This window comes from Anser brachyrhynchus, assembly GCF_964034855.1.
Source record: "Anser brachyrhynchus genome assembly, chromosome: 26".
NCBI lineage: Eukaryota > Metazoa > Chordata > Aves > Anseriformes > Anatidae > Anser > Anser brachyrhynchus.
In genome coordinates, this window is record NC_137719.1 from 2,736,674 (window position 1) to 2,869,624 (window position 132,951).

The 132,951-nt window shown below is 57.2% G+C and overlaps 10 protein-coding genes and 3 long non-coding RNA genes across 24 annotated transcripts; 7 read left to right on the top strand and 6 right to left on the bottom strand.

The window, feature by feature from the left end:
* The first annotated feature begins 5,201 nt into the window (after positions 1–5,201).
* On the top strand, positions 5,202–7,207 carry FIGLA (folliculogenesis specific bHLH transcription factor). 3 transcript variants are annotated; one of them, XM_080568440.1, is made up of 4 exons: positions 5,202–5,620; positions 5,805–5,957; positions 6,384–6,530; positions 6,798–7,207. In XM_080568440.1, exons 1-4 carry the CDS (start codon positions 5,399–5,401, stop codon positions 6,816–6,818), a joined length of 543 nt encoding a protein of 180 aa, XP_080424566.1. In that variant the 5' UTR covers positions 5,202–5,398; the 3' UTR covers positions 6,819–7,207. The 3 variants fall into 3 exon arrangements, with proteins under 3 accessions (XP_080424566.1, XP_080424568.1, XP_080424567.1); XM_080568441.1 differs by having other exon boundaries at positions 5,209–5,620; positions 6,387–6,530; XM_080568442.1 differs by lacking the exon at positions 6,384–6,530 and having other exon boundaries at positions 5,206–5,620.
* A 52-nt stretch (positions 7,208–7,259) lies between these two features.
* On the top strand, positions 7,260–17,571 carry ADD2 (adducin 2). 3 transcript variants are annotated; one of them, XM_080568420.1, is made up of 16 exons: positions 7,260–7,392; positions 8,009–8,182; positions 8,823–9,015; positions 9,607–9,745; positions 9,969–10,120; positions 10,211–10,291; positions 10,384–10,533; positions 10,620–10,763; positions 10,851–10,949; positions 11,432–11,608; positions 11,710–11,967; positions 12,819–12,917; positions 13,040–13,129; positions 13,220–13,376; positions 13,482–13,598; positions 14,488–17,571. In XM_080568420.1, the coding sequence occupies exons 3-16, from the start codon at positions 8,833–8,835 to the stop codon at positions 14,793–14,795; spliced, it is 2,154 nt and encodes a 717-aa protein (XP_080424546.1). In that variant the 5' UTR covers positions 7,260–7,392; positions 8,009–8,182; positions 8,823–8,832; the 3' UTR covers positions 14,796–17,571. The 3 variants fall into 3 exon arrangements, with proteins under 3 accessions (XP_080424546.1, XP_080424544.1, XP_080424545.1); XM_080568418.1 differs by having other exon boundaries at positions 7,261–7,392; positions 12,819–12,938; XM_080568419.1 differs by having other exon boundaries at positions 7,261–7,392; positions 8,832–9,015; positions 12,819–12,938.
* Positions 17,572–17,802: 231 nt separating this feature from the next.
* On the top strand, positions 17,803–20,548 carry SNRNP27 (small nuclear ribonucleoprotein U4/U6.U5 subunit 27). The gene is made up of 6 exons (XM_080568443.1): positions 17,803–17,931; positions 18,488–18,608; positions 18,765–18,877; positions 19,013–19,092; positions 19,349–19,413; positions 20,101–20,548. Exons 1-6 carry the CDS (start codon positions 17,895–17,897, stop codon positions 20,153–20,155), a joined length of 471 nt encoding a protein of 156 aa, XP_080424569.1. The 5' UTR covers positions 17,803–17,894; the 3' UTR covers positions 20,156–20,548.
* Positions 20,549–41,139: 20,591 nt separating this feature from the next.
* Positions 41,140–42,455, top strand: LOC308182992. Its single transcript, XR_013942188.1, has 2 exons — positions 41,140–41,441; positions 42,096–42,455. It is a non-coding gene; the product is annotated as an uncharacterized lncRNA (long non-coding RNA).
* Positions 42,456–43,704: 1,249 nt separating this feature from the next.
* On the top strand, positions 43,705–55,703 carry MXD1 (MAX dimerization protein 1). The gene is made up of 5 exons (XM_080568437.1): positions 43,705–44,091; positions 47,485–47,514; positions 50,499–50,613; positions 51,765–51,924; positions 52,007–55,703. Exons 1-5 carry the CDS (start codon positions 43,787–43,789, stop codon positions 52,195–52,197), a joined length of 801 nt encoding a protein of 266 aa, XP_080424563.1. The 5' UTR covers positions 43,705–43,786; the 3' UTR covers positions 52,198–55,703.
* A 1,063-nt stretch (positions 55,704–56,766) lies between these two features.
* On the bottom strand, positions 56,767–66,866 carry LOC308182979 (uncharacterized protein C2orf42). Of its 4 annotated transcripts, none has more exons than XM_080568421.1 (10): positions 66,742–66,866; positions 64,092–64,962; positions 62,816–62,926; positions 62,597–62,701; positions 61,463–61,499; positions 61,210–61,314; positions 59,872–59,979; positions 58,768–58,841; positions 58,491–58,653; positions 56,767–58,080 (listed from the first exon to the last, which is right to left on the bottom strand). In XM_080568421.1, exons 2-10 carry the CDS (start codon positions 64,853–64,855, stop codon positions 57,655–57,657), a joined length of 1,893 nt encoding a protein of 630 aa, XP_080424547.1. In that variant the 5' UTR covers positions 64,856–64,962; positions 66,742–66,866; the 3' UTR covers positions 56,767–57,654. The 4 variants fall into 4 exon arrangements, with proteins under 4 accessions (XP_080424547.1, XP_080424550.1, XP_080424549.1 ...); XM_080568424.1 differs by lacking the exon at positions 61,463–61,499 and having other exon boundaries at positions 58,741–58,841; positions 64,092–64,455; positions 64,708–64,962; positions 66,742–66,864; XM_080568423.1 differs by lacking the exon at positions 61,463–61,499 and having other exon boundaries at positions 66,742–66,865.
* A 473-nt stretch (positions 66,867–67,339) lies between these two features.
* On the bottom strand, positions 67,340–84,186 carry TIA1 (TIA1 cytotoxic granule associated RNA binding protein). 4 transcript variants are annotated; one of them, XM_080568427.1, is made up of 13 exons: positions 83,974–84,186; positions 79,489–79,585; positions 78,970–79,068; positions 78,399–78,453; positions 78,195–78,227; positions 76,770–76,857; positions 73,102–73,177; positions 72,130–72,238; positions 71,214–71,309; positions 71,037–71,121; positions 70,184–70,307; positions 69,476–69,615; positions 67,340–68,577 (listed from the first exon to the last, which is right to left on the bottom strand). In XM_080568427.1, the coding sequence occupies exons 1-13, from the start codon at positions 83,997–83,999 to the stop codon at positions 68,454–68,456; spliced, it is 1,152 nt and encodes a 383-aa protein (XP_080424553.1). In that variant the 5' UTR covers positions 84,000–84,186; the 3' UTR covers positions 67,340–68,453. The 4 variants fall into 4 exon arrangements, with proteins under 4 accessions (XP_080424553.1, XP_080424554.1, XP_080424556.1 ...); XM_080568428.1 differs by lacking the exon at positions 78,195–78,227 and having other exon boundaries at positions 83,974–84,184; XM_080568430.1 differs by lacking the exons at positions 76,770–76,857; positions 78,195–78,227; positions 78,399–78,453; ... (1 more) ...; positions 79,489–79,585; positions 83,974–84,186 and adding an exon at positions 75,898–75,946.
* Positions 84,187–84,606: 420 nt separating this feature from the next.
* PCYOX1 (prenylcysteine oxidase 1) lies at positions 84,607–88,191 on the top strand. Its single transcript, XM_080568426.1, has 6 exons — positions 84,607–84,766; positions 84,856–85,062; positions 85,353–85,527; positions 86,161–86,372; positions 86,744–86,896; positions 87,181–88,191. Exons 1-6 carry the CDS (start codon positions 84,676–84,678, stop codon positions 87,837–87,839), a joined length of 1,497 nt encoding a protein of 498 aa, XP_080424552.1. The 5' UTR covers positions 84,607–84,675; the 3' UTR covers positions 87,840–88,191.
* A 1,690-nt stretch (positions 88,192–89,881) lies between these two features.
* SNRPG (small nuclear ribonucleoprotein polypeptide G) lies at positions 89,882–91,473 on the bottom strand. Its single transcript, XM_080568439.1, has 4 exons — positions 91,339–91,473; positions 90,676–90,698; positions 90,326–90,450; positions 89,882–90,055 (listed from the first exon to the last, which is right to left on the bottom strand). Exons 1-4 carry the CDS (start codon positions 91,368–91,370, stop codon positions 90,005–90,007), a joined length of 231 nt encoding a protein of 76 aa, XP_080424565.1. The 5' UTR covers positions 91,371–91,473; the 3' UTR covers positions 89,882–90,004.
* A 1,256-nt stretch (positions 91,474–92,729) lies between these two features.
* On the bottom strand, positions 92,730–94,040 carry FAM136A (family with sequence similarity 136 member A). Its single transcript, XM_080568438.1, has 3 exons — positions 93,883–94,040; positions 93,073–93,213; positions 92,730–92,962 (listed from the first exon to the last, which is right to left on the bottom strand). Exons 1-3 carry the CDS (start codon positions 93,967–93,969, stop codon positions 92,774–92,776), a joined length of 417 nt encoding a protein of 138 aa, XP_080424564.1. The 5' UTR covers positions 93,970–94,040; the 3' UTR covers positions 92,730–92,773.
* A 1,439-nt stretch (positions 94,041–95,479) lies between these two features.
* Positions 95,480–103,667, bottom strand: TGFA (transforming growth factor alpha). 2 transcript variants are annotated; one of them, XM_080568435.1, is made up of 6 exons: positions 103,512–103,667; positions 100,236–100,289; positions 97,327–97,444; positions 96,781–96,930; positions 96,577–96,711; positions 95,480–96,498 (listed from the first exon to the last, which is right to left on the bottom strand). In XM_080568435.1, exons 1-6 carry the CDS (start codon positions 103,534–103,536, stop codon positions 96,018–96,020), a joined length of 963 nt encoding a protein of 320 aa, XP_080424561.1. In that variant the 5' UTR covers positions 103,537–103,667; the 3' UTR covers positions 95,480–96,017. The 2 variants fall into 2 exon arrangements, with proteins under 2 accessions (XP_080424561.1, XP_080424562.1); XM_080568436.1 differs by having other exon boundaries at positions 96,577–96,686; positions 103,512–103,663.
* Positions 103,668–111,353: 7,686 nt separating this feature from the next.
* LOC308182993 lies at positions 111,354–117,005 on the bottom strand. The gene is made up of 2 exons (XR_013942189.1): positions 114,318–117,005; positions 111,354–114,217 (listed from the first exon to the last, which is right to left on the bottom strand). It is a non-coding gene; the product is annotated as an uncharacterized lncRNA (long non-coding RNA).
* Positions 117,006–119,955: 2,950 nt separating this feature from the next.
* On the top strand, positions 119,956–132,201 carry LOC308182990. The gene is made up of 5 exons (XR_013942184.1): positions 119,956–120,132; positions 120,549–121,431; positions 122,502–122,582; positions 129,262–129,523; positions 130,557–132,201. It is a non-coding gene; the product is annotated as an uncharacterized lncRNA (long non-coding RNA).
* The last annotated feature ends 750 nt before the right edge of the window (positions 132,202–132,951 follow it).

Sequence of the window (132,951 nt, forward strand, 5' to 3'; positions counted from 1 at the left end):
TGTGCGTGCGGGGCAAGGGCACGCATCCGCCCATGCGGCTCTCACAAGAACGCCCCGCACCACTCCACGGCAGCCCCTCAGCTTCTCGGGGGGGCTTTTGGGGTGGGATTCAGGTAGGGGGAGATGCTGGGGTGCCAGGGGAGGACGGAGCAGCCGCAGCAGCCGTCTCCAGCCCGCGGCCCCGTGCTCCGTCCCTACGTGACCGCGGGCATGCACGGCCCCGCTCCGCGCTCCCGGAAGAGGAGCTGGCGAGCAAAGAGGTTTAGGGCTGATGCGCTCCTTAATTCTATCCAACAGGGATTAACGAGGCGGGAGGGAGGGCAGCACTGGCTGCCACAGCCGAGCGGAAGAAATCGCTCTCCGTAGTAACCCAGGCGTGCAGCGAGCAGCATGATTTTCCTGCCCGGCCATGCAGAGGGAAGGGCAAGGCAGAAAATGCCTTTGGGGAGGAGGGGAGGCAGCCAGCACACTGTGCTCCCTGCGTCTCCCAGCCTCGTGGCCTCTTTTCTTCCTGTTCCCACTGGGGACGTCCCCACAGTGCAGCAGAACCCCCCCCGGCACCTGCTCATGGTGCACCAGGAGGAGGGAGGCAGGAGTCGGGTGGTGCTCGAGGGATCCAGAAATCACCTTTTCGGGTGTCCCAAAGGTGATGCTCGCTCTGTGGTGCAATTGCAGCTCTGATGTTGCAGCCAGAGAAGGGATGACGATTGTTTCTTGTCTGAGGTTTCCCCATCACAGGCTCATTGCTGGGGAAGCAGGATCTGCGCGTGGGCTCGGGCACCACCCAGACATGGCAAAGGTTAAAGCCAGCCCCAGAGCTTGGTCTCTGCTCTGGGCCCGGCACCTTCCCTTTGTAAGGTGAGGTGCTGGCTGGGGAGAGTGCAGCAGAGTTGAGCCCCATCCATCCCCATCCCCATCCCTATCCTGATCCCAACCTCATCTATCCCATCCCAATCCCATCCCCATCCTCATCCCATCCCCATCCCCATAGCCGTCCCCATCTCTATCCTCATCCATCCCCATTCCTGTCCCTGTCCCCAACTTTATCCTCATCCATCCCATCCCCTTCCCTGTCCTTGTCCCTGTCCCCATCCCCATCCTGTCCCCATCCTCATCCTCATCCCATCCCTTTCCCTGTCGTCATCCCCATCTTGTCCCCTTCCATCCTCATCCCCAGCCCTATTCCCATCCTCATCCTTACCCCCATCCTCATCCATCCCCATCCCTGTCCTCATCCCCAACCCCATCCAACATCATCCCCATCCTGTCCCCATTCATCCCCATCCCCTACCCTGTTCCTGTTTCCATCCCCGTCCCCATCCCCATCCCATCCCATCCCATCCCATCCCATCCCATCCCATCCCATCCCATCCCATCCCATCCCATCCCATCCCATCCCATCCCATCCCATCCCATCCCCATCTCATCCCCATCCCCATCCCACCCCACCCCATGTGGCCCCTGGGGACAGCCCCGCTGGCAGCAGCACCCAGCACAACCCCGCCGTGCTCTCTGCAGCCGCTCCAGCTCCCCCCGAGCAGACCCAACTCCCACCGGGGCTTTTTGGCAACGCTTTTGCATTACAGAAAACCCTTTTATCTCCCCCAAATCGCCGTGCAGGAGGAGGGGAAAGCCGAAGGGCCCCTCCTGAGCGCGGCTTTTAGTTCGCTGACACAGAAAGGCTTCTTCCTGCAGGGGAGGACAGAGCCGCCTTTGTTTGGGCCCCGCTGCTGCTGCGGAGGAGCTGGAACCAAGTCCTGGGCGCTGGCGGCGTGACAGTGCCGCTCCTGGCACGTCCGCACGGCAAGCATCGAGGAAAAGCAAAACGTGATTGGGGAGCGTGGCTGCAGGGGCAGGACACCCTTTCCCAGCACATCCCCGTGGATTTTTGCCTCCTCGCATGGTCCCAGCATGGATTTTATTTTACGGGCTGCGTTTCACCTCCCTCCGTCACACAAAAAGCTGGGTCACGGAGAACTGAGCGACCCTAAAACGTCCCCCACTGCCCCCACCCCACTTAATCCCCACTGTCCCCGTGCCCAACAAACCCCATTACTGTCCCTGCCGGCTCGCTCAGGGACAACTTGAGCATCTGGGGCTGCGTGGCCGGGACTGATCCTGCACAGGACCCAGCATTGGTGGGTGGCCGGGGACTGGGCGCTGCGCTGGGAGCCAGCCCCAATCCCAAGCCTGCGCGGCTGAAGGCTCCCCCAGAGCCAGCCCTGGGCTTTCCCGCATGAATCCCTGCTCAGATTTCTGCCCCAAGCAGCTCCTGCAGTGGGAACCTTGGCCAGGACGGGAGCTCCGCGGCTCTTCCCGGAGCTGGGCCCTATGGGGCTGAGATAAGGTGCTGTGGGGCTGCTGATACGGTTATCACCGTGGCACCTACGGTGGTGGCTTTATTGCTCTGATGGCAGGAAAAAGCCCTTTATGTCAGCAGGCTTTGCCTGCACGAGTTGATAAAGTCGCTGTGGTTCGCCTTATTGCCACCTGAATTTCCCCTGCTCCCGGGGACCAGAGATGCCCATGGGTGAGGAATTGGGGCTGCCGTGTGCAAGGGGTCTGAAGTGTGGGATGTTGGAGAAATTTGGGGATTTCTGCTCGTGGAGCTGCTCAGCATGAGCAAAATTGCTGGACAAAGCACATCTGAGAGCTCGGGGGGGTTCTCCCAGGAGCTGCTCCTGCAAATCCACGAGCGGCGGAGTCAGGAAAGGCTGGGGGCTGCATCGGGGTTCTCATCGCTGTGCTGAAAAAAAATTTGGAAAAGTGACTTCCAGGCTCCTTCCCCGGGAAAAATGCACCCCGATGTCATGTTGCAACTGAGCCAAAGCTGGGCACGACTGCAGCTGGTCCCCAAGCGGTCCCCAAAGGGACCCCAGAGGGATGCTGACCTCAGGGGGGATGCTGATGGGGTTAGCTCCCCGCATGTAGGTGCGGAGGCAGAGGAGCAGCATTTACACCATCATAAAGATTTTGCGCAAGGCTCCGGGAGCAGATGAGGCCACACCACGACTGGCCGTGCTGCCCTGAGTGAGCAGGGAGCAGGGCGCAGCCCAGCCCCATTGGGTCCCGGGGGGATTTTCACCTCCACACCATGCTGGGACGTGCCACCGACCTCCCAAAGGGGCCGTTAAAGGGATTTTGCCAGCCCCCGTCCCACAAAGCCTCCCTCCGATGGCTTGATGGAGGCATTTTCAACCCGAAGGCACAAGGGAACGGAGGCCACATGGCATTGAGGCTCGGGTGGAGGCCGGGTGGGGACGCAGCAGCCCCGGCTCCCAAAGGACGAGCACGAGGCAGGATCCGGCCCGCAGCCCCCGGGCACCACGGGGCCCGCACGAGGCTGTGGCTCCCTCGGGATCCGGCACCCGTGGGGTGGGGATCGGGCTCCTCCCCGATGGGCTCTGCCCTCCCTTGGGCAGCGTCTGGGACCGTGCCAGGGCAGATGGTGCTAATCGTGTGTCAGCAGCTGCCCCGCTGCAGGATACGGCCCCGGCGCTCACCTTCCCCCTTCTGCTGACCTTCCTGGCGAGGGTAATTAGAAACCTCCGGGTAATTTTCCAGTCTCGTGATAACAGCAAATGTCAGCCCCCGGCGGGCAGCGGGGCCGGCAGGACGGACGTGGTGCTGGGGGTGTGGTGGCCCTGGGGACAAGAGACCTGAGGCTGGCTCCCTTATGGGGGCTGACAGCTTTCCGAGCAAGCTGCAGGCCAGGGATTGTTCAGGACCCTTTATTTTTTGGGGGTTGAGCTCTCCAGGGTGGGGGGAGCCCCGTGCTGGTCACTCGAGGTTGCCCCTCGTTGGGAGTGAGCCCCAATAACCAGGGCCCCTAATAGCTGTGGCTGCTAATAACTGTGTCCCCAATATCTGTGACCCCAATAAGCCCCTAAAACCAATGTCCCCTAATAATCATGTCCCCCAAGAACTGCAACCCCTAATAACTGTGACCCCTAATAACTTTGACCCCCTGAGAACCATGACCCCAATAATATCACCCCTACTAACTGTGACTCTTAATAACGGTGACTCCCTCAAAACCATGACCCCCTTATAACCATGGCCCCCAGTAACCCTGACCCCCAATATCCATGACCCCCTATATCTGTGACCCCCAATATCCACATAACCCCCAATAACTGTGACCCCCCCAAACCCTGACCCCCCAAAACAATGACCCCCCCTATAACCATGGCCCCCAATAATCCTGACCCCCCAATAACCCTGAGCCCCCAATAACCCTGACCCTCCTATAACCATGGCCCCAATAACTGTGACCCTTAAGAAGTGACCCCTAATAACCACGACCCCAATAAACAATTCCCTACTAACCTTGACTCCTAATAACTGTGACTCCTAGTAACCGTCACGCCTGTTAACTGTGACCCCAATAACTATGACCCCAATACCCATGACCCCAAATAGCTGTGTCCCTCCAAACCATCACTCCCAGTAGCCATGACCCCTCTATAGCCATGGCCCCAATAACTGTGACCCCTAATAAATGACCCCTAATAATCCCGAGCCCTAATAAACGTGGACTTCCCAGTGGGGTGAGTCTCGCAGCATTGTCCCCCACCCCATCCTCGGTCCCCTCGTGTCCCTGGGGCATCCCATGGCACAAGCATACCCCAGTAACTCCCCGTGCCTGCACCAGCAGGGGAGATCTGGGGGCTCGAAGCCCCATCCCCACTGGCGTGTTTGGGTTTGGGGATTTCTGTCCCCTGGGATGGTGTGGGCTCACCCCAAATGGGATTTTCCAGCAGTTCAGGAGGCGGCTGCGAGGACCAACACTGCCATCTACCGAGACCTGCCTCCCGGCCATCACGCAACGCACATTTTTATTGCCACCCCTAAAAATAAAAAACCCTATTCCTGCATTTTTGGGGACACGAGACCTCCAAAAACCCCATTCCTCCCTTCTGGGCAGTGGCCGCCCATCCCCGGCGCATCGGGGCTCATCCACCACAAGGCCCCAGTGCCCCCGGGGGTGTTTTAGGAGGGAATTTTGGGGTCACGCTGCACAACTCCAAGGTTTTAGGGTTTGGGGTTTTGCAGGGACACCAACAAACCCCGGACGTTTTCTCCAGTGACACCCCCACCCACCCCCTGCTTGTGAGAGAGCCCCCAAACGTAAAGCCCCCAAATACTGGGGCCTTGGGACCTCTCCCTGTTTAACAGGAGACTTTAGGGCCGAGGGATGAGCTTGGACAGTCCCAAAACCAGCATTAATTTGGGCAAAGCAGCTCCCCCGCCCCACTCGTTAGCCCCAGCTGGGCACCAGGTGCGACCCGTTAGGCGGGGTGTGTATTTAAGGGAATTTTGGGCCTTTTGGGGGTATTTTCAGTAGGTGGTTGTGTTGTGTGTTGGGTGCAGGCACAGGTTCTTCTTTTCCCTGGTTATGGGGGAGCAGAGCGGGGCAGTGGGGGGGCCGGGGGTCCTGCTGGCCACGCCACCCCCCGAGGTGCTGGGCACGGTGCTGAGCCAGCGCCACGGCCCCCTGCCGTGCGTGGCCCCCATCGCCCGCCTGCGCCGCGGCCCCACGGGGGGCTACGAGGCAGAGGGGGACCTGGCGGGGGTGCTGGAGCGGCGGCGGGCGGCCAACGCCAAGGAGCGTGAGCGGGTGAGGACCCCCCCCCCAAAAAAAAACCTCATCCCTCACCCCCAAATTCAAACCAGATTGATCCCAATGGAGCGGTGATGCTCGGGGACACCGAGGAATGGGGTTGTGCTTTTCCATCCGAAGGGGAACCCTGAAAAATAAAAAGGGGGGGGGTCACCCCCCCCATTTTTTTCCCCCCTTATAGATCAAAAACCTCAACAGCGGGTTCTCGGCGCTCAAAGCCCTCGTGCCCCTCGTGCCCCGCGACCGCAAGCCCAGCAAGGTGGACACGCTGAAGGCCGCCGCCGAGTACATCCGCCTGCTGCGTGGGGTCCTGCAGGACACGGGGGGCCTGCAGGTGGGACCCCCCCAAATCTGTGGGGGTGGCTTCGGGGTGCAGCTGGGGGGGTTAATTTTTAGGGTTTTGGGGAACGAGTGGGTTTAAAAGTGGCTTTTTTTGGGGGGGGCTTCTTTTGAGGTTGGCCCTTTTTTTTTTTGGGTGGGGGGGCTTTGCTTAAAATTGGGTTTTATTTAAAATTGGCTTTTTGGGGTTTTTCATTTAGCAGGTGGCTTTGGGGTTGCTCTGGGCAGCCTAACCCACACAAAACATCCCCAAATCCCCCAGTTACTACTTCTGGATGAAAATCCTTAAATTTTTGCAAGGATTCTAATTTTGGGGGTGTGCCTGTAGCTTTCTTTCCCCTGTCCAAGCTTCACCTTTTTTTTTGTCCTTATTTTTTCCCATTTCTTTGCCTTTTCACCCCGTTACCCCGGTGGCCCCCAGCAGCAGGAGGACGGAGCGGCGCAGGTGCTGGGTGACAGTGGGGGGGTGCTGCTGGGGGGGGACTGGCCCCTCTCTGCCTCCCCGTGTCTGTGGGGTACCCCCATGCCCCAAACCTGCCCAGGGCCATCGCAGCAGAGTGGGGAGCTGGTGAGTTGGGCCTTGGGAAGAAATTGGGGGGGGGGGTGATGGTTTTGGGGTCCCCCAAGGGTGGGTGTCCCATGGTGAGGGGGTGGCAGCACCCAGGGGAGCTTACGGGGAGCCCCCCCACTCGTGTTTCTTTTAGAAACATCCAATTTCTGTCTACAGAAATAAGGATTTGCTTAAAATCAGCCTTTACCCCTCCCCCAAAATATTCCAGTTGCTCCAAAATAATGCAAAAAAAATATATTAAATTTTTTTTTTTTTCTTTTTAAGGTGCTTCCAGCCAACCCCTAAAATATAAATCTGGGGGTGTGCTGCAGAGGATGGTGTCCTGAGAGGGTGTCCTGTGACCTGCGTGGGACGTGGCGATGTCCCTGCACAGATTTTGGGGTCCCAGAGCCGGGATGGATCTGACCCCCCCCAAGCTGCCCTCATGTGCAGCGGGGCGTTGGTGTCCCCAGAGTGTTGCTGGGGGGGCGACAGGTGTAATTGCTCATTAAAATATAACTAGGGATTAGCACCGTGCTCAGGTAGCAGGGCTCATTAACCCCCCCCCAAAATTAATCTCCAAATAAAACCTGACTTTTTTTGGGGTGGCAAAAGCCTGGCTTTGTCTCCTTGCCCCCTCCCCGGCTGTTTTATTGCAAAAATTGAATTTTCCTGCGTGGGTCCTCCCCTCCCAGGTTCCCCCCCCACCTTCCCCAGGGCCGTTTTGGGGTTGTGGCAGCAGAGGGAGCTCGGCAGGCGGAGGGAGGTGGCCTTTGTCATCGCTGGTGGCGCTGGAGGCTGGCGAGAGGGGACCGCGGGGGGGGGGGGACGGGGCCCCCCCCATCCGGGGCTGTCACCCGTGGGAGGATGCTCTGAGGAGGTGGGTGAGGCGCGGCAGCCCCCTGCAGCCCGGATTTGGGGCGGGGGGTGGGGGATTTGGGGTGTTGGGGGGGCCGTGCACCTGCTTTGCCCCCCCCCAGCCTCAAGGAAAGGGAAGGGGGGGGTCGCTTGGGGGGGGGATGCTGTGGGAGGGGGGGATTTGGGCCCAAAATAGGGGGGTGGGGGAAAGCAGCGGTGGTGCTGGGGGGTCCACCTGCAATAAGGGTGGGGGGCACCTGCGTTTGCCTCGCCCCTCTCCCCCCCCCCCCCCTCCCAGTTTTCTCATTTCTTTTGTCTGGATGCGTGCGGGCACAGCAAGGGGGGGGGGGCGGCAGGCCTGCCCCCACCCGCATCCTCCTGCACAACCTGGGGGTGCCCCCCCCCCATCCCCATCCATCCCCTGGTGATGATGGGGGGGGGGTTACAGGGCTGTGCCCCCCCGGGAATCACCCATTTTCCAACCCCCCCCCCCCCCATCCGCCATCCCCAGCGCAGGGCTCTGCGGCTGCCGCAGCGGCGCTGGGTGCGGCGCGGGCGGGGGCGATGCTGCGGGGGGGCCCAGCCCCATTCCCCCCCCCCCCATAGCAAATGATGCGCTTCTGCCCCCTCCCACCCAGCGGCCACGATCGCGCGTGGATGCCCAGGAGGATTTTTGGGGGAACCCAGAGCTTGGAGCTGCTGCTCGCCACCCCCTCCGCGACCCCCCCCTCTGCGCTGGGGTGGGGGCCACCGAGGACCCCCCCCCAGGGATTTTCAGCCTAGGAGCGGCTCCTGGTGGAGGTTTGCTGCAGGTTGGTGGCGTGGGGGGGTGCGTGGGGGCAGCAGGCTCGGCTAAAAACACCTTTTGGAGGGGGATAACGCCCCCCCCCCAGGATTTGGGGGTGCACGCAGCAGCCTGGCTTTGGGCAGCAGGCACACATCGATGCTTGGCGTGGGCGATGCTTTGTATTTTTTTTTTGGGGGGGGGGCGGGGGGGTGCGTGGGTGTCAAAATATTTCCTTTAAAACACAGCAGTGAGGTGCTGGGGGGGGCAGCGCCGGTGGTTTGGGCTCTGCGGTCGCCCACCCGCTGCCATCTCCCCTTTTTTGTGTCCCCCCCCCCAAATAAATAAATAAAATAAAAGGGTGGGTGCTGCGGGGGCTTGGGGGGCTCCGTTTGGTACCGTGGCTCCCATGGGTGCACCGAGCTGCCCGTTCTCACCCGGGCCCACCCCCGCTGTCCCCGTCACACCGAGGGCCCGGTGCGGTGCCGGCAGGGCGGGGGCCACCCGGGGCTTATCAGCGGGGCGCAGGCGGGGGCTGTTCTCACCCCATTTCTTCACGGCCCCTATTTTGGGAAGTGCTCACCGCGGGGAAGCCTTCTGGGGGGGCTGCGGGGCTGGGATGTGGGGGGCGATTTGGGTGGGGTTTGGGGACCCAAAGCCGTCCGCAGGGCCGCCAGGATGAGCACGGCCGCCAGCCCCGAGCCCCTGCCCTCGCCCCCCGCCCCGGGACCCCGGTATTTCGACCGCTTCGCCGAGGGGGACCCCGAATACCTGCGGGAGCGCAACATGGCGGCTGACCTGAGGCAGGACTTCAACATGATGGAGCAGAAGAAGCGGGTCACCATGATCCTACAGAGCCCAGTGAGTGGCCGTGTCCCTGGGTCCCCATCTGTACCCCGTGTCCCCATCCACCCCCCCCATGCCCCATCCCCGTCCCCCCTGCCCCAAAAGCGACTGCCACCCCATGATGGCTCAGGGCATGTCCCCACCCGTCTGCTGGTGCCACCACAACGGTGACATCGCTGCCACCAAGCTTGTGGGGCTGGTGGCACCGTGCCACCAAGCCAGTGGGGTCGCTGGCACTGCATCGGTGGTGCCACCGTCACCATGGTGCCGCCGCCTAGCTGGCGGTGCCACCACCGTCATGGCACTGAGCTGCTGGGGCCATTTCCACCAAGTTCATGGTGTTACCGTCACCGTGCCACCGTCACCATGACACCAAGTCCGTAGTGCCACCTCTAAGCCCTTGGTGCCACTGTCACCATGCCACCAAGCCTGTTGTGTCACTGTCACCATGCCACCGTGCCGGTGGTACCACTTCCACCAAGCTGATGGCACTGCTATCACCCACCCGGTGGTGTCCCCACCCCGGTGCCACCAGCCGGTCCCTTTTTGGGCACTGGTGTCCCTTCCCCTGGGGACCATGACGCCGGCGGGGCCGGGGCACTGCAGTCTTTTAGGGAGGAGCTGGAGAGCCTCATCCAGGAACAGATGAAGAAGGGGAACAACTCGTCCCACGTCTGGGCCCTGCGGCAGATCGCAGACTTCATGGCCACCACGTCCCCCGCTGTCCTCCCCACCTCGCCCATGGGTACGGCTGCACGTGGGGCAGGGGGGCAGGAAGGTTTTTTTGGGGAAAACGAAACCCATTTGGCGTTCTTGAAGGTTTTTATTTAGTTTGCGGGATTTTAGGGGAGAAAACGCTCCCTAATGGTCTTTTTTTTCTTGTAGAAAAGCTGGGAAATGGTGCTGGGGGTTGGGAAAAAAAAACAAATGACGTTGTCCCCTTGTTGTCACCTGCTGTCCCTGCCCAGGGCTGGCCTCCGTGACGCCCATCAATGACCTGCACGGCCCCGACGTGCCGGCCCTGGCCAAGGGCGAGCGGCTGATGCGCTGCAAAGTGGGCAGCATCCATCGCCTGCTCGACCTCTACGGCTGGGCGCAGCTGGGGGACGCCTCCGTCACGGTGAGCGCCCCCCCCCCCGTGCAAAATACACCCCATTTTATTATTTTTTTAAATTTTATTTCCCTGCATTTGTTTCTTTTCCCCGTGCAGCTGCGGGTGAGCAAGGAGCAGGAGCATTTCTTGGTGGCCCCGCAGGGGCTGGCGTGCAGCGAGGTGACAGCAGCCAGCCTGGTGAGCGTGTCCCCAGCCCACCGGGGGGGGGGGGGAGTTTGGGGTGGGGACAGGGCTGTGACAGGATCTGAGCCGCCGTATCCCCGCTGCAGATCAAGGTGAATGTGCTGGGGGACGTGGTGGAGCAGGGCAACACCGGCTTCGCCCCCGATGCCCGCGCCTTTAGCTTGCACGCCGCCATCTACGCCGCCCGTCCCGATGCTCGCTGCATCGTCCGCCTGCACACGCCGGCCACCGCGGCGGTAAGGGGGGGTCTGGGGGCACCGTGCTGTGTTGTGCTGTGCCATTCAGTGCCGTGCCGTGCCGTGCCATGCCCGCTGTGCCCCAGGTGTCGGCCATGCGCTGCGGCGTGCTGCCCATCTCCCGCGCCGCCCTGCTCCTGGGGGACATCGCCTACTTTGACTTCCGCGGGGAGGTGGAGGACGAGGCCGACCGGGTCGAGCTGCAGAAGTGCCTCGGCCCCACCTGCAAGGTGGGTTTGTTGGTTTTCTTGTTTGTTTTTTGGCTCCCTTCCCCGACCCCCTGCGACCCCACTGATCCCCCGTGCCCTGTGCTGCAGATTCTGGTGCTGCGCAACCACGGGGTGCTGGCGCTGGGCGACACCGCCGAGGAGGCTTTCTACAGCATCTTCCACCTGCAGGCAGCCTGCGAGGTGCAGGTGAGAGATGGTCCCCAGGGTGGGCACTGAGCTGGGCACAGCCCCTGCTGCTGCTGCGGGGCCCTGGGACCGTGCACGGAGCTGTGTCGGGTGTCTTGGTGCAGTGCGAGGTGCTGAGACCGTGCACTGAGCTGTGCTGGCTCTTTGCTGCCAGCATGGTGCTGCTGATTCGTGCACTGAGCTGTGCGTGGCCTCTGCTGCCACCACAGGGCTCCAGGACCATGCACTGAGCTGTGCCAGGTCTCAGTGTCCAGCGTGGTGCTGGCAGAGTGTGCACTGTGTGAGCTCTTTGCTGCCAGCGTGGGGCCCTTGGTCCATGCACTGAGCTCTGCACAGTCTCTGTGACTGGCACAACGTCCTCGGTCCATGCACCGAGCTGTGCACGGTCTCAGCCACCAGCACTCGGTCCCATCCCGTGGACACGCTCAGTGCTGCGCCCCCCCCAGCTGCTCCTTGCAGCCTCTCCCCGCGTCCCCCCGCAGGTGTCGGCGCTGGCGAGCGCGGGCGGCGCCGAGAACCTCATCGTGCTGGAGCGCGCCAAGCACCGGCCCCACGAGGTGGGCTCGGTGCGCTGGGCCGGCAGCACCTTCGGGCCCATGCAGAAGAGCCGCTTGGGCGAGCACGAATTCGAAGCCCTCATGAGGATGCTGGACAACCTGGTGAGCACCGCGGGAGCACGCTGCCTCCCCTCGCCCCCCACCAGCAGAAGTGCCCTAAACCCCCCCGAAAATACCTCCTTTGACACCGTTTTGCTTCGCAGGGTTACCGCACTGGCTACACCTACCGCTACCCCTTCGTGCAGGAGAAGAGCAAACCCAAAAGCGACGTGCTGATCCCCGCCACGGTGACGGCCTTCGTCTTCGAGGAGGAGGCCGCCCCCGTCCCCGCCCTGCGGCAGCACGCGCAGAAGCAGCAGAAGGAGAAGACGCGGTGGCTCAACACCCCCAACACCTACCTGCGGGTCAACGTGGCCGAGGAGCAGCAGGGCAGCGCCGGCAGCCAGAGGACAAAGACGACGGTCTGGGGCCGGGGGTTGTTTGGGAATAGTCCTGGCTTCGTGCTCCAGGGGGAAGCACCAAAAAAAAAGGGAGGCGGGAGGTGCTTGGAGCATTGATTGCATCAGAATTTGGTGTGCTTGAACCCCTAGGGGTCCTCCACGAGTGGGAAATGCTGAAGTTACCGACTTTGGTTAATTCCTTTATTTGCCCCAGAGTAATTTTTGTTTTCGAAGTCCACCTCCAGCACCCAGTGCCGCGGGCTTTATTGGGGTTTGCTTTCCATAATATGCATTTACTGGGGCCTCCTCTCTCCACACCACTCATTTATCGAGGTTTCTTCACAACATGCATTTATTGAGGCTTGCTCTCTTCATGACATGCGTTTATCAAGGCTTGCTCTCCACAACACGCATTTATTGGGGATGCTCTCTCCATACTACACACTTATCAGTGTTTCCTCTCTACGACATGCATTTATGGGGGTTGACTCTATTCATGCTATGCATTTATCAAGGTTTCCTCTTCATGATACCCATTTATTGGGGTTTACTTTCCTCATGCCATGCATTTATCAGGGTTTCCTCTCCACAAACAGCATTTATTGGGGTTTACTCTCCTCACGCCATGCATTTATCAGGGTTTCCTCACCATGATACCCATTTATCAGGGTTTTCTCTCCACAATGAGCATTTATTAAGGTTTACTCTCTTGATGCCATGCATTTATCAATGTTTCCCCTCCATGATACGCATTTATTGGGGTTTACTGTACCCATGCCATGCCTTTATCAGGGTTTCCTCTCCATGACACCCATTTATTGGGGTTTGCTCTCTCCACACCATGTGTTTATCGGGGTTTTCCATCTCTGCAGTGGCTGAAAGCAGACGAGGTGGAGAAAGGCAGCAGCGGGACCGCGATCCGCATCGAGAACCCCAACCAGTTCGTGCCCCTCTACACGGACCCGCAGGAGGTGCTGGAGATGAGGAACAAGGTGCGGGGGGCGGGGGGGGGGGGGGTCAGGCTTCGACTTCCCTGGGCATGGGGTTGCGGAGGAGCAGTGTTTCCCTACCTCTCTCTGCTTCTTGCCTGCAGATCCGGGAGCAAAACCGGCAGGACGTGAAGTCGGCCGGGCCCCAGTCGCAGCTGCTGGCCAGCGTGATCGCCGAGACGAGCCGCAGCCCCGTATGTCCCCGCCGCCCTCGTCCCCATCGCCCTGGGTCCCTCCCCGTGCCGGGGGGGTGACGCTGCTCTGGGGGGGTGGGGTGTGTTCAGTCCACAGAGAGTCACTTGGCGGATGCGGAGGCCAAAGACGCGTCCCGAGAGGAGCCCCCCGCCGAGCCGGAGCCCCCGAACCCCTTCAGCCAGCTCACGGACCAGGAGCTGGAGGAGTACAAGCAAGAGGTGGAGAGGAAGAAGCTGGGGCTGCACGGTACGAGCCGGGGAGGGGAACGGGGGCTTCACGGATCCCAAAGCTCCTTTTGGTGTCTGCAGCTATCAGACCTGGTGGATGGCAAGTCTGTCTGTATGCTTGCAGGCGAGAAGGACACGGTGGTGGAGGAAAGCCAGGGATCCCCCCAAAAATCACCCCCGGCATCTGCACCGCAGAGCCCGGCCAAAAGCCCGGCCCCGTCGCCCACCAAGCCCTCAGAGGGTGAGTGGGGGGGCGAGCACCCGCGAGCCCAGCAGAGAGGAGCAGGGGGTCTTCATCCAGCCGCTGAGGCAGGGGGATAAGGGGGGGCTGCAGCAGAACCCCCCCCGAGCCGCAGATATAAACGTCACTGCGTCCGGGGGGGAAACGTGCCACGAAGGCACCGAACCCACCGCGTCCCTTTAGCATCACGGCTGGAGGATTTCAGCGTCCGCTGGTGGCTCTGTGGGGTGGTGGGGGACACCCCCTGCTCCCCCCTAAAGCACCGACCCCAGCAGCATTCTGGCATCGCAACGCATGTTGGTGTTTCCGTGGGTCGGGGCGCGGGGGCGGGTGGCTCCTGGCAGTCTCATCGTGTCTCATGGTGTCTGTCTGTCTGTCTGTCCGTGTCCACAACGTCTTCCTTTCTCTTCCCTCCACGTGTCGCTTTCACCCAAGGAGTTACCTCTGCCCCTGAGTGCTTGTCGCCGTAGTAAGTACGGGGAGGCCTCGTGCCTCGCCGCGCTCCCCGCTCGCTCGGGGGGGACCTTGCTCTCCGCGGCCCGTTCCGCAGCGCCCCGCTCAGGGTCTGCAGGAGGAAATGCCTTGGGTTGCCTCGTTTTTTTGGTTGCTGCCCGCTTTTATGTCCAGCAGCGAGGCTGGGAAGGAGGGCTCAGCTCTGCCACAGCTCTCCATCCTGCTGCTGCTTGTCCTGTAAGGGGGAAAGGCTTAGGGAAGTGACGCCAATAGCAGGAGGGGATCAGGCCTCAGTGCTTTTTGCTTACAGGGGCCTAATCCTGCTCTTGCCCTTGATAAAGGGGGGGGGTTTAAAGTTGGCTTCCAGCCTTAATAGCTCTCTGTAGCATCAGCCAGCGCTGCCCTGGCCCTCATCTCTCCCTTTTCCCTTGCCAAGGTGACAAGAAGGTGGAGGACGGCCAAGCTCCTGCCGACTCCGCCACTGAGAAGGAGCCGCCACCAGCGGTGGTGAACGGGAAGGAGGAGGAGCAGAGCACCGAGGAAAGCCAGGGCAAAGGGGGGGACCAGACGACCACCCCGGCCAATCCCGACGTGGATGCCCCCAAGGAGAAGAGCGAGACGGTGACCAGCAGCCCTGTCTCCCCCGAAGGCTCTCCCTCCAAATCACCCTCCAAGAAGAAGAAGAAATTCCGGACCCCGTCCTTCCTGAAAAAGGGCAAAAAGAAGGAAAAGATCGAATCTTGAGTCTCCTCTGAGGCTTCCCACTGCCGGCGCGGCTGAGCATCCCTCCGGACGGCTCCTGCGTCGTGCGTCTGGCCGAGGCGCAGCCGAAAACCCCGGAGGCTCCCGGGGTACTCCCGGCACGAGGCACCTCGTCCCACGACACCCGCTTCGGAGGCAGCCACCGAGCTTTCGAAAGATTGTGGCCCCTGTTTGCCGCTTGGGGAAATACCCACTGCCATCTCCCCGCTCCCACGAGCACTCCCTCCTCCCTCCTGGGCACGGGGTTTGTTTTTCCCCCCTGCTGCTTGTAGAGCCTCCGTGCAATGTGGGGCGCAGCCCGGATATGCTTGATTTTGAGAAAGAAAAGGGTGTTTTGTCATCGTCGTTTTTTTTTTTTTATTATTATTATTATTACTGTTAACCTTTTGTTTCAAGCTCCGCTGGATTGGCGCTGACTTCGCCCATGGCACAGCTTTCCGCCGGGGTGATGGGATCAAGCGGGATGCCGGAGGATTGCTCCCCCCGAAGGAGAGGCCGAGGTGGTGGGGCTGGGGCCCTTTCCTTCCTGGATTGCAATCTTCCCCCCCAGGCTGGAGAGCCCCCTCCAGTCCCCTTCTCCTGGTGCCACGGTCTCACACGTTTGCTGCCTGGTGAAGAGCAGCGAAATTTCACACTGCTGGGGAAGCCCCCGCCACACCGCACCTGAGAACGGAGACGAAAAAAGAGCCTCGGGGAAGCGTCCGTTGTTATTTAAAACTGAGCAAACTTCACTCACTAAGTGCTACTTTGGGATGAACACACGCTGCCGATTCACTTCTGTCAGAGGCACCGTCGCGGCGGCCGCCCCGCTCCCCCCGCACCGCGTCACGGCGATGCCGGCACGTGGACGAGGCTGTGCCCGCGTTGGCCCCGTCGGTGAGTGCCTGTCCATGTAGAGAGCACGAGAGTCACGTCTGAAGCCGAACCCCTGCTTTTCCCTAGCTCCGGACTCCCAAGCACAAGCTGAACCCCTCCCTGGTGTTTCCTTCCCACCCAGCCTTGCCGCCCTGTGAGCATCATTACCACCTCTTGGCAGAAAGAAGGAAAAGCAGCGATGCTGACTTGCTCCACGGCCTCTCCACTACGGGAATTTAGGGAACAAAGCCAGCCTGTGTCCCATCATGAGTCACGGGGCTCCTGTGGGGCTGGGGCTTCCCTCCACAGCTCAAACCTCGGACTGGGACTGAGGCTGCGGCGGGGAGCCCCCGAACCCCCTCTCTGAGGGCACTGGGTTTTCCCAACCAATGTTCGCCCTGCTATGTTATTTCCAACACCATGTTTGCATAGTCTTCTCACTGCTGCAAGGCAGCTTTTGGCTTTTGTGTCCCCCCTGGAAGAGCAGAAAGGCACCCGTGGGCGAGGTGGATTTTTGGTGGCACTCGGGAACACCTCAGGCAGGGAGTTGGGCTGGTGCAGGCAGCTGGGATCAAGCGGAGGAAATGTGTAAGCAGGGGTCAGTTTTCTTTGCAGGGCTGTAGTTTGGGGTGTGCCAGGCACATTCTGAGTGGAATAGTCAAGTGCAAAAATACAAACCTGGCAGGAACATTCTCCCCCCAAGCCTGGAGCTTCAGGGCAGACCCGAGCCTGGGAGAGCATTTGCCCTGCCCGATGTCCCCAAGCTGCAGCGCTAACGTTAGAGACGGGGCTCCAGAAAGGGCTGGGAGGCTCCTCTGGCTCCCAGGGGAGCCTGAACACCTAAATTCGATATCTGAGAAGGACGGTGTGAGTCCGTGTGCTGTTGCCTGTGTTCAATATATAGTTTATATCCAGCAGACTGATGTGCAACCCCCAGGCCCCGCTCTGTAACTGTTCCTGTAAGGTGTAGTTTACTGCCGGTGATTTCAAGGGTCCTGGGAACCATGTTCACCACCTGGCCACCACGCAGGGCTGCAGCGGCTCCCAGGGCGGTTCCTGAATCCCAACACTGCCTCACTGCCCACCGCAGGCCCCATGGCTGTGTGGTGAAACCCAGGGCACTTTGGGCAACGCATGCAGTGCAACCCACGCGTAGGTACACAAGAAGAAAGGCTCAGAGGGCTGGCAGCGTGATGTGCAGCCCCACGGCTTAGCTATTAGAAAGAGTCACAGGATCCTTTATTACAGGATCACAGCAGCGTTACAGCTCCCCTGCCTGCCAAGGCCTCCCCATCCCTTCCCATTTTGCCCTCCTTTGCTTCGCTGCTTTCTTCTTGCCCATTGTGTGAAGCCAGCCTGGGCAGTGCCAGGGCTCAACCGGCCCCAAAACGCAGTGGCTTGTTTTCAGGGCACCGTCCTGGCTGTGGCTGGAGCTGAGCCATCCCCTGCCAAGGTGCAGGGAGCAGCCTGGAAGCAGAGAAAGATGTAAACTATAGAATCACAGGATGGTTGAGGTGGGAAGGGACCTCCAGAGACCGCCTAGTCCAACCCCCTGCTGAGCAGGATCACCTAGAGCATGTTACACAGGATGGCATCCAGGCTGGTTTTGAATATCTCCAGAGAAGGAGGCTCCACAACCTCTCTGGGCAGCCTGTTCCAGTGCTCTGCCACCCGAACCGTAAAGAAGTTCATCCTCACATGGCGATGAAACCTCCTGTGCTTCAAAGAGGCCTCGGGGCACCGCCATGGCCAAGTGCGGCACTGGAAGATGCCGGAAGGCTTGGCAGGGCCCACACCCGTGCTGTGGGGGTTCGTGGCTGAGGGGGGAGGCTGGTGGGTGAGGGCTGGTGCTGGGTGCGCTGTGTAACGCCTGCCTGTAAATAAACCCGAGTTCGGCACCCGCTGCGCTGTGTTGTCAGGGACAGGAGCAGAGACGCCATGGCGCTCCACAGCCATGGGATGGGGTGGGGGGCATGGCTTCCCAGGATGGGTTTGGGGGGGTCCCGGCCTCTCTGCGGGCCTGGCCCCGTATCCTCCGCCTGTGGAGGCCGAGCGGGGCTTGCCGAGGCCGAGTTGGGGGCGTTCAACCCCCCCCCGACCGTGTTGGCGGCGGAACCAAAGCGCGCGGGCGCCGTTTCCTGACGGAGCCGGGGGGGACACGGAACGCGGCGGACAGCGGAAGCCAAGGGAAGTGCGGGAGGAAGTGAAGGCCCGCCGGGCGGCGCCATGGGCCGCAGCCGCTCCCGTTCGCCTCCGCGGCGCGGTGAGGGGAAGGCACCGGGACCGGCACCGGCACCGGCACCGGGGAGAGGCCGGGGAGGGGCCCCGGGGGCACGGGGAGTGGCGGTGGGGAGGGCACGGGTCTCTGGGGGCCGAGGGTGGGGGGAGTGCAGGGCCCGACCCCGTGGGGCCTGCTGCGGGGAACGGGCCCGGGGGGCACCGGTGGGACCGGGCGGGGCCCCTGAACCCCTCTGAGCCCGGCCGGGGCTCTGGTGTGCGGGTGCAGTGCCTGGAGGTGGTGAGGGGCTCGGTGTGGGCAGGGGGTGCTGCTGCCTGGGGGTCTGGGGGTGTGTGAGGGGGTTTTGGGGGGATTTGTGGGGGCTTGCGGGGATCTGGGGGGTCTGGAGGGATTACGGGGGACTCGGGGGGGGTTAGGGGGGGCCTGGGGGACTTTGGGGGAGTTTAAGGGGGACTGGGGGAGGTTGGGGGGATTTAGGGAGCCTTTGGGGGGGTTTGTGGCCGGGAATTAACGGCAGAAGCTTGGTGGCAGTGCAGGGGAGAAGTGGGAGCCACCTTTCTCCTGCTGTGCCTCCCCGCAGACCGCAGGCGCTCGCGGTCCACTTCGAGGGAGAGGGAGAGGAGGAGGAGGGAGAGGTCTCGGTCCCGGGACAGGGACAGGAGGAGGAGCCGGTCTCGCTCCCCACACAGGAGACGGTCCAGGTGAGGGAGGGAAAATGGGGGAGAGGGGCAGAACATGGCGGGGGAATGTTCTTGGTTCCAGCATCACTGTTGGGAGGGAGCGGAGCGTGGCACGGGGATGTTCCCAGCACCCCATTGCAGCTGTGGAGCTGAGACCTGTGTGTGTTGCAACGTCAGGTCGCCAAGGCGGCACAGATCCAGCTCCTCCTCCCCACCGCGGCTGAAGGAGAGGCGAGACGAGGAGAAGAAGGAGATAAAGGACTCCAAGGGCAAGGAGCGCCAGATCACGGGTAAAAACGCAGAGTCCTGGTGTGTTAACTCACCCCTGGCTCTGTTAGATTGTGGCCAGCACAGAAATATTCTTTATTCCTGGTCGATGCTCGTGGCTGCAGGAGGTGGACTCTGATATCTCGTTGCCTTTTCAGAGGAAGATTTGCAAGGCAAGACGGAAGAGGAAATCGAGATGATGAAAATGATGGGGTTTGCCTCTTTTGACACGACAAAAGTGAGTGCAGGCTGGGATCAGCCGGAGCAGCAGGCTCATTCCCATGACGTTTGTACACCCAAGCACGAGTCCCGGCTGTCAGGACTCCCAGATTGAGTGTGGGGCTCACCCTTTACAGCCCAGAGCTCTGGCACTGATGTTTTTTTTAACTTGACCTGTGTTAACCGCCCTCATCCCTCCCGTGCGCGTGCTGTCTGTTTTCCAGGAAGGCTCGAGGCGGCACACTCGGTTTTTGATGATTTTCCTTCTCTTTCAGGGGAAGAAAGTAGACGGCGCCGCGAACGCGTACGCCATCAACGTGTCGCAGAAGAGGAAGTACAGGTTTGTGTCTCAGCACGCTGGGAGGCTCACTGTGCTGTGGCAACTGCACCGAATTGCCACGCTTTTCTGATAAAAAATAACCTTGTTTACGAGGTAAAGCAGTTAAGAAGCTTAAATCCAAGCTGCTGTCTGTAGGCATAAGCAGGGGGCGATCTGTTTTCTTTTGCCCTCGGTAAGGGCAAACAGTTTGGCTGGCAGAGCTAAGAGGCCTCACGTTTTTCAGTAAAAACCCAAAAGCAGGAAGACAAAGAGCGCACAAGCACGTGGCACACGGACAGGACGTGCTGGAGGCGGCTAGAGCAGGGCAGAGCTTGGCTCTCCTGCTTCTTTGGCTAAAGAAAGACTTCGTTAACCCCGTTATCTGCGAGGTAGCCGGGGTGTGGAGCCTCCAGAAGGTGCGTGGCCAGGCTTCAGGTCGAGTCCTTCTGTCACAGCTGCTGAGCTCCAGGTGCTCAGCCCCTGGTCGAACACGTTGGGTCTCAACAAGGTCAGGCAGAGCTGGTTTTGTGCTTTTGTTTGCACAAATTGGTGGGGAATTGGATTCCCTATGGCTTCTCCATGCTGTCACAACCCCCGCCAGGCGTTTTCTGAGCTGGAAAGCTGCCGGGGGATCAGAGCTGGGAGCCCCCTGGGGTTTCGGTGCTCCTGGCTCAGTTCCCGATGTTGTTTCCCTTCCTCCCACCGCAGGCAGTACATGAACAGGAAAGGAGGCTTCAACAGACCGCTGGACTTCATCGCCTGATGCTGGGCTCACTCTGCAACCCGCGAGGAACGGCCCCGCTGCCGAGCAGCACCGCCTCCCGCACCTGCTGGTGGCTCAGAGACGGACTCCTGGCTTCTCCCCGTGAAACGATTTTGGGGTTATTTATAGTGAGATCGGGTCTGCTCCCCCTGCCCTGTTGGAGGAGGGGGTCACACGCACGTGGTTTCCTGGAGCCGTTGTTTTTTGTTGCGTTCGGTATGGTTTGTTCCTGCCAGTTGTGTTTTTCCCATTGTGTTTTTATTTTAAATAACTCAGTGTTGTCCATTGCAATTAAAAACTGTATATATTTTTTCTTCTCTCTAACTGTGACACCACCACTCAGGAATAAAAGAGGAGGCAGCTGGGGCCACCCAGAGTCACCACATGCAGCAACAGCATTAACAACCCGTCTGCATTTGGGGCAGAAAAGTGTCCATTTACTTTCTCTTCACATATTTATGGTTTACCCTTGCTTGGGCAGGGTTTCTCACCTCAGAGCTACACTTTCAAGCCTCTTGTGAGGGTTCTGTCACGTCCTGCTCAACAGAAATTACCACGAGCAAGCCTACTGTGACAACTAAGGGAAAGAGATGTATGGATATTGCTGAGCTCTTCTAGATTGTACCAGGTAGGAAAGATACCTATGGAGCAGATGTTAAGACCACAGCACTAATTAATTAGATTAGAAGTGGAGGAAAGGCATTTAACGGTAGTAAAAATCAGTTACCATAATGTTCAAAGGAAGATTCAGTCTGCTTAAGGAGAAAAAACAACACGCCTAAAGTCGAAGCCACATGCTAGAAAGAGAGGAGGATGCGCAGCACAGGAAGCTTCCCACAGAAAGGAGCTGCATTTGGGGTAAAAATCTGTCCCTTTTTATGTCATTGAGACATACGAGGGCGTAGGACACCAGCACTTCAGGTAACCAGGAGATGCTGTGCGTTTCGATCCGTCCCCCTGAGACAGCCACTAGGTGACGATGTTTCCAATTTTCTTTCAAGAAACCTTGCTTTCTCAGGCCCAGGTGTCCAGCTGCACATCGAGGACGTCCCTGGCTCCCAGGCGCAGTTCCCAGGCCGAAGGCCGAGCTCCCATCCGAACCCCCGGCCCGGCAGACATTGCTCCTGGCGTTGCGCAGCAGCCATTTCATGTCAGCCTTTGCTCATGGCAGTCAGCTTAGCGCCGTCAGTGCTGCCATCGGGGTGCCCGAGAGCCGTGTGAGGTCAGCAGAGAGTCACTGTCAGCCTTTGACCTCACAAAGGTGGGTGGCCATAAGTGCCCTGAGCGTCCAGCTCGCATGGAGTACTGCTGGTGGCACTCAAGGCATGGAGGTCTTGGTGGTGGAATAGGAAACGCCGATGTCCTGCTGGTGGAACAAGAGACGCTGACGTCCTGCTGGTGGAAGAGGAGACTTCAGGGTTCGAGGTCCTGCTGGTTAGAGGTGCTTAGGAGTGGGCAGCCTCCATCCCGGTGGCCGAGCATCTCCACGGCAGGGAGGCCGCGGGCAGCACGAGCCAGCCGCCCCGCGGGCTGACAGCAGAGGCCCCCGGGGATGAGACGTGCCCCACCTGCCTGGGCCTGCTGGCCGAGGCAGCACCTGAGTCCTGCGGGCACAGCTACTGCTGCGGAGAGCTTGAACCTCTTGTAAGTTTAGTCTTGACAAAGAAAACCCATCCTAAGTGCATTTGCCTTGCAGGCATTGGTAAGTTGGCCCTCCTGATGGATTTTCACTGCCACAGTAGTGCCTCTAATAATGCTACTGTTAATTAGTGCTCTACCCTTCCGATCTTTTACTAAGGTAGCTAGAGAGAAGTGCAGACACCTGTTTATTTCCTGGTAATACCTGCAAGAACCATCTATCTACATCTTCGCCAGATTCATTACAGCGCTCTTGGTACCGGTGATGTGTGTTGCTCTGGAATAAAGTGCAATCGTTAGCACGCCAAGTGTCCATGCCCTTGCATCTACCAGAATCGTGCAAATCCCTGTTGGGATCTCTGTCTAGCTGTGGGCTGGCTAAGCTGTCTTTTGGATGGTGAAAATGGGAAATCGTGGGGATGGGAAATGATGAGTGGGATGAGAAATGATTGCTGGGATGGGAAGACTTCCTTGGGCTGGAAAGCCATGGGGCTAGGAAATGAAAGAGATGGGAAATCTTCCTTGGGATGGGAAAGCTTCCTTGGGAAGGAAAAGCATTGGGATGAGATACCTTCCTTGGGGAGGAAGTCATCCTTAAGGAAAGGCATTGGGATGGGAAATCTTCCTTGGGGAGGAAATCATTGGGAAGGAAAAGCATTGGGGTAGGGAAATCTCTCTTGGGATGGGAAATTATTGGGATGGGAAATCTTGAATGGGGTGGGTAAGATTCATTGGGGTAGGAAATAGTTGGAAAAGAAATCCAAGGGATGGGAAGTCTTTGGGATGAGATCTCATGGGATTAAGAAACGCTTCGTGCTGATGGGAAATAGTTTGCATGGGAATCTGTTGGGCTGTGAAACTGTCGGGATGGGAAATCGCCGGGAGGATGAAAAGTCTTGGGATGGAAAAGTCTTGGGATGGAAAATCCTTGGGAGGGGAAAGTGTTGGAGTGCGAAACCCCCCTGGGCCTGGCAAATGAGGACTGGGACGGGAAAGGCTCATGGGGATGGAAACTGATGGCGCTGGGAAGCCTGCTTGGGTAGAGAAACTGCAGTCCTCACCAAGATGGCGGTGAGGGGCTGGTCAGCCGTTGGGGCGGAGCCCCCGTTGCCCGGGTTCCCCAACGAACCGCCCCACTCTCCAGCGACCATGGCAGGTACAGCAGCGGGCTCCCGCTCCTCCCGGGGCTGCGGCCCTGCCGGCGAGCCCAGCGCCCGAGAGCTCAGCCCAGCGCCCTTTTTCCTCACAGAGAGATTCCCCAGACGGCTGCCGCCAGTGCCGCAGACGCCCAACTCCCCCTTCATTGTCCCAGCTGAGCCGCCAACGGTGGCTGCCTGGCTGCTGCCCTCCTTCCCCGGAGCGATGGCGGTGCCCTGGCAGCCCCCCCAGGTACCCACCCTCTCCTACGCGCTGCCCCAGGCCACCGTCTGGCACGTGGTGCCGGAGGTCCAGGGGCAGGTGCTGCAGCTCCCACCCGTGGCGCAGCTGCCACCTGGGGGGCACCTCCCACCCGAGGGGCACCACCTGCATCTGGTGCAGCTCCCCCCTGTGGGGCATATCCTGCAGCCGGTGCAGCTCTCCCCCGTGGGGCATAACCTGCAGCCGGTGCAGCTCTCCCCCGTGGGGCATAACCTGCAGCCGGTGCAGCTCCCCCCCGTGGGGCATAACCTGCAGGTGGTGCACCTCCCACCCGAGGGGCATAACCTGCAGCCGGTGCACCTCCCACCCGAGGGGCATAACCTGCAGCCGGTGCAGCTCCCCCCCGTGGGGCATAACCTGCAGCCGGTGCAGCTCCCACCCGAGGGGCATAACCTGCAGCCGGTGCAGCTCCCCCCCGTGGGGCATAACCTGCAGCCGGTGCACCTCCCACCCGAGGGGCACCACCTGCAGCCGGTGCAGCTCTCCCCCGTGGGGCAGCTCCCCCACACCGCTCTTCCCTGTGCCCCTGTCTGCCAGTGCGGACAGCCCATGGTGACGGGGACACCGGTGCCCCACCATGCGCTGGGGCTGGGGCCCAGGGCCGTGCTCCACGGGGAGCCCCTGCACCCCGCAGGCACCTGCCTGTTGCAGGCCCCCGCCCACCGCAGGCCCCCGCCACCCCTCGTCCCGGGGCCTCGGCTCCGGGGGCAGGCGCTCCCCACGCCCTGCACCGTGACCAGCAGCCAGGGGCAGCTGCCGGAGCCCTGCGACCACGCCGTGGGGCTCAGCGAGGACCAGGGGCCCCCGCTGCCTGACCCCACTCCCCCCGAGCCTTTCCTGGCTCCATCGACCCGCAGCACCCAGACGGCGACGCCCGACGGTGAGTTTGGCGCTGGCACAGCCGCCCGGTTGTCGCCCCACACCCATGAGCCATGGGAAAGCTGACATCGCCCGTCTTGGGGGATTTTCTTGCTTCGTCCTCAGCGGCGACAGCCCCGCAGGTGCCTGAGGAGCCCCCGCAGCTGCCCGAGCTGGGCCCTGATGCCTTCGCCGAGGCCTTTCCAGAGCTGGCAGGGGACAGCCAGCTGCTGCAGCACCTGCAGGACCAGCTCCTGGCCGACCTGGACATCCCCGGCACGGAGGAGCTGTTCAGCTGGCTCGAGGCCGTGGAGCCCCAGGACGCCTTCCCCGATTCGCCCAGCAGTCCTGCCCTCAGCCGCCTCCTCTCCCAGCTGCCCGACCTCTCCGAGGACATCGAGGAGCCGAGCACGCAGGGACTGGAAGCCACAGGAGCCCTCGGTGAGGTACCCTCAACCCCTGGGGTGTACCCCGAGAAGGTTGGGGGTGGGCTGTTGGTGCAGTCCCCTGTTGTGCTGGCATTGAGCCCCCCGCTCAGCCCTGCAGCCAGTCCCCTGCCCGGTGCCCTTAGTAGAGCCCTACCCAGTCCACCCCTGAGTCCCCCCAAGAGGTCCTCTGACACCCAGGTCCTCAGTTCCCCTAGTAGACCCCTGCCCAACCCCCCCCTGAGTCCCCCCAAGAGGTCCCCTGACACCCAGGTCCTCAGTTCCCCTAGTAGACCCCTGCCCAAACCCTCCCTGAGTCCCCCCAAGAGGTCCCCTGACACCCCAGTCCTCCATGACCAGAGGACACCCCTGCCCAAATGCCCCCTGGGTCCCCTCAAGAGCCCCCTGGCTGCCCCTGCGTCCACCGGCACCAAGCGGGGGGCCAAGCACCGCGCGCCCACCAGCACCCCCGGGACAGCGGAGAGCTCCCAGCCCAAGAGGCCAGCAACAGAGAAACCCCCCGGCAAGGAGAGGAAGATGCTGCTGGGCCAGGGTGTCCAAGGCCCCGAGACGCCTTGCCAGGGACGCCGTGCCAGGGACGCCAGGATGTCCAAGGCCCCAGGACGCCGTGGCAGCAGCAGGCAAGAGGGCAGCGGCAGGCAGCAGGCAGCGACCAACAACAGCCGGGCGCCCAGCAAGAGAGCCCGAAGCCCGGGGGCTGCTGGGGGGCAAGGAGCAGCGTCGCCGCCTCCCCGCAGAGCGCGGCTGCTGCCGGAGACTCCGAGCGCGGAGCCCGGTGCCGTGCGGCCCCAGGACAGCCTCTGTCCCCAAGGCGTCAGGGCCAAGATGCTGCAGCGCCAGCGCCGGGGCACAAAGACCCCCAGCGAGACTTTGCAGCCGCTGGGGGCCAGGGCGAAGGCGCTGGGGCCAGGGCGCCAGCTGCCCTGCGTGCAGCCGCAGCCCACCTCCAGCAGCCCCAGCACGATGCCCAGCGCCGCGCAGACAGTGCCAGGCTCCAGCGCTGTGCCCGCTGCCCCCCAATCCCCAGCTGGCGGCAAAGAGAAGGTGGTGCCGGCACCACCAGGCAGCACGGCGTGAACAGGGGACGCTGCCCTAGAGCAGGCGCCCAGAGCGCTGTGCCTGCCAGCCGCGGGGGGCCAAGCGCAGCGGGGGGCTCTGCCCACACAGCCGCGCATGCTGCAGCCCCTGGCACGGCCCCGCGAGGACTACGTGCCCTGCGTGGGGCCCTGGGCAGGCGGTGACGCGGCGCCCACGCCGCTGGAGGAGCAGGAGGAGCCGGTGCCCATCACGCTGCAGCAGCGTCCCGAGCGGGAGCGCCTGAAGCAGCTGGCCCAGGAGGAGCGGCAGCGGGCGGCCCACCAGATGAAGATCGGCCCCGTGCAATTCTTCGCGCAGCGGCAGAAAGACGGGGCCATAGCCAAGTATGCCGGCTACCCGTGACCCTGCGCTCCTCGACGGCCCCTGCAGCACCCAGTGGCGCTGAGCTCAGCACGCAGGCACAGAGACCTCTGCAGGCACCTGCTCCAGCTTGAGCCGCACTCTTCAGCCCTTTCCCCTCTCGCTTGCCCTTACCCTTCTTTAGTGCTGTAGCTAGTCAGTGTTTCTCACTGTCAGGGATGGGCAACGGGGGGGGATGGGAGATGGGGGGGTCACGAATGAGTGTTGGGAGTGTTGCGATGGAAGCTGTTGGGATGGGCAATACCTGGCATGGGCAAGTTTGGGCATGGGAACTGCTTGTTGGGACACAAAATGGCAGGGATTGAAAGCTTATTTCTTCCTTTCTGGTCCTTTCTCTGCTTTATAGCCTTTTTTCTTAAATTCCTCTAGTGTAGGTGTTCACTCAGCAACGCCTCTGCCTGCAGTTGTTCTGGCAGTGGGATGCCGAGGGGATTTAATGCAGCCCGCTCCCGCTGCCCATGCTCAGTCCGTGAATGGATGTGGGCATGGCCAGCACGGACGGGAGAAAATGGGTGGGTGGATGGATGGATGGATGGATGGATGGATGGATGGATGGATGGATGGATGGATGGATGGATGGGAGTTGGGAACTGAGCCTTGGGATCAGCAATGGGAGGTTGCTGGGATAGGAAATGATCAGTGGGATGGGAAGTCATGACTGTGATGGGGATTCGTTAGTGTGAAATGATGGGATGGGAAATTGCTGGGTGATTTTGTGATATTGTGATCATGGTGGATTTTTTGTGATATTTTGTGATGTTGTGATCATGGTGGTGATAGGAGAGCATTAGGCTGGGAAAAAATTGTTTACATTAATAAATTTTATTGATTGTCTTTTTAATTTATTGTATTATTTTTATTATTATTTTCTATTCCTTTATTATTAAACTCTTTATCAATGCCTATGAGCTTTTATTTTCATTCCGATTCTCTGCACGTTCAGATGTTCTGAAGATGTTCTGCATCTTCGCCAGATTCATCATAGCGCTCTTGGTACCGGTGATCTGTGTTGCTCTGGAATAAAGTGCAATCGTTAGCACGCCAAGTGTCCATGCCCTTGCATCTACCAGAATCGTGCAAATCCCTGTTGGGATCTCTGTCTAGCTGTGGGCTGGCTAAGCTGTCTTTTGGATGGTGAAAATGGGAAATCGTGGGGATGGGAAATGATGAGTGGGATGAGAAATGATTGCTGGGATGGGAAGACTTCCTTGGGCTGGAAAGCCATGGGGCTAGGAAATGAAAGAGATGGGAAATCTTCCTTGGGATGGGAAAGCTTCCTTGGGAAGGAAAAGCATTGGGATGAGATACCTTCCTTGGGGAGGAAGGCATCCTTAAGGAAAGGCATTGGGATGGGAAATCTTCCTTGGGGAGGAAATCATTGGAAAGGAAAAGCATTGGGGTAGGGAAATCTCTCTTGGGACGGGAAATTATTGGGATGGGAAATCTTGAATGGGGTGGGTACGATTCGTTGCGGTAGGAAATAGTTGGAAAAGAAATCCAAGGGATGGGAAGTCTTTGGGATGAGATCTCATGGGATTAAGAAACGCTTCGTGCTGATGGGAAATAGTTTGCATGGGAATCTGTTGGGCTGTGAAACTGTCGGGATGGGAAATCGCCGGGAGGATGAAAAGTCTTGGGATGGAAAAGTCTTGGGATGGAAAATCCTTGGGAGGGGAAAGTGTTGGAGTGCGAAACCCCCCTGGGCCTGGCAAATGAGGACTGGGACGGGAAAGGCTCATGGGGATGGAAACTGATGGCGCTGGGAAGCCTGCTTGGGTAGAGAAACTGCAGTCCTCACCAAGATGGCGGTGAGGGGCTGGTCAGCCGTTGGGGCGGAGCCCCCGTTGCCCGGGTTCCCCAACGAACCGCCCCACTCTCCAGCGACCATGGCAGGTACAGCAGCGGGCTCCCGCTCCTCCCGGGGCTGCGGCCCTGCCGGCGAGCCCAGCGCCCGAGAGCTCAGCCCAGCGCCCTTTTTCCTCACAGAGAGATTCCCCAGACGGCTGCCGCCGGTGCCGCAGACGCCCAACTCCCCCTTCGTTGTCCCAGCTGAGCCGCCAACGGTGGCTGCCTGGCTGCTGCCCTCCTTCCCCGGAGCGATGGCGGTGCCCTTGCAGCCCCCCCAGGTACCCACCCTCTCCTACGCGCTGCCCCAGGCCACCGTCTGGCACGTGGTGCCGGAGGTCCAGGGGCAGGTGCTGCAGCTCCCACCCGTGGCGCAGCTGCCACCTGGGGGGCACCTCCCACCCGAGGGGCACCACCTGCAGCTGGTGCAGCTCCCCCCCGTGGGGCATATCCTGCAGCCGGTGCAGCTCTCCCCCGTGGGGCATATCCTGCAGCCGGTGCAGCTCCCACCCGTGGGGCATAACCTGCAGGTGGTGCACCTCCCCCCCGTGGGGCATAACCTGCAGGTGGTGCACCTCCCACCCGAGCAGCATATCCTGCAGCCGGTGCAGCTCCCCCCCATGGGGCATAACCTGCAGCCGGTGCACCTCCCACCCGAGGGGCATAACCTGCAGCCGGTGCAGCTCCCACCCGTGGGGCAGCTCCCCCACACCGCTCTTCCCTGTGCCCCTGTCTGCCAGTGCGGACAGCCCATGGTGACGGGGACACTGGTGCCCCACCATGCGCTGGGGCTGGGGCCCAGGGCCGTGCTCCACGGGGAGCCCCTGCACCCCGCAGGCACCTGCCTGTTGCAGGCCCCCGCCCACCGCAGGCCCCCGCCACCCCTCGTCCCGGGGCCTCGGCTCCGGGGGCAGGCGCTCCCCACGCCCCGCACCGTGACCAGCAGCCAGGGGCAGCTGCCGGAGCCCTGCGACCACGCCGTGGGGCTCAGCGAGGACCAGGGGCCCCCGCTGCCTGACCCCACTCCCCCCGAGCCTTTCCTGGCTCCATCGACCCGCAGCACCCAGACGGCGATGCCCGACGGTGAGTTTGGCGCTGGCACAGCCGCCCGGTTGTCGCCCCACACCCATGAGCCATGGGAAAGCTGACATCGCCCGTCTTGGGGGATTTTCTTGCTTCGTCCTCAGCGGCGACAGCCCCGCAGGTGCCTGAGGAGCCCCCGCAGCTGCCCGAGCTGGGCCCTGATGCCTTCGCCGAGGCCTTTCCAGAGCTGGCAGGGGACAGCCAGCTGCTGCAGCACCTGCAGGACCAGCTCCTGGCCGACCTGGACATCCCCGGCACGGAGGAGCTGTTCAGCTGGCTCGAGGCCGAGGAGCCCCAGGACGCCTTCCCCGATTCGCCCAGCAGTCCTGCCCTCAGCCGCCTCCTCTCCCAGCTGCCCGACCTCTCCGAGGACATCGAGGAGCCGAGCACGCAGGGACTGGAAGCCACAGGAGCCCTCGGTGAGGTACCCTCAACCCCTGGGGTGTACCCCGAGAAGGTTGGGGGTGGGCTGTTGGTGCAGTCCCCTGTTGTGCTGGCATTGAGCCCCCCGCTCAGCCCTGCAGCCAGTCCCCTGCCCGGTGCCCTTAGTAGAGCCCTACCCAGTCCACCCCTGAGTCCCCCCAAGAGGTCCCCTGACACCCAGGTCCTCAGTTCCCCTAGTAGACCCCTGCCCAACCCCCCCCTGAGTCCCCCCAAGAGGTCCCCTGACACCCAAGTCCTCAGTGAGCAGAGGACACCCCTGCCCAAATGCCCCCTGGGTCCCCTCAAGAGCCCCCTGGCTGCCCCTGCGTCCACCGGCACCAAGCGGGGGGCCAAGCGCCGCGCGCCCACCAGCACCCCCGGGACAGCGGAGAGCTCCCAGCCCAAGAGGCCAGCAACAGAGAAACCCCCCGGCAAGGAGAGGAAGATGCTGCTGGGCCAGGGTGTCCAAGGCCCCGAGACGCCTTGCCAGGGACGCCGTGCCAGGGACGCCAGGATGTCCAAGGCCCCAGGACGCCGTGGCAGCAGCAGGCAAGAGGGCAGCGGCAGGCAGCAGGCAGCGACCAACAACAGCCGGGCGCCCAGCAAGAGAGCCCGAAGCCCGGGGGCTGCTGGGGGGCAAGGAGCAGCGTCGCCGCCTCCCCGCAGAGCGCGGCTGCTGCCGGAGACTCCGAGCGCGGAGCCCGGTGCCGTGCGGCCCCAGGACAGCCTCTGTCCCCAAGGCGTCAGGGCCAAGACGCTGCAGCGCCAGCGCCGGGGCACAAAGACCCCCAGCGAGACTTTGCAGCCGCTGGGGGCCAGGGCGAAGGCGCTGGGGCCAGGGCGCCAGCTGCCCTACGTGCAGCCGCAGCCCACCTCCAGCAGCCCCAGCACGATGCCCAGCGCCGCGCAGACAGTGCCAGGCTCCAGCGCTGTGCCCGCTGCCCCCCAATCCCCAGCTGGCGGCAAAGAGAAGGTGGTGCCGGCACCACCAGGCAGCACGGCGTGAACAGGGGACGCTGCCCTAGAGCAGGCGCCCAGAGCGCTGTGCCTGCCAGCCGCGGGGGGCCAAGCGCAGCGGGGGGCTCTGCCCACACAGCCGCGCATGCTGCAGCCCCTGGCACGGCCCCGCGTGGACTACGTGCCCTGCGTGGGGCCCTGGGCAGGCGGTGACGCGGCGCCCACGCCGCTGGAGGAGCAGGAGGAGCCGGTGCCCATCACGCTGCAGCAGCGTCCCGAGCGGGAGCGCCTGAAGCAGCTGGCCCAGGAGGAGCGGCAGCGGGCGGCCCACCAGATGAAGATCGGCCCCGTGCAATTCTTCGCGCAGCGGCAGAAAGACGGGGCCATAGCCAAGTATGCCGGCTACCCGTGACCCTGCGCTCCTCGACGGCCCCTGCAGCACCCAGTGGCGCTGAGCTCAGCACGCAGGCACAGAGACCTCTGCAGGCACCTGCTCCAGCTTGAGCCGCACTCTTCAGCCCTTTCCCCTCTCGCTTGCCCTTACCCTTCTTTAGTGCTGTAGCTAGTCAGTGTTTCTCACTGTCAGGGATGGGCAACGGGGGGGGATGGGAGATGGGGGGGTCACGAATGAGTGTTGGGAGTGTTGCGATGGAAGCTGTTGGGATGGGCAATACCTGGCATGGGCAAGTTTGGGCATGGGAACTGCTTGTTGGGACACAAAATGGCAGGGATTGAAAGCTTATTTCTTCCTTTCTGGTCCTTTCTCTGCTTTATTGCCTTTTTTCTTAAATTCCTCTAGTGTAGGTGTTCACTCAGCAACGCCTCTGCCTGCAGTTGTTCTGGCAGTGGGATGCCGAGGGGATTTAATGCAGCCCGCTCCCGCTGCCCATGCTCAGTCCGTGAATGGATGTGGGCATGGCCAGCACGGACGGGAGAAAATGGGTGGATGGATGGATGGATGGATGGATGGATGGATGGATGGATGGATGGATGGGAGTTGGGAACTGAGCCTTGGGATCAGCAATGGGAGGTTGCTGGGATAGGAAATGATCAGTGGGATGGGAAGTCATGACTGTGATGGGGATTCGTTAGTGTGAAATGATGGGATGGGAAATTGCTGGGTGATTTTGTGATATTGTGATCATGGTGGATTTTTTGTGATATTTTGTGATGTTGTGATCATGGTGGTGATAGGAGAGCATTAGGCTGGGAAAAAATTGTTTACATTAATAAATTTTATTGATTGTCTTTTTAATTTATTGTATTATTTTTATTATTATTTTCTATTCCTTTATTATTAAACTCTTTATCAATGCCTATGAGCTTTTATTTTCCTTCCGATTCTCTGCACGTTCAGATGTTCTGAAGATGTTCTGCATCTTCGCCAGATTCATCATAGCGCTCTTGGTACCGGTGATCTGTGTTGCTCTGGAATAAAGTGCAATCGTTAGCACGCCAAGTGTCCATGCCCTTGCATCTACCAGAATCGTGCAAATCCCTGTTGGGATCTCTGTCTAGCTGTGGGCTGGCTAAGCTGTCTTTTGGATGGTGAAAATGGGAAATCGTGGGGATGGGAAATGATGAGTGGGATGAGAAATGATTGCTGGGATGGGAAGACTTCCTTGGGCTGGAAAGCCATGGGGCTAGGAAATGAAAGAGATGGGAAATCTTCCTTGGGATGGGAAAGCTTCCTTGGGAAGGAAAAGCATTGGGATGAGATACCTTCCTTGGGGAGGAAGGCATCCTTAAGGAAAGGCATTGGGATGGGAAATCTTCCTTGGGGAGGAAATCATTGGAAAGGAAAAGCATTGGGGTAGGGAAATCTCTCTTGGGACGGGAAATTATTGGGATGGGAAATCTTGAATGGGGTGGGTACGATTCGTTGCGGTAGGAAATAGTTGGAAAAGAAATCCAAGGGATGGGAAGTCTTTGGGATGAGATCTCATGGGATTAAGAAACGCTTCGTGCTGATGGGAAATAGTTTGCATGGGAATCTGTTGGGCTGTGAAACTGTCGGGATGGGAAATCGCCGGGAGGATGAAAAGTCTTGGGATGGAAATGTCTTGGGATGGAAAATCCTTGGGAGGGGAAAGTGTTGGAGTGCGAAACCCCCCTGGGCCTGGCAAATGAGGACTGGGACGGGAAAGGCTCATGGGGATGGAAACTGATGGCGCTGGGAAGCCTGCTTGGGTAGAGAAACTGCAGTCCTCACCAAGATGGCGGTGAGGGGCTGGTCAGCCGTTGGGGCGGAGCCCCCGTTGCCCGGGTTCCCCAACGAACCGCCCCACTCTCCAGCGACCATGGCAGGTACAGCAGCGGGCTCCCGCTCCTCCCGGGGCTGCGGCCCTGCCGGCGAGCCCAGCGCCCGAGAGCTCAGCCCAGCGCCCTTTTTCCTCACAGAGAGATTCCCCAGACGGCTGCCGCCGGTGCCGCAGACGCCCAACTCCCCCTTCGTTGTCCCAGCTGAGCCGCCAACGGTGGCTGCCTGGCTGCTGCCCTCCTTCCCCGGAGCGATGGCGGTGCCCTTGCAGCCCCCCCAGGTACCCACCCTCTCCTACGCGCTGCCCCAGGCCACCGTCTGGCACGTGGTGCCGGAGGTCCAGGGGCAGGTGCTGCAGCTCCCACCCGTGGCGCAGCTGCCACCTGGGGGGCACCTCCCACCCGAGGGGCACCACCTGCCTCTGGTGCAGCTCCCCCCTGTGGGGCATATCCTGCAGCCGGTGCAGCTCCCCCCCGTGGGGCATAACCTGCAGCCGGTGCACCTCCCACCCGAGGGGCACCACCTGCAGCCGGTGCAGCTCTCCCCCGTGGGGCAGCTCCCCCACACCGCTCTTCCCTGTGCCCCTGTCTGCCAGTGCGGACAGCCCATGGTGACGGGGACACTGGTGCCCCACCATGCGCTGGGGCTGGGGCCCAGGGCCGTGCTCCACGGGGAGCCCCTGCACCCCGCAGGCACCTGCCTGTTGCAGGCCCCCGCCCACCGCAGGCCCCCGCCACCCCTCGTCCCGGGGCCTCGGCTCCGGGGGCAGGCGCTCCCCACGCCCCGCACCGTGACCAGCAGCCAGGGGCAGCTGCCGGAGCCCTGCGACCACGCCGTGGGGCTCAGCGAGGACCAGGGGCCCCCGCTGCCTGACCCCACTCCCCCCGAGCCTTTCCTGGCTCCATCGACCCGCAGCACCCAGACGGCGACGCCCGACGGTGAGTTTGGCGCTGGCACAGCCGCCCGGTTGTCGCCCCACACCCATGAGCCATGGGAAAGCTGACATCGCCCGTCTTGGGGGATTTTCTTGCTTCGTCCTCAGCGGCGACAGCCCCGCAGGTGCCTGAGGAGCCCCCACAGCTGCCCGAGCTGGGCCCTGATGCCTTCGCCGAGGCCTTTCCAGAGCTGGCAGGGGACAGCCAGCTGCTGCAGCACCTGCAGGACCAGCTCCTGGCCGACCTGGACATCCCCGGCACGGAGGAGCTGTTCAGCTGGCTCGAGGCCGTGGAGCCCCAGGACGCCTTCCCCGATTCGCCCAGCAGTCCTGCCCTCAGCCGCCTCCTCTCCCAGCTGCCCGACCTCTCCGAGGACATCGAGGAGCCGAGCACGCAGGGACTGGAAGCCACAGGAGCCCTCGGTGAGGTACCCTCAACCCCTGGGGTGTACCCCGAGAAGGTTGGGGGTGGGCTGTTGGTGCAGTCCCCTGTTGTGCTGGCATTGAGCCCCCCGCTCAGCCCTGCAGCCAGTCCCCTGCCCGGTGCCCTTAGTAGAGCCCTACCCAGTCCACCCCTGAGTCCCCCCAAGAGGTCCTCTGACACCCAGGTCCTCAGTTCCCCTAGTAGACCCCTGCCCAACCCCCCCCTGAGTCCCCCCAAGAGGTCCCCTGACACCCCAGTCCTCCATGACCAGAGGACACCCCTGCCCAAATGCCCCCTGGGTCCCCTCAAGAGCCCCCTGGCTGCCCCTGCGTCCACCGGCACCAAGCGGGGGGCCAAGCGCCGCGCGCCCACCAGCACCCCCGGGACAGCGGAGAGCTCCCAGCCCAAGAGGCCAGCAACAGAGAAACCCCCCGGCAAGGAGAGGAAGATGCTGCTGGGCCAGGGTGTCCAAGGCCCCGAGACGCCTTGCCAGGGACGCCGTGCCAGGGACGCCAGGATGTCCAAGGCCCCAGGACGCCGTGGCAGCAGCAGGCAAGAGGGCAGCGGCAGGCAGCAGGCAGCGACCAACAACAGCCGGGCGCCCAGCAAGAGAGCCCGAAGCGCGGGGGCTGCTGGGGGGCAAGGAGCAGCGTCGCCGCCTCCCCGCAGAGCGCGGCTGCTGCCGGAGACTCCGAGCGCGGAGCCCGGTGCCGTGCGGCCCCAGGACAGCCTCTGTCCCCAAGGCGTCAGGGCCAAGATGCTGCAGCGCCAGCGCCGGGGCACAAAGACCCCCAGCGAGACTTTGCAGCCGCTGGGGGCCAGGGCGAAGGCGCTGGGGCCAGGGCGCCAGCTGCCCTGCGTGCAGCCGCAGCCCACCTCCAGCAGCCCCAGCACGATGCCCAGCGCCGCGCAGACAGTGCCAGGCTCCAGCGCTGCGCCCGCTGCCCCCCAATCCCCAGCTGGCGGCAAAGAGAAGGTGGTGCCGGCACCACCAGGCAGCACGGCGTGAACAGGGGACGCTGCCCTAGAGCAGGCGCCCAGAGCGCTGTGCCTGCCAGCCGCGGGGGGCCAAGCGCAGCGGGGGGCTCTGCCCACACAGCCGCGCATGCTGCAGCCCCTGGCACGGCCCCGCGTGGACTACGTGCCCTGCGTGGGGCCCTGGGCAGGCGGTGACGCGGCGCCCACGCCGCTGGAGGAGCAGGAGGAGCCGGTGCCCATCACGCTGCAGCAGCGTCCCGAGCGGGAGCGCCTGAAGCAGCTGGCCCAGGAGGAGCGGCAGCGGGCGGCCCACCAGATGAAGATCGGCCCCGTGCAATTCTTCGCGCAGCGGCAGAAAGACGGGGCCATAGCCAAGTATGCCGGCTACCCGTGACCCTGCGCTCCTCGACGGCCCCTGCAGCACCCAGTGGCGCTGAGCTCAGCACGCAGGCACAGAGACCTCTGCAGGCACCTGCTCCAGCTTGAGCCGCACTCTTCAGCCCTTTCCCCTCTCGCTTGCCCTTACCCTTCTTTAGTGCTGTAGCTAGTCAGTGTTTCTCACTGTCAGGGATGGGCAACGGGGGGGGATGGGAGATGGGGGGGTCACGAATGAGTGTTGGGAGTGTTGCGATGGAAGCTGTTGGGATGGGCAATACCTGGCATGGGCAAGTTTGGGCATGGGAACTGCTTGTTGGGACACAAAATGGCAGGGATTGAAAGCTTATTTCTTCCTTTCTGGTCCTTTCTCTGCTTTATTGCCTTTTTTCTTAAATTCCTCTAGTGTAGGTGTTCACTCAGCAACGCCTCTGCCTGCAGTTGTTCTGGCAGTGGGATGCCGAGGGGATTTAATGCAGCCCGCTCCCGCTGCCCATGCTCAGTCCGTGAATGGATGTGGGCATGGCCAGCACGGACGGGAGAAAATGGGTGGGTGGATGGATGGATGGATGGATGGATGGATGGATGGATGGATGGATGGATGGATGGGAGTTGGGAACTGAGCCTTGGGATCAGCAATGGGAGGTTGCTGGGATAGGAAATGATCAGTGGGATGGGAAGTCATGACTGTGATGGGGATTCGTTAGTGTGAAATGATGGGATGGGAAATTGCTGGGTGATTTTGTGATATTGTGATCATGGTGGATTTTTTGTGATATTTTGTGATGTTGTGATCATGGTGGTGATAGGAGAGCATTAGGCTGGGAAAAAATTGTTTACATTAATAAATTTTATTGATTGTCTTTTTAATTTATTGTATTATTTTTATTATTATTTTCTATTCCTTTATTATTAAACTCTTTATCAATGCCTATGAGCTTTTATTTTCCTTCCGATTCTCTGCACGTTCAGATGTTCTGAAGATGTTCTGCATCTTCGCCAGATTCATCATAGCGCTCTTGGTACCGGTGATCTGTGTTGCTCTGGAATAAAGTGCAATCGTTAGCACGCCAAGTGTCCATGCCCTTGCATCTACCAGAATCGTGCAAATCCCTGTTGGGATCTCTGTCTAGCTGTGGGCTGGCTAAGCTGTCTTTTGGATGGTGAAAATGGGAAATCGTGGGGATGGGAAATGATGAGTGGGATGAGAAATGATTGCTGGGATGGGAAGACTTCCTTGGGCTGGAAAGCCATGGGGCTAGGAAATGAAAGAGATGGGAAATCTTCCTTGGGATGGGAAAGCTTCCTTGGGAAGGAAAAGCATTGGGATGAGATACCTTCCTTGGGGAGGAAGGCATCCTTAAGGAAAGGCATTGGGATGGGAAATCTTCCTTGGGGAGGAAATCATTGGAAAGGAAAAGCATTGGGGTAGGGAAATCTCTCTTGGGACGGGAAATTATTGGGATGGGAAATCTTGAATGGGGTGGGTACGATTCGTTGCGGTAGGAAATAGTTGGAAAAGAAATCCAAGGGATGGGAAGTCTTTGGGATGAGATCTCATGGGATTAAGAAACGCTTCGTGCTGATGGGAAATAGTTTGCATGGGAATCTGTTGGGCTGTGAAACTGTCGGGATGGGAAATCGCCGGGAGGATGAAAAGTCTTGGGATGGAAAAGTCTTGGGATGGAAAATCCTTGGGAGGGGAAAGTGTTGGAGTGCGAAACCCCCCTGGGCCTGGCAAATGAGGACTGGGACGGGAAAGGCTCATGGGGATGGAAACTGATGGCGCTGGGAAGCCTGCTTGGGTAGAGAAACTGCAGTCCTCACCAAGATGGCGGTGAGGGGCTGGTCAGCCGTTGGGGCGGAGCCCCCGTTGCCCGGGTTCCCCAACGAACCGCCCCACTCTCCAGCGACCATGGCAGGTACAGCAGCAGGCTCCCGCTCCTCCCGGGGCTGCGGCCCTGCCGGCGAGCCCAGCGCCCGAGAGCTCAGCCCAGCGCCCTTTTTCCTCACAGAGAGATTCCCCAGACGGCTGCCGCCGGTGCCGCAGACGCCCAACTCCCCCTTCGTTGTCCCAGCTGAGCCGCCAACGGTGGCTGCCTGGCTGCTGCCCTCCCTCCCCGGAGCGATGGCGGTGCCCTTGCAGCCCCCCCAGGTACCCACCCTCTCCTACGCGCTGCCCCAGGCCACCGTCTGGCACGTGGTGCCGGAGGTCCAGGGGCAGGTGCTGCAGCTCCCACCCGTGGCGCAGCTGCCACCTGGGGGGCACCTCCCACCCGAGGGGCACCACCTGCAGCTGGTGCAGCTCCCCCCTGTGGGGCATATCCTGCAGCTGGTGCAGCTCCCCCCCGTGGGGCATATCCTGCAGCCGGTGCAGCTCTCCCCCGTGGGGCATAACCTGCAGGTGGTGCATCTCCCCCCCATGGGGCATAACCTGCAGGTGGTGCACCTCCCACCCGAGCAGCATATCCTGCAGCCGGTGCAGCTCCCCCCCATGGGGCATAACCTGCAGCCGGTGCACCTCCCACCCGAGGGGCACCACCTGCAGCCGGTGCAGCTCCCACCCGAGGGGCATAACCTGCAGGTGGTGCAGCTCCCCCCCGTGGGGCAGCTCCCCCACACCGCTCTTCCCTGTGCCCCTGTCTGCCAGTGCGGACAGCCCATGGTGACGGGGACACTGGTGCCCCACCATGCGCTGGGGCTGGGGCCCAGGGCCGTGCTCCACGGGGAGCCCCTGCACCCCGCAGGCACCTGCCTGTTGCAGGCCCCCGCCCACCGCAGGCCCCCGCCACCCCTCGTCCCGGGGCCTCGGCTCCGGGGGCAGGCGCTCCCCACGCCCCGCACCGTGACCAGCAGCCAGGGGCAGCTGCCGGAGCCCTGCGACCACGCCGTGGGGCTCAGCGAGGACCAGGGGCCCCCGCTGCCTGACCCCACTCCCCCCGAGCCTTTCCTGGCTCCATCGACCCGCAGCACCCAGACGGCGACGCCCGACGGTGAGTTTGGCGCTGGCACAGCCGCCCGGTTGTCGCCCCACACCCATGAGCCATGGGAAAGCTGACATCGCCCGTCTTGGGGGATTTTCTTGCTTCGTCCTCAGCGGCGACAGCCCCGCAGGTGCCTGAGGAGCCCCCGCAGCTGCCCGAGCTGGGCCCTGATGCCTTCGCCGAGGCCTTTCCAGAGCTGGCAGGGGACAGCCAGCTGCTGCAGCACCTGCAGGACCAGCTCCTGGCCGACCTGGACATCCCCGGCACGGAGGAGCTGTTCAGCTGGCTCGAGGCCGAGGAGCCCCAGGACGCCTTCCCCGATTCGCCCAGCAGTCCTGCCCTCAGCCGCCTCCTCTCCCAGCTGCCCGACCTCTCCGAGGACATCGAGGAGCCGAGCACGCAGGGACCGGAAGCCACAGGAGCCCTCGGTGAGGTACCCTCAACCCCTGGGGTGTACCCCGAGAAGGTTGGGGGTGGGCTGTTGGTGCAGTCCCCTGTTGTGCTGGCATTGAGCCCCCCGCTCAGCCCTGCAGCCAGTCCCCTGCCCGGTGCCCTTAGTAGAGCCCTACCCAGTCCACCCCTGAGTCCCCCCAAGAGGTCCCCTGACACCCAGGTCCTCAGTTCCCCTAGTAGACCCCTGCCCAAACCCTCCCTGAGTCCCCCCAAGAGGTCCCCTGACACCCCAGTCCTCCATGACCAGAGGACACCCCTGCCCAAATGCCCCCTGGGTCCCCTCAAGAGCCCCCTGGCTGCCCCTGCGTCCACCGGCACCAAGCGGGGGGCCAAGCGCCGCGCGCCCACCAGCACCCCCGGGACAGCGGAGAGCTCCCAGCCCAAGAGGCCAGCAACAGAGAAACCCCCCGGCAAGGAGAGGAAGATGCTGCTGGGCCAGGGTGTCCAAGGCCCCGAGACGCCTTGCCAGGGACGCCGTGCCAGGGACGCCAGGATGTCCAAGGCCCCAGGACGCCGTGGCAGCAGCAGGCAAGAGGGCAGCGGCAGGCAGCAGGCAGCGACCAACAACAGCCGGGCGCCCAGCAAGAGAGCCCGAAGCCCGGGGGCTGCTGGGGGGCAAGGAGCAGCGTCGCCGCCTCCCCGCAGAGCGCGGCTGCTGCCGGAGACTCCGAGCGCGGAGCCCGGTGCCGTGCGGCCCCAGGACAGCCTCTGTCCCCAAGGCGTCAGGGCCAAGATGCTGCAGCGCCAGCGCCGGGGCACAAAGACCCCCAGCGAGACTTTGCAGCCGCTGGGGGCCAGGGCGAAGGCGCTGGGGCCAGGGCGCCAGCTGCCCTGCGTGCAGCCGCAGCCCACCTCCAGCAGCCCCAGCACGATGCCCAGCGCCGCGCAGACAGTGCCAGGCTCCAGCGCTGCGCCCGCTGCCCCCCAATCCCCAGCTGGCGGCAAAGAGAAGGTGGTGCCGGCACCACCAGGCAGCACGGCGTGAACAGGGGACGCTGCCCTAGAGCAGGCGCCCAGAGCGCTGTGCCTGCCAGCCGCGGGGGGCCAAGCGCAGCGGGGGGCTCTGCCCACACAGCCGCGCATGCTGCAGCCCCTGGCACGGCCCCGCGTGGACTACGTGCCCTGCGTGGGGCCCTGGGCAGGCGGTGACGCGGCGCCCACGCCGCTGGAGGAGCAGGAGGAGCCGGTGCCCATCACGCTGCAGCAGCGTCCCGAGCGGGAGCGCCTGAAGCAGCTGGCCCAGGAGGAGCGGCAGCGGGCGGCCCACCAGATGAAGATCGGCCCCGTGCAATTCTTCGCGCAGCGGCAGAAAGACGGGGCCATAGCCAAGTATGCCGGCTACCCGTGACCCTGCGCTCCTCGACGGCCCCTGCAGCACCCAGTGGAGCTGAGCTCAGCACGCAGGCACAGAGACCTCTGCAGGCACCTGCTCCAGCTTGAGCCGCACTCTTCAGCCCTTTCCCCTCTCGCTTGCCCTTACCCTTCTTTAGTGCTGTAGCTAGTCAGTGTTTCTCACTGTCAGGGATGGGCAACGGGGGGGGATGGGAGATGGGGGGGTCACGAATGAGTGTTGGGAGTGTTGCGATGGAAGCTGTTGGGATGGGCAATACCTGGCATGGGCAAGTTTGGGCATGGGAACTGCTTGTTGGGACACAAAATGGCAGGGATTGAAAGCTTATTTCTTCCTTTCTGGTCCTTTCTCTGCTTTATAGCCTTTTTTCTTAAATTCCTCTAGTGTAGGTGTTCACTCAGCAACGCCTCTGCCTGCAGTTGTTCTGGCAGTGGGATGCCGAGGGGATTTAATGCAGCCCGCTCCCGCTGCCCATGCTCAGTCCGTGAATGGATGTGGGCATGGCCAGCACGGACGGGAGAAAATGGGTGGATGGATGGATGGATGGATGGATGGATGGATGGATGGATGGATGGATGGATGGATGGGAGTTGGGAACCGAGCCTTGGGATCAGCAATGGGAGGTTGCTGGGATAGGAAATGATCAGTGGGATGGGAAGTCATGACGGTGATGGGGATTCATTAGTGTGAAATGATGGGAAATTGCTAGGTGATTTTGTGATATTGTGATCATGGCGGATTTTTTGTGATATTTTGTGATGTTGTGATCATGGTGGTGATAGGAGAGCATTAGGCTGGGAAAAAATTGTTTACATTAATAAATTTTATTGATTGTCTTGTTAATGTATTGTATGATTTGTATTATTATTTTCTATTCCTTTATTATTAAACTCTTTATCAATGCCTATGAGCTTTTATTTTCCTTCCGATTCTCTGCACGTTCACTCAGGATGGGGGGACAGGAGCGGACGGATGTGTCGCTTGCCCCTTGCCCCCTTCAGTCGGTGTTCCCCGCTCGGGGGGGGCAACACGGGGATGGGAAATGGGGGGGGCCCGGCCGAAGGCGCTTTGCACAGCCCCAGGAGGTGGCAGCAGAGCCCCAGGAGCCGCCGGCCCCTCCTCGGGCTCTTCTCATCCCAGAGAGGAACCGGGGGTGGGGCAACGTGAGGCCGCAGGAAATATTTGCCTTTTTTTCCCCTAAAAAAAAAAAGGGGGGGAAATGGGGCTGGTGCCCCTGTGCTGCCGCACCCTATGGGGACACCACAAAGACGTCTGCGGGACGGGTCCTGATGCCTAAAAGCCCTCTAATTCCCAGCAAACGCACGAGGTTATCGAATAAATGAAGACGTAGATGAGTGTGTCCAGCCCGGGATTGGGGCCTTTGCTGTAAAAAAAAAAATGTGGGATTGGGGTCTTTACTATCAAAATTGTGGGATGGGAGACTTTGCTTAAAAAATTGAGGGATTGGGGATTTTGCTTTAAGAAAAATATGTGGGGTTGGAGCCTTCGCTATCAAAATCCCGGGACTGGGGTCTTTGCTGTAAAAAATTGTGGGATTGGAGACTTTACTATCAAAATTGTGGGACTGGAGACTTTGCTTTTAAAAATTGAGGGATTGGAGACTTTGCTTTAAAAAATTGTGGGATTGGAGACTTTACTACCAAAATTGTGGGATTGGAGACTTTGCTTTAAAAAATTGAGGGATTGGAGACTTTGCTTTAAAAAATTGAGGGATTGGAGACTTTGCTTTAAAAAATTGTGGGACTGGAGGCTTTGTTGTAAAAAAAAATGTGGGGTTGGAGCCTTTGCTATCAAAATTGTGGGGTTGGAGCCTTTGCTTTAAAAAGTTGTGAGGTTGGAGCCTTTACTATCAAAATTGTGGGACTGGAGATTTTGCTTTAAAAAAATGTGGAGTTGGAGACTAAAAAATTGTGGGCTTGGAGACTTCGCTTTAAAAAACTGAGGGATTGGAGTCTTTGCTATCAAAATTGTGGGGCTGGAGCCCTTGCTGTAAAAAATGTGGATTTTTTCTTTTTTTTTTTGGTCTTTTGAAGGTCCTGCTCAATATTTTGGGCCGTCACAGCGGAGACGCCTTCCTAAATCCCAGCCTCGTTGGGACTCGGGGCACCCCGGGGACGGTGACACCCCGGGCACGGTGACGCCGCCAGCGGGCCGTAATCTCCCCGCCGCGCCCCGTCCCGCCGGCCACCTGCCACCCCGCGATAAGGCCAGGGATTTCCGAGCCGCCGCGCTTCGTTAGGGCTCCGCTAATTAACCCCACACACACACCCCTTGGCCTACCCTGGGCACAAAAAACAGGGGAAAAAAAAAACCGCTTTTTGGGTACAGGAGGTGGCAGGAGGTTTCGGGATGAGCTGGTTGACTGCAGTCGCCCGTAAAACACCCAAACCTTTTTTTTTGTGTGTGTTTTGTTTTATTTTTTTTGGGGGGTGACGCCCCCGGCCCCCCCCCAGCCGCGTTTATCTGGTTCTCTGGGGTGAGTCACCCCGGGGCAGGGCCGGGTTTTGGGGTGTGGGCCCCCCCCGCACCTCGGTGGGGCCTTGCCTTAAAGGGGGGGGTCTTTTGGGGGGGGCAGGGGTCCCTTTTGGGGGGCAGGGGGCCCTTTTGGGGGGGCAGAGGTCTCTTTTTTGGGGGGGGTTCTGTTTTGGGGTGCCCCCAGCTTCTGGGGGGGGTCTCTCGGGTGTTTGGGTTGTGGGGGGTGCTTCCTTGGGGGCACCTGGGGGGGATTTTTTTGGGGGGGGTCCCTCCTTCTGGGGGGGGGATTTTGGGGTTCCCCTGTCTGGGAGGGGTCCTGATTTTTTTTGGGGGGGGGGGCTGGGAGAGGGGGTTCGGGCCTGGGGGAGGGGCCCTGGCCCTGGGGTTTGGGTTTTGGGGGGGGTCCCAGCTTCTGGGGGGGGGGGGATTTTGGGGGTGCCCCTGCCTGGGGTGGGGGCTATGCTTTGGGGGGGGGGTCCTGGGGGTGCACCCGAAGTGGGGAAGGGCTCTGGCCTTGAGGGAGGGGTCCCAGCTTCTGGGGGGGCTGCCCCTGGGGGAGATTTTGGGGAGGGATTTTGGGGTGTCCCTCCCTGGGGGGGGGGCCTGCTCTGGTGTGGGGGGGTTCTGGGGGGGGTCCTTTGCCTGGGGGATGGGCTCTGGCCCGGGGGGGGGGGGGCATTTTGGGGGGGTCCCAGCTTTTGTGGGGGGGATTTGGGGGGGGCCCTGCTCCATGGGGGTGTCACGGGGGGGTCCCAGCTTCTGGGGGGGGAGGTCTTGGGGGTGCCCCTGCCTGGGGGGGGGGGGTCCTGGGGGGGGGTCCTGGGGGGGTTCCCTGCAGGGGGGCCCTGGCCCTGGGGGGGGGGCTGGGGGGGTGTCCCCGCTCCCCGGAGGGGCCCCTCCCTTCCCCGTTCCCACTTGGCCCCGCCCCTCCCCTCTCCCCTCCCCCCCCATTGGCCACCCGAAGCCGGAAGCGCCCCACCCCCTTCCCCCCTCTCCCCCCCCCCCGCCAATAAACCGAATCCTCCCTTCACCCTTCCGCATCCCCTCCCCTCTCCCACCCAATAGCGCTCGGCCTCCCTCCCCCCCCACCTCCCGCCACCCAATCAGCGCCCGAACCCCGGAGGGGAGGGGAGGGGCGGGCGGGGACGGCGCCCAATAGCGCGGCGCGGGGGGCGGGGCTTAAACAGCGGGGCCGGGCCCCCCGAGCCCCGCTCACCCCGGCCCCGGTCCCGGGCCCCGGAGCGCGGCGATGGCGGCGGCGGCGGCGGCAGCGGGGGGGGGAGGAGGCGGCGGCGGCGACCCCGGGGGCCGCATCCAGCTGCTGCTGGCGGCCGCCGAGTTCCTGGAGCGGCGGGAGCTCGGGGGCGGCGCTGCCCCGGTGGCTTCCTCCGGCGGTGCCGGCGGGTCCCGGGAGGAGGCTCCGGTGTTAGCGGCGGCTCCTTGCCGGGGTGGCCCCGCCGACGCCGAGCACGGGTACGCCTCGGTGCTGCCCGGCGGAGAGAGGAGAGGGGCCAGGAGGAGGGCGAAGGGCAGGAAGAGCGGAGGGGGAAGCAGGTAACGGGGGGCGGCCGTTACCGGGGGGGTACCGGGATTGGGGGGGGGGGGGGCACCGGGAGCGGGGGGGGTGAGGGGGGGGGCTTGGGGGTCCCGGGGGTACCGGGGGTGGGGCTGGCGGTGTCCCCACGTTGTGGGGTAGGGGGTGAGGGGGGGTTACCGGGGGATACCGGGGGTTGCCGGGGGTTACCGGGGCCTCTACCGGTGCCCGGCGGTAGGGGCGGGTTACGGGGATGTTGGGGACCCCGCTGTCACCGGGGGTGGGGGCTGTCGGTGTCCCCCCGTTATGGGGTAAGGGGTTTAGCGGGGGTTTACGGGGGGTTGCCGGGGGTGCTGCCGGTGCCCGGGGGTGGGGGCAGGTCACGGGGGCGTTGGGGACCTCGGGGGGATTTTGGGGACCCCGCTGTCACCGGGGGATCAGCCGTCGGTGTCCCCGGTCGGGGGGTAATTGGGGAGGTGGGGGCCCTTGGGGACGCTGCTGTCACCCGGGGGGGGGGGGACGGGTCACAGGCAGGGGGACCTGGGGGGACCTGGGGGGACCCCGCTGTCACCGGGGGACGGGGAGCTGCCGGTGTCCCCGTTATAGGGCAGGGCTGGGGGGGGGGACACTTGGGGACACCCCTGTCACAGGGCACGGGGCCGGGCTGGGGGGGCCTGCTGGGACCCTGCAGCCACCGGGCCCTCAGGACCCCCCCAGGGACCCCCGCAAGCTGCCCTAAGCCTCCTCTGCCCCAAGGGGCTCACCTCGGGGACCCCAAAACCCCCTCCTGAGGACCCCAAAACCCCTCCAGGGGACTCCAAATCTCGCCTGAGGACCCCTAAACCCCCATCCAGGAGACCCTAAAAACCTCCCAGGGACCCTAAAACTCCTCTAGGAGACCCGGACCCCAAACCTCCCCCCCGGGTACGGGGCCGTCCGTGCCGGGGGGGTGCCCCGCACGTCACAGGCTTGGGGCCGTGACGGGAACCTCCCTTCTTGGGCGATCCCGTCCCGACAGGCGCGGCCGTGACGTGGCAGCCGGGTCCCGGCACCGGGGCCGCCCGAGCATTTCGGGCTCCGAGGGCGGTGTCGAAAGCGAAACCCGTCCCGGTTCCCTTTAGGGGGTGAATCCTGCCGGGGTTTGGGGTCGGGCGCTGCTGTGGCTCGGCGTGCGGGGCGGGGTGGGGCTCGGTGCTGAGATAAATCCCATTTGGGTTTGGGGGTCTGCCCTGTGGTGTCCACCCCAAAGCCCCTCCGGAACCTGGGTGCCAGCTCGAGCCTTGGTTTTTGGGACGGACCTGTAGGTGCTCGTCCCCCAACCCCGCTCCCTGCCTCCCCAAAAGGAGGGGACCCTCGTATCCCTTGGGGGTGCCAGGCAGGCGTCGACCCCAAAAGGAGGGGACCCTCGTGCCCCACAGGGTGGCAGGTGCTGGCCCCAAAAAGAGGAGACCCTCGTGCCCCCTGGGTGTGTCAGGAGGGTGTTGACCCCAAAAGGAGGGGACCCTTGTGCCCTCTGGGGGTGGCAGGTGTCGGTCCCAAAAGGGGGGGACCCTCAGGTCCCCCAGGGGTGGCAGGTGGGTGTTGACCCCAAAAGGAAGGGACCCTGTGCCCCATAGGGTGGCAGATGTCAGCCCCAAAAGGAGGGGACCTTCATGTCCCCCAGGGGTGGCAGGTGGGTGTCAACCCCAAAAGGAGGGGACCCTTGTGTCCCCTGGGGCTGCAGGTGGGTGTCAACCCCAAAAGGATCCGTTTTCTCCTGCCACCCCGGCACCGGCCGCGTCGCCGAGACCCCGTTAGCAGCGGCGACGCCGCGCCGGGGACCGGGGCCACCTGCGGGGACTTCGACCCCGCGACAGGTCCGGCCGGGGCCGTGCCCGCGGCTGTTTGCCCAGGGCGGAGCGGTGCTGAGCTGGCACCGGCACCCTCCTGGTCCCCAGCGGGTTTGGGGGCGCTGCGGGCACGACTTTTTTTTCACGTTCTTTCCCCCCGTTTTCCTTCGTTTTTATTTTTTTTTTTTTTTTTTTTTCCCCTGCTTTGGGGCGCGCGAGGGGTTTTGTTCCCTCCTCCGATGCGGGCTGGGGGGGGGGTGGGGGCCTGCTCCCAAGTTCCTCTCCGGGGAGGTTTGGAATCGATTCCCCGTTTGAACGGGGTTTTGGTGAAGCAGGAGAGCACAACGCGTCCGCACGGAGTCATCGGGGCACGCCAGGATCCGGCCGTGCCCATCCACGCCCCGCTGCCCGGGGGAGGCCTCCCTAAATCCCTTTCCGGGGAATTTAGGGTGCAGGAAAGGGGTCCTCAACCCCCTTAAAGCGGGGATCCGGAACTGAAGTCCCCCCCCCACCTCCCCCTAACTCTTAGGACGTGTGCTTGCAAAAAGCTAAAACCCACCCTAAAAGGATCAGACCGAGAACGGCCCCGACATGAAGCCACCGAAGAGAAAACGAATTTATTGGTGAAAGGGGAACTTGAGCGGGGAGGTCCACGGGGGACGGAGAGCGTCCGCGTCCCCGGAGCGTGCAGGGCTTGCGCACCTGTAGGTGCCTTTTTTTTGGGTGTTTTTAGGCACAAATTCACGTTTTCCTTGTGAGTAGGCAGCCCCCAGAGTTTTATAAGGGCAGCTCCGCGGCCCGGCACGCGCGGCGCGGCCTCGCTGGGTGTTGGTGGCGAGAAAATAACTCTGGGTAAGGCTCGGGGATGGTTTGCGAGCAGGTGTAACACCGGTGCGGGGCTCGGCGTCGCGTCTGGCCCCCTGCTAACGCGGGCTTTGAGCAGGGATCCCTGCCTGCACCTCGCCTCCAGGATCACCCCACATTTTGCGGGGACGGGAGCGGGCGCGGGGCTCCTCTTCCCCTGCCGTTCCCGCGGGAAGCCTTTAGGGAGCTGCTCGGAGCCCCCCCGCGAGCCATTCACCAGGGCTCCCGAGCTGGCCGGGGGCCCGGTTGCGTCCTCGTGGGCTCGGTTTCGGGGCCGTGTTGGGATGGAGCAACTTTCCTCTTCCTGCCCGCAGATACGCGCGTTGGCGCTGGGCCTGCGGTCGCTCTCTCGGCGCTTCCTCTTCTCCGTGAAGCCTCCGCTGCGAGGCTGGAGAGTTTTAGGGCGCTGCATGCTGCCTGCCCTGAGCCACGACACCGAGACGTCTGCGTATTCCCGGTCCTTGTAGCCAGAAAGTCCCTAAAATGGAGCCTCACCCCGTTAAAATCCCGTTTTAGGGTTTTCCTCACCCGTTTATTGCCGTTCGTCGGGGTAATTCTCCGTCAGGCTGTGCCATCAAGTGTCCCGTGCCCGGTTCCCACCCGGTTTGATGTCCCCCGGGTCTCCGCCGTCCCCGTTCCCCCCGAGCAGATCCCAGCCGTGGTGTTCTCACCGCACTCCCCTGCAGGAGCTAACGCCTTGTCCGTTCTTCTCTCTTCCAGGTCCACGCACAACGAGATGGAGAAGAACAGGTGAGCGCCGGGGGCTTGCTCGGACCCGAATTTGAACAAATCCCTTCTCTTCCGACCCACGTCGGGGCCATCTGGGTCCTGTCCCCGAGGGAGAAGCGAGCGAGTGCCCGCGGGCAGCGGGATTTGGGCGTCGGAGCCAGGGAGGGACGGGACGGGGTGCGCGGGCGGCTCGCGGCGTCACCCGTACGGGGTGCTCGGGCTCCAAGTATTTCCTGGGCGTGCGATAGATGGGGACAGTGCTCGTCTCCTGCCCCGCCGGCTTGGAGGGACGTGGCTGGCTTCGTCCCCGTTGGAGGCGGGATTTCAGCCCTGCGGGGGATGCCCCCAGCCTGCGGTGCCTGAAGCAGCGTGGCCGAGCGTCCCAAAAGCCGTGGTCGCCCCTGCAAGCCCCCAGGCCGTGGTTCTGCTCCCGCCAGGGAGTCAGGAGGCATTCGGAGCACCTCCTAATGATGCCGACCCCATAAAGCATCAGTTTTGGGGTAGGAAGGAGCAGGACTGTGCTACGTGGGTGCGAGGACGCCTCCCAAAACGCTCCGCAGGCGCTCTCTAAATACCGCTCTGATCCGCAGGGTGCGGCGGCGAGCTGGAAGCCTCCTTCCGAGGAAGGTCCCGCGCGTGTTAATTGCTCTGGGGCTTCGTAATGCGCCCTTACGGGCTTTAATTTAAACCCTGTTTAATTTAAACTCCGTTGAAATTGAACCCCTGCGCAGCTCTCCCTGCTAAGCTACCGGAGTTCAGCCGGGCTGGAAAATTTCGTGTAGGTACAAAGCTGGAGCCGAGCGTAACCGCGATTATTTGGGACAGGCTGGTGAGGTCTTTGTAGGGCCGAAGGGTGGCTTCGTGTCCTTTAAGGGTTCTCTTTTCCTCTCTTGCGCTTGGATGAGGCTCAGATGTTGCGGGGCCGTGTTCCTGCTGCCAGCGAAGGGCTCGCGTGGACTCGGTTGGTTTGTAGCCGGAGGCAGAAATGTCCCTGTCCTGAGCACCGTGAGTTAGGGACGGACAGGGCCATTTGTTCCTCCTTTAAAAAGCCTGAGAAAATCAGCATCTGATTACCGAAAAAAACACCCGCAGAGGACGTCAGGCCGCGTTGCACCCCTCTTGCAGCGGCGCCGTGTTGAAATCCCGCCGGCCGCGTTGCGCCACGAGCACGGTGAGCACGGCCACCTCCCGTCCTTCCGCCCCTCCGCACGGCGAGGCAAGGTGCAGGGCGACGTGCCCCGTCCTCGTTAGGTGCTGCTTCGAGCTGCCCTCGTTAGCTGCTGCTTCGAGCTGTCCTCCTGCAAACCCCGCCGGGGTCGAGCCGAGGAATCGTGGCCTTGGTCTGCCAGCGCTGCCCGCTCGCTCTCCTTCGTGCCAGGTCCCCGTGATGCCTTTTTTTTAAGCACGGCAGCGGTTTGGGTTAGGTAAAAGCTGAAAAAAATGGCCTTTAGCATACGCTGCACCACCTGGAAGTGGGAACCGAGGCGTGTTGTAATCCAGCAGATTGCTCAGCATCGGCAAAGCCGAGCGGGTTGCTGCTGCACCTCCTCCATCCCATCCCATCTGCGTGTTAGCACCGAGGCGCAGCTTCTGCTGAGCCCAAAAACTGATTTTTTTTTTAATTTTTTTTCCATTTATTGTTCTTACGGTGCCAGTTACGAGGTACCGCGTCGAAGAGAGTTCGCTGAGGACCCCGATTTTGTTGCTGCAGCTCTGCGGGGCTGGCTCCTCGCCCTGAGACCGTGCAGGTCGGTGGCGCGGCCGGACGTCCCTGCGCAGCTCCGCTCTGCTTTTCCCCCTGCGACTGAAAATAAGCTTTGGAGAGGCTCCTCTCAGAGCCCGTCGGTGTTTGGGATTCCCCCCAGCGGGCGTGTTTTGTTTGCGCTGGTGTTCAGCAGGCACTTTGGGTAGGCAAATGCCTGTTTACTCCCGCCGTGCCCCGAACGAGATAGGCAGGTCGTTGCAAAATCCCCGCTCGCAGCTGCCTCTGTCAGCTTTGGGTATTGCGAAGACCGGTGTTGCAACCTAAATATCGGGGCCGGGGCGCCCAACGCGAGGCAAACCGGCCGCGCTGGGAGCACCTCGGCCGCCGAGGGACCTCCTCGGGCACCCAGAGCTTCACCCGCGGGTGCAGCAGCGGGGTGGGAGCCGTAAAGCGTTAGCCCGGGTGTTAGCGCAGGTGAAAACCTACTCAAAACAGGTAAAGGGAGCACCGCAGGGGACGCGCTGGGTTCGCAGCTCCCTGCTGCTGCCCTTGACCTCTTGAGGCACGGCTGGAGCCCGGCGAGGACCGGAGGCACCCGTGGGTGCAGGTTTTTGGGGAGGAGAGCCGGGGCAGGGAGCTGGTGGCGTGGGCAGGGGGCAGCACAGGATTTGAGGGGGTGCTCGGCCCCGTTAGTGCTCCGCGGGTCGGACCCGGCCTGTCCCGTGACCGTCCTCCTTTCCGCAGCGCTTAAAAGACCGACAGGCGTGTCAGCATCGGTTTCTCATGGCCGTGAGCCAAAACACAGCGTCCACGAGCCAAAACTCCCAGCTGATCTTTGTCTCCATCCCAGTATCGCAAAGCAGGTCCCCGAGCCACCGGGGCCGGGGATTTTCTTAGAAGAGAGCGGAGCGCTGAGCTCATGGGTGCAGGTCCTGAGCCTGGGAGCTCTTCTCACGAGCTGGTGGGTGCCTGCTGAGCTGGCCACGGGGTTTTTAGGGGACGGAGCAGGCAGCAGAGCGAATGTCTGGTTTAACGGGCTGCCCTAAACTGGCCAGAACCTGCAGAGACCGAGCTGATACCGCGGGTCGGAGAGAAATTCCTCTCCTTCTGGTTTGAGAGATCGGATCTCGGAGGAGCGTGCTGGGAATAAATGGTTTTCTGAGCCCAGACGGGCAATTGCTCTCGTTTATCATCTGGCTTGGCTTTTAACCACCCCGATTGTCTGTGTGCAGAGGTGAAAAGTTGCCCGGGGAGCACGCACCCGAACCTTCACCGTTCAATTCAACTCAATTTCTTGCAGGCGAGCCCATCTGCGGTTGTGCTTGGAGAAGCTGAAGGTGCTGGTGCCGCTCGGGCCCGAAACCAGCAAGCACACGACCTTGAGTTTACTAATGAGAGCGAGATTGCACATAAAGGTGAGCCCGGGTTGGGTCGGGACCGTGGGGGTAACGCACCAAATTGTGCCCCAAAAAGCGTGGGGTGCGAGAGCTGCCGACGTTGCGCTGCCAGCTGGCACCGGCTGAACCCCAAAGGGCAGAGGGCTCAGGAAGCAGCTTTTCCACCCCAAATTCCCAAAGCCTTTGTGCTGGTGCTGCAGCGGGGGGAAGCTTTGTTCCCATTAGATGAGCGCCAAGCTCGGTTTCCAGAGCTGCACCGCCACACGTGGTGCGGGATTTGGGGCATCCGGAGCCTCAAACCTGGCTGGGGTTGGTGCCCGAGATCAGTATTGTTTTCCCCGCAGTTACTGCAGCAAGTCTGTGTAAAAACCTTACAAACAGGCTCGTGGGCAGCTGCCACTCTGCCCTGAAGCCCGATTTCCACGTGTTTTATACTGCAGAGCTGCCCAGAGGCCTTAGGAACGAGACAGGTTCAAAGTACTGGCTGCTCGAGGTGGGAGGATGTTAGCAGGACCTCTTGTTTTCTTTTCCAGAGCATTTACAACTTTATAGTTTGTCCTTTAAACTTTGACTCAACAGAGCTCTCGCTGAGCGCATTATTTAGTTTTATGGACCAACAGATAACCGGGGCGGTGCAGCGGGGGAGCTCTGGCGTCAGCCTGCGTGCAGCCAGCGACTTATCGGAGACTGAAAATATATAAATAGGGTTGGGCCGGCTCCAGTGCCGCCGTCTGGAGGAAGAAACCTCTCACGTGTGTGCGGTTTGGATGTCATCGGGTCTGTTTGGCCCGGCCCTCCGGGCCAGATGCTGCTTCCATTTCCTCCAGGCTGCGGGAGGAGGAGAGCGGTGCATGCGTGCGAGGAAATTCTGGTTCATGCAGCTCGGGCTGGGTGTGGGCAAGCTTTTACTGGTCCCAGTCGTGCAGTCCTTGGGAAGAAATCCCCCGCGTGACAGTAGACACAGGTCACTGGTGCCTGAAATGGCGTGGAGCTGGCATGGCTCAGAGCGCGTGGCACCAGGGCACGGCGGTTGTTGCTGCACTGGGCGGCCAAAGCCGGGGGTTCCCAGGGAGTCTGAGAGGTTTGGGGTCATTGGGATGGAAAATATAGGGGCTGTGGGCTGCGATGGGTGGAGGAAGTAATGCCGTCCGGTCTCTTCACCTCTGCAGAAGCTTGAAGACTACGACAGGAAAGCCCTCCACCAAATCGACCAGCTGCAGCGGGAGCAGCGGCACCTGAGGAGGCAGCTGGAGAAGATGGGCGCGGAGAGGCTACGGATGGACAGCATCGGATCCACCGTGTCCTCGGAGCGCTCGGACTCGGACAGAGGTGAGAGGGCCCGCGCCGGCGGGCGAGCAGCACTGGGGGGTGTCTCGTGGCCGTCCTGTAACGCCGCCCTTTCTGCTCGCAGAAGAGATAGACGTGGACGTGGAGAGCACGGACTCGCTGCCCGCAGACCTCGACTGGAGCAGCAGCAGCAGCCCGAGCGACTCGGACGAAAGAGGGAGCCTGCAGAGCGTGTGCAGCGACGAGGGCTACTCCAGCTCCGGCGTGAAGAGATTGAAGTCGCAGAGCAATCAGAAGCCGTGCCCCGCTCTGTAAGGAGCCGCTCCCGGAGCTGTTCCGCCCGCCGCTCTCTCCCTGTTGGATCTCGTTAGGTAGGACACCGGACCCGCACTTCTCCTTGCACGTAAATCTTGCACCACCGACAGAAATGAAGCCCGCTTTGCCGAAGTCCCGAAACGGCGCATGGGGAGCACGCTGCCCTCCGCAGCACGCGTTCCCATCGCGTCCGCTCGCTTCTCTTCCCGTCGGGAAACTCATCTCGGTGAGACCGCACATTCCAGCCAGACCTCGACGCGCCCGAGAATATCTCAGCGGTAACAGCAACGCCAGGAGACCTCGGCTGTTCTTCCTCTTGCTGTTACCGCCCGGTATTCTGGATCTGCGTGGTGTTTGCCCAGCAATGTCACGTTCCTAACGATCAGCAGCAGGGCCCAAACGTGCGTCGTTGGGCAACGAGCCGAAGGGAAACCCAAAGGGAAACCCAGCCTTAGGTAGCTTGGATCCAGGAGAGGGCAGAGGCAGGTCTGCAAGAGGAGAGTTTCGGCTGCGAGCTGCTGGAGCATTACTCAGAGGGCTTGGGGTAGGACCCCTTCAGCTTTGACACGTCTCAGAAATTCCTGTAGTCCCTAAAACCAAATGGTACGATCCTCGTCCTGTGCAATGTCTGACCTCACGCGCTACGGCCGCGTATTTTACTGTTCTAGGCGAGCGTTCCTAGGACGCCCTTCATGCTTCTTGTCTCGGGGATAATTTTTTCTACCTCGGAGAGATGAACAAAGATTATCTCCATCCCTTTAGCACAAAAAAAAAAAGATGATGCCTCAGTTGTTTTCTAGAAGCGACGCTTGGCCCCGCTCACACCCCTCTCGTGGAAGCTTAGCAATAACCGGCGGCCGAGCACTCGCCTTTCCCAGGACGCGGCTCCTGGCGAGTCCCCACGGGGTGCCGCTGGCGTTAAAGCACTTGGCTGGCCGGTGGGGTTGTTTTTAGGCACTCAGAGGGGCTTCCCAAGGTTTTTGGGGCTTCCCAAAGCTTTTGGTTGCTGCCTCAGAGAGGTAAAACCAAACACGAAAGGAAAGGACAACCCCCTGCCCCGCAAGCCGTGGTTTCCAACCCCACAAATGCGCTTGGGTCAAAGCTAACCGGAGCACACGTAAATGTACATAGACCACGCGAGCTTATAAATAGTATTTATTCGTTTTCTATGAAACTGGTGTAACGGAGATACATTCTGATGACTTTTATAGATGTTCTGGAATCTTTGTAGAGGTCCGCTAACGGAGAGAGATAGATTTCTTTTCTTTTTTGGCTCGAAACGTTTGAAGCTGTTTCTATTCCGCCCACCCGGCAAACCTCTGGCGACGAACACCGAGCGCTCGGTGCGGCACGCCGACCTCCTGGCCCCGCGTTTGTGGCTTTGTGGCTTTGCTCTCCAAGGGCTCCGGAGCTCCTCCAGGCACCAAAACCCAGCCTGCCGTTGTTAAACACTCCCGTGAGACACGCAGTTCCTGAGACTTCGCTCGTCAAGCTGCCAAAAGCCACTAAAACACTCAAAAGTGCAAATGAATGAACTAGTAGTTGTCTATTTTTATTTTATTTTTTAATCCCTAAGCTATTTTTGGATCATTTAAACTCTTTGACAAGCAAGAGGATGGGAGACGGGGCTAGTGGATCGCTAAAATCTCCGAAGTCTGTGCTCTGCTTGTGCGTGCTAGGGTTTGAAAAAGAAAAACGAGCACGAGAAATGTTCCTGGAGCAGCTGGAGCTGTCTGACACCCAGATTTGCACTGATCTACGCCTCGTGTAAGCCTTCTGCACTGGGAGAAGTCCGAGTCGTCCTGAGTCCGAGAGCGAGCTTGAAGCGGTCCACTTTAAAAAAGATAAAAAAAAACATAAAAAGACAAAAATAAGAGGACAAAAGCCACGAGGCAAGCTGAGAGGCTGCCCTTTGAGGTCTGTCGCCCCGCTGCACGACGGCTTGGGATCTTTCCAGCTCTTTTCCCCCCCTCAAATCGTTGCAGGTGCTGCCTCCGAGCCCAGCGCTGCGGCTCCTGCTGCCTTCGGGACGGGAACCACAGCGTTGAGTCTTCGGGAAAGCACCGAGAGAGAAAAATGCCGTGTTTCACGTTCAGTTAGGCGTACCGAGTCTTAAGGCTTTGACTCTGTAAATTGGTGTGTGTGTGTTGTGCCTTTTTTGGGTTAACGGCGTTGTTTTGGTGAAATGCTGTGTGTTTTGTTTCGTTTTCCTTTTTATTTTTTTCTTCTCCCACTATAAAGCAGTAATTATTTGACCTTTGCACTGTTTGGACGTGCTCCTCTCCAGCTTGACGGCGCCGAAGAGCTCCACCCTTGGAAAACGATGCACTAAAGTCAAACGGGTGCAAGGCGGAAACCCCGGCCTTTTTCCCCCAAACCTCCCGGCGGGGTCCACGCCTGGTCAGCGTGCTCAGCGGCCCCGGTAGCGCCGCTCTCAGTTTTGCCAGCCTTTTCCTCGAATTCACACCAGCATTACTAAGAAATAAGCTGCAGCAATTAGATTTTTGTAGATTGTTTAAATAAAAAAAAAAAAAAGGGGGGGGCTGCGTGGAGCCATTCATGCCCCCCCCCCCCCCCCGTGTTTACGATTGCACAGACGTGTGTGAGCCCAAACCACGCTTTTTCTTTTTTTTTTTTGGGGGGGTGTTTTCCTTGTGGAGGAGCAGATCCGGCGCAGATGGCTCTTATTTTTGGGGAGAGCTCGGAGCTGCTTGCGACGGGCAGAGGAAGGGATCGGGCAGCGTCCTGCCGCGGTCCTGCCCGCGTCGCTGCTCCTCTCCTGGGCATTAGCGGCCGCGCGCCGCCCCGGCACCTTGCTCCGTCCCGCAGCACTTCTGCCCCCCCTGTAGCAATAGGTACGGGCTCGGCCTCCCCCTGCAGCCCCGTTTTGTACCCGATTTCAGGTTTTGACACTGTACTGTAGCGGGAGGAATTCTGCCTTGGCCACGCTCCCTCTCTGCTCCCCTGGCAGCGCTCGTGGGGTTGCTTCGCTGCCCCAGGTGCCAGCGGCTGGTTTCCCAAAGCACCTGGACCGTCCCCGTGCCCCTTCCCATCCCACACCCCACATTTCGGCCAGGAGAAATTCAGCAGAGGCGTCTCCATCCCCCTGCTGCACGCCTCGTGAGCCTTCCCGACCCTTTAAGCGGTCTGGGTGTGCTTTTGCTGCCTTTTCTTTGCCCTTTCCCTATTTTTTTTCCCCATTTTGCTTCCAAATTGCCCCCAAACCACTCCCCCCCCCCCGGCCCGGCTTTCTCACCGGCTTTTATTCCCGGACCGAATGGGGCAGCAGCAGACGGGAGAAGGCGAATTTTGGTTCCGGCCGTTCAGCTCCCGGTGTAAATACCCCGGCGTTCCGCCTCCTGTGTTGAGACCACCCAATGGTGCTTTTTTATTACAGTTAGCACAGGCGATTTTAGGAAGTTTAGAGGTGTTTTAGGAGCGTCTTGCTGTGTATATGTATACTTCTGTATTGTTTGACTGTTAGACAATAAATTATTTCATTACCAAAGCGAGCCGCCTGCTGCTTTCCCAACCGAGCGGGGGGTGCCCGGTGGTGTGTCCCCCCCCGCCTTTTTCCTGGGGTTTGGGTTTCGAGAAGCGCCCCCAATGTTGCCTGGTGTGTGGGGGGGGGGGCTCAGCTCTGCTCCTTCCCTTCCTCCCCCAGTGGGCAGAGCCGGGCCCCAGGCTGCTCCCAGGGGGGCTGCGAAGCCGTGCGGGGCTCAGAGATGTGTTTTTCCTAAGCAAAACGCCCCGTTTTGCTCATTATCCTCCTTTTTTTTGGGGCAACGGTGAAGGCTCCAAGCCTGGCAATGGCTTTTCTGCAGAGCAATTTGGTTCCAGGCAGCCGGGGCTGGCTCCGTCCAGCACCATACCCTTCACCCTGCAGCCCCCATTCTGCATCCTCCACCCTTTATCCCTCCTCCTGCATCCTGCAGCTTTCTATCTCGCATCCTCCACCCTTTATCCCGCATCCATCACCTTTCATCCCACCCCCTTCTCCTGCATCCCCCCCCCCCCCCCCCCCGCGTCCTTCACCCCTTATCTCGTGCCCTTCACCCCGCAGCCCGCATCCTCCACCCTTTATCTCGTGCCCTTCACCCTTCGTCCCACATCCTTCCCCCTTTCCCCCTCCATCCTTCCCCTGCTTGCAGCGGGACCAACGTGGCTGGGGGGGCGCAAAAGGGAGCAAAGCCCCGGGGAAAAGGGGTCCGGGTGGGCAAAGGAGCAGAGCAGGGCCCGGGGCTGGCCCTAACGAGGCTGTGCTAACGAAGCGACGTCCACCACCTGCCATGGGGCTGTGCCCCGTTGGGATCCCAGGGCAGGGGCAGCGCCAAAGCCTCTTAAACCCCCCCTGGGGGTTTGCTTTGGGGCTCCCACCCTGCCTGGGTGCTTGGGGGTGCTTTGGGTGCTAGGTCCCCTCTTTTAGGGTCAGCACAGGGCAGTTCCTGGGGCTGGGGGGGGCAGAGCAGCCCTGGGGTGTCTTAGTGAGTTTGTGGGTGCTGCAGCCCCATCCTCGTGGGGCCGAGCAGCACGGGGCTGTGCCTACGCAGCCAGAAAAAAAAGAAGAAATGCCTGAGATTGGTGATTTATTTCATTTTTTTTGTTATTTTTTTTCCTATGTCCTGTAGCAGGGTGAGCGGTGTCAGCCTGATCAGTTCAAGCCTGTGAGGTTTTGGCAACGGGGGGGGGGGGGGGGGGGGCACGGGGATGGGGGGGTGCGAGCAACCGCCCCCCCTGAGCCCCCCGTGGCCTGGGGGCTGCTGGAGCACTGCGCTTGGCACCCAGCTCCCAGAGCTCTTCTCCCTGCAGGACTGGGGTGAGGATCCTGGTACCGCGAGGCCAGCAGCAGCTCGGGAGAGCCCCGGCCTCCTCCTGTCCCCAGCCTCCTCCTGTCCCCAGCCTCCCCACGCCCTTGGGGGGGGGGAGGCCCCGGCTGAGGCTGGAGGGTGCTGTGCTGCCTCCCGCGTGGGGGTGACGGGGGGCGCGCAGCGCCTGGCTCCTCCCAGGGGTAGGGGGGGGCCTCATCCTGCAGCTGCTGGGGGGGGGGGGTTCAGCCCTGGGGGTGCTCTCCTGGAGGCTGGGGGTGAGGCAGTGGGGAGCAGCGGTTCTGCTGCTAGAGCTGCTCCCCGCCGCGGTGCACCCCCTGCTCCCCCCCCCCAGGGCTGCTCTCTCCTCGCCCGCCCGTGGGGAAGACGCAGCCAGCGACGGAGCTGGGCTCCGCGGGAGGGTGTAAAGCGTGAGGAGACCCCCCCAGATCCAGGAGCAAGGAGAGGCTGAAGTGACCCAACAGCACAAACGCCGCACCTTTAGCACGTGCTGCGCTCAGGGGGGGGGAACCCCAAGTGCCCCCCCAGCCCCCTGCTCAGCACCAAGGCCCTCGGCTCACCCCAGCTGAAGCTGGGGCTCCCCTGGGTGGTGGTGGTGCCTGGCTGGGGGCCACCCTTGGCGCGTACACCCCTAAAGGTGGGGTGCAGCCCCCTCGAGCCCCCCACCTGCCTTTCCTGGGTGCAGCGGGGAGCAGGGGGCACCCGGCGAGCGGGACGCTTTATTTTTGCAGCCTCTTGCTGGAGGGCGAGCAGGTAACCAGCCCTTCCGTGCCGGATTTATTTGTCTCTTCCAGGCTAACCTGCCCGCCTGGCGGCCCCGGCGCCAGCCCCGGTGGCCCAGGGGCTCAGGGGAAGGTGATGGTGGCGAGCGGGGCGAGCTCCAGCGTGGGCTCCAGCGCCGGCGACTGCTGCTCGGAGAAGGCAGCGGGCTGGCGGCTGCCGTGGTGGCCGTACTCGAACTTGATGCGCAGCTCGCCGATGCGCGAGTGAGGTAGGATGTTGGGGATCCACTCGATGATGAAGGGGGTGGGCTCCTTCTGCGTGGGAGAGGTGTTTCCTGGGGGGGAGAAAAGGGTGAGGAGGGCCTGGGACCTCCCCTTGCGGCGGGGTGGGGGAGGCTGGTTGGGTTTTGGGGTGCTGTGCCTGCTGGGGGGGGCTTCTAGGTTATTTTTTGGGGGGGGGGAGGGACGTGTAACTTGCTGTGGGCGTTCAATTGCAGGCAGGGGTGGCCGTCAAGGGGGGCTTGGTTGGGATCGGGGCTGGAGGAAAACCTCATCTTGTACAGAAGTGCTTTTTTGGGGTGTGCAGGGGCCCCGTACTGGGGGAACTCCCCCTGTGTGGAGGTCTGGAGGGAGCTCCCCCCTTCCTCGAGGGGTTTCCCCCCTGTAGGGGTGCCTGGGGGGGGGATTCCTTAGTGCCCGGGGGGTTTCTGCGTGCGCTGGGCTGCGCCGCCCCCTGCCCACTCACCCACTTTGAGGAAGGTTTTGAGCTCCAGCGGCCGGATGGCCGGCTGCTTCTCCAGGCGCCCGTAGGTCTCGGCGATGCTCTCCACCTCCACCTTGGGGCACTTGAAGAGCTCGTAGGTCCCATCCCGGTTCTGGATGAAGCTGCGCGTGATCTCCAGCGGCAGCTGCCGGCAAGCACGGGAGCACCCAGGTAAGGAGCTCGGCTACCGCGCGGCAGCGTGGTGCGGGGAGCGCCTGCCGTCCCCCCTTACCTCGGGCGTATCAAAGATCTGCTTCACCTGCAGGATGTTGGTGATGTGCCACGTGTACTTGGAGAAGGTCCCCAGGGGAAGGGCGTCTTTGCGGACAAAGGCTGGGGATGGAAAAGGGAGTTAGGGGTGGCTGGGGGGGAGGAAAACGGGGTTAGGGGAGGCTGGGGGGCAGGAAAACGGGGTTAGGGGAGGCTGGGGGGCAGGAAAACGGGGTTAGGGGAGGCTGGGGGGCAGGAAAACGGGGTTAGGGGAGGCTGGGGGGCAGGAAAACGGGGTTAGGGGAGGCTGGGGGGCAGGAAAACGGGGTTAGGGGAGGCTGGGGGGCAGGAAAACGGGGTTAGGGGAGGCTGGGGGGGAGGAAAACGGAGTTGGGGGTGGCTGGTGGGGAGGAAAACGGAGTTAGGGGAGGCTGGGGGCCAGGAAAACAGAGTTAGGGGAGGCTGCGGGGGCAGGAAAACGGAGTTAGGGGTGCCCCAAAATGCTGGGGGGAAGCTGCAGGATGGGGCTGGTGCTGCAATTTGCTTTTCTTTTCTTTCCCTTTGGCTGCCCTGCCTCAGAGACAACCCTTAACCACGCTGCTTTGCGCTTACTTGTGGACTCTCCCGGTCCCAGTTCAGAGCACAATAATCGATTTAACAGAGTAAATCCTGCCTGGCCCGCTGCTGGGGAGAGCTTGGTCTCCGTTAGCCCTTCACGCCCTGCGAGGGGCAGACTGGTGCTCCCGCAGCCCTGCCGCGCCGCGTGTGATCTCAGAGCCCCGCGTGGGTGCCCAAACGTCGTCCTGCATCAGTGGGGCGGGAGGGAACGCTCCCTGAAACCAAGTGCTCTGTGCTCCACTTGATTCAAAAGCAGGATAGTGGGGCAGAGCTGGGCGAAGGCTGCGGGGAAGCTATTACTCACTTCGAGCTGTGCCTCCTGCATTTATTGCTGCAGCTCTGATACTTAAGGTCTTGCTTAGCCTGTGTCCTCTGCCCTAGGGCTGCTTCATACCCCTGTGGGGCTCCTTCCAAAAAAAAAAAAGCTGCCAGAAGCAAGCGAGGGGTAGCAGAGTGCCTGCTCCTGCTGCTTGCTTCTTCCTCCCGTAGCAGGCACACAAAGAGCTCCCTCTGTGTAAGCAAGCCCCCGTTGTACCTGTGGTGGAGTTGGGCAGCCTCTTCTTGGCACTCCCGCTGGATATCCTCTGCTGCAGCGCATCGAAGAACGCCTGGGGGATGTGGAAGACCAGGGGCTCGGGCTTGCCTGCGCGGTCACAAACACGAGGGCAGGGGTTAGCGTACGGGAGGCAGCGCTGCTCGCAGAGGGACAACGAGCTGGGAGGGAGGGGTGCGCGGGGGGGCTGTCCACCTATTTTCCCTGCTCAGGGTTTGGTATTTCCACCACCAGAGCCCACCAGTTGGCTGGCAGAGCCGTGCCAGGGTCTGACCACCGGGGAAGTGTTTTCTTATGTTTTCTTGTCTTTCAGTTTGCATCCTTGGCCCCCTGCCCTGCGCCTGGGCAGAGCCTGGTGCTGCCACCTCCCTCCCACCAGGAATATCTGTGCTGCCTCCGGGCCGGCTGCGCCAGGGGCTGAGCACCCCTGGTGCTCTCTGCCAGCTGCTCCCAGCCCCTCGGGGGGGCTCCGGTCTGCGGAGGGGCAGCAGGGGCACGGCAGCCGCCCTGCAGGACTTGGGGTCAATGCAATCCCCTAAGCTGCGGGGGCAGCATAAAGGGCTTGAAGTGAGCGAGAGGAGCTCGGCAGCAGCAGCAGCTTGCTGGAGGCCAGAGGCCTCGCAGGAGCCCTGCACTTAACAGCCGCCAGAGAGCGGCGCGTGGTTGTCCGCTGGGACCAACTTGGGGCGTTCTTACACTGCTCGGAAAGGGACAAACCTTCCTTCGGGTGTTTTTGTGCTCGGGGGGAGCCCGGCTGGCTTCCAGCGCAGCAGCTGAGAGCTTTAGGAAGTGCCACGCAGGAAGCAGCGCCGCTGACTTCTGCTCCTCTGGGCTCACAGACGTGAGCTGCTGCCTGTAGCCGTCCGTGCACAGGCAGCAGCTCGCCCCGCGCCACGCAGAGCCCTGCCCGCGGGGGGCCCGAGGACAGCAGCAGGCTTGGGACTGGCAAGGGAGGATCCCCAACATTTCTTCGGTGCCACGTGAGGCACCTCGCCTTACCTCACCTCACCTCTCCGGCTCGGCTCCGGGCAGTTTCTTCACGCATAAATAACCTCGAAGGGAGTTTCTCCCTTCCCCGTGCACAAACAGCAGCAGCGAGCTCCTGCTAAGCTTCACGCCGCGCTTGGGGAACGAACCAAAGCCAACAGAAACTTCCCAGGGCAAAAATAACACTGGGCTCCGAGCTGAGCGGAGCGCGTGCCTCCCTTCGGGCTAAAGTTATTTAATGCTGCCAGGAGCTTGGCTGCTTAAAGGGGGCGCTGGAAACAACGCTGCTGTCCCCAGGGGCTCGGGGGCAGCGCCTCCTGAAGCCCGATTTACCTTCGAACTGGTAATGCATGGTCTGGTGGATGCGCTCGGTGACGCTGGCCAGCCAGTCTTGGAAGGACAGGGTGACCTGCGACTCGTCCAGCAGCTGGTTACAGCCTGGGAGACGAAAAAAGAGAAGGAAATCAGAGTCCCCATCGTCACACACGCGTGAGGAGCAAGGAGACGGGCAGGAACAAACAACCACGCCCCCCCCCGAGCGGTGCGGGCTGGCCCCAGGGAGCTTCTCGTTTATTTCCCATTTTACCTTCACCGGTTCCCCGGCGGCGCAGGCGCAACGGGCTCTGTTAAGCAGAACACAGAAAGGCAGCAGACAGGAGGACAAGAGCCAGAGCGAAACCTTTCTGAGCGGGCGCCGCGCTATCGGGCGTCCCAGGGGCTCAGAAACACAAGGCTTAGCTTAAAAGCAGCGTCCTGCTTTAAAAAAATAGATAGAAGTAGTAAAAATAAAGGGGCTGGGGTCAGGGAGAGCTAGGGTATCGGCACCACGGTGCCGTGGGGGAGCAGCTTCCCCAGAGCTCCCCCGGGAGCAGGGTTCGGAGGGTCCTGGGGGGTCCAAAAAGCTCCCTGGCATCAGGCGCAGGGATTGATGCTCGCTCCTGTTTCGGGGCTCACCTGCTCAAGGAAGCCAGCAACAGAGCAAATCCGGCCCAGCAAAAAGAAGGGCGACAAACCAGGGGGGAAAAGAACCACTTTCTGGGCAAAAACTACAACTGAGAGGTTAAAAAAAAAAGATTAAAACCACGCTGTACAAACCCTTCTGGCCCTGGCCAGCCAACAAACCCATGTAAACGGCTCTGCCTTCTGCCCGGAGATCAGTTAGCACACGCACGCCTAGGAAAATCTCCCCGGGGCGGCGAGCCTTATCCGGGTCCGCATCTCCTTTCCGTGTCTCCTTTCCCCCTGGCACCTCCCGGAGGCAGGCCAGACCCCGGCGGCTCCTTCCCAACAAGCACTGGCCACTAAAAAACCCAATTACGCCCCGATTTTGGCCAGGCCGGGTCCCTCCAAGCAGCTCCGGCCATCAGAGGCGCTGCAGACGGCGGCGGTGCCCCAAGAGAAACCCTCTCCCGCCCTGACTCACCCTCTCCCGCCTTCACGTGCCCCGATTCCCCTCCTCTCCGCTTCACACGAGGATATTAGCGGCGTGTCGCCCACACCAGCCCCGTCCCTGCCTCGCGTCAACCTCCAGAAGCTCTCGGCACAAATAAATCCGCCACGGATCCAGCCCCGGGAGCGCTCAGCGCCGTCCCTCGCCGCCTTACAGATTTAGGGCCAGCTCCCAGGCGACGTGCCGGGCGAGCAGAGCCCGCTGAGCTCCCACCTCCCCGATTTCCTTCTTTATTTTTTAACGGGGGCTCGGCTCGGGGCCGGGGCTCACCTTGCCTTTTCAGCGAGGAGGCGACGGGCGGCTTCTTCGCGCCGCCTCTCCTCAGGCCGCCGCTCGCCGGGTCCTGAGCCAGCAGCGGGCCGCTCGCCTGCGTCCCTGCGGGGTGGCACCGAGGGTTGGGGGGGGGCAGCGACGCCACGGCCCCACGCCCCCCCCCCGCAGCCCTTCACACCCCCTCCGTCCTTCGGCCCCTCCAGCCCCAGCGCTCACCGCACGCCGGGTCCTTTTTCCTCTTCTTGGGCTTGCCGGCGGCCTCCCCGGCCTGCACGGCGGCGGCTTCGGGGCCGCAGACCAGCGGGGGGACGGCGACGCCTTTCAGACCTAGGAGAGACGAAACCGGTCCTTAAAATCACCTCGGTTCTTCGTCACCGTGTTCTGCATTGTCCCTGGGGGCTCAAACCCGCCCCCTGGGGGGCTCAAATCCGCCCCGCGGTGCCGTAACCGCGGCCCCGAGCAGCCCCGCAGCGCTGACCCCACAAGGGCTGGGGAAGGAAAAGCAGGGCCTGGACCCAAATGTTTGGGGTTGGGGTCGTTTTCCAGGCAGGGGACGCACCCCAAAGCGCAGCTCGGCGAACGTGACTCAGGTCTGCACGTCCGGAGCTGCTGCTTGCAAAAAAAAAACACACTAAAAAAACCCCAGAACCAAACCCAGGAGCCGTACCTGGCTCCCCAGAGGAACCCCAAACCCTTCCGGAGCTGCGGGCAGAGCTTTTTGAGGAGTGCACAGCTGGGCCTGGGGCACGATTTCCACCTCTCACACACATTTTTAGGTTCTGATCCCCAGGCAGGGCTCGAAACCGCTCCCCAGCTGCTTCAGGACACCTCTTTTGCAGCAAACCCAGTGCTTGTGGGTTTTTTTGCAGCGAACCCATTGCTTGTAGGGTTTTTTTTTTGCAGCAAACCCGTTGCTTGTAGTTTTTTTTGCAAAAAACCTGCTGCTTGTAGGATTTTTGCAAAAAAACTGTTGCTTGTAGGGTTTTTTGTAGCAAACCCATTGCTTGTAGGGTTCTGTGCAGCAAACCCGGTGCTTGTAGGGTTTGTTGCTTGTACGTTTTTTTGCAGCAAACCCCTTGCTTGTAGGGTTCCATGTAGCAAGCCTGTTGCTCATAGGGTTTTTTGCAAAAAAAACTCTCGCTTGTAGTGTTTTTTACAACAAACCCGTTGCTTGTAGGGTTTTTTGCAGTAAACCCATTGCTTATAGCTTTTTTTTGCAGCAAACCCATTGCTTGTAGGGTTTTTTGTGGCAAACCCGCTGCTTGTAGGTTTTATTTTGCAGCAAACCCGTTGCTTGTAGGGTTCTTTGTAGCAAGCCTGTTGCTTGTAGGTTTTATTTTGCAGCAAACCCGGTGCTTGCGGGGTTTTTTGCGCCTAACGAAGCGCCAACGGGGAGCGGGCACGACGCTCTCTTTTCCCCACGACAGGGACGAGCGGGCCCGACGCCCGACCCCGCTCCGAACCCCAAAACCCCCGCGGGGCCCCCACCTACCGCCGGCGGCGTCGCAGGCGAGGAACTCGGCGAACTCCTGCGCCAGGCTCTCGTCGCTGGCGAAGGCGCAGAGGCAGGCGAAGAAGTGGACGCAGCGCGGAGCCGCCGCCGCTGCCGCCGCCTCCTCCTTCCCCGCGGCGCCGCCTTTGCCGGGTTTCGGGGTTTGGCAGGAGCAGACGAAGCGGTGCTCGGCCAGCGTCTTGGCGCTCACCTTGTGGGCGAAGGAGGCGTGCAGGTAGCCCAGGCTGTGCCTCTGGCTGGCCTTGCACTTCACCACCAGGACGCTCTTGGTGACGCGCTGCACCAGCGGCCCCGTGGGCTCGGCGGCCAGCTGCCAGATGGTTTGCTTGGTTTCGGGCGAGGCCTGCATGGAGTTGAGGACGGAGCTTTTTAGGGTGAGCGGCGTGGCTTCCGTTTGGCAGCTCAGGGCCAGCTTGACGTGCTGGCACTGGTTCTCCACCACGCCTTGCGCGGCCGCTTTCAGGCAGGCCGGCACGTAGCAGCGCCCCGTGCCCAGCCGCGTCACCACGGGGCCGTCCACCGTCTGGATGGCCGTCTCCGAAACCCCGAGCTCCACGAAACACCGGTAATCCGGCCCCCGGTCCCGCTGGCGCACCGAGTAAACCTGCGACTCGGAGCCCGTGATGAGCTTGACGGCGTCGACGCCGGGCTGCTTGCGCGTGCCGTAGCGGAAGACGGTGCCGCAGGTCTTGTTCTTGCAGCTCAGCCCCCGCGTGCCGTTGTAGGTGCCGCAGCGGGGACATTTGCGGATCCCCCGCAGCGTCGCCTTGCCCAGGTCCGAGAGGAAGGACGGGGCCTTCGGCCTCGCCGGAGCCGGCTCCATCCCGCCGGGGGTGGGGGGGGGGAAAGCCTGCGAGGGGAAAGGGGAAGTCACGGGCGGGACGGGAGCTGCGGGGTGCTGGTGACACCTACAGGGCCCTCGGGAACAGAGGTGGCCTCGCCACAGCCCAAAAGCGGGGAGAAATCAGCCGGGAGGGCGGCTCCGTCCTCACCGGACCCCAAAAGAGGACAGAAACCGGTTGGGAGGGCGACTCTGTCCTCAACAGACCCCAAAAGCGAACAGAAACCACGAGGGATGGTGGCTCCATCTTCACCAGACCCCAAAACCGGACAGAAACCAGTGGGGATGGGAGATTCTGACCCCAGCAGATCCCAAAAACGGAGAGAAACCAGTTGGGAGGGCAACTCTGTCCCCACCAGACCCCAAAAGCAGAGAGAAACCAGTTGGGAGGGCGATTCTGACCACACCAGGCCCAAAAAGAGGACAGAAACCAGTTGGGAGCGTGATTCTGTCTCCACCAGACCCCAAAACCAGACAGAAACCAGTTGAGAGGGTGACTCCCTCTCCACCAGCCCCCAAAAATGGAGAGAAACCAGTTGGGATGGCGGCTCCGTCCCCACCAGACCCCAAAAGAGGACAGACACCATTTGGGAGGGTGATTCCAGCCCCCCCCCGACCCCAAAACCGGACAGGAGCCCCTGGGGCGGGCGTCTCGCTTCCAGAAGTGGGGGCCCCCGGCGCGTCCCCGCCCCGCACGCCTCCTCATTTTCCAGCCTCGGCCGCCCGGGAGGAAAGCGAGGCTGAGAAATAACCTCCGGGGGCCGCGGCCTCGGCCTCATCCCGGCCTCCGGTTGCGGGGCCGCGGCCTCGGCGCCGCTTTCCACCCCGAGCCCTGCGCCGGGGGGGAGGATGCCAGCCTCGGGGGGCGGTTTGGGGGGAGCATCGGAGGCTGCTGGGTGATAGAGGCCGGGTGGGATGGAGGCCGAGCGTGGGGCAGCAGGGCTGGGGAGGCTGGGGGGCACTGGGGGAGACTGGGAGGCACTGGGGGAGGCTGTATGGAGCTGGGGGAGGCTGGGGGGCACTGGGGGAGGCTGGAAGGCACTGGGGGAGGCTGTATGGAGCTGGGTGAGGCTGGGGGGCACTGGGGGAGGCTGGGGAGCATTGGGAGAGGTTGGGGGGCACTGGGGGAGGCTGTGGAGGCTGTATGGAACTGGGGGAAGTGGGGAGGCACTGGGGGAGGCTGTATGGAATTGCGGGAGGTTGGAGGGCACTGAGGGAGGCTCAGGTGCTGGGGGGCACTGGGGAAGACTGGGGAGGCTGTATGGAGCTGCGGGAGGCTGGGGGGCACTGGGGGAGGCTGGGGAGGCTGTATGGAACTGGGAGAGGCTGGGAGGCGCTGGGGGAGGCTGAATGCAACTGGGGGAGGCTGAGAGGTGCTGGGGGGCACTGGGGGGAGACTGGGGAGGCTGTATGGAACTGGGAGAGGCTGTATGGCACTGGAGGAGACTGGGGAGGCTGGGAGGCACTGGGGGAGGCTGGAGGGCACTGGGGGAGGCTGGAGGGCACTGGGAGGCACTGGGAGGCACTGGGGAGGCCTGGTGGAGGCCGGAGGCCAGGTGCCCCCCCCAGGGGCTGTGCGGGGCTCCCCTCCCCTCCCCTCCCCTCCCCTCCCGCCCCTCCGGAGGCCGAGCGCCGCGCGGTGACGTCACGGCCGTGACGTCGCACCCCGCCGGGAGGGAGGGGGCGGGGGAGGGGGAAGCCCGGCGGCCCTCCCCGCCGCTCCACCCGCCCCTCTGACGTCACTTCCTGCCCCGCGGCCGCTCGCCCGCCCCCCCTCCCTTTGGTTACCTGGGCGCGCGCCCCCCGCTCCAGCCCGGGCCCGCCGCGACGCCGCTCAGCGCCCCCCCGCCTCCGCCATGGCGCCGGCCCGCCCGCCGCCGCGCCCCCATTGGCCCGCCGCGCCCACGTGACGCGCCGCGAGGGGCGCCGGGAGATGTAGTTTCAGGCGCGCCGCAGCGCGCAGGCGCAGTCGCCGTCAGGGGGGTAGCCCTTTAGAAATGGGGTGAAAAAGGGCAATTTCGGCGCTTTCCCCCCCCAGAAAGTGACCCGAGCGGCAGGTCCTCCCGCAGGGATGGCCCGCCGGGCGCAGTGATAGGGGGAAAGAAACGAGAGCACACAGCAAGCTTCATTTTGCCTTTTTTTGTTCTTTTTTTTCCCTTTTTTCTTTTTTTTCCCCTTTTTTTTTTCGTTTTTTTTTTTTGGAAGGCTGGTCAAGAGGTAGGACAGAAAAATGTGGTTTGGCCTCCAAACCTCACAAGAGGCATTGCCCAGCTGACATCACATCAGCATCGTCAGCATGAGACGTTCCTGCAGCCACGTGGAAGGTTTTTTTTTTGGTGTTTCTGGTGTTTTTTTGTAAAGTTATTAAAAACAAGAGAAGAGGAGGTTGTATTCAAAGACTACCAAAGTGTATATTTGATATCCACATGCAAAAAAAAAAGAAAAAAAAATTATGCATAAATCAAGGACTCTGCATCCTACCTTTAAATAAGGAAACATACAAAGTTTGCTAACGTTTGTGCAAAATATTAATCTGCTAAAATATTTTACAGAATCAGTACATGTAAATCTAGAAATCGGTAAGATTAAAAAAAAACAAACAACCCCAAGCTGGTTCGTAGGTATTCATCACATTTTAGTAAGAGTTGTAACAGGGTTTTCGGTGTCCCGGTACACATCGCAAAAGGGTTTTTTTTCCACCAGAAGATTAAAAATCCTCTCGCGCGAGCCCGGCAGGGGCTGCTGTAGGCACCCGCTCGCAGAGAACACAACGTGCACCACGCTCGGTCCGTCGGAGCGGTCGGGAGACGATTGAGCATCGAGCGGCCCCCGCGTCGTGATAGTTTGGGTAACGGTCGTAAGGCAAAAAGACAACTCCGAGAAAACGCTTCGATACAAAACGATGTAAACGAATAACTTAGAGTCGAAAACCCGGTGTAACAAAAGCGGAGAGATGGACACTTTATACAAGAGGCTCTTTTTAAAACAGACTTGTGCAAAGGCTGAAGACGGAGCCGTCCCCAGAATTCACACGCTTTTGGCTTTTCTTTTTGTACAACGGCTTTTATAATACATTTTTTAAATCATTCGGAATGCAAACTAAAACTGCACGCTACTTCCAAGGAAAAAAAGTTTGACAATTGTGCAATTTCCTGCCCCAATTTTAAGTGGCAGTAGTCCCTGCATTTGCTGTGTTTCAAACGTGGATCTTAAGAAACACATATAGAAAGGAGGAAAAGAAGGCAAAAGTTGGCAGACATCCAGCATCTCGTTTTTTGTGATTTTTTTTTCTGTTTTCTTTTTTTTTTTTAAACAATGTGGATGACAATTTCATGATTAAAAACGCTTTTTTTTTTTCTCTCTCTCTCTCTCTCTTAAATAAATACACTGTATCTGACACTTGCACTGACTTGATCTGGTAATTCTTTGCGGTAAACAAAGGCTCTGCAGCACTCGTCGCAGCCTCGAGCCCACCAGCCTCCGGCTTCAGAGTCCTTTTCTCACTGCGTTTCGAAGCCTGCCATGCGGTATCCAGTTTGGTTGGTGATCACGCTCCCGTTCTGCCCCTGCGGTGGCTGAACTCCGTAGTTCGCGCCCATCCACGCCGCCGAGGACTGCGTCTGGCTGTTGGGGAGGAAAGCAGAACGTTAGGTGAGGTTGTGACTCGGAGGGAGAACTCGCGGAGAGTGGGAGCGAGAACGGACGTGCCCGTGTGAGCGACTCCTGGCCCCGGGCGGTGCCATCCAGGATCTGCACATGATTTCCTGATCTACTCAAGCCCGGAGCGAGCACGCCTTGGCACCCGATCCGGATTTTCCAGGGATATCAGGCACTGGTGCTTCTGCTGGAAGGGGACGGGAAGGAGATTCACACCTGAACGCTCAGCTCCACGGCAGGTGGGAAACTGAGATGTTGGGGCTCCCTGGCCAAGCACCCAGAGGTGCTGGAAAAGCTCGCGCGTTCCTGGCGTGCAGGAATTAGGGGCAGTCAGAAAGAGGAAGGCTCAAAAAGAAAACAGCAATCGGAATTTGTGACAGCAGCCCGCAAACTGTTTTTAAGGGTAGGTGTGTGTTCCTAAGCACTGAGACAAACGATGTGGGCAGGAGGAGGAGATCTCTCTGATGCTCAGGGCAGCCAGAGCCGAGAGGTTTGCTGCCAGCAGGCCCCTCAAGAAAGAATCGTTCCACTACTGCTCAGAAGGCAATAATTTAGCACAGTGACCTGTATTCACTGCTTCCACCTGTATCGCATTTAATGTCACCGCTCAGAAACCCGACAGCTGTTACCGGCAGCGAAACGAGAGGATTTCACACCGGCGGCACAATCACCAGACTCCCTGTCCGGCAAGACTGCGATTCAACTCCCGTCAAAGTTCAAGAAGCGCTTCAAAAACGACTTGGTTGGAAAACAGAAATTCACGCGCTGCTCTCCAAAGGAGGAGAGCGCGCGCACTCCCCCGCAGGAAATCCCCCGCCACCCGGGCCGTGACCGCAGGCACGAGGGCCGAGAGGCCGGTACTCACTTGAAGCCCTGCTGGTTCCACGCCTGCCCGTACATCCCGTACGCCGGGACCTGCCAGCCGTTGGGCATGTACTGACCGATCTGCGCGTTGCCGTACCACTGGCCCCACTGCCCGTACGCCTGCGGGTAGCCGATTTGGTTCTGCAAGGACAAACGGCCCCGTGTTAAGCGGCGCCTGAGAGCGCTGCGATTTACAGCCTCACGATTCGCCCCGCCTGCCGCATCTGCCTGCGGTGGGAAGCTCGCGGGTCTGCTCGCTCAAATAACTCAGAAATGGAAGCGCAGATAGTTAGCAGGACATTCCTTCTGAGCGCACAAACATTTAATTGCTCGAGTTTCGCCCATAAACGAGGCAGCTGTCTCCTCAAAGAGCAGAGCCTTTCCGCAGAGATCCAGGAAAGAGCAACGGCACCAGCGTTTACCTTCATGGCAGAGAAGGTGTGCCACGTGTGGACAACCTTCTGCAAGCTTTCTTCAAAATTCTGCATCACCAATTTTTACGTAACAAGCTTCCACGTGTTCCAAAGGATTTTAAATCCCTGACTGTGCTTCAGAGAAATACTCGCTAGAGAAATAAGTGATGACACAGAAATCACGCGTGCTGCATCGTCAAACTAGCAAGCGCAAGGGCTTTACAGCCATTTAGCAGGTTTTTATGAGACAAACTCAAAGCCTTCGTCTCTGACATTAGCAGAGCAGTGGTTCTGACCTGCTGGACCGGACTGATCATGTCTGGCGTTTCCTTGCCCCAGTAGCACTTCACCACGTGTCCTTCTATGGTTGTTCCGTTGACAGAAACGATGGCGTGTGCAGCGCTCTCATGAGAATTAAACCTGTTGACACAGAAATCGTACCAACGTGAACAACTCGGTGAGCAGCACCTAGAAGTAACCCCGAGAGAGCCCCACAGCCAGCAGCACGGGTTTAGGTTCTGCTAGAAGAGCAGGCTGTCTGCAGAGACTTCTTCTCATCACCCCCAGAGCAGAAGGACTGCCAGGCTGCGGTCAGTTTTCCTGTCTCAGTGGCGTAACTCGTTGCACTATCTCTCGGTAAACAAGTTAGAAAGTTTAACAGCAAGGAGAGCAAGTCCATTTATAATTATTATCTGGAGCCTCGTCGACAAAGGGATGAGGATGCTCCCAGAAACGTCACTGAAACCGACCGTCTGCCTCAGTAACTCAACTGTGAGATTACAAAAAAGGAATAGTCGGGGACCTGTTACGATTAAGGCTACTGCAGCACTGCTAGGTAATGGCAGACCAGCATAAACGAGTCCCACATTAAATATCAGTACCGGCAGACATGAGACTAAGGCCGGGTCTTCTCAACAGCCCTCGCCAGCAGAATCACCCTAGGTCAGAAAGCAAGAGTCTTCTGCCAGACACGTCTCCGGCAGCAGACAGATGTGGCTACGAGCACAACGGGCTGTTTATAGCTGAGGCTGTTCAGACTGAGTTCAGGTTTTTTCCTTCCGCTCGTGCCAGCGGCTCTACAAGCCCTAACTCTTCAGATGAGGCTGCAGTCGGAGAACCGCTAATTTTCATTAAGTTCTTCAGCCTTACCGTACGAAGGAGTATCCTTTATCGGGGAAGACTCGAATTTCCATTATCTGCCCAAATGGAGAAAAGGTCTGGCGCATTAGCTGTTCTGAAGCAAGAAGGAGCAGAGCGTCAAAATGAGGTGACGGCGGCATCACCCGGCGTCACGCAACGGGACACCGCGTTTCGGAGACGCGATACCTGTCAGTCCCGAAGTCACGCCTCCGCAGTACACAGTGCAATTGCTCGGGCTGGACTGATTGACCACGTCGTCGTAAGACAGCTGTTTGGTGTTTGCTGCAAGAGATTTTGAAAGAGTTTTTCAGTCGATCGCACACGTGTTATGCAACAATTCCGATCCCAACAGGCCTACAGTGAGGAGCCAGGCCACCAGAGCTCGTGACAAATATTTACCAAGGTCAGCACTTTCACTTGGGTATGTCTGGCCGTCTATCTGAACCACAGAGTGGTGAATTAACGTCTCAGACAGACGCAGCCTCCAGACCTTTGCTCTATAAAACACAGAGCAGCAAGTTCCTGTTAAGCGCTGGCATGTTTACTCACGGACATGAGACACTGGGCACCACTCGCCAACACCCTGAAAACAAAGGGTGGCACGGGGCAAGAGGAAAGTTTGGCCCAGAGTACGTGACTTTGGGCAACAGCTCCTGCGTGGGACAGGCTGCTCGGGACAGGGACACTGCTGTGAACTTAAATCCACATTTCAGGCCTATCTAATAGGTCCAATACATTTAATTTAAAATCTCTCCCGTGGAAATGCTTTAATACAGTCCCACCTGCTCTCTATCACAGCAGGAAGCCATAAAAATGAGGGAGCAAAGTTAAAAAAAATAACAGAGTCACCCCAGTTGTCCTGACAGAAAGCCAGCTCCCAAACAAAGTGTGCAGAAGCTTGATGAATCCCCCTAGTGGCAATCGAATACAATCATCACAGCTTGATTTATTCAGGAGTTTTGGAAGCGTTCAAGAGTTTTTGCTTTTTGAGCACCCGCTTTCCCTTCTCCCCCCATCTCCAAACACGGGGATTTCGCAATTTTCACCTCCTCCCCACGTGTGTGGTGGGAGGTTTGCAGAAGGCCCAACTGACCACACTCACATTCGTAGGTACTCTTTGGAGCCGGAGGTTTCCTCGTTGCCCAGTTCGTTCTGATTTGCCTTCCGCCAAGCCACTGGCCACCCATCTGCTGAATAGCGTTCTCTGCATCCTGCCCACGAGAGAGGGAGGGAAAAAAAAACATTCCTGACATCTCTTTCTTTTGAGATACAGGCACATGAGTGAAGTCACCACACACCTCCCCTGCCTGACGTCTGCAGTTTGCCAAAAGAAATCTTCAAAGAAGGGGTTTTAGGGAGGAGAAAGGGCACTGTTAGGCTTCACGGAGCACATCGAAGGCTGCCTACAGCAGCACACCCGGTTTCTGAAGTCACACCCCATCCAGCTGACATTTCAGCAAGGTTTCTTCACCAAAACCCGTACCAAAACCTTCAGCTCAGCTGGCGAGCGGTCTTCCAAGCAGGTCGCTTTAACCTCAGCAGGACAGAACTTTTGCTATTAACTCATTGCCAACGAACAGCATTTAACACTTTGCCCTAATTAACTCCACAAAGAGACTGACATGTTCATGGCAGCCTGTCCGTTACCAATCCACCAGCCAGGAAGGAACATTTGCTTAGAAGAACTCTATCCCCACTCGTTCGGTTTTCTTCCTGACATTCCTCAGCTTCCACAGCTATGAAAATCAACAAGCTACAGAGCCCTGTACAGGTCTCCCAAGATAAAAAGGCCTCCGAGAAGCCAGCTACTCAGTAAAAAATCCTGCCTGATATACAAGAGATGTTCTCTTTGTCATTTCTGCACCTCACTCATTTTGATGTCACTTGCCATCAGGGCTGAAACAGTAAAGCAATACTACAGTGCTTCGCCAAACAGACAAAATCACTTGCCCCTCGACAGGAGGGGAAACTGAAAACAGGGCGAGCTGGAGACCAAAAATACTCATTCCCTGGAGCAGCTGCAGAAAACCACCACCCACTTTTCAGAGGCGCTCTAGACCGTGCCGCAGCTTACCCATTTATTGAAGAAGGAAACGAAGCCATAGCCTTTGGATTTTCCCGTTGCCATGTCCTTAACCACACGCGCATCTCTAAAAAGCAGAAACAAGAGGCAGTTCAGCACCTTGCGAAGCCAACCTCGCTAAAATGACAAGTTGAGTCACATGTACAGCTTATTCTCACGTTTCGCCTCTACTAAAGTCAACTGTTTATTGCACCAGCAACACAGTCAAAGCAAATGGCTTCTTTTCTAAACAGAACTTTACTAATGCTTTGCCAGGTAGTAGCAAAATTAAACTTAATTTCGTAAACATGCAAATCAATAGCTTCTCTAACAAACGTATGTACTTTACGACAGTTGGCTCCCGCTTCAAAACGCTTTTACATACTGTTAAGACACAAAGCATGGTCAAAGCAGCTATTCAAAAGAATCACTGAAGCCACGTAGCTGACTAACATTAGCTGAATGGCTCTCTTTAACCATGCAATTTTTAAACTCGCTATTTGCCAACACATTCTACCTACTCATTCAAAATATTAAATAGAAAAAATGAAAAAAGATAGGAATTAAAAGGCATACGTCGCCTGTTAACTGAATTCTTTAATTTTCTCAGGTCAATTCGTTACCCCCTTTTTGGACTGTGGGCAGCTGTAAATTTTGAGAGATTGACATTTTCAGAAATTATTGAAGAAAATAAAACACCGAAACATTTATGTTTTAAACTACATATTACAAATAATTTAAACTGCATTTGTACAACAGCAATCATACAGGACTGATTGGAAACTACAAGATATAAAAAAAAGCAAAAAAATAAAAATAAAATTTATAAAAGTAAATAAGAAAACTACAACGTTTGTCCACTGTGAACTGTAGCTTGTAGTTAGCCATGGCAATTCTGTCCATTCTTCAGAGACACTCTGCAAAATAACCAGAGCCCTATTATTTGAGATTGAGTTAAAAAGAGAACCCAGCTACAAGAGCTAAACCCCACTCGTGGAACGTCATTCTACAGTGTTTCTCAGGCAATTTGCGTACGAGTTAGCCGAGGGCTGAGATGCTCTCGCCTACAGGCCACCCTCTCCTCCCCTCCTTCGCCCCACACATACAGGCAGTAAAGAACAGAAACAAAAACAGAAAACCAGTCAGAAAGTCATGCAATGTAACTTACGTCTGTATAAAATTATACGGTTCAGAGAAACTAGCGTAACATGTGCACAACATTTAGCATTCCAAGACTGGCGAGAAAAGTCACAATGAAGAGAAGGTTCGTTACACTAATTTATCTGTTTTAAGCCTTACGTTAACTGCAAATGGTGTTATCATCAGCTTATTCCGGTACACTTAAGCCCACAGCACCGACACCATCATTAAGGCCCGAGGAAAATACCTCTTCCAATGCTAGAAATTTTATTTATTTATTAATTTTTTGTAATACCTCCCCCCTCCCTTTCTTTTTTTTTTTTCCTTCCTTGGTTAGGTCTGAATTTGGGTAGTTTGTTACAAATTGCCTGAGAAGAGCCACTTGGGTACTTTTAGATCGGTTTGCTCTGAATAGCCTAAAGAGGGAGGGGGGGGGGAAAACTCATCTCTACTTACCCTCAACTGAAAACTTTGAAAATAAGACTTGAGAACAAGTGAAAACATGCGTACAGCAAGCATAAAAGGAAACCACAATGAAAGTGTGCTTTTACAGTGATTAAAAAGTTCAGATGCAAAGAATTACCAAAATTTCTTATGTGCTAATCATGCAGTAGTTCAACCTTGGTTTCATAAAAAAAAAAAAAAAGCTCAGTTTAACACCAATGAAAACAATGTTTAAAAAAAATATATCAGGAAATATTCCATTAGCACCACATTTCCAGAAACTAGTCACTGATGAGGAACAGGTCAAGTCAAGTAGCTTCATTCGACTGTTCAAGAGACAGTAGCAATATTTATTCCTTCAGGTTAAATTTAAGTAAGAGAAAATGAAGGCCCCTTCTGCTTTATTTGACCCTCTGGTGGAACAAGAGTTTAAGAGTTAAAATGGGGACAATTTTTAAACTAGTACTCTCGTTTTGGACTGGCAGCTTAAGCCAGGGCAAACTGCAGCTTTCGATTTGTTGGCTTCACAGCGGTGTGCTGAGGAACCCAAAAAAGAGCACTGCTCACCCTTCCCTGCCACCACCACTGCTAGGGAAGAGAAACCTCGTGCTCTGCAGAGCCCGGTCAGCAGCCCCGCACCTACGCAGCAGCTGCTCTGCATCCAAAAAGCTCTCCTGGAACAAAGGGGAATGGGGACCGTGGAGCAATGTTCTCTATCATTTCTGCTCCCCCGGGTGACAATCGGAAGTTACTTTTTGCCCCGTGCTCAGGAGGGGTTTTGTTTTGGGTGTATTTGTTTGGTAAAGAAGAACATCTGCTGAGAGTCACCCCGGAACCCCACTGCTGAATAGGTTGGGGCAAATTCGTTCGTAGCTCCACCACAATCACGCCAACGCAGCCACCTACTGCTCCCTGCCTCTCGTTCTCATTCCAGCAGCAAAGCGCCAGTTCGGACCTACTTGAGAGTCCCTCACGCCTCCCATCCAGAGCACATTTGGCCGTGAGGATAAACTGACTCTCCTGAGGAGTCTGACCCTCTACATTTCCTAGATGACAATTAGAAGATGGAGTCAAGCTTTACAGTTCTCTGAAGCAAGCGACATTCAGATCACTTTTTTTTTTTTTTAAACCTTATCATAAGAGGAAATCAAGCTGGCATTAAAAGAGTAATACACTGGACTCTGAGGGAAAAACAAAAACAAAAAAACAAAAAAACAAACTTACTTCAATTAAATGCTTCACTACACAACACTCCAAAGCACTCTACGTTCTCTTACATCACCATCAAGAAACTTCAATGTCCAGTACAGACAACACTACAAGGAAAATTAATGGTTTACATTTGGAGGATGGAATGAACGAAGTGCTCCTTACTGCTACACCCTGAATACAACAAACCGGCAGGCGGAGACCTGCGGCCACAATTCCCCGTTTGTACCACGTTCGCTTGTTACACCATCGCTCGGCACAACTGATGAGTGCAACTCGCTGACCCAAGGCGCCCCGTGCTTTTGGCCAAGCCCTTCAGGTCATGGGCTGACAGGCTGACACAGCGCCAAACACTCTGAGGCCACTCGAGCTGCAGCCTTCAGGTGCCACGAGGAGCCTCGCGCTGGAAAGGTTTTTATTTTGGGGGAGTGGGACTTTGAACTGCCAAAAAACGGATGCTACCGGTGGCCTGCACGCCACGGCTAACAAAAAATCCAAAGCCTCACGAGACGTGAACATGCAAACGGACTCAGTCACAAACTATAAAGCGTGATGCTTAAGTGGTTGCCCAGAGGGCAAGTTAAATGCTTAACCCCAGGTTTATGTATCTTTTTTTTTCCACTGTTGCTTTGCCAAACAATGCAAGGAGTAGGAAACCAAAGCGAGTCGGGTGCAACTGTTCTAGGAAAGCAGAACGAGCTACTCTAAAGAAATCTCTTTACACATCCCTGCTTAATACCCAACCTTTCAGACTCGAGTTGCTGTATGAACAGATGAATGTATATTCCTGCACTCTGTCAACTCTCATTTTTTACTTACTGAAATATGAGGCTGCCTCCATTTAGGAGAGAGAACTTTTAGTTTATTTACCCTCTAAAGTTACTTACGATATTCTTCCAAATGGCGCAAAAGCTGCTTTAATATCTTCAGTTGTGATTTCTGGGCTGAGGTCTCCAACAAAGACATGGAAATGGTCTTTTGGGGAAAGAGAGGAAAAAAGATTTTAAAGTTTGAAGAGAACCCCTCAACACACACACACACAGACACGTGCGCACACAGAGTACAGCACTCTCATATAGCATGGATTTCCAGGTCTTAACTACTACATGAAGCCTAGAGTTCACTATGAAACAGAGAATTTACTACTGCTCGTGACAGATCCGCTGCCTGGTAGCGCTATACAGTCAGTAACTTTAAATATACTAGCGTGACATATGGCATTTACGTTTTGTTTTTACAAACTGCTTTTAAGACCAGTCACCATTTACCATAAAAAGTCTTAAACTATTTACTTAACGTGCCAAGACTACAAGAAAATCTCTCTCTTGGTACGCTAATGTTGTTTTGACACATTACGAGATTAGTTATACAAAACGCCATCGACTGAAACATCTCAGTTTCAAGAAACGCACGGTAACAGTCATTCTCGAGCAGGACATACTTTGAACCTAGCTAGCCGTCCGATTTAACACCGTAGGTTGTGAAGAACAAATCAAAAAAAAATACCTTGCATTGCAACAGTTTGCTGTTAAAGAATTTGAGTTCTCAAAAGCCCCGAGTTTTGGTTGCCCAGCCATTACACCATGTGAATCCATGTGAATTCAATGTGTGTGAATCCATGTGCAAGTGAACTAAGACTGAAGGCAACAGAACGGAAAGAGTAATCCCTTCAGTTTGTATCAGATCCATCAGAAACGCGCACCAAAGAGAAACAAAAATCCTGCCTCTGAGGAGTCTTCCACTACGACCAAACAATCTCTCACATACCATCTTAGCACACACAGGCTCATTTGTACTTTATTTGTACTACAGCAGGCGAGAAACTTTCAAGGCTGCTAGGATGCTGATGTAGTTTAACCCCACTTGGCTCCAGGAATTCCAAGCTAGCCGAGAAAAGCAGCGCTAGCTAGGCTTGCCACGAGCGGGCAATGATGAAGCCCCGTTTTGGAAGAAGTCTACACGCTCCCAAGGAGTCTGAAGCAGTGCATACTGAATGAGCCAAGTATTCTGCCTCAACAGCAGGGGAAAAGGTGGTTTTTTGGGGTTTATTTTAGGGTTTCTTTTTGTTTTTATACACATATATATATTTATTTTTAATCTCACAATTGCAGTCGTAACAAACACCTCAACACCAGCACCAGAATTAAACAGTGAACACTAAGCTGCTTTCTGATGCCACAGGGAAATGAAAGGGAAGTCTCTCCATAAAAAAAAAATGAAATAATGATGAACAAAAAACCCCACACAGAGCTTCAGGTGGTTAGTGAATACCCTTGAGAGATTTCATTTTATGTTTAAGAAGATACAATTACCTTGTGAACGCAGTGTGTTGACAACGGTACTACCTGATGACAAAGATTAGATTTGTTCTTAAGTTCATTAACACAAGCACATTAAATAATATCTTAGGATTATGATCAAAACATTACTGCACATAACCGCACGATGCTTACTGTTTATGTTTAAAAGCTACCGGTACAAATCAAGCAAGCGCTCGAAGCGTAAGCGACACTTACTGCTCGTATCTTTCTTCTGGCTGCTGGGGGTCGTTGCCCAGTTCACTTTGACCTCCTGCAAACATCGGGTGTCCAGGTTAGACCACGGCAATCGCCACCGAGCACAGATACCACCAGCATTTAACTCTGACGCTACAGATGTGCAAGACTCAAGGGAAAGCTTAAGCTGACGACGTGTTTTTTTTGGGGGAGGGCGTGCACTTCTAAACTGCGTCCTGCTAGCTAAAAGCACGGCGGGTGAGCATGCCTTGCCTACGTATTTTGGGTGGCTGGGAGTGGGTTTTTTTTGCAGGGATGGGGAGAAAGGGACGTTGTCCTGCTAAGGCCAGCGCAGTTAAAATATTCCTTATGGCTCCTGTCCCCAAGCCCTCCGCAATCCTACTCTGAATTCTTCCTACAACAGCCAAAAAGGCTTTTCTGGTCAGCCACGCCACGCCGAGGCTGCTGTTCAAACCAAGTGCCTAACGTCTGCAGTGCATCCGCCTCGCCTCGCGTGGTGTTTCTCCCACGCAACCTGAGATACAGCCTGCGTTTTCCAGCTCCAACTCACCCTGTAGACATGACAGCTTACCTTACCCATTATCTTCCGGCCATTCATAGCAGCAAGTGCTGCAGCCGCGTGGCGATGCTCATAGAACTCCACAAAACAATAGGGATCATTTCCAGCTGTCTGATAGAAAAGAAAAAAAAAGAGATTTCCGATCAAAACCTTTTCAAGCTGTATCCTCACTATTATTCTCAGCACCTTACCCATTAAATCTAAACATCTAACTAATCTAATCCAAACTAACAATGCTGCAGGGGAGTTTGGCTCTCCTTTGAAAAGGTTTAACTACGGCCCAAAAGAACTTTTTGAACTTAATTCAGAACATCCCAATGGATTAACCTGCTCAGTCCCTTTCAAAATGCCCTCCCCCATCCTTAAATTATACCAGGAATTGGGCCAAAACTATGTGGCTGTGATCTCCACCTTTCCTACATCCCTTTAGGGCGGTCACGCCGTATTTCCAGGCGAATTCTGAAACCCTCAAGAAGGACCCAAAGCCGTCAGCTCTAACGAGCACGGAAATAATTAGGCGAAGGCTCTTACATCCATGATCATTTTGCAGTTTTTGCATGGTCCAATCTGGCTGAACAGCTGGAGGATTAGAGCTTCGGTCACATCTCTTGACAGGTTCCCCACATATCTACAGAATCAAATAAAAGGTTAGAAGCGCAGATCCTAAAGGAGGGGGAGGCAGAGAAAAGGGATTTTAAGCAGAAACACTGAAACGCGAGCAATCGAGACCCTTGTCAGGTCAGTGGTGGGCACCACCAACTCTGACTCTTCCCCAGAGAGAGACCTGGCAACTGAAGCAGCAGTAGGAACGTGGCCACTGGGCTAACAGGGGACAAAAGCCATGGAAGGGAACAAACCCCACCCGAAGTCATCCCTCTAACACCCAACCCCACCAGGCTGGCCTGCGAAAACGAAGCGTGCACCGAGTTGGGGAACAGCAGGGCGCAAATGGTTTGCTCAGGGCAGGCAGCGACAGCGCCTGTCCTCGGTCCCACCCAAGGTCTGTGGTCCTAAAATTCCACCCTGGCTCAGAGCCGAACAGGACACCCCACGCAGGCACCCAACAAACTCATTTTCACGTATTGAATTAGTTACAACCACCACGGGCTGCCATCGCTCAGTAAGCGCCACTTCCCCAGCCATCCTAATAGCTAAATCCGGTGTTCAGTGAGCATTTTACACAACGTTTAGCCAGTTCCTTTTAAAAAAGGACTTCTGAAAGCCCTGAAACAACCAGGGGTGACTGTGCTAAGCGTGGGCATTCTCCCCATCTTCCTTCATTTGAAAGGATCGGCCTTACGGAGCACAAATTCTCCCCCCTCCCCTTGACTTGGGATTTTTACAATACTTCTGCATTCTCTGCAATGAGGAACGTAAATCCACATGGAATTTCTTTTTTTTTTAAATCCCAAATCATGAGTTTTTTTAAGCAAGCACACGGAGAAGCATGCAGAAACCTCAGCTCCGAAGGCGCAGCAGCACCTTCCCCCAGAGGAACGTCGCGTGGCCAACCACGGCCTCTGCAGGGAGAGCCTCAGCCACGTCGCGCTGCCCAAACCCCGCCAGCAAACCTCGATGCAAGGGGTGCAAAGGTGCTGTAAGAAAACCAGGCAGCAGAAGCAGCGCCTTCTCGCTTTCCTTCTGTCGACACAAAGCTTCGGGCAGCCTTTCTGAAAGGGAGCAAGACACACGGCCTGGGTTTCTGTCAGAAACCACCCGGTGAGTTATGTATAAACCAGGTGAAAAACTATTTTAGGGACGAGCCAGAACTGCTCTCCATTTTAAGCAGGTACACGCTCCAAGCTTCACCAGCATCAGCCCTTCGAGGCACAGGGCGAGGTCTTCCTGCACGTCTGATGAGGTTTCCTTAGCCAGAGAAGGGTTTAGTGCATTTGTTAGGACAATTCACACCGGGACACTCCACCCCCCAGCCAAGAAGCGTAACAAGCAGGGCTTCTTCTCTCTCCTTCTGCAATATCATCGTGATTGGGATTAATAAATAAGCCCAGGCACTGCGCAACAACCCTCTCACGTGACCTCCCAGGGCTAAGTTTATTAACAGTTTACTTATCGCTGAACTGTCCTAGGCATGGTGTCTGCACCCCGACCTTTGCCCTAACGCTGGATGTTCGCTTTGATAACCACACGTCGTATTAAGCACTCCCTACCTGCAGGTCAGATTTAGCTGGAAAACACGGGATTTAGGTAAAAGACCCCTGACAGTCCCACGGATCTCTACACAGCTCCAGGCCTTCCAAAACATTTCCATAAAGCCCAGCAACATACATGCATACGATATAATCGGTGTGATTACACGCTAGATATTGACTTATTCGCTTCTGCACAAAGGTCAAAACCTATTTTCTCAGCTTCCTGTGTGCAGATATCCCGAATTTCCTGAAGAAATGGCCAAGACAGCCCTAAATGGCCACGCAGAACAGCGCACGAGCGGTCTGCACAACACTAAGCGAAGGAGGGGCGCTGTAAAGCGCATCCATCGCTCGGGGAAACAGCTCGACACGATACAGACACAGGAGCAATTTGCTGGGGTTATTTGGCAGCGTAACCTCATTACCTGCGGCTGCACCCGCCTGCTGCCGGCCCTCTGCAGCCACCACGTCTGGGGAGGTTCCTCCTGCCCACCAGCACACAACCCACGAGTGCTGCACCACCACGCAGGCTGAGATTTAGGGGAAAAACCAGAGCCGTAACCCACCGGGCAACAACCCCGGCGTTACTTCTGATAAATCCAGCAGCACGCTGAAACTACAGCCCCTGCGCTGCACCTGAGCGGTCTGAATAAACTGATTTTTCCCACAGGGATCCGCCAGCGTTCCGTGGCAGCTCTGCTCCCGTGCGGATGCTGCCTGGCACACCCGGACCTCGCCCCGCACGGATTTTCCAAGAAGTGAGCCGGGTGATGCTCCACCTGGAGCAGCTATCCTCGGAGCAAGAGGCCTGTCGTCTCCTGCGTCTTCTTACCCCTGTTTCCTGCTAATTGGATTCTCGGGAGCGAGCCAGGTGCTGCTTTTCTTTGCAGATGAAGGGTACACGACGCAGGGCACGCTACACACGGCCCAGGGTGTATTGATCACCACGCGTCTTCTTGAAAAGTACTGCTGAACTGTTAGCACTTCCTGATCTTTTTCGATGCACAGAGTAAATCAGAGGTACACGTGCTCGAGGAGCATGTAAACGACAAACAAGAGCTCTTTGCCAGGTTCAAAAACACTGTCTGCCTTGTAACTGCTCTTCAAATTCATCATCTCTGCCGTTGGAGAGCGGCTTTCGAGGACAGCAAGCGGCCACGTGAAGGGAGCCCCTTCCCCAGGAAGTCATCTACATAAGTAACACGGCTCCTAACGTTCGCCAACACGTCAAGGCTCCAACATCTCCCTTCAGAGAACAGGTTACACGGACATCGCAAGAACGAGGCGTTATTTCCAACAGCATCTGGAAACTGTTCCAGAAAAACTACTTAAATATGCTAAGGGAACTAAAAAGGCACGTTTGTGGGTACCCGGCCGCTTCCTCGCTTCTTCACAATGCACCAGTCGAACAGGGAGCAGCAAAACCCACATCCAGACGGGATTTCTGGAGCACTACCTCCAGAAATCCTAGTGCGAGCAAATATTTAGCACACGCTTCGGACCCGAGCCAGAATTCAGCAGCGTTTCCTTCTCTCAAGCTGCTCGCCCCCAACCCGATCTGCGAACCTCGCAACAAACCCTCTGCCCAACTGGGGGACGCCGAGCAAGGCGGCTCAGGGGAACACAGCTCATGGCACGTCGCTCAACGGTGAGCTCCGCAGCTCAGAAAGCCGGCCGTGTTTGTGCAACACGCCGCACGTGCTCAAGGACAGGTAATTCCTTCCCTCGAGCACGAGCTGTGCGCGGCCGAGACCACTGCAGGCAACAGCTTCGTGGGGACGGGGGGGGGGGGAAGCCGCCTAAATAAACACACCGGCATGTCAACAGGTCTGACCCGTGTTTGCGGACGCTAAGAATAGTCTGAAGGCGCGAACCAGGACAAGGGGATCGCACACACGCGGAGGCAAACAGAGGGTTTACCGCTGAGGAAAGCCCGGAGCTGAGGAGCTGGCCTAAGTCACGTAAGAGCCTTGTTTTCCTCCAGGTACTCAGCCAAGCCATTCAGCAGCCCTCGGGACTGCTGCAGCCGTTGTCTGAGGGTAAAACTTTCCCCTCAGCTTGGCAAGAGCCTCTCTCCCTCCTCCTTCCTCCCACCAACATGAAACAAAGATCATAGTGGCAACCGATACACAGATAGAACAGAAAGGCTGGTGAGACCATGATTTCACCAAATCCTAGGTTTAACCAAGGGAAACAGCTCCAGGTAAAGCTGCCAGGGAAACCCACATCACCGTCTGCACCAAACACCTTTCAAACCCAGCCAGCCACAGGAGCAGCAGCCGACCAAAAGCCCAAATGACAGTGACGGGCGCCAGCTGCACGAACACCACCAGAAAAAGCTCCTTGTGATTAAAGAAACCCCTATTTAGGGCGTTTAGCAAGGCACGGAGCTGCCTTACAGCTACAAGCAGCTCCCCTGGAACTAAGAGGCTCACAACATGCTTTAGGGGCACTTGGCCAGGAGCCGATTTGGGGCTCCCTGGGGTTTTTCCTCAAGCTCCTGAGCACCTCGCTGCGGGTCCTGCTGGGCGAGTGCCTTCCAGGCCGGGGCTGCCTCCTCGCTGACCTACGGGCAAGATGCTCGGAGACGCCCACGCTGAGGAGGGGAAAGGGAACGGGGGCTGCGAAGGGCAGAGCCCCCAGGGGAATGGGGCGGGGGGCACGGGCAGCCCCTGAGGGGTTGGGGCCGGGCGCCCTGAGGCCCGAACCGGAGTGGGGGTAGCCGCCGGGTCCCCCCTTCCCGCGGCTCGATCGTGGCGGAGGAGCCGTGAGGTGAGGTGAGGAGAGCGCCCGGGGCCTCCCCTACCCCGCCGAGCCGGGAACAAAAGGGAGGCGGCGGCGGCGGCGTCGCCCCCTCCCCACTCACAGGGTTTTGGGCATTTCATCCTCCATGCCGGCTCCTCCTCCTCCTCCGCCGCCGGCCAGCCCCGGCTCTTCACGCCCGCAGCCGGCCCCCTCAGCGCCTCGCGGCAGCCCCGAGCGCCGCCGGCCCCGCCGCGCCCAGGAAGCCCGGGGGTCCTCACAAGATGGCGGCGGGCGGCCGAAGGGGGCCCGGCCGGCCGGGGGGGGGCCGCAACACGCATGCGCCGCCGGGGCTCGGCCAATAGAGCTCGCCTCCCCGCCCCCCTCCCCTCCGGCGGCGCAGGCGCAGGAGCGCCCCGCGCCACCTCAGCGTGCGCGTGCGCCCGGTGAAGAGACGTGAGGGGAGGGGGAAAGAGGGGGGGAGGCGGCGGTTCTGCGCATGCGCCTCGCTCCCGGTGACCGCCGTAACGGGGGGGTATCGGCGGTGTTTGCGCCCCCACCTCGCTGCCAGGGGGGCGGGGCAGTGCCCTCGGGAGACAAAAATAATAAAAATAATAAAAAAAAATAAAATAAAATAGAAAAAAAAGACGATAAAAAATACGAATGCGCCGCCCGGGAATCGAACCCGGGTCGCAAGAATGGGAATCTTGCATGATACCACTACACCAGCGGCGCGACTGGAGGCCTATCCCGCCCCGCCGCCTTTAGCCCTGCGCCGCCCCGCCTCAGCGGCACGGCCCGGCCCGGCCCGGCCCCGCGCAGCGCCATGGCGGCCGCAGGCCTCCTGCTGCTCCTCGCCGCCCTCTCCCCGGCCGCCCTGGGCCGAGGGGAGCAGCGGGGTGCCCCCGGGAGGATCGGTAACGGCGGGGCTGGGGACCCGGGGGGGGGAGGTTTTGTGGGGGCTCCGCGCCGCCCTCGTCTTCCTCACGGCTCCTCTTCCTCGCAGCCGTGGTCGGCGGCGGCATCGGGGGCTCGGCGGCCGCTTATTTCCTGCGGCAGAAGTTCGGGAGGGGCGTCCGGATCGAGGTGCTGGAGAGGGAGGCGGTGGGAGGCCGCCTGGCCACGCTGGAGGTGGAGGGAGAGGGCTACGAGGCGGGGGGCTCGATCCTGCACCCCCTCAACCTGCACATGAAGCACTTCGTCAAGGAGCTGGGTGAGTGAGGGCAAAACTTCGCTTTGTTTCCCCCCCCCCCCCCCGCCCTAAAAATCCCTAAAAATCCCCCCACGATGCTCCCCAGCGATTCCACACACGTGTCTGAGACAGGCGGGCCCCCTCGTAGTGGGGGCCTGCAGGTAAACAAACCCCCCTTCCCTTTTTTACGGCAACTCCAGGACCAAATCATAACCTCCAACTGAAGCTAAAACTCTCTCAGGAAGCTAAAATCCGAGCCCTGAATTCCAATCTCACTAAATAACCTATTTTTTTCCACCCCTCTTCTCAAGGCCTCTCGGCTGCCCCCGTGTCCGGCAGCCTCGCAGGCATTTACAACGGAGAGGAGTTCGTCTTCGAGGAGAGCAGCTGGTACATCGTCAACGTCCTCAAGCTCCTCTGGCGCTACGGCCTCAACCCCCTGCGAATGTACATGTGGGTGGAGGACATCCTGGACAAGTTCATGCGGTAAGGCGGTCGCCTCGGCGGCTGGAAGCCACCTGCTGAACACTGGAAGTTACTTACAAGTGGCAGAAGCACTGGGGGGGGGAAAGGTTCCTGGCTGAGGGAATAGGTGCGGGGCCTGCTGAGTTGCAAAAATGGGTGAAATCGTCCCATTGCCACTGAGAAACGAGGCTCTGGTTGCTCTCTCTCTGTTGCTAATCTTTGCCTCATCTCTTTTAAGACAGGACTTACCTTGATCTTTCTCCTTAGGAAACGTGCTGCTGGCAGAAACGTGGGTTGGGGATCAGTTGTTCCATTGCTCAGGCACCCAGGTGCTGAAGATCATTTAATTCGTAGCAGTGCTCAAAGCCCTTCCCTTAGGAAGGGGGAGCAGATTGAAAATGGGGTCTCTTTAGGCCTGTTACCACTTAGCCTAGGTCTTGGCTGGAAGGACAAGCCCTGCTGCTCCCTTCAAAGGCTGTAAGGCTCTCGGGAGCCCTACCCCAGGAGGCACCGTGAGATTCTTTTCATTTTCTAAGGGCAGCAGATAATTAACAGCAATCGAACACTTGAATTCTGTTTCCAAGATAAGAGTGCCTTGGCTGGTGCACGTGTTCTGCAGCTGGTGTGAGCGTATTTCCTTTTCTCTGCCTAAAGGATCTATCGCTACCAGACGCACGACTACACCTTCAGCAGCAACGAGCGGCTCCTTCACGCCCTTGGAGGGAACGACTTCACCCGGATGCTGAACCAAACCATCGATGAAGCCATGCAGAAAGCCAGCTTCTCCCACAAGTTCATAAACGAGGTGGTTTGCCCGACCATGAGAGACTATTATGGGCAAGGTGTCAACATAAATGGGTTTGTAGGTGGGTGTCTCGTAGGTCCTCCCCCTGGGAAAAGGGGCACGCAGGGCGGAATGGTGTCCTGGTGACCTTGTGCTCTTCATACCGTGTGTGTTGGGGTTCCTGCTTCCTGGGCTGGGCCGGTGCTGGCAGCAACCTATTTATTTATTCCCTACCCCAGAACGATTCCTTCCGCTGCCCTCCCTGCCTGGGTTACTGGGTTACTCTGGCAAATGAGCAATCGCTTGCTAACGTGACCCACTTAGTCCTGTCATTAAGCAAGCTCTGTGTCCCGACGGGACACCGTTTCCTTTAATTTTCCACTTGCTGCTTCAAGCGTTTCCCTACAGAATGGTGCCGGACAAGCAGTGCTAACGATCGTGGTTTCCTTGTAGGTGCTGTGTCTCTGGCGGGGGCAGAATCGGGCCTTTGGTCGGTAAAAGGGGGAAACAAACTCGTCTGCACTGGCCTCATCTATGCCTCGAAAGCAGAAGTTATCTCCGGTACGGTTTTGTCTATAGAGCCCAAAACCAGACCCAGATCCACAGGTGAGTTGCATTTGTTTTCCCTTTGGTGGGGAGGAGAACGCTGCCCAGCTGCAGCTCTGGTCGGACCAAAGCCACCGTCTGGGCTTTCTTCGGTCTTTTAAGATGAGAAAACTGGGCTCTGTTCAAAGCCTAAGATCACAAGCTAAGCTTGCACGACTTCAAAAAGCCTCAGCTCACAACAAGGCGTGATAAACTCAAGTGGGAGGGCATTGAAAAGCGGGAAGGACGGAGGGGATTTCCCCCAGCGGTGGAACGGGGTAACCGAGCTCTTCTCTCCTCCCCAGGGGACCCCGTTAACCTCTACCAGGTGACCTACAACACGACAGCGGGGGTGACGGGGGACACGTACGACATCGTCGTCATCGCTGCTCCGCTGAACAGCAAGATCGCCAACATCACCTTCAAGAACTTCAACCCTCCCGTCCCCGAGTTCTCCAGTCCCTACCACCAGATCATTGTGACCTTCGTGCACGGGCGCTTAAACACCTCCTTCTTCGGTTACCGCGACCCTTCCGCCTTTCGTTTCGGTGCCATCTTCACGACGGAGAATCCCAAACTCTTCATCAACAGCTTGGGGGTTGTGTCTCCTGTGGAAAAAAAGGGCGAGGGAGGAAAGCTGCCCACGCAGTTGGCTGTCTGGAAGGTGTTTTCGGGGGAAGCGCTCACCAAAGAGCAGCTCGGCTTGCTTTTCTCCTCCTACGACTCCGTCAAGGTGAAGAAGTGGCTGGCGTACCCGCACTACAGCCCCCCGGAGAAGTGCCCCCCGATCGTCCTCCACGACAAGCTGTACTACCTCAACGGCATCGAGTGGGCCGCCAGCGCCATGGAGATGAGCGCGATCGCGGCCAAGAACGCGGCGCTGCTCGCCTACCACCGCTGGTACGGGAACGTGGAGATGATCGACCAGGAAGACCTGTACGAGAAGCTGAAGACGGAGCTCTGAGCCCCGCCGGGCGCGCGCCATGGCTGATCAGAGGCGACCAAAATTAACGCCCGAGGAACGCCTCGCTCGGACCTGAGGAGGAGCCACCCAGCCACCTCCCCGCAGGCACCGCTCGACTCCAGCGGTAATTAAAAGGCGGCAGGCGCTTTAAACGAACGCTCCCCAGCAAACCGCTTGCTCTGGCCCCGAGCTTTAAATGCCACGTTGACCCTAAAGCAATCCTTCTCGACCAGGAGCCTGCCCAACCCCGGATCTGCATCGCTGTGCTCAGCCGAGCCCCGCTCCCTCAGACCTGTGTGTGTCGATTTCCTTCAATTGGGGAAAAAAAAAAAATCAACGTTTCGGCCCCAAACCTCTCTGCCTCAATCGTTTTTTTTTAAGGGTATATCAAGTAGTTCATTTTTGGGGCGGGACTGGTGCAGTGGAAATTGCGGATTCGTTTTTAGTTTTTAATTTGCGTCCAGAAGTACTATGAGCTGGGGGGGGAGACAGGTCTGCTGCTAGCTGAGGGAGGGCGAGAGTTGCCAAAATGGGTGGGAAGCGGGCAAAACGCCCGCTTTTTGTTGAGGTTTAGCTGCCTGCAGCAGGGGCCCGCTTGGTTTTAGCAGCTGAACTTTTCGGGAGAAGCCTTTCTGGTCCCTTGACCGTACCCTAACGCTGCTGTGAAACCTTAGCTGCCTCTAACTAATGCAGAAAACGCTGGGCTGTCATTAAAAATAAAATCAGCGCGCTGGTTTGAAGGGACGCTGGAGGCGTCGCCTTGAGCTGGCGGCTGGGTTGCATTGCGCTCTCGCGGAGCCGCTGCCGGGCCTTCATCAGCCACGTTCTGGTGTAGTCATCCTCGGCGTGCCCCAGCGAGCGCTACAGGGATGAGAACTGAAGGAGTAATGTCAGTGCCAGCGGTTACTGCCGCTGTTAATCCCAGCAAAGCCCTTTCTGGACAGTAACTCCTCTCTGATGGAGAAAAGGGTAACGAGTTGTCTGTTAGTTAGCTGCAGGGGCAAGGCTGCGCTCACCCAGAGAGCTCAGGCTCCTTAGCGGGCCCCCACTAGCATTGCCTCGTGCTAGGAGCGATGAATTTAGCTAATTAAAGCTAAATTGCAGAACAAAAAGCCAGCTGTAGGCTTGTAAACCCTGCCTGCCACCGGGTAGCAGAGAAATTCAGCTGGAGTCGCGCGGGTAAGGTCTCATTTACCACGTTCCACTTCTTGCTGCTGTCCCTGCTTTCCTCCTTTCGCGCTGCTTCAAGGCTTCTGGAACCCACCTCGGGCAGGGGCTGAAAAGCAAGCTAAATATTTATATTCGGCTATAGGATGAGTATGTAAATATTTATAGTCATGGGGCTAACGAATGCGCTCAGCCCCGGCGCGTGCCTGTGGTGCTGCGCGTAGCAGGCTCCCAAACACGTCCCATAGCTGCTGGGGTGCTGGAGGAAAACGTTTGCACTTTCCTACAGCTTTTGGTGCCTTAAAGGTGCTCGAGGAACTGCTTGAGCCTTTTTTGTTAAAACCAGCAACAAAAAGGGACCCCCAAAAAGAGTCCTGCTCACTGGGGGCCTTTAAGGGGCGCTGACCAGCTCACAAGAACACCCCAAAAAGGCCAAGTTTTATTTAGGAAGCTCCAAACGTTTCTGCGCAGCCCCTGCAGGCGCTGGGTGCGTGCCACAAGCGCCTCCATTGTCCCGGAGCGTCGTGCCCGGAACAGGCGCTGACGCCACGGAGCAGAAAGAGAGCAAAGTGGTTGTTTAAAACCCTTTATTTAAAACATTTCCCCCTGCCAGGCAGCCCCGCTCAGCACAAACGCTCTCCGGCGCTGCCAGCAGAGGGGAATTCACCATTTTCTTGGCAATGGAGACCCAACAAACAAGGCTCAGCTTTGTTGCCTGTTTTTTAGGGGCAGCAAACCAAAGGTAGAGCCATCTGAACATCCTCTTGGAGAGATTTAGCATCCTGGAGGTCTTCCCTGAGGTTTAAAGCTACTGACACGCCGCTCTGCTCGCAGAAGTCACGCTCCGGCTACACAAAAAGTCCACCTTACACGAGTTACTTCAACCATTACAAAATTTATTTAAAAAACAAAATAAGTTTACACTACTGAACACTGAACAAGTTTTCACTCCGAGTTCAGGGAAGGGGATACACAAACCACGGCGGGTTTCGCTGGCTCTACACTCGCTCCAAAGCTTCCAGCATGATGATGCTGTTCCCTCGTATTACCTGCGAAGAGAAGTCGAGAGCAGTGAGGCGACGCAGTGTTATCCGCAGCCCTGCGGGCTCCCCCCCTCCTTCACGTTTCTTTTCCCACTACACGCAGCTCAAAATCGAATCCCCCCACAAAAAAATAAACTCATCTGAATCCTAAAATCCAACAGAACAGACACATCTGCTTTCTAAAATGTGGCTTTTTTGGACACACACTAGTTTTGTTTGTGCAGTGGTGCAGAGTTTGTTCCCCTCTGCCCGCCGCAGCGCCCCCGCAGCACTCACCACCATGCCGATGTTGTTCTGCTGCCCTCCCTGCGCCATCTCCACGCACTCGTCGATGACGAGGTTCATGAAGGGATCGAAGCCCCGCAAAATGCCCTGCACGTGGCGGCCGCCGTTCAGCTTCACTGCAAGAAACGCGTCAGGTGTAAAGGGCAGCGCGGGCAGGCAGTGGGGCTCCCCATGAGGGAGGTTCTGTGTGGGTTTTTTTTTAGTGTGTGTGAGGAGAAATTAGAGCATCACGTCACCGCGGGGCCAAAAAACCTCCCTAAAAGCAGGAGATGGGATGCGGGTTGGCATTAACGGGGCTCAGGGGGGGTGACACGGGGGCACAGCGCGGCGCCGGGACTTACGTGAGAGCTTCTTGTCCATGAACCTGCAACGAGACGGGGAGGAGGTGAGAGGGGCTGAGGTGGGGGGGATCTGAGGGGAAGGGGGGGGGGGGGCTGAGGGGAAGTCTGGGGGAAAGGGAGGGAGGTTGAGGGAATGTTGGGGGGTCTGAGGGGGAAGGGGGGGGGTCTGGGGTGTGAGGGGGGGAGGCCTGGGGGGAAAGGGGGGGGCTGAGGGGGAAAGAAGAAGGCTTGAGGGAGAAAGGGGGGGGTCTGAGGAGAAAGGGGAGTGGCTGAGGGAATGTGGGGGGGGGGTCTGAGGGGGAAACGGGGGAGATCTGAGGGGATGTGGGGAGGGTCTGACAGGAAAGGGGGGGCTAAGTGGAGGGATCTGAGGAGAAAGGGGGGGGTCTGAGGGGAAAGGGGGGGGTCTGGGGTGTGAGGGGAGGTCCGAGGGAATGTGGGGGGGGGCTGAGAGGCAAGGGGGGGCCTGAGGGGAGGGGGGGGGGGGCACGGCCGCCATGACACCGGGCCGCGGGGCATGCCGGGAACCCAGCGGACGGCCCCGTGCCCACCCCCCCCCCCACCCCAATTTTTCCATCGCCCCCCCGCCCCCGCAGCCCCTCCCGGTGCCCCCCGGCCCGGCCCCGTCCCGGCCCCGTCCCCCCGCCGCCGCCCCGCGCTCACTTCTTCAGCTCGGGCGGGTGCGCCTTGCTCATGGCGTCCCCTCCGCGCCGCCGGCCCTCACGCAGCCGCGCGCGCCGCGCTCTGACGTCAGCACGCCGCCCGCCTCGGCCAATCGCGCCCGCCCCCCGCGCCCCCCGCCAATCGCGCTCGCCCCTCGCCGCCCGCCCCGCCCCCCCCGCCCTTCGCGCCTCCCCGGCAGCCAATCGGCGGCGGCGAGGGGAGGCGCAGGCGCGCGGCGCCGGCCTGCACGTGGCGCTGCGGCACGTGGCGCCGGGCGCGCGGCGGCGGCACCGCCGGCTGCAGCGGGGTCGTTGCACCCCTGCTGCATTGCACCTTATTGCACCCTGCATGGCACAGCCGCTGCATTGCACCTTATTGCACCCTGTATCGCACACGCCCTGCATTACACAGCCACTGCATTGCATGTTATTGCACCCGTTGCGCTGCATGCGCCCTGCATTGCACGTTGTTGCATCCTGCACTGCACCCCTGCTGCACTGCACCCCTGCTGCACTGCACCCTGCTGCACTGCACCCTGCTGCACTGCACCCCGCTGTGTGGCACGTTATTGCACCCTGTATTGCACCCCCACTGCATTGCGCCCCTGCTGCAGTTATTTTACCTGCTGCATTGCATGCCTGCTACACTGAAAGTTGTTGCATCCGCTACGTTGCGCTTTAATGCACCCCCTGCATTGCACACACCTGTACAGCACACCCACTGCATTGCACATTATTGCACCCACCGCATTGTGCACCCGCCCCATTGTGCACTCCCTGCATTGCACACCCAATGCAACGCACGTTACTGCATCCGCTGCACAGCGTGCACCCTCCACAGCACACCTACTGCCCTGCACACCTGCTGCATTGAACATTATGGCACCCGCCGCATTGCACGTCCCCTGCATTGGATGTTATTGCATGCCCCCTGCATTGCACGCTACTGCACCGACTCTATTGCACATTATTGCACTCACCGTACTGCGCTTTATTGCACCGCCTGCATTGCACGCGCACACTGCTGTCCTGCCTCACGCGCACACACCGACGGTCGCCCTCCCCACGGGCAGGCTGTGCTCAGCACACACACGGGCCACGCCTCCATTGCACACAGGCACAGGGATCGCCCCTCCATTGCGCATACACACACACACGTGCAGCCATCACCAAACGCACCCACCATGCACGCGCACACACACACACGCACAGAGGCACTCTGTGCAAACACAGGGCTCACCCTACGCCATACAAAGGCGTCACCCAATCTGTTGCATGCCCGCACGGCTCCTCCTGCACCCCCTGCACGGCTGCTGCTGCAGGAGCCCCCCCCCCGAGGGCTGCAGCCCCCCGACCCCGAGCGCCCCCCCCCGACCCCGCAAGCAGGCCGAATGTGGCTCCTCGCCTTTAATGAGCACGGCGCCCCCGGCACCCCGCTACTGCCGGAGGGCGGCCAGGCTGTCCTTCATCTTCTTGGCCATGGCGGGGATGAGGCGCAGGTGGTCGTCCCCGCAGGCGGCCACGCAGGCGTCGAGCTGGGCGCGCACCCGCGCCTCCGCGCCGCCCGCCTCCAGCGCGTCCTTGGCTTTGTCGTTGCAATGCAGCGTGCAGCGGCTCAGGCGGTCCTGCAACGGGGACGGGGACGCACGGGGGGGATGGGGGTGTCAGCAGGCTCAGGCATCCCCAGCCTGGTGTCGTGCACCCCGCTCCCCACCGCGGCCGTGTTGTTCCTCACCTGGAAGCGCTCCAGTTCGCCGGTGACGATGGCCTGCGCCTGGGCCAGGGGCGCGTGGCACCGCTCGATGCACTGCTGCACCTGCTGCATGGAGGCCGTGCCGTTCTCGCAGCACCGGGCGCTGCACCGGAACATGGCGCCCTGCGAAGAGCTGGGGTCAGCAGCGTGCAGCCCGATCCCCCCAGGGACCCCCACGCCTCGTGCGAGTGCCTTGCAGCAGGCAGAGCTTGCGGTGCTGCTGCGCGCGGAGCTGGGTGCGACCCCCTCGGGCACTTGGCGGGGTGCGGGGGGTGCACTGGGGGGGCACAGAGGTTGCACAGTTCGTGCACGCAGGGGTGGGGGAGCGAAGTTTGCAGAGGGCATGAGCTGCAGGGGTGGGGGGGCACAAACCTTGCACAGGGTGGGGGCGGACAGAGAGCTTACACAGGGCGTGCACTTGGGGGACACAAAGGTTGCAGAAGGCACGAGCTGCGGGGGGGGGGGGGGCACAAAATTTGCACAGGGCATGCTGGGGGGGTTGCACAAACCTTGCACAGGGTTGGGGGGGGACAGAAAGCTTACACAGGGCAAGCAATTGGGGGGCGCAAAGGTTGGACAGGGCAGGCACTTAGGGGACTCTGGGCTTGGACTGGGAAGCACTGGGCGTGCACTGGGGGGGCTCTGGGCCTGCACCGGGCGTGCACGGGACAGCCGCAGAGGTTGCACGGGGGGGGCCCAGGTGCTGCACGGGCCGGGGGGGGCTTTGCTCGAGCAAGGGGAACTCTGGGGGGGGCGCTGGGGGCCCCGGGGAGGCCCCGTCCCGGGGGGTACCTGCATGCCGCGGATGCTGTCCCGCTCCAGCTCCTGCACCGCGCTCTCCACCGCCGCCTGCACCCGGCCCTGAGCCGCCTCCGCCATGCCCGGGCCGGCCCCGGCCGCACCGCCCCCGGGGCGGGGGGAGAAAGGGGAAGGGGAGGGGAAGGGGAGGGGAAGGGGAGGGGAAGGGGAGGGGAAGGGGAGGGGAAGGGGAGGGCGGGGGGAGCCCCAGCACCGCCCTGCAGGGACGGGGAAAGGGGCGGGGAGAGCTCCGGAGGTAGCCGCTGTGCAACGCTGCAAGGGTGTGCAAGGGTGTGCAAGGGTGTGCAACGCCGTGCAATGCTGCAAGGGTGTGCAACGGTGTGCAAGGCTGCAAGGGTGTGCTACGCTGCAACAGTGTGCAACGCCGCAGCAGCGTGCAATGCTGCAAGGGTGTGCAACGGTGTGCAACGCCGCAACTGTTTGCAACGCTGCCATCATGTGCAATGCTGCAACGACACGCAATGCTGTAATATCGTGCAATGCTGCAACACTGTGCAATGCTGTAACTGCGTGCAGTGCTGCAGCAGCGTGCAACACTGCAACCGTGCAGTGCTAGAACGGTGTGCAACGCTACAACAGTGCACAGTGCTGTAATGGTGTGTATTTTTGCGTGCTGTGCTTATTTTTGCCACGCTGGTGGGTGATGCTGCATGCTGTGCAACGCTGTAATGAGGCGTGATGCTGTAACGGTGTGCAATGGTGCCTGTTGTGCAATGCTGCATGCTGTGCAAGGCTACGCTGGTGTGCAATGCTGCATGCTGCCCAATGCTGCACCAGTGCACGGTGCTGCATGCGATGCAATGCTGCACGGCCGTGCGATGCTGTGCTGCTGCATGCTGTGCAATGCTGCACTGCTTTGCACCGCCACGCAATGCTGCACTGTAACACAACATCGCACTGCCGTGCCCCCCGCCCCCACCATGCAACGTGCACACGCCGCTGCAACACCCGGAGCGTGACGCGATGCCCGCACAGCACCACGGAGCCCTGCGGCGCTGCACCAAGGGCCGGTTTCACCCTGCCTGGCTCTCGGTGCTGAGCCTTTACCGAGCCCTTCAACCCCCCCCCCCCCCCCCCCAGCGCTGCACTGAGCCCCGCGGCCTCATCCTGCTCCTGGGCCGGTGGCCACGTCCCCAGCACGGGGCCGCCGCCAGCACCGGCCCGCCCGCGCCCGGAGCCACCGCCGTGACGGCGTGGGGCAAAAATCCGGAGAATGCATGAGCCAGCAGGAGGCTGCGGGAGCTGCCGGACACGGCCGAGCAACAGCACGCACGCACAACCCCCTTTACCCCATCCCGGACCCCAAAATGCAGCCGGGTCGCTGCAGGGCCCCCCCCACCCCCCCCAGTTACTTTGCAAATCCAAGGTGCAAACGTTGCCGTCGTTTCCGTCGCTGCAGGGTGGTGACGCCGCGTTGCTGCCCCCGAAAAGCTGCGAGCAACTTCCTTCGGGGGCTGCCACCCTGGAGCTTTGCTGCTGGAGGTAAGAGCGAAAAAGAAAAACCCCAAAAGAGACTCAACTCCCCCCAGAAACCAAACCGTGAGCACAACACCAGAGCCCAGGCACAGCCTTCTGAAAAAAGTGTCCTTTATATCACTTAAATAACTCTAATCCAGGTATATTAGGGGAAGGGGGGGGGGGGGGAATAACAGGACAGCCGATCACAATAACATATTATAGAAATCAAAATTAATTTAAACCACACAAAATAAATTAAAACATTAAATATTAACTTTCAGTGCAACATATACAGAAGACAGAGTAACCATGACTAAAAAAAAAAAAAAAAAAAAAACCAAAAAAGAAAACCAAAAAACAAAAAAGCTTCGGGTCGGTTATGATAAAGACTACAGAAAGGATTAACAAGTCGACGGGAGGTTAGAGCACCGGCTTGAGGAGGTTCCCTAGGATTACGGTTCATTTTTATTCGTCCTAAAAAGAGCAGATCTGTCCCCAAAGGTCCGTGCGCCGTTGGGGCTTTGGAGGATTGCCGAGCTGAGGGCTCGGCGGCACTTTTTTTTTTTTTTTTTCCAGCAGGCACGCTCGTAGAAAAATAAACCCAGTGACCCCGCGCTCGGCTGGGTTTGGGTTCTCTTTTTGCCTTTTGGTTAAAAAAGAAGAAAAAAAAAAAGAGCATTTGAAGGGAAAAAAAAAAACCAAAACCAACCAACAAACACAAATGAAGCTTTCCAGGGGCCGGCTCCGCAGCAGGCAGGATTTTGGGGCGTTTTCCCCCATTTCCAGCACTCTGGGCTGAAAGCTCTGGCGGTGGGGACGGCAATGGGAGCTGGATTGTCGAATGGAGCGGGGGGCACTGGGAGGCACTGGGAGGCACTGGGAGCTCCTCCGCTGCCAGCGCCCGCCGCGTCAGTTCCCCCGCTGCCGTCACCTCGGGGGGGACGCGGGCCCTCCGCGGGGCTCGCTGCCATCCCCCACGGTGGGGAGGAGAAAAAAAAAAAAAAAAGGAAAATTAAAAAAAAAAGAGGAAAGGGGGAAAAAAAAAAGGGGGGAAACCGAAGGAAAGAAGCTATGTCCATCCCCGGCGCGGCGTCCTGGCTCGGCTGCGGCAGCTCCGGCTGCGTCAGACGACTGCAGGAGAAGAAGAAGGAGGGAGCGGGGTCAGGGGGGGCCCCGCCGTGCCCCCCCGCCCGCGGCGCCGTCCCGTACCCGTCTCGGCGTGGCAGCAGGACGCGCTGCCCTTCAGGAGCCCGGCCGGCTTCTCCTGGCCGCAGAGGGGTTCCCGGCAGCACCCGCAGCGCTTCCGCAGCCGGCAGCAGCTGCGCGAGAGAAGCAGGGAGGTGACTGAGGTTTGGGGTCCCACGTCGCACCCCAAACGTCCCCGCGGGGACCTGGGGGACCCCCCCTACTCACTGTATGAGCACGCAGACGGCGATGAGCACGACCGAGGCCACCACGGCCACCACCACCAGGGCGGTGATCGTCTGCTTCTTCTGGTTGGCGGCCACCACGGCCAGGAGGTCGGCGTGCTCGCAGCGCGTCCCCACGTACCCCGAGTGGCACCTGGGGGGGACAGCAGCGTCACCCCTGGGTGGCAGGGGCAGGTTCAAGCCCCGTTTTTTGGGGCATTTCAAGCGGAGACTGTGTATTTGGGGTGCTTGTTCCCAGCAGAACCCACGCTGAAGTCAGGGGTGGTGTCGGCACCCCACGGGACGGGGCGCGTGCCATCCCGTGGCACGGCGGCCGTGATTTTTGTCACCCCCCCCGCTCCCCATACGGCAGCACCCCCGGAGCGCTCCTGTGGCACCGGCAGGTCCTGGGGAGCATCCCCTGGTGGCTCTGCGGCTCCTCATCCTCGCTCCGAAGCCGAGCTCGTGCTCCGAGGCACTTCTCGGGGGGGGCGCAGCCCCGTTCTCCCCCCCCACCCCGCGCGGCCGCGCTCGCCGAAGCGGCTCTTACACGCACGCCGGCTTGTCCTCCTGCACGAGGAAGCGGCAGGTCCCGTGGAAGCAGAACTGGCTGTGGGAGTCGGGGCACTCGTTGAAGTGGGACCGCACCGCCGCCGCCACCGGCGGACCTGCGGCAGGGAGAAAAAAGGAGGAAAAGGAGAGAAAAAAAAAAAAAAAGGTATTTTTCGCTATTTCGGCCCGACTGCTGGATGGCTCCGACCGCCAAAACGAGCCCAAATCGGTCCTATCCGAGGCCCCCCCCCTTGGGAAATAAGCCTTGCAGGCACTAGAGGAATTTCCTAAAGAGCTTAAAGCTTAAAACGGGGGTGGAGAGAGTTAACCAACAGCCTCGGGGGCTGCCCCAGCCCCGAATTCGGGGAGGGAGCAGCGCCGCGCGCCGGGGATGCTGGTTTCCATTACGCCCCGCGCTGGTTTAAATTATCCTCCGCAGCAGAGACGGAAAACAAATATCCTGCTTTCGGATTAGCCCTCGCATAAAAGCACATCCGATCGCTGTCGTTTCAAAGCCACCTCAAGTTCCTGTTGCCGTGAATTTATGGCAGGCCGGGGTAATTAAACCCACGTCTGCCGAATGCTTCCGGGTCCTGCGCGAGGCGCGGCGAGCCCAGACCCCGCGCGTGCCCGGGGAGATGCTCGGATCCCCGAGGGGGTCCCGGGGCAGCGTCCTCGGGTAGCCAGGAGCTGGGATTTGGTTTTGCTTTTGGAAAAAAAGCTGCCGGCCTTGCGACGGCATCGCTGAAACCCAGCACGGGCTGCGGGCGAGGTCCCCGGCCGCTCTGGGATGTTTCCTCTGTGAGATGAAAGCTGCAGCGCGTCGAGCCCCCTCGCCACAAAAACCCCATCCTCGGGGGTGGGTTTAGCTAGGAGAGCCCGCTCTCTCCCTGCTCCTGACTGCATCCTCTCCTCTTCCCTACAAAAACAGCCCTTTGGGGGATTTTAATGCGCAAAGATGAGCTTTAAGGGAGTTTTTCCGAAGTTTTTGCAGCCCAGCCGTGGGTCGTGCTCATGGGAAAAGGTGCCCGAGTAGCACAGATGGGGATGAGATGCGCCAGCCCCTGAGCATCCTGCACGCACCGCTCCATCCTCCAAAACCCCAGACTGACCGGGGGAAAAAGCCCCGTTCATCCCTTGCGCCACGTCCCAGGGGGAAAAGCATCTCGCGGGGACCTGGAGCAGCGCTGGCGGGGACGGCTCGGAGGCGCTCAGCACCCGCCGGGGCACTGCGTCCCTCCGGCCCTCCTGGCTCGCATTAAGCAGCCGCCGGCGCTCGCAGCTGCCGGCCACATTGCAGCCGCGGCGCGGGCGGCATCACCGAGCCCTGGCCCGGGTCCCAGCGCCCTGGCTCCGGCCGTTTTCGGGTACGTGGGGCTCAGCTTCGCCTCCTGCCCCCTCGGTGCCCGGCCCAGACGCTCGCCCTGGCGCTCGGGGAGCGGCATCCTTCGCCACGCGCCGGCGAGCGCAGCTGACCCATCCCTTTTCCCAGCCCGGAGAGGTTTCAGATCCCTGCCAGGAGCCGTGGCTGCTTTTTAACCTGGTGCCGGAGGAAATCGGCCGCTCGCGGTCCTGCCGAGGCTGCTTTGCTTTGAGCAGCCACAAACCACGAAACGCTGCGGCAGCCGGCTCGATCCCCAAGGCGAAACCGCCTTGCGCTGCTTTTGCCCCAACCTGAGCTCGAGAAACAGCAGCGAGGAGGAACAGAGGGGAGGGCTCCCGGCTCCCCATTGTGCTGCTTTTATGAATGAAGCGATTTATCGGGCGCGAACGGCTCGGTGCCGCCGCGAGCCGGCGTCAGGCACCGGCCCCGGCCCCGCGGGAGCTGCGGGGCGAGCAGCATCCCACCCTGGGGGCAAGGGGAAGCAATCCCTCTCCCCGGGACTTCCCAAATCGCAGCACCTCGCAGCCTCAGTGTCTGAATCGCCCCGCTCCTGGCCGAATCTGCCGCAGAGCTGCAGCGGGACCAGGCTTCCCCGCGTGCCAAGCGTCTGCTCTCCAGGATGCGCCCCCCCGCAAAGAGGGCTTTTTGGAAATAACCACCGCAGAGCCCTTTTGCCTCGCTCCCCGGGGCCTGGCACTGCTTTCCCCTTGGGTGGGATGCTGCAAGCCCAGCACCAAGCACGGAGCAGCTCTTGCATCTCTCCCCCCTGCTGAAAAACATTGGGTTTGGGACGCCGAGCCGGGCACGGGGCTGCTGCTCCGGCACAACTCTCATTTTACAAACCAGGGAAAAAAAAAACACCAAAAAACCAGGCAGCACTCGGCTCTGCTCCTGCACCCCGGGCATCGCCCCAGTGGTGGCATTTCACGCTCCAGCTGCTTTCAGATGGAGCGGCCGGGCTCGCGCTGCCTCGCCGCACCTCCGGAGGCTCAGGGCAAGGTGCTGCCCCAGAACCTGGCTGTCCGTGACCGCAGGAAAACATTTCTCCTTCCAGCTGGTGCCAGGGCATCGCTTATCCTCGAAGCTTTGTGTTGGGATAGCTGCAGGGAGCAGGACTGGTACTGAACAGGGAAAACCGCCCCGAATTCACCCTGCGTGGCCATGCCCTGCAGCCCTGAGCTCTGCGCTCCCGACCCTGCGGCACCGGCACCGCAGCGCCCGCGGCACGGCGAGGAAAACCGAGCAGGAAGCCTCCGAATCGCCGACGTGCTCCCGTCCCGACGAGGAGGAAGGGGAAATCTGACTGCAAGCCCCGCGTTGCCTTTCCCCTGGAGCTGTCACATCGCAAGCCCCGCACAGCCAGGAGCCCCCCATCGCCCGATGCTCGCCAGGGCTCCTGCGCCCACCCGGAGCCCACGCGGCTCTGCAGGAAGCTCTCGTGGGCTGGGTTACAGCAGATAAACCACGGCTGGGTTTCCTTTGTCGCTTTTCCAGCGGCATTAGTATGGGTAACCCAAACTCACCGCTCAGGGCCGACGTCGTGTTCTCCAGGGCATGGCACACAGCTACCAGCACGCCTGCGGAGAGAGGGCAGAGAGGGGTCAGAGGAGCTGTCCCGACCCAGCTGGGACCGAAAGCTCTTTCAGCTTCAGAAAGCAAGAAAAAAAAACACCCTAAAAACCCTAAAAAGGATCCCAAGATAAGCAGGACAGGGTGCGCCGTTCTACCAGGGCACCTGCAGGGCACCTGCTCAGCCCAGCTCCACGCTGGGCAACCACGGGGCCGTGGCCGCGAGCCGAAGTGGCCCAGCAGCTCCTCAGCCCTTCTCCAGCCACCCCCGGCACGTGGGTGCCGAAATCCCCGCGCTCGAGGACACGCAGCCCCCAAACCGTCTCTTTTTGTAGGGAGAAGGGTTTGGGAAGCCCAGCCGGCTCCGAGGGTTTAAGCGGGCGGCTCGGCCCCGGGGTGCGAAGCCAGCTGCGAGCAGCAGCGCCTCCCACAACCTCTGCCCGCAGACCCCTCTTTGACCCAATTACTCGCACGGGTTTAATTAAATCATGCAGAAAGCTTCAGCTGAAGGCAAAGAGCACGAGACAAAACCGGGAGGCTTGCTCCCGTGGCTCGCCAAGCCGAGCGAACAACCGCTCCGTTTATTTTTCGGGGCGGTTTTCCCCGTTTTGGCTTCTCCCCACCAGCCCTGGTCGCACCTTGCCCCACGGCACCGCAGCCCCTGCCTGCCCCCGGTGTTTTCTTCCCAGGGAAGCGGCGTTTGGGGCCGTGCCCTGCCTCCTCCCAGCTTTTTTTTTTTTTTTCCCCCCTTGCACAGAGCTGACCCGGGTTACGCCAGGGCTGGCAGCAGGAGATGCTCGCCCAGCGCAACGTCCTCCCTGCCCCTCTCCCCTCCTGCGCGCGAGCCGAGGAAACTCCGGGCGTTATTTTGGGAAATGGCTCATCCCTGTGTCATAGGGCGGTCGCATCATCCCCTCCTGCTTTCTTGTTTGGCCAGCCCGGGAGCCCGCGCTCGGCCCCGGGGGCTCCGGTGGTGACGCCCCCGCCGCTCTCCACCGATGGGCACAGCGCCCGCTCGCGCTCAAGCCATTTGGGCCGGCCGAGCCCAGCCAAAAAAGCAGCCCGGCTCACCCCGTGAGATCACCCCGGCCTTATTTGCTGCTCCACCTCCCTTTGCGTCACCTCTCGCTCTCCACTTGGCAAGGGTTTCGTGGTTCTGCCGCCGGTCGAGGGCCGCTCCTCTCCCCCCGTGAGTCCCCCGAGGGCCAGGGCCGAGCTCTGCGGGGACACGGGGCAGCCCCCCCGGCACAGCGCGTTTCTGCCAATATCCCACCCCCTAATCCCAAACCCCTGCGAGCAGGATGGAGACGCTTTCCCCAAAACCCAACCGACCCAGCCCTACGCCACCTTTCCCGGTGGGATCTTCACGCCCGCTCCCAGCCCCGTTACCCCGGCCGTCGTCAAACATTCCCCATCTTCGGGCCACCCGTTGAGTTCAGGAAGGTCTCAAAAGCAGCATCAAGGAGCGAAGACCTCCCAAAAACTCACGTTCCTGGCACGGGACGCCCAATGCTCAAGGCGTAGGTTTGCCAACGGACCGAGTCCCACCTCGTGCCTCCTTCCCATCGCCGGCCTCGGCTTCGCCCCCTCTGCGGTCCCAACCGCTGCCCCTCCAGGCGTCCCCATCCATCCCAGCCCCGTCTCCGGCGGCTCCCGACCGGTGACTCTGCTCCTGGAGCTCCCGCTCAGCGCCGTGGGTTGTTTCCTGCCGCGAGCTTTCCCTCCTAATCAGCTTTGCTCATGTTTTCCCCTCGGCTTTGGAGATTAGCCCTCCGCAGCCGCCAGGTGCGTACACACGGAGCGGGAGAAGGGCGAGGGGGAGGAGGCTCCAGTTTCCCTCGTTATTTTAAGCGAACGCTCCAATCTGCTGCTTAGATAAGGTTGAGAAAAGCGCTCCTACCCGGACGCGGCGGCGGCTGGGCACCGCAGAGACTTAAACAAAAGCGGGCTCGAGGCCGACAGAAGCCAGACGGCCCCGGGAGCGCCACCGCCGAGGGAAGCCAAGAGCTGGCTGCGAGGGGAAACCCACGGCTCGGCCCCAGTGTGGGCAACCGCGGGGGCCAGGAAGGAGCTCAAAAACCCCACAGGTAGCAAAGCAGTGGGAGCAGCGGGGACCTGGGTGTCCCCAGACGGAGGGATCGAGGCTGGGGCTGCCGGGACAGCGGAGCTTTGGGGTGGGTGCTCACATGAGGGATGCTCCGTGCGGAGCTGGAGCCCTTCGGCACAGGAACCGGGGGGGCTGGAGGGAGTGGGACAGGAGCACAGCGGGGAGATGGTGGGGAGCACAAAGAGGGAGATGTGGGGTTGAGACCCGCGGCGGTCCCGAATCCGAGCGGTGCTCACCTCGTGCCGCATCCCCCCCGACCCAAGCACAGCCACGGGTCCCCTCGAGGCTGACCCCAAGCAACTCGCGACCCGTTTCCCTTTGGGACGGCAAAGCAAGAGGGATGCAGCCCAGCAAACGGCCCTCCTGGAGCACGTCCCTGCCGGCCGCCCCGTCCCGTCCCGTCCCGCGGGGCTCTCGGAGCTCCCCGAGCACCGCGAGCGGCACCTGCGCCTCCGCCGGGTCCGGCCGCAGCCTGGGGACACGGCCACGGCCCCACAACCCCTGCTCATCGCGGGGTGCCCCCAGCGAAGGAGCCTTTTAATTGCAAAGCAGGCGACGGCGCGCTCGGGCTAATTAAGCCTACCCTAAAACAAATTAAAGGGACTTAGCGGGCTCCCTCGCCGTCGAGGCCGTGCGTACAGCCGAGCGAGCCGCCGCGGAACGCGCGTTCCCACAAGCGAGGAGCGGTTTGAAGCAAATAACTCGGGGAGGGACGGAAGCCAAATATTTGGGCGGCCCGGGGAAGAGGAGCGATGCAGAAAGTTATCGCGGCGGAGGCGCGCCGGCCGGTGCCTCTCGCGGAGCGATGATGCTCGGGGGGCTGAGCGCGGGCTCCCCGCTCGGCGGTTGAACCCTGGGGGGGGGGGGGGGGGTCCCAAAACCCCTCGGGGGAATGGGGAGCCGAGCCGGGCGAAGCTCGGGGGGGGGTGCTCCAAATGGGCTCCAGCCCCGCAGCCCCCCGCTTCTCCCCGCGGCACCAGGGGGGGTGCGCGGGGTGAGGGCGAGCCCCGGCCGCCCCCCCCCCCCCTCCCCCCTAAAACCTCGCTCCCCGCTCCTGGGCGGCCACAACCCGGCCCCGACCGCGCCTCGGCCCCGCTCCCGGTCCCGCTCCCCCACCACGTACCCAGGGCCAGCGCTGCCGCCGGCATGGTGGAGCTGGAGGTGGCGGTGGCCGTGGCGAGCGCCCAGAGCGCGGCGGGGCCGAGGGGCCGGGCTCCGCGCCGGCGGAAATGGGCGCGGACTCCGCCGCCAGCCACTGCGGGCCCCGAGGCCCCGGCCCCGGGGCGGAGCCGCCCGGCCCCCCGCTGCCCGAGGCCCGGGGAGCTCCCGGGAGCTGCCCCCTGCTTGGCTGCGGCTCCCTCCGGTCCCGTGTTTTTGTTTTTTTGTTTGTTTGGTTTTGGGGTCCCCCCCTACACACCCAGCCGGGGTGATCCCCCCCCGGCTTCGCCTCAGCGACCCCCCCCCCCCCGGGGGCTACCCAAAACACGCTCACACCCCTCACTCCCCCATTTTGGGGGGGTTTGGGGTCTCCTGGGGGTGATTCCCCCTGACTTCGCCTCAGCGAATTCCACCCCCCCCCCACCCCGGGGATCCCAAAACCCTCTCGCTTTTGGCAGCGGGGCCCTGGTTTGCTCGTAGGAGGCGAAGGGCCGGGAGGAAGGCAGCAGCCGGCCCTTCCCTCGCGCACCGAGCCGCCGGATTGCTTCACTAACCACAAGCGCATTCCTTCAGCTGCTGCTGGCCAAGAGCCTACGCCCCTTCCTCTCCCGATGCAGATCTCACCTTGGTGATCCAAGCCTTTGTCATCCCGAAATCAATAGGGCCGCGCCGCAGCCAAGGCCACCTGGGAGCCCGGGGCAGGGCAGGCGGCGGGGCTGGGAACGCGGCACGGGGCCCCCCATGATGGAAAACGGGGCGGTGGCGAGCGCATCTGCCTGGGGAATTGTCCCCAAGGGCCTGTGATGGGCCACGTCCAACCCTTGTGCTTCACTTGCGTGGCTCCTGGGACGGGGGCTGGCCTCGAGGCTTGGGGACGCGTGTGGTGGCACGAGGGGATGAGTGTGGTGGCACAAGGGGACGAGCACGGTGGCACGGAGGGGACCCCCCATGTGGGGCCGGTGCCACGGGGACACCCCACGGCCATGCCCGCGCCGAGGCAGCGTCTCCGCGGGAGCCTCGCAGCGCACGGGAGCTGCTCCCAAGCCTGTGGTTTGAGCTGAGCCGAAACTTCCAGGCGTTCCCAGGTGATACCATCTTCTTTTAGCATTTGAAAGCGGCTCTGCGCAGACGAGGGGCTGGGAAATCGCTGCTCCGCGCGTTTCCAGTCCCCAGACGCCCAACACTGAGTTTTAAGCCCGAGCGTTTCAGCACAGCAGACACCGCCTAGCTCCTAAAAATCCCGCTTTTTCAACCCAGAGGGCCAACACCATGGGCAGCACAGCCTGGGTGGGCTTTGTCCATCCCCATGCTCCCGCCCGAAACTGTTCAGCTCCAGCACGCCCTACCCGGGATAGTCCCCGTGAACGTGGCAGGGATGGGAAGTGGCCAGCACCGGGACACCGCTCGTGGGCAGATACGGCCGCTGGGAAAAACAAGAAATAAGCAGCTGCTGAGATCTGGGGTGGCTGCGGGGCCAGGCAGAGCTTCCTCCCGTCCCACAAGGGTCACCGAAACCTCCTCCAGCAGCAGGTGATTCAGGTTCTAGCCACCAGCTGGAAGCACCCGAAGGAAAACCAAACTGTGCCGACCCCAGCTACAGCCCAGCGCAGGCCGAGCCACCCTGTTTCCCTCCGTGCTTGCCTTTCTCCCCTCCCACGTGCTGATAGCCGTGATATTTATTTGTAAATAGATGCTTCCTCGTTTGCAATATTCCTCCCACTCCTGGTGTGAATCACTTGTGGAAGCAATTGCTGCCTCCGCAAAAACTGGAATTGTGGCAATTCGGAGTGAATCAGGGCAGGGTAACAAAGCTGCTGGGGTAGGGGAGGAGGAGGAGAGCTCGGCGGCGGAGCGGCTGGGGAAAACGGAGAGCAGGAGGTGCAGAGGAAGCTGGGGATGCTGGCAAATCCTAGAAAGCCGGCCGTGAGGTAACAGGCAAGTCGTAACAAAAGGCAACCTTCCACCACACGTGAGGATGCTCTGCAAAAGAGCAGCGGTGTAACAGGGCAAAAAACTTGGCTCTGAAGTCGTGTGCCAGCCGGGTAGTCGGAGAATTCCGCTTAAAAGGAAATATATATATATATATATTTAAAAATTTCTCCCCTTAATTTTAATCAGCTTCCTATAACCACCTTTTAAGTTATGGAGAAAATCTGCCAGCCAACGAGCTGGGGTCGATCAACGCCGAGCAGCGGCAGGTTTGCAGCCAGGCAGAGCTGGCCCCTGCCCTCTCCCGAGGATTTTTGGGCTGTGCCAGCCTGGCCTCACCCGCTGCACCGCTGCTTTCCGGCCACGAGCTTCACAGCCCCGCAACCAGCAGCGGCTCCGGCCCTGGCTTTCACGTAGACTGGAGATTTTCATGCTCTTCCCACTGTTATAAAACCGCAAAAACAATTATTTAATTGTTTCTCCCAGATGCTGGCAAGGTGCAGCCAGTGCTGGGAGGCTGGGTGGTTTTTTTTCTTCTTCTTCTTCTTTTCGAATTGCTCTTTGTCAGTGGCTTATTCTGGGTTTTGAGATTAAATGGGTTATTTATGGGCTCCAAGTTAGGTGGAACTGGGGGGCAGATTCTCAGCCACGGCGGAGACCGGAAGCCTGCAACCCAAATCCAGCACTCTGCCCTAACAAATCAATCAATTTAGGGCAAAACCCTAAAAAAGAAACTATAAAAAATGATAATCTCTCTTTTCACAAAGTTGGGAGGATGTGATAGGTTTTTTTTTTTTCTTTTTTTTCTGCTTTTAAGCTTTCCTTTGCCTTCCAGCAACTCAGCTCCCTCACAGGCAGTTATTGAGGCTGGAGGGCAATGGCTCAGACCGCTCTGCTCTCAGAGGCTGCCGAGTGAGAAAACCAAAGCAAGGGCCTGGCAGAGCACAAATCGAGCCGCTACTTCAAGCAATTACCCACAGCAAAACGCGCCCCACGCCTGGACGGTGCAGAAGCCACAAGGAGCACTCAAGCCTCACTTAAGCCCCCGAGATAGAAGGGGAATTTTCTGGCTCGGGGCATAAAGGCGAGTGTCACGGTTCGGAGGAACCTCTCGGCAGGACGAGCTCCTCGTCCGTCCCCGCCACAGAGATGCCTTTAATCTCAGCTTAAAATATTCTGACGTGGCGGGGGAAAAAAGGAAAAAAAAAAAAAAGGTCCATCTATATCCTGCCCCGCAGCAGCATGTAACAAGGGGGCTGTGTGTTTGTGTCCAGCATAAAAGACTCCGGCCGTGTATTTATCTTGGATTGTGAACGTGAAAATTAGTAACAGCGAAAACATCGCCTCTCGCGCTCTCCGCCCCCTTCCCCGATTGCTCGCACAAACCCAAATTGTAGCCGCCGGGATGTTTTTGGCTTCTGCTTTGAAGGGAGAAATCAATCAGGTGGCAGCAGCCAGCGGAGGCTCAGGCGTCCCCCTGTTTATTTTCTTTACGTATGGTCCCAGGATAAGTTAAATATTTCCCCCAAGGTCAGTGCTAACTGGTGCGGCTGCTCAGGAGCTCACGTTCCCCTCCCGCAGGCTCCCCCCCCCCAAAATGTGGCGAAGCCCCCGCGATGCTCAGCCCCCAACCCCTTTCCCCGCCACCCCAAATTTTGCCCCTGAGCCAAGCTGCCCGTGCTCCCACGAGCTGGGGCTGGGCTCGGAGCGCATCCACCCAGCCCCTCCGACGTTTCCTCTGGCGCGTAAGCCGCCTGCCTGCTAAAAATGGGGGCCTTATTTCATTTTTTTTTCCTGGCTTTATCTTGCAGCGACCGGTTCTGTTTTTCTGCCAGCTTAAAAGGCTCTTTCATAGCCGGTATTTTCCCCTGTGAATGTACATTTTATTCAAGTCTTTTTTTTTTTTTTTTTTTCCTAAATAACTTCTTGGGGTTTTGTTCCTTACCAGACATTTTCTTTAGCTCCCCAAATTATGTTTATGGACATTCTTTGCAGCGAGCCTGTATAAATAAAGGATTTTTTACCTACGGGCTCCTCAGCTCAAGCCCGGCCCTTGTCATCGCCACTAAAAAGGGCTTTGTTGGCTGCATTAACGAAGCTGGTTTCGGGCTGGCACCTCTCGAGCTAGTGTCAATAGTGCAACGGGCTGTTAGCAGGAGGCTATGTTATATATATTTATCTTCATCCAGCAGCGGCAGGGCTGGAATAGGGGCTGCCGGCTGTGATGCCGAGCGAGCAAAAAACCTCTCTTTTGGTGCAAGAGGGGAAGGTGGCAAGGACAACGCTCAGCAGGGCAGGAGCTGGCCGTGGGGTCCCCCCGCCAGGTGTTGTGGCTGCCCCGGGGTTACGGGCTCGCTGCGAGCCGCTGCGGTCGCCCGCGGCCGAGCTCATTTCCCCCGCGGGTTGGTGGCACCACACAAGGGGCATTCAGCTGCGGTGGCGAGCGACCCAGCTCGCACTTGTGCGCCGCTCCCGGCTGCACGTCGGTCCGTGCCCTTAAAAATCCCGAGGCTGTGGGGTGGTTTTCGCCCTCCTGGGGGGGCGGCCGGGCTGCTCAGGGAGCATCGCGGCGGGTGGCTTTGCAGTGGGACCCCGTGAGCAGCAGCAGTGGGAGGTTTCGGGGTGGCTTTGCTGCTGGAGCAGCTCCCAAAATGCTGGCTGAGCGCAGCGGGCAGGTGCCAGGAGGCTTGGGATACCCTCACAGCGCAGGTGGGACCCGCTGGATGAAATACCCGAGACGTTTAGGCAAGGTATTCAGGCTAGGGAACCCTTCCCCTGCCCTTTCTCCATTTCCAGAGTAAACGGACCTCAGCGTTCACCAGGGGAAAAGGAGCACAGAAGCCAGGACCTGCGGCTGAACAGAGCCCTTCAGTCTCCAGGCCATTAATCCGCCGCCACGCAAGGCGCCGCGGCAGGTCACAATGCACGGCACATGCCCGAGCTTGATGCATTTGCCCTTGTTCTGCTTGTTTATCCCTCACTTGCATTGTGCCCGTCCAACGCCGCTCGCGGCGCTGAGTCAGCACCCGCCAGAGCAGCGGGGCCACCTTCGGTGCGACCCCGTCCCCGTGCAGCTCCTGGAGGAAAATCGCGGGCGGCCGGGGCAGGAGGACGATGCTGGATGTGGGAACGTGCCTCTGCCTCCCCAAACGAGGAGCTGCCCCGGGGGGAGGCCCCGCGAGCCCACCGCCCACGGGGCTGACTCACAGCCCCCCCGTTCCAAGGAGGAGATGAAGACGAAGGGCTGGCAGCGCCCCGCAGCTCCCGGGACGGCCGGGGGAGACACGGGTGAGTCAGCCCGGCAGGAACGGCAGGAATTCCTCCTGCCAGCCCTACCTGCCCGGGGAACTCGCACACAGGTAGAACAGGTCCAGTTGTTCTCCGCTGCCATAACTCCTCCGGGATGAGAGAGACCCTGGAGGGGATCAGATGCTCCCCAGCCCTCGGAGATCCTCCGAGATCTCGCAGCACCCAACACCTGCGTTGCCTGAGCAAGACAAGCATCAGGAGAGAGAGAGGGCTTGGATCTGCACCAAAGCCCAACAAGATGTCAGTGCACAGGTATTTTCACACCGCCTTTACACCCCGTAGCCTCCTGCTTGACTGGAACAAGCCTTGAACTTGGCTCAGGGGTGGGAAGAGACTGGAACGAGCCTCCTACAGACAGGAAGGCTAAGACGTGAAGGCAGCCACGGGGCTGTGCCACCCACCAGGAAGGCTTGTGCCAAGCACAGGAGGTGACACCAGGAGGCTAGGCCGGTGACAACGCAAGGCTGGGTGCTAACGGGACAAGGAGCTCCGTCCCCATGGCCGAGGGACATCCGAGGCTCATTTTAAGAACTGCGCAGGGTCTGGAGCCCTCCTGCCAAGATCTCACCGAGGGACACGGAGCCTGTAATAAAACATTTGCCTGTCAGGCAGAGCTGCCTGGGGCACGGCCCCGCGGTGCGGAGCCAAGGCAGCGGCCGGCAGCAGAAGGATGGGCGAACATTTTGGCTGGAAGAGCCGGGGAGCCCCGCGCTCCGCTCACGTGGCCGCCGGGCTTGACAACACTGAGCCGATTTTGCTCGCTTGCAAAACAGAAATTCGCCGCTGGCCCGGCTCCAAGCCTGGAAAATTTCGAGTGCACGGAGCAGCCTTGGCAAAGCAGGGAAGCCGATGTCAGGGGCTGCGTGCGCACGCACGGAGCCGCACAAACCCAGCCTGTGACCGCTGCAGCAGCGGTGCCACGGCACGGGGTGATGCAACCACCTGGGGACGTGAGTCAGGGCCGGGCTCTGTCGCAGCCCAGCAGCTGAGGACGTGGCCCGGGGAGTGACGGCGCTGGCGCAAGAAGGGGAATTCAGGCAGGGAGAAGGGAATGAGTTTTCTGGGGATCGTTGCTATTTCGGGGCGAAGCTGCAATGGTTTCCTGGCGTGTGACGTCGCGCCTCAGTTGGGTGACGGCTTCTGCCCCAGCGCGGTTTGTTTCACAAGAGCTGCTCCAAGAAAACACCCACATCAGCGCCTGCTGTGCCCGCCAGAAGTCACGCAATGGCTGCTTGGTTTGGTTTCCACGCCGTAAAGGTGCCGGGAGCCCTCCGTCCTCGCGGGGCAGCGAGCAGCAGGTGCAGCCCCAGCAGCAGAGCCGAGCGCCCCCAGCTCCGACCCGGAGCCCTGGCACATGCAGCCGGGCACCACGGCTCACCTGCGCACCCTGCAAAACTCCCTCGCAGACGGCCTCGAAAGGTCAGGCAGCATGAGAAAACCCCCTAAAAAATGAATCCTTTTCATCTGCCGTCACACCAAGCACAGCAAAAAGCTTGCTGCATAGATCTGCGCCACCCAGCCCCGCTCGGATGGAGGCGCGGATTCGGCGGGCACGGTGGCAGCGTGCGGGGTCCTGGCAGTGCCGGCTGCCCCTCGCTGGCTGCCCGGCCCTTGGCAGGGCCAGGCATTTAAACGGGCTGAAAAGGAACCGGAGCACAAAACGCCGCACAGAGCATCACAAAGGCGGCCTGACGTCAGGGCGCTGGGAGGTGAAAGGCTCCGGGCCAGGAGAAGGGAAGCTGTGTTTGAAAAATGACAATTTCTGTCTAGGAAATGCAAGGGCCGTGAAAGGAGCCCTTCTTCGGGGCTCTCCAGGAGCCAGGGCACAGAACAAGAAAAGTCTTTGAACGGCTCTGTACGCTGCTCGGCAGCCTGCCAGGAGGGCTCGCGGGAGCCCGGCGGAAAAATCTCTGCAGGCTCGCTCGGGGAGACACCGAGCGCGGGCAGCCCCAGGCCGAGCTCCTCCTGCGGGGCAGGGAAATGCCGTGAGCACCCGGCTTCTCCCCGGCTCTCCTCTTGTTTTTGCAGGTATGAGCTCTGGGGGATGCTCTGATCCCATCGGGAAGGGCACTACAGGGAGCTGGGGGACAAGAGAGAGGAGGAAAAAAGCCCTCCTTGACCATACGCTCCTTGGTCAGTGGTAGGTTTGCCTCGACCCAATGTTGTGCCACTAATGAAGCGTCCAGAAATGATGTCCCATTAAAAAGCGCGGATCATTCGGAGTGAGACACGGATCATTCGGAGTGTTTTAGATAAGGGCCATGCATCACATCCCACAAATGCTCTTGAGATGGGGATTTGCCTGCTGGGCTCCCTGGTATGTGGGCTGTTTGTGCAATGCCTCATCGCCGACATCGAGGTGATGCTGAAATGCCAGGGCAGGTGGGACAGGGATGGGGAGCAGCAAACAGCACCCAATTCCTTCCCGTGGGCCCTAGGGGGACCCAGCCTGAGCCACAGAGATCACTTCCCTCAGCTCCACCTGGCACAATTCCCATTTCTCTCCTATTTGCGCCCCCAGACACCATTAGCACCTACCAACAGAAATTAAAAGACAGAAAAGGACCTGGCAGGGCTGCTCAGCTCGCCGCAAGCTGGGGCTGCTCCTCAGAAAACAGCCGCCAGATGAGCCGTGGTGGCTGGCAGGACATGAAAGGCCACTTCCCAAAGGTCTGCGATTCCTCTTTTGTAAGTCCCGCTCCACTGAAAAGGGAACCGAGCGTGGCCTCGGGGGTGACCTGCTCGCCCCGGCTGCCCTGAACTCTTTGGCCTCCTGCAAAGTCCCTCGGATGCCAGCCCAGGGTAAGGTTTAGCAGGAGGCAGAGGTTTTATGTTTTTTTGTTTTTTTGTTTTTTTTTTTTTTTTTTTTTGCAGGCTGGGCAGCTTCAGGCCTGGCTGCAGAGCCAGAAGCCATGGGGGGCACAGGATGACAGGCCAGCCTGGGGGCTTCCCCAGCTCTGGGCGCACGCAGCGGGTTGCTGGGAGGATGGTGCCATCTCCTGGCACCGCAGGGCTTTCCCCACCCGGCACTCACACCTCAGCCACCAGGAACCAAGGGTGTTTTCCCCTGCGAAGGGCCAGAACTGAGCTCCTTTGACACAGGCAGGGAAACTGAGGCACAGAGCAGTGCCACCGCTGTCCCACGAGCGCTGGCAGCGAGGGAGCTGCAGCGCGTCCCTCTGCTGTCACCTGGGGACCCTCCTGCCACTGAGCCCAACCACACCGCCCGTCCCCTGCATCCCACCTCGCCTCTCGGCACGGCTGCGTGTCCGCGGGGCGGTCGAACCTTGGCTGCCAGCGAGCGGCCATCAGGCTTTGGGGGATGCTGGAGGAGCAAGAGTCAGCACAACGCGAACTTCAGGGTCAGGTTCTGCCTCTCGCTCAAATCCTGAAATAAATCGAGTTTTCTTCGAGACCTCCGAAGAAGCGACACTAGGAACAAGTCCATCTCCAATGTCCATCTTGCTCTTCGGAGAAGAGATCCTCATCTTCCTTAAGCACAACCTCCCAGGCATGGTTCAATAGCGGAACTGCAAAAAAAGCTGCAAAAAAAAGATTAAGCTTTTTAGTTCAAGCTGAAACAAAGCAGGCATCTTTGGGGGTTGCAGAGAAGGAAAAAAACCCACCCCAAGCACAGAGCTGCAGGCCAGCCCGAAGCTGGTGCTCGCACTGGATGCCGGGCTCAGGTTGAATCCCCTGCTCAGCTTCCCCAGTTTTCCTCCAGGGCTGTTTCCAAGGGAAAAACTGCTTGGAAACAAAGTGCTCCCCTCCTAAATCCCAGCCTGAAACGCTGGAACACTTCCAAAATGCATACTTTTAATTGTCAGATTGGAATGTTTTGACATTTACAAGCATTTTCTCCTCTTTGGCCGAGACTATTTGTTGAACTAAAAGCAGCTCCGCAAAAAAAGTTGCGGTCCTTTTGTCGAGAAACATGCATTGGGTGCAAATGGAATAATTACTTACAGCGTACAGGCAAGTGATTCATCTGTGCCCTGTTTTAAAACAACGTGGGAAGCTGTCCCCTTACACTCCTGTAATACCTTATAAATTGCCGGGGATATAAGAGGGCTCGGAGGTACGAGAGGCCCGTGGAGAGCACTTGGAAGGAATTGTTTCCATGCATGAATAATGCAATACCATATATATATATATATATATATATATGGTTTTTTTTTGCTTTGCTCCTCAAACTTGCTTTAAAGTTCAGAGGAGCTGGCAAGAGTCCACAAGACTGTAGTATTTCCAGCTTAGATTAGATTGAGAAACTTGCCTGTGCAGCACGGCTGCTGTTAAGCAACTCCTGCCCCTGGAAATCTGCTGGTGGCTGCTGCCAGCGCGCCCTGTCCCCAGGAGCGAGGCCTCGTCCCTTCGGGGGACCCAGCGGGGGGCGGTGGAGATGATGGCAGCCCCGACCTCTGCCATGCCCCCCATGTTTAGTGGGATGGCCCATGGCTGTCTCTGCTTCACTGGCATCTTTTAAATGCCGCTTCGGTGCATTGAACTCATTCAGCTGCAAATAATCCATGTATTCTCTTGTTTGGTGGATTTTCAGATATTATACATTGATTTTGGGGGGAGAATGAGCCAGATCATTGCAGTTCTCCAGATAGGGAGGGGAAAAAGGGGTAAACCCCGGAATTCACTTATAGGTACATCACAGGTAGAAACACCCACGGCAGACTAGGGGTGCCTTCACCCGGCACAAATGAACCGTGGAGGACTTCCATCACAGCTTTGCAAGGATTAACTTTCACCCTACACAAGTTTTCCGGATAACCATCGCAGCTTTTCTTCTTTAACAGCTTTCTGCCGTTCTTACAAACCATCCCCCAGATCCGGGGCACACTTCTTATCATTAAATATGTAATCGATCACTAATAAGCCCAAACGATCCAGAGGTAATGATAAGCTTTTGGTCTCTTTTCCATCAGACACTCATCCCCATCAGGACGGAGCAGTTCACACGCGCAGCTTTCCTGCTTTTCTCCTCTTTTTCCTTGCAAGGCACAGCAGAAAAGGGTTTCCCCATCCCTCTGCCACTCCCTGGTGGCTTTCTAATGAAGAGGCAGGAACAAAAATGAAGTGAGCTCTGCGCGTGACAGCGCCCTTAGGAAACTCCTCCCGGGGTTCACAAGGTTTGCTCTCTGCAATGCAACCCGGTCCCACACGTCACCAGCTCCAGGAAGGGCAAAGTCCGCTGCCGACGGCTGTCCCAGCTACCCCAAACGCAAGCCACGACAGCACACAAACCTTCCTCGCCGCCCGACGTCACCCGGGAGAGCAGGGCACGGCAAGAAATTCTCTTCTCGTTAATCAGCCGGGGAATATCCTGCTTCAACAGGGCAGGCAAAGCACACTGCGGGCAAGGAGCGTGGCTGCCGTGGCACAGAGAGCTACTTGTAGCACTAATAACGACGTGGAATAATAGGCCTAAAAAAAAAATAAAATAGGGTAGGTGATAAAATGAAGCCCAGGCTTCAGACGCGTATTTGCAGGTTTGGATGCTGGAGGAGGTGGGAAGGGGATTTACCTGCTAAAACATGCAGGCTGCTCTCTCTAGCTGCCAGGAGCTGAACAGGGAGACCCAGCCACGCTTGGCATAAGGATTTCAAGGGGCCATACGCACACACGCTCCCCAAAGTGACGCCACTCGGGTTTCTCCCACTTCTCTTGCAGGATTCTGGCAGCCAGGGGCTGTGGCCAGCCCCGGGAAGTGCAGTGTCCGTGCAGCCCTTACGCGATCATCAGGAAGGATTTCTTTACAGAACCCAGCAAATCTTAACCGGGAATTTTCATCCACCAAAGGGGCTCGGAGCTTTTGTTCTACCTGAACAATGAAATCATTTCTCCCTTATTAGATCTGTACACACAACCCCAGGTTGCAAACACGGTAACAAACACCAGCACCGCTGACAAGTAATAAACTTCAGCCAAAGTAAAAGCAAAACACATACAGCGGGAGAAACATTTGATTACCCTCCCTTGCCACATCCAAATTAAATTCTTGCTACAACCAAAGAAAAGCTGGAGCCGTATTCAGAAGCCCAGAACAAAAAAGAGCTTGCAGAGAGAACAGCAACGAGCTGAGCAGCAGCCTGACGCGCTGCAAGGTGCCGCTCTGCAAACGCTGGGACCAGCAGCAGAGATTTTATAAAATCTGTATTTTAAATTCTGCGTTTGCTGAACTAGAGGCATCCCGTCCTACAAATCCTGCTGCCGTTCCCAAGCCTGCTGCAAGATGCTGCTCTGCTGGGGGGGTGTCGCCTGCGGTGCTGGGGTCACCCTGGCTCCTCTCCCAGGGGAGCACCCTGCTCTTGCTGCTCCCTGGGGCTCAGCACCCATGCACCGGGGCTGGGTGCCAGGTGCCAGAGGTGCCTTCAAGGGATGCTGCCAGGCCGATGAGCCGTCCGAAGGCTTGGGAAGATGACAGGCATAAAGGAGGTTTGCTTACACAGCCAGATGTGTCACTTCCTCCACACCTTCCAGCAGGGGCGAGTCCACAGTGTCCTCAGGGAGCATACACAAACCTTTTATTTCTTTCCCGCTTTATTCCCCCAGAGGAGGTACGAGAGTGGGGGTTGTGGCTTGAGGTCCTCTGGGATGCAAAAAGGATCTTGGCTGACTTTAGATAACTACAGCATTTTGGGGCTCTGGTCCTTAAACCTCGCTGCTTTATAATGCAGGCTCCTAAAATGCTTTGGGAAATTCATTAATCTAAAAGAAGGTGTCAGGACAGCAGCTTCTCTAGAGATAAATCCTCCCATTTCGCTGCTGTAGCAGCGTGGTTAGATGAGAGGCAAGGGGTTGCAGCTTCTCCCCTCAAAATGTTTTGCAATAATGGTAAATGCCATTAGATGTCAGTGTGCTCTCAGCTGTCGGGCAGGCGGGCTCTGCTCAGGAGGATTTAAGGCAGATTGTTTATCTCTGTGAGGTAGAAAGCAAAACCCAGCCCCTTCCTTCCACCCAGCTTCTGGGGGGTCTCTGTCTTACTGCCTCGTCCCGAGCGGGACCGAAATGCAGCCCTGGAGAACCCAGAGCCTGCTCTGCTTCAGGAAACGAGGGTATCTGCAGGATGGTTTACAGCAAAAAGAACAAAAAGGGGTTGAATGTAGAGCATGCAGAGAAACAAGATTTGACTCAGAGTGGCCAGCATTAAATATCAAAGACTCATTACTACATTTTCTAATGCTGCTGTCTTGCAAAGCCCAAACTACAAATCAGCTGCTCTTCAGCTGCCTGGTTCTGCAGCCAACTTAATGCCACGGGCCATGATCCTGCAGGGTGCGAGTGCCTTCTCAAGGTCACTGCAAGCTTCAGGGCCCAGAATATCGTAGGACCTAGGTCTGGGCACCCCTAATGCTTAGAAACCAGGGCTGAGGCCAGGGACTGACCTTTAACAAAGAGGCAGCCTTCGTCCAGCACCGCGTGTCCCTGAGGTCCTCCCCTGCTTAGAAGCACAGGAGATGAGGCCGGCCAAAACCTCCAGTTTTTGACTCCAGGAGCTGGAACTTGAAGAAAGGGTATGTAAAAATAGAGCTGGGAACATGAACACCTTGTTAATATCTAATCCTGAAAGCAAGGGTCAGTCGACTGACTTGTAAGTCTGATGAAAGCTGCACTGCTCCTAACGGTGCGGGTTTTACCATCGCAGTTCTTCAGCGTGGGAAGTGAAAACATCACTGCATGACCCTCGGAGACAATCCCCCCACACCAGCAGACTGGGAAGGAAAAGGCTGGCTCTTGCTTTTTTTTTTTATGTATCAGGAATTCAGAGGAACAAACCAGCACAAGAGTTGCTTTGGCTGCTGCAGAGTTGGAACAAAACGGTGACGGTGCATCTTGCTGCTCCTTGCCACTTCCACGGTTAAAAGCTCCAGGTATGTGGAGACTTCGGTGACAGTGGCATGGAAGCTGGTAGCAGAGGGAGTTGTCTTCACATGCAGAGCAGTTTTGAAACCTCCTTTCTCCTGAAGGGATACGTTTGTGCTGTTCCTTCCACCCACTGCTTAGTATTATCACATTTCACAGGAGTGTGAAGTATCTGAACAAACAGAGCTGGGGAGCTTTGAAAAAATGCTACAAGCACCACCTACACCTTGCTGCAAATGTCAACAGGAATCAAGAAGTTCATTTCCTATGCAAGCGAAGTCTTCAAAGCAAGCCCCCCTCCTGTTTTCAACCAAAGGGAAATGCTGCTGCTGACTGCATTAGGCTCTGGAAAGACACAGGTGGGATAAACAAAGGAATGTAAATTTGGCATCCAGCACTCTTTCATTAGGTGGCTCGAATCTCCTGGTTTCTGACAAAGCTCCCTTTTGAGTGTCTTAATTTGCTTTACCTTGAGATGGCTTCATGTGAACGCCGGTCCTCTCGTGGGACCAGCCTGGTGCTGGGTGCTCCTTCCTCTGTTAGGTTCGGTCACCGGTGGTGGCTTTGGCCGGAGTTGGAGCTAGGTGAAAGCTCATTTGCAGTGCCAGGGTTTGCACCTAGTGTTTAGGCTAGCACAAGGATAAACACACCAGGCGTTAGGGAAATGGAGCCTTTTAACATTCCCGATGACTGTCCATCCATTTTCAGTGAGATGATGATAATGCGAAGGCTGTCATCACGTAGCTGTCTTCCTGTCGCTCTTCAGAAGAGTGATTTTGGAAAGCATCATCACCCTATACCACCTTGACAAAGGTCTTGCTGTGATTCTCTGGGAACCCGGTGTTGCTCAGATGCACCCCAGGAGGCACGACAGCATTTCAGTTGTTTCGGCGTGGGTGATTGTAATGGTGTCAGCAGCATACGTTGCTAATCCAAACCTGCTTATAGAAACTGGGGGATGCTTCAGAGCCTGCAGCATCCCCTCGGCACCCTGGTATGGGACTGCAGCCTTTCTGCTCCCCTCTGATGTGTCCCGTTCCCTTTGATGTGGCGGAGTGAGCCCTGATAGGGATGAGCAGCCTCCGGCAATTGCACTGGGAAAATTAAACTTCCCAGATCTTGAGAACACACAGCAGAGAAAATGTGTGAAAAATTGAAATGACAAGGTTATTCAGGTCATTTCTTTAGACAGCTTCAGCCTGGATAGGTGGCAAAGTAAGGAGAGCAGCTGAGATCCCTCTCCTAACAAGGAGGATTTACAACATCTACTTGAAGCCCAAAGCACTCTCAATTCGTGGGCCAAATCCTAAGTTTTGATGGGCATATCCCCACTAGCTGCTTTTTACCTTGTTTTCCCCTTATGTCCCCAAGTCCTTGCAAAGACTGGGCCCTTACCACGCCATCGCTGTCACCTTAACAGGGCTGCTGATGTTTTATGGGCCCGTTCTGCTTGTTCCAGCAACACATGGGTCCCGAAACAAGTGCCGGCAGGTGGAGCATCCTGGGGCACAGGCAAACGCCAAGCCTCTGAACTTCGCCAGGGATAAAACATAGTGCTGTGGCTTCTCAGATCCTTAATGGCAAAAGCATGAAGCCAAATAACATGCGGTTTGTTTTAAAAGAAATCCTATTCTGTTTGATTGGAAAAAGTGAAAAAATCACAAAGAGCTCATGCTGCCTGCACTGTGTGGGAGGACCCAGACCTCAGCATGGAGACGTGGAAGAGCTTAATCCTACACCTAGAAGGCACAGCTGACCTGTTTCAATGGAGCTGGGTATCAGTGCATCTGTCTCTGGAGCTCCAGAGAATTAATCATTCAAAGTATTTTACATGCAGACTACTTCTTTTGTTGAAGTGGAGATTTGTGGGAGAAATCCAGCTGTAAAAAAAAGCTTTTCAGGATTTTATCAGAGCCTGGAAAGCAACTGTATTTCATTTAATTAACTTCTAATTTTCTGTATCTGTTATTTGGCAGAAGGGTTGTGTTTCTCTCTCTCTCTTTTTTTTTTTTTTCTGTAAGGAACATTGGAGGAGTATTTCTGACAGGAGTGGAACAGATGCAGAAAGTTTCCCAACTCAGCTCCATGTGTATTTTTATCATGGAGGTAACATAGCATCATCCAAATACAAATAGGCAAAGGCTGTTAGATAGGAGACCAGTAAATTGGATCATTTTCCTAAGCTGCTCGCTTAAGGGGCCTCCCAAATAATGGTTTTGATCTTCAGTTTTTTAGGACACGGGGAACAGCAGTGTGTGCTCTAAGAAAGAGAGGAAGCATGGAAAAGGGTCTAAGGAGCTGGGAGAAGGCAAGGAGGGATATCAATGGGGAGGGACCTGGTGCTCAATATCTCCCCCTGCCCACCTAGAGCATGGGATGAAGCTATTAAATCATTTCCAAACCAGATGTTGGGGCTGCAAAACCAACCTACCCTTTCCTTGGCCAGCACACTTTCTGTGCACTGGTGCTGCTTCTCAGGAGGGAATGCGGGCTGTGGAGCAGGAGCCTGTCTAAACATTAAAGCTGTTTAGGTAAATACCAGCTGGTACTCTGTCCTGTTAGAAAATAAAAGCCTCTATTTTAAATTAGCGTTGCACGGAAGAACAATGTTTAAATAGTTGCATTGTCTTCTCCTGGAAAATAAATAACGTAAATGCAGTGGACTCCTGGGGAGAATGCTCCAGCTAAACTGCCGAAGTCACCAGGAGATCAGTATCGCCTCTCAGCTGCACTGCGGGACGAGGGATGTCAGCACAATTAGGATGATGGCAGCGGTGAAAGGAGGCACGGAAAAACGCTTCGCTCAGGTTAGCCGGCGGCAGAGGCAGGGAAAGAAATGCAGCCCAGGCTGGCAGCTGCTAAATTCCCTGTCTGCTGGGGACAGGGGGCTTTGAGAGCCCCCAGCCCAAACCTCTGACCTGCACGCTGATAAACTCCAGCCTCTGGGGCTGAGCCCCCTGCCAGGTCTTGCACCTGCCTGTGGCAGCTCCAGGGTGGGAAATTAAAGGACAGCCTGAGCCATCCTTCCCTTTTTCCTCATGGCTGTTGCAAGCTCTTTTCTGTTTATATTTAAAGAGCACTAGAGGGCTGCAGAGATCTACGTTTGCAATTGTAGACACTGGCATTAATGCAGTATCTGTACTTTGGGGCCAGTTGCTCCAGTTCTTAAAGGGAAGCAGACAGCAGGGATGTGGGGATGGGATGGTTTGGGTTTTCCTCTCCTGCAAATAGGAGACTGAGGTGTTGCTGAGATGCAGCCAGGTGAGGAGTGGCTCACACCTGGGAGGGAAACAAGAAACATGTGGTTCTGCTGCAGAAAACACAAAATGGTTCAGGTTCATCCCTAGTCCAACCCCCCTGCTCAAAGCTTGTGCAGGGCTGTGTTCTGCTGGGTTTTCAGCATCTCTAAGGATGGAGATGCCACAGCCTCTGTGGGCAACCTGTTCCACTGCTTGACAGCTCTCTTACACCCAGAAGTAAGCTTTTCTTTTGGTATATTTTTCTTTTTTTTGCTTAAATATGGATTTTCTATGCTTCACTTTGTGCCCATTGCCTTTCCAGCAGACCCCACTGAGAGGAGTCTGGCTCCATCCTCGGACTGGCAACAGTGGCGCGAGGCAACTGTGTTAAAGGGTGATAATGGTCTATGTTTAACTAAAAGAAAGTGACAGAAAACCTTGAGGTAACAGGTTAAAACAGGAAGACCAGCCTAGAAAGGGCCTTGTGAGACTGCGAGGCCAATCCTTGTGATCCCAGCCACGCACCTTTGCTCGCTGCTCTGATGGCTTTTTCCAATTTCCAGCCTTTGTTGATTCTGGGCTGGTTTATGTTGTGGTGCCAGTGCTGTCCTTCAGGTTCAATGTTTTTTTTTTTTTTTTTTTTTTTCCCTTAGGTGTCCTGTGCCTGTGGAGCCTACAAAAACCAGTTGTTTGGTTTCTCAGTGTTCGTTCTGCTGAGCTGCACAAGCCCAGCTCCCCCCCAGCACCGTATCTGCTCTGTTCTCTGATCACTCGAGTAGTTTTGTTTATCCTGTGATCCACACACAGCCTCTTTCCTTGTCTGTTGTGGGAGTGTGGCCATGGGGGTCCACAAGCCCCATGGTTGGCGATAACATCGGAGTCTTAACGTTGAGGCCAGGAGGAATGTAAAGAGTTTAAAAGAAACAAGAAGGGTGATTCAGGAGATGTCTTGCTGTCTCAGACTGCTTTTCTCCAGCCGTTAAGACATGCAAGTTGCTGGGTGTTTGCTCTTGCCAGGCAAAGTTGTTAACCAGTGAATAGTTAGTGGAAAAGTACTGCTGTAGGGTGAATGGCATAAGAAGGGTGCCTGTCCTCAGTAAAAGGAGAGCTGAAGTTATGCCCTCAGTGTGAGAGAGTTGAAGTTGTGTCATCAATAAAGTAGTAGCAGTTACTGATCCTGAAAGAACCCTGGTGTCCGTGTGGTCATTACACCACAAATGGTGCCCGAACAGGGACCTGAAGAACATTACACCTCAAACAGCGTCCGAACAGGGACATGAAGAACAGGAACAGGGTCAGGCTAACAGAACAGGGACAAAACCAAAAAAGGAATGAACAAGGACAGGCTAGCAGAACAGGGACCAGGAAAGGAACAGGGACACCGATCGCCTCATGAAGATAGGTTTGGCCGAACTCAGCAAACCGCTCAGAGAAGCTCGTACTGAAAGTCACTGAAGGGAAGCACACCCGAGCTGGAAGGAAGCTGAAGCTGAGAGAAGCAGACCCGCGCACACAACTGCCCCTCACTGCCCGAAGGTAAGCAGCTGCATGCTGTGGGGAATCATATGTCCTTAGAACCAAAGAATGGCCTGGTAACCTTCCAGTTTATTCCCTTTATTACGAATCAGACAGTTTATGATCCTGAAATATGGGACCAAACTGAGGTCAAGCTTTGGGACTCTGCTACTAAAAACGACAAGGTTGTGGCGGGATTACTCGGCACCTGGTGATCAGTCTCTGAGGCCTTAAAGAGCCATGTGGGACCACAGTCAGAAACGTGCGGTTTGCCAGATAGCGGGGGAGCTGTGGGCTTGTCCACCGACCCGCCAGCTACGCCATTGCTGCCCCCTGCCCTACTGCCATCACAGGCCTTTGCCGTTGCGCCCCCGGTGAACTGAGCTCTCCTTTTGATCCAGGCCCTAGAGGCCCTGAAAAAAAAAAAGGAACTGTTTCCCCTCAATCTGGGAGGAATAACATACATAGGGCCCGAAGGCCAAGTTGCTTAACAACTTAAAGCGATAATAAATAAAGTAATAGCAGTTACTGATCCTAATAGAACCCTGCTGTCTGTGAGGTCGTTACGCCACAGGTGCCGTACGTGTTTTTAGGGTCCTAATTAGGGTCAGGCTTAGTGTTACAGTTAGGGATACGTTTCGGGTTGTTTGGAAAGAGAGAGGCTCAGAGTCCTGTTTTGTGTGGGGTTGCGTAAAGGCTCCCCAAGGGCGTGTACCCAAAGGCTTCCGTTGGGAGCACTTTTTGATGGGAGAAAGTGACGCCGTACGAGTTTTATAGGGTCCTACTTAGGTTTCGGGTCAGTGTTCTGGTTAGGGTTACGTTTTGGGTTCTTTGGGACAAGAGAAGGTGCAGAGTCCTGTTGTGTGTGGGGTTGCGTAAAAGACACACAAAAAGAGCTTGAGCTTTCTCTCTTTTCAAACAACCCTTACTGTAACCCTAAACCTTTCCTTACTTATAACTGTAATAAACATATTTCTTTCTGTGTGTTTAATATGCAATGGAGTTGCATTAACTTACTATGCAGTAACTATTTGTTTGTGAAAATAAGAAAACGATCATATCTCTTTGTCTTTTGCTTTTGGCAAACATAGGGTGTACTAACTGGGAAGAGAGAGCATGTGTATGTATTTCACTTCTGTAACTAATTTGCTGCTGTCATGCCATTATTACAGGTATGCTATTTACCTGTTGCCTTACTTTTTACTCTTTAGAGTTATACGCTGCTTCCTGTTTAGTGTTTGTATGGTTACTATGCATGAAACTTCTCTCTTCTTCTAGAAGGTTTTAGGCACTACCCTATTACAAACAGTAGTATAATATTTAAGAAATGAGTTCTTCAAGGTGTTGTCCACACTCTTAGAATGAAATGTTGAATGTCGCTTGGTGCTGTTCTCTTTAAGACTGTGATGAATTTACGTGGAAATACTTTTCGGGATGTAATTTGTGTGTGAGTTGCCCAAACACAAATAATGAATAGACGGGGTGCTCTAAGAAAAAAGGCAACATCTGGGGCTGTTCTGTCTGGTTCATTCTCTGTGCAACTGTACTGATTGATTGCTAATTAGAGGTTAGGTGAGGTTCTCTGATTTATTCTTAAACAACACACAGTCCCAAGAACTCTTCTTGGACAAGAAACTGACTTATCTTCCTCTTGTAATTCTTGGACAGTAGGAAAATGTCACCTCAATTTGGCATTGCATAACAGTATTGGTCAAACATTTTGTAAATTTGAAGTAGCTTAATCCAATTAACAAGCAGCTAATTTAGCATGACATAAACAGTAGATGTGTGACTCCAGCTTTGTTCATTAAAATCAACAGTAAGTCACTATCTTGACACCTAAAAGGTGTATAATCATTCACCATTTAATTAGCACCAGTATGTCAGGTACTCATTAGAATAATTGACTAAAGTCTTGCTTGTTGAAAATGGCTTTTTGCTTAATTTTATGCACTTAGGACGGTGTTTTCCATTTCACAAAAACATGTAGGCAGATCTCATGGGTCATCTGCATAATTTGTTTGCCAGGTTAACGTAGGCACATCCTCCAGTGCTTTTCGCAGCTTGACTGGTATAGCTTAGGCAGTAAGTTTCCACAGCTTCTTCTACAAAATATAATTTATGATATTGTTAGGTGACCATAAGTAAAAAGTGCAAGTTAACTCTGATGATTAATCAGAAATATAAAAACAGCTAAGTTAGCCAACTTCAGAGGAATTGGGTCTGCGCAAGTCCTCCTCAAACAGTCTCTGACCAGAACTGCTTTGGAGAGACAGTGTTGCGAAGACAGTTTACAAAGCAGTTGATACAGAAGATAAAAAGGCACAAACTATTTCTAATGAATGTGCTTGTTTATATTAATAGTTTCAGGCAGTATCTGTTGGCAAAGATGACAGGACTTGTGGTGGGTGCTGCTTCCCAGCTTCCAGACTAGCGGTGCAGAGTGATGCTTCTCTGGCCAAGGGGCCCATGACAGCTCCCAGAACAAGAACAGTATCCAGACTGTTATGCAGCTGAGAAAGTTAGTGTAAACTAAGCATACCTTGTCCAGACACTGCTTGCTGTGGAAGTTCGTCATGGGTTAAAATTAAAACTTGCATAAAAGCCCTGGGCGTGGGCTCAAGCCTAGTATTATCAGTGGTGTTGCTGTCTCCCAAGAGCAAAATGCAGACCTCAGTTAATCTATGGGGCTTGCAGCAGACCTTGGATAAAGCCTTGGCTGAATAACTTGAAAGTGTCTGCAGGATAAAGCATCAGCAGCAAGTTTGTTATTTTGCAAGATAATGAGCACTGGAGCACTGTTTTTTGTTTGTTTGTTTGTTTTTTTTTTTAAATCAGTGAAATTCATTGCAAATCTAATGCAGTATGTGACAAGTAAACCTACGTTGAGCTGTCGTGACTGAGCCTCAGGAATGCAATTTAGGTCTTCCTCTTTCAGTTGGTTATTTTTTGTTTTTTAGTGCTTATGGTTACAGGTCATTTTACAAAAGAGGAAAGGAAGATTAGATATAAAAACAAATTCCATGATTTGCATTTGAAGATTTGGGAGAAAATTTCACATTTTTACAGGAACTAAGATAGTGAAAGCAGTTTCAAAGTAAGAATGACAAGAAAGGTACAATGTATTCCACTCTGCACTTGTATTTACATATATGTTAAAAAAAATATAAAAAGACCAGCATTAAGGTTGCAAATCATCCAATAAAAATAAAGAAGTAAATGCATGATATGTGTGCAGCACAGACTAAAAGTAAAAGGTGAAATAGCAGCGTGCAGAAGGCATCCAGTGTGACAGATCGAGCAACTGAACCCAGTACTCTGTATTAATTATATAGATATACTTGTACTGATACTTAAGCTGACTTTGTTTATGTGAAGAAACTTTTAAGGGCGGACTTAGTTTGATGCTACAGCCAGGTAAGGTGGTGAGAGATCTGCGTGTTTCTGTGCCGTTTCATAGTTACCTTGGGTCTTGTTAACGGAGGAGTCTTTCCACTCTGACTGCAGAGTCAGTAGCTACATCAAGTTTTGGAACTTGTGCCTGTTTTCCTGCATTATTGTGCTATATTACAGCGTCTGTGTTTCTTCTCTATTCCCATTGACTTTGAATTATTACACTAAGCATTATTATTCAGGTCAAATATCTAGAGCTGGCAGTTTGCATCCGTAGAGGGAAGAGGAAACTATGCCAGATTCTCTGTACCAGTTGGGCTGGTGGCTGCCTCTGCTTATCACCCTTCAAAGAGCATACTGTTCACTTGAGCATGGGCAGCAGGAAAACTGGTTGTGTTTGCCTGTTGTCTATTCCCTCTGACGGCAGGCACTCCCAGGGCCGTGCAGTTAGTTCAGAGAACTGATGGAATGCAGCAGACACGTCTCAGCAGCGCACTCAGCAGCACAGGCTGGGCAAATCGTCTCCTATTTTAATACTTCGAGGGCCTCTCTCTGAAACTGATAGCATTGTCTCACAGAGTTAATTCATTTTTATAAACATTCACACCGATGTCTCTTCAAGGTGAATACCAATCATGCAAATGCCCAGGTTTATTTTTCCTAGACTCTCTTCCTGAAACAGGTAGGAGAGTTGTCTGATGGGATCGGAAGAACAGCCTATTTAGCAACAGCAATGTCTCTGGGTTTTCGTTCTTAGATCTCAAAAAACTTTTCAAAGGAATTTAATAACATTTTTTATATAACAAACATATGGTAAATAAATAAAACAGTGGGAAAAGGAGAGAAAGTCACCTTCTCTTGGGCCACCCAATAACTAATTTTACAGCATGGAGAAGAACTGTCACTTGAGCTCCTTGCCAGAGATTTAAGATCAGAAATAGCAGAAGTGTGAATAGAAGCCTCAGTTCAAAGTTCTATCCACTAACCAACACTGGTGTCTCACTTCCAAGAGTGGAATTAAAAACATGCACTGAGATATAATTGAAATATTAGCTACCGGTTTCCCTGAACTCTGAATTAATAGGACATTATAGCTGTTTGAAAACTTTAGAGATGACGGACTACCTGGAAGGTGGTTTCATTTTGAGAAAGGAAAATAAGTTGCTAATTTCCTGGGAAGTGAATCAGAAGAAGATGGAAGTAAGTGTCAGGCAAGTCTGGAAAAAGGAACTGTGAAAACAGCCTCTCAAGAGAGAGGTATAGAGATGACCTTTTCTTATTCTGGGTTCCTTTGTTAATGAAGGCAACGTTGTTTTAAAGTGCAGCAAGTCTGAACTTCTGTAGATGGGGTTTGTCAGGTCGGAAATTTGCTGGGACAAGACCTTCTATTACATGAGCTTCTCTATGAATTATAACCTTTAAATATTAAATACGCTTCAGGTCAAGCTAGTCCAGTTTATGAGGCAGCAGGTACAGGGAAAGAAAAGTAAATACTTGCATTTTATGAGTGTAATTTCAATCGAAATTCCAGGTTTGTTACTCATGCCAAAATTGTATATAAAATTGCTATAGCAATCAAAGCATGAATCAAGGTTCATAAAGCCAACTTGAATCTTTAATGAAAATTCTTTCAAGGATTTGTTGCCACTAACAAATCAGCATCATTTGCTTTTTCACAGTCTAGAGGACAGACTGCTGTAACAAAGATCTCTTGCCAGTCTCATTTGTACAAGGTTAATCGCTGTAACTCTGAAAGTCTTTTCAGGGATAACAGTATTCATTGGAATACCTTTCCTGGGCATTTTCTGCATTTAAGAGTATTAAGACATACATAAATCGAGAACTTTCTGTGACTGAACCGATGGTATACTTTATTCAGGGTCAGCAAAACTTCAGCAATGCAAAAAGAACATGAACAGACATTACAGATTTGATGAATATTTTGAATAGGTAAGATTTCTATCTTCAAAAAATGTTCTTCAAGGTAAACAGAAATGTACACAGATTTGATTACAAATTACTAAATGGCTATCAGAGAAGTGGAAATTCTCCCATGGGAAATAAGATTTCATTTTTCTTTCTTGATGTGATATTAAAAAGTGAAATTTAGGTAAAACATGCGGAAGAATTGCAATCGAACTAACGGAACTCAGAGTGTAACCTGCCGAATGGAGTGGATTGAAGACATCTCTACTAGAACAAACTGTGCCAAAATCAGCAGAAACATGTGGTCCACTTCTGGAAGTTCATGAGATCTGCATACAAATAAGTGCATGGCAAACTAACTCATCAAATTCCATTAATGGAAAATGCACCTTACAGAGATACAAATGGAATTTAAAAACATTTGGAGAGAAGGAGAGAGAAAAAGGGGTAGTGGAAAGGAGGAAGTGGGCTAATATTATTAAGATTTTGATACATCTTGTGTTTTAACCGTCATGTTTCCATTAACTTCATGAAAAAAAAAGTTTACAGAACCTTAAGACTTTTCATATTATTCTGTCTCCAAGGTATTGATATTTCATAAAATGTCCATGGAAGGTCTTACATTTCTGTTACTGAAAAGTCTTACAGAGCTCTGCAGTCAAATGGATAAATTGTTTCTCTTAAATCTGTATTTCTGCAATGTAATGTTTTTGATTTAAGCAAAATCTGTTAAATTTTGCTTTTAATAGAAAACCAAAAAATAATTGCAGATTTCTCCTACAGAGAGTAAACATTTTGTTTTCTTAAATATTACACAGGACACTAGCATGAATCATGCAAATCTGAAGTGGTATTCTTTGTGGAAAAAGTCCTCAGGACGCTTGATTCAACACTAATATTCCCTGCTTAGACATGACAATGTTGCTGTTGGCACACAGAACAGTCGTTTTCTGTGAATATAAAGATCTATTGGATGGCTTGACAGCCGAAACAAAAGCAGTGGCCTGATTTGGATGTTAAGGGAGCTGTAGAGATATGCTATCTGAATGTGTTTCCTCTGGTATATTCCTGATAGAGAAATATTTGATGTGACTGGAAACATCCAAACTTTATTTGTGCACAGATAGCTCTTCTTAAAAATTTCAAGTCTTAGAATTCAGCAAGCGTAAGATTTTCCGTTCATCTAATGCATGTGTATCTTATGCTTTCAGCAAGCTACCACTGGTAGTTCCATGCATTTTTTCTCATCTTTGAGATTGTTCACATTTTTTCCAAATGCTTCAAAATATTTTTTTTCTAGTTTTCCATGACTAATGTTTTTTTCTGCAGCTACCTCTGGTTCTAAGACCATGGCATATGAGTAGTCCAAAAAACCTGCCATTTATGCAGTGATGAAGGAAACATTGCTTTAGGTAGCAGTAAATATCCAGATGTAGCATTGATTAAAGACTTGCTATGATACCTACAGAAAAAAAAAGTCCATAGCGGATGTGTTTAAAGCCACTTTCATGAATTTTCAGTTAGTATCGTCTTATGGTTTCTTTGTGGCCCCTTCATCTGTGTCTTGCCTTTAAGATTAGATTTTGAACGCTTGGAGCGATCAGTAACTTTCTGGTCGTATGGCAAGCATAGAAAGGTGCTTGCTTAGTTTATGATAATTTTTACAATCCTGTAAGAATCTAAACTTCAGGTTGGAAGGTTTACACTGTAAGACTATTTGATTCTGGGTCTGATGCTGTGTAGTAGTTCCTAAATTCCTGGTGTGTGTTATGGCAACATAAGCTGTTGTGTTACAATGTTATTCATAAGTTCTCAGATATTTTCTTTTACAGTGGTCCAAATAAAAGTGAAAAGGCATCTTCTCTCAGTTATATTTGCTTTGTTTCAGTGTGGGCAAAACAGCTTGACTTTGGCATTTCAGTGGTAATATATGTGAAATATTTAAGAGTGAAGATAATGAAGTGGAAACAAAGCAGTAATATTTCGAAATATTTCTCCAAGCTAATATAGACAAAATCAAATTGTTTCCATGACTTTTTGAAAAATATCAAATAGGCCTTATTTCTGATGGAAACACATTCCAGCTGGTGGAGGGAGGTGGGGAGGGAGAAGTTTTAAAGAAGCAGATCTTTCAGAGGAAGCTCTGATGAAAGTAAGAGATTTTTTTGTTGTTGTTTACACTAATCAGTAGTGGCAAGCAGGTGAGTCACTGAATGCTTAAAAAAAAAAAGCACTTGCATTAGTAACTATACATTAGACAATGAGCAACAGAGTTAAAAATGGAGGAACCAGTGTAGCATAGGTGGGAAAAATGCTACCTCCCCCAGAAGAGTAGACTGTGTTCTAGAGCAACCTGTCTAGTAGTGACCTGCATTCATTTGTGCTACTGTATTCTCCATTGCGTTTTCCTTGTGACCTTGAAAGTTGAAAACTCTGTGGATGAAATCCATTGTTTGGTATGGTACACTTACTGTACAGCACTCATAGCAAAAGCTAATTAAACTTCTTTTTTTTTTTTTTTTCCTGACATAGTGAACCCATCTTTTTGTGGGCAGCGTGTGGTTCACATGAAATGATTGGAGAAAAGGAAAAATGCAGTTTTGGCAGGTGGAAATAAATATGGTGAAAAGAAGCTTGGTCGGTTTTGTAAGGTTGGCTAATTTTAACTGAAATCAACATACCCTTTCCATCAGCTGTGAAGAGTCACATTAAATAACGTACCCTGTGCAGTGGACTCCGGAGGCGGGTTCAGCACCCTGCAAAAGGCACGAAGCTCCTTTGCTAACTTCCATTAGTAAGTACATCAGTTAGGCTTCCACACATCCAACTCACGTGTAAAAATTTGCTAGGACAGATGGTGCCAACAGGAGAAAGGTCTTGCAGGAAGGAATTCAGTCACTTTTTTTAAAAAAGCAAAAGCAGCAGCTGTGGTTTTGATTATTATTAAGGTAATTATAAAAGGAAGAATTATTGGCAGTGAGTCACTTGGTGCACCTGTGACAGAAATGGGTCCTCTGTTGTGCTTCCCATTAAGTCAGTGATGGCCAACATCTGCCCTGTGTTGGAACCAGGGTGATAATGCTTCGTGGTCATCAAGATTTATCAGCTCGGATGGGTTTGGCACCCGAGGCTTCCCATAGATGTAGCAATTTTACGTCTTCTGTATTCGAACAGTGTGTTTCTCATTCTGCCTTCTGGAGCCATGCTCAGCTCAATGCCTACTGTGAAGGCTTCTTATACAGCACTTTATGTCCCCTTTCTTCAGGAGTGAAACAAAAATTCCTGCATGCTGTAACTGGTAATGCAGAGCTAAAGTTTTGCAGGTTGCTCTTTTATAGTGTTCAGAATGGAAAATCAATGAGTTGCTCAGATGGCATCACACCATGTGTTAATGTCATCTGTAATAATACCTCAAAATCATTCCACCTGCTGTTTGTGTAGGACCAAGACTCAAGTTTCTTGAAGTAAATGGGTCCGTATAAAGCTGAAGAAAAGTTAATCAAGTGCACAACAATGCTATGGAAAGCAGTGAAAAAATATAGACATGCATTGTTTAAAAGGAAAAAGAAAAAAGAAGCTTTCTTTAAAAATGAGAAGAAATAAATCATTGTTTTATCATATAGGCAAAAACAGCAAGCATGTAGTGAAGCGAGTCAGTGCACGTAACTTGGTATTAAAAGGCTGTTCCAGATGACGGGTGCACACAGAGGATGAGTCTTTCCCTGCTCATGTTGGTTTATGGCAGTCGAAGCCAAGACACTTCCAAGTGTTATGGTCATGGATGGAGGTGATCCAGCAGAAAAGTAAACTTTTTTTTTTCCTCTTAGGTTCGTGCTCGGTTTCCTAGATCATCTTGCTGTGCTATCCCAGAAGTGCTGATACATGGGAATGTCAGGACCAGCAATCCAGTGGTGGACCTGTATCAGCCCAGGCTTAGAACTGCTGAAATGGCTGTGGAATTGCAGCCAAAATTTCATACAGTTGTGAAACTTTCTGCTTTGAGGTGTGTCTATTGGTGTCAGTAAAGTAGAATTATAAATGTGTATTTTGATTGGTCTCAGTGACAATGATGTCCAGGCATATCGTTGGGGTAAACAAAATATCCTCCTGAGATCTCTGAGAGATACGGAAATATTCTGAGCACCACTTCAGAGACTGACTACATCCCAGAAAGATTATGTGGCTTTTTAAAAGGTTCACACTACACTGAGGAACAGGAAATCTCCCAGTTTATATTCCTATGATTTAACCACCAATGCCCACATCTTTGAAATGTGTGAGAATCATCTTAGTATGCAAAAACATTGATCACTCAGTGGTAGTGATATTCTGATATTCAGGTGATGTTCTGTCCTGGATGGACCTTATCGTTGTACTTTATCCTTTTTCTCCAAGTCATTCATAGTTTTATTTTTGCTGCAGAAATTGTAAGCTGGCATTTCGTCAATAATATCCAACTCAGTTCAATCATGGCACCTATTCTGTCAGCAGTTGCAAATGCAGACCAGACGGAGAATGCCACTTGAGCTGTGATTCAACAAATGCTGTTTAGTGCTCTTCTTAAGAAGAAGTGTTAATGGATCTCCCAGAAAAATATAGCTGTAGATTTGGTTTACAGGAAATCTTTGACGTGATACTGATTTTTTTCACAGTTTAAGGTTTATGAGAGAAATTTAGGCACTCCATGTATATAAAAATAACTCGTAATGAAGGAGTACAATGATAATTGTGGATTTCAGTATTTCTTCTTCACTGTAGTGTTGGTTCCCGTTGATCATACTGATTTCTCATAGTTCTTACTTATGGCTAATGAAAACACCAAGATACGGGGTGGTAAAAGCTTGCTGCTTTAGCTAGGCTCATCTTCATGTAGTGCTTCATCATCATTGCAGTCACATCAGAGCCTTCATTTTGTGTTTAATCATTTTCATTTAGGACTTTGAATGACATTGTACATATAAAACCTGATTCTCATTTGCTGTAACTCCTCCATGCACACATCTGAACAGGGAGTAAATTCTTTACATTGACTTTAAGTCATCTCATTACATTTGTGGGGCAGTGTAAAATGAACAAACAAAACCCATCTGACTGCATACGATGTGCCCCAGACTAATTAATGAGTCCATGCTACAAAGCACGGGAGATAAAGCCTGAAGTCTGGACTCATTCTCTGTTTCATCTGCTGTGGTATGAGATTGCTTTTTTTATAACATAAGGCAAAAAAATAAAAAATGTGTTGGCTTGGAGGCAGACGGCAGAATAGTTGTAGTGAGAATGCTGTGCAGCTCCATCCAGATGCAGAGCATAAAAATGTGGGTCAGACCACTCGGCTACCGGTGCTGAATTTACGCACTTGCTTCGGTATTTTCATGTGGTACCGCACTCTGCCACGTAGAGTCATCTAATGTGTCTTCTGGGGCTGTTGATGGGCTCAGGTTTAAGAAATAAAATAGTGACCTACTTGAGAAAGTTGTCAATGCAAGAAAGAGACTATTCGATGTACGCTCTGCAGGCTGAATGGGGATTAGAGGCGTTTAACTGTGAATCTTTTAACCTGCAGGTTTTATGACCAGATCCTTTTATTGTTTTTTTTAATCTTCACAGCCTAAAAGGGTTAGGAGGAAGGGAAGAGGAGAGGAAATTATCTTATAGCAACTTCAGAAACTGTCTTTGTAACTGGGAATAAAAAAGTCCAATGAAATGGGAATGAGACGATAAATTGTCTCCTCTTATGTTCCTAGCTTGTTATTATTTTCATTAAATGTTCACAGACACAATTTCACTGTTTAAATCAACATGATGACCTAGTTAAAAAAAAAAAAAAAGTTGGGAAAGAATATAGCTTTAATTATATGCAGTGATGATTTTATAAACTTTACAGAGTACATAAATATAATCTAACATGTATGTAAGGCTCCCAAATCATACGAAAGGCCATCAGAATGATGAGGGAAGTCTGTAGTCTCTGCATCCTTTTTATGCATTTGGCTTAAAATACTTTTACATCCAAATGGCAGTTCAGGGAGAAAAGCAGGATTCCCTCATTATGGTTTCAGCATTGAGAAGTTCATTATGTACATTGTTTATTATAAACAATACACTTTGGGGAAATCATGTCCCCATCAAGGCTGATAATAAAATTCCCTCATTTCCACTGGGGCTAAGTTTTCAGATGTTGTTCTTGCTCTGAGAAAATAAAAGATAAAACTTCAGTTCCTG

What these genes read in the sequence shown, in the direction of transcription:
- FIGLA (XM_080568440.1), top strand. Translation starts at nt 5,399, where the DNA reads ATGGGGGAGCAGAGCGGGGCAGTGGGGGGGCCGGGGGTCCTGCTGGCC. An exon ending in AGGACACGGGGGGCCTGCAG is followed by an intron (nt 5,958 to 6,383) that starts GTGGGACCCCCC and finishes GGTGGCCCCCAG; the next exon opens with CAGCAGGAGGACGGAGCGGC. An exon ending in CGCAGCAGAGTGGGGAGCTG is followed by an intron (nt 6,531 to 6,797) that starts GTGAGTTGGGCC and finishes TTTCTTTTTAAG; the next exon opens with GTGCTTCCAGCCAACCCCTA.
- ADD2 (XM_080568418.1), top strand. Translation starts at nt 8,833, where the DNA reads ATGAGCACGGCCGCCAGCCCCGAGCCCCTGCCCTCGCCCCCCGCCCCG. An exon ending in CCATGATCCTACAGAGCCCA is followed by an intron (nt 9,016 to 9,606) that starts GTGAGTGGCCGT and finishes GGGGCACTGCAG; the next exon opens with TCTTTTAGGGAGGAGCTGGA. An exon ending in AGGTGACAGCAGCCAGCCTG is followed by an intron (nt 10,292 to 10,383) that starts GTGAGCGTGTCC and finishes TCCCCGCTGCAG; the next exon opens with ATCAAGGTGAATGTGCTGGG.
- SNRNP27 (XM_080568443.1), top strand. Translation starts at nt 17,895, where the DNA reads ATGGGCCGCAGCCGCTCCCGTTCGCCTCCGCGGCGCG. An exon ending in CCACACAGGAGACGGTCCAG is followed by an intron (nt 18,609 to 18,764) that starts GTGAGGGAGGGA and finishes TTGCAACGTCAG; the next exon opens with GTCGCCAAGGCGGCACAGAT. An exon ending in CCTCTTTTGACACGACAAAA is followed by an intron (nt 19,093 to 19,348) that starts GTGAGTGCAGGC and finishes CTTCTCTTTCAG; the next exon opens with GGGAAGAAAGTAGACGGCGC.
- MXD1 (XM_080568437.1), top strand. Translation starts at nt 43,787, where the DNA reads ATGGCGGCGGCGGCGGCGGCAGCGGGGGGGGGAGGAGGCGGCGGCGGC. An exon ending in AAGAGCGGAGGGGGAAGCAG is followed by an intron (nt 44,092 to 47,484) that starts GTAACGGGGGGC and finishes TCTCTCTTCCAG; the next exon opens with GTCCACGCACAACGAGATGG. An exon ending in GAGCGAGATTGCACATAAAG is followed by an intron (nt 50,614 to 51,764) that starts GTGAGCCCGGGT and finishes TCACCTCTGCAG; the next exon opens with AAGCTTGAAGACTACGACAG.
- LOC308182979 (XM_080568421.1), bottom strand. Translation starts at nt 64,855, where the DNA reads ATGTCCCCGCTGCGGCACCTACAACGGCACGCGGGGGCTGAGCTGCAA. An exon ending in GAAAAAGGACCCGGCGTGCG is followed by an intron (nt 62,702 to 62,815) that starts GTGAGCGCTGGG and finishes GCCACCCCGCAG; the next exon opens with GGACGCAGGCGAGCGGCCCG. An exon ending in CTCCTCGCTGAAAAGGCAAG is followed by an intron (nt 61,500 to 62,596) that starts GTGAGCCCCGGC and finishes TCTGCTTAACAG; the next exon opens with AGCCCGTTGCGCCTGCGCCG.
- TIA1 (XM_080568427.1), bottom strand. Translation starts at nt 83,999, where the DNA reads ATGGAGGATGAAATGCCCAAAACCCT. An exon ending in ACTGCAAAATGATCATGGAT is followed by an intron (nt 79,069 to 79,488) that starts GTAAGAGCCTTC and finishes CTTTTCTATCAG; the next exon opens with ACAGCTGGAAATGATCCCTA. An exon ending in AAAGGATACTCCTTCGTACG is followed by an intron (nt 70,308 to 71,036) that starts GTAAGGCTGAAG and finishes CTGTGTCAACAG; the next exon opens with GTTTAATTCTCATGAGAGCG.
- PCYOX1 (XM_080568426.1), top strand. Translation starts at nt 84,676, where the DNA reads ATGGCGGCCGCAGGCCTCCTGCTGCTCCTCGCCGCCCTCTCCCCGGCC. An exon ending in GCACTTCGTCAAGGAGCTGG is followed by an intron (nt 85,063 to 85,352) that starts GTGAGTGAGGGC and finishes CCTCTTCTCAAG; the next exon opens with GCCTCTCGGCTGCCCCCGTG. An exon ending in ATCCTGGACAAGTTCATGCG is followed by an intron (nt 85,528 to 86,160) that starts GTAAGGCGGTCG and finishes CTCTGCCTAAAG; the next exon opens with GATCTATCGCTACCAGACGC.
- SNRPG (XM_080568439.1), bottom strand. Translation starts at nt 91,370, where the DNA reads ATGAGCAAGGCGCACCCGCCCGAGCTGAAGAA. An exon ending in CACCCGCCCGAGCTGAAGAA is followed by an intron (nt 90,699 to 91,338) that starts GTGAGCGCGGGG and finishes GTCTCGTTGCAG; the next exon opens with GTTCATGGACAAGAAGCTCT. An exon ending in CATGGACAAGAAGCTCTCAC is followed by an intron (nt 90,451 to 90,675) that starts GTAAGTCCCGGC and finishes CGTTTCTTGCAG; the next exon opens with TGAAGCTGAACGGCGGCCGC.
- FAM136A (XM_080568438.1), bottom strand. Translation starts at nt 93,969, where the DNA reads ATGGCGGAGGCGGCTCAGGGCCGGGTGCAGGCGGCGGTGGAGAGCGCG. An exon ending in ACAGCATCCGCGGCATGCAG is followed by an intron (nt 93,214 to 93,882) that starts GTACCCCCCGGG and finishes AGCTCTTCGCAG; the next exon opens with GGCGCCATGTTCCGGTGCAG. An exon ending in GCGAACTGGAGCGCTTCCAG is followed by an intron (nt 92,963 to 93,072) that starts GTGAGGAACAAC and finishes TCCCCGTTGCAG; the next exon opens with GACCGCCTGAGCCGCTGCAC.
- TGFA (XM_080568435.1), bottom strand. Translation starts at nt 103,536, where the DNA reads ATGCCGGCGGCAGCGCTGGCCCTGG. An exon ending in GAGGACAAGCCGGCGTGCGT is followed by an intron (nt 96,931 to 97,326) that starts GTAAGAGCCGCT and finishes TGTCCCCCCCAG; the next exon opens with GTGCCACTCGGGGTACGTGG. An exon ending in GCCGTCTGCGTGCTCATACA is followed by an intron (nt 96,712 to 96,780) that starts GTGAGTAGGGGG and finishes CCCAAACCTCAG; the next exon opens with TCACCTCCCTGCTTCTCTCG.